Below are 144,179 nucleotides of genomic sequence, written 5' to 3'. Positions count from 1 at the left end.
CATTATGTCAGCCTTTAATATAATAAAAGAGTTTTAAATCAATGCAAACAAATTATTCCTGTCAGCACAAGGAACCTGAATGGGATGTCAGCTGTCTTTTTCTTTGAAAGAGGGCACCAGTGTTCTCTGAGCAATAACCTTTCACAGAAACTGAACAAAAAAACTTAGCCCTTTTCCAGTGTTATGAATAGCTCCAATTTTAATGATGTCTGAGGCTTGTATTACTTCGTATTTATTTTCATTTTTGAGGAATGGGGAAAAAAGCAATAGTCTTTGAGGCGGTCTATTCTCTTTGTGATCTGAAACTGTATTTAATTACAGGAGGCTGTATCTGTAATAATATGGATACAGCACTCTGGGAAGCCAGAAAATGAACTTGTTATGTGTCTAATCCCCCGAGTCGGGCTCTGAAATCTGTATGAGGCTGAAAAGAGATGATACATCTTTATTTCCCTTCCCTCCCATCTCTCCTACTTAACATGTTCATGGACTCCGATGGCAGCAATATTGTCTCCCACACAATGCAGGAAGAATTTCTTTTGTCTTCTGTCACAAAGACCATTTTAAATAGCTTAATAAGTAAAATAAATAAAACTTATCTGATGCTGCCGGCATAATTAAGCTGATTAAGCTCTATAAAGGAAAGTATTTCTCAGGTTGCATAATAAAGTACTGACATCAGAGGAGAAATGGCATACCTGTAACTGCTGACTAAAGAGTGGAATCCAAATGTCCACTCAGGCTTAAAACAAAGTTTAACAATAGCTGCAGTTGTGTGCCTTTCATTACAGATCTATGGCTGAACATCATTGGACCATGAACTCCATCCATGGTTTTGGGATTTTCCAAAGACTTCCCTCATTGCCCATCCATTTAGGCTGTTATTGTAGCATATATACAGCATGTATGCTGTAGTATACAAGAGCAGAAGCAGAGGAATCTGATATATGTATTCCAGGCATTATATGCATTTTGTAATCCTCTATTCCCTATCCCTGCCAGCAATTATAAGATGGTTCACAGACAGTAGAGGGCACTCCCCAGGGTATCTCATGTCCCTTGGTGGTTGGCTTGTGCCTCCCTCAGTAGGACGTCCTGGGCTCCATCTATAATGAATCCCCCTGTGACCACAGCAGCTGGCCGGCCCGTGAACACCGTGCAGCGATGGGTCTCCTGACGCTGCAGGTGGCCGGTACTCCAGAAATCCCAGAAGCGATGATACCAGTAAAATTCACTAACATCTGCCCGCATTGGCAGAACCTTCTGGAACAGAATCCTGCATTGAGCTACAGAAACATTAAACAGAGTTTTTTTTTCCTGCTTTTTCTCCCAGTGCAGAGTACTGAGAAACAGGTTAAAATACCTCCAAAAGGGTAATTATTATTAATTGTTTTTGTTGCATTGCACTGTGGCTGTGTAATACGGTCTGGTAACGCTGTTTTACAAATTAAAACATACACTGGCACACAGTTGCCATTTTCTGAAGGTCAGGCGCAGGCTACATACATGCTACTCCAATAGAGTCCCTCTTTTTACCCAGCTGTGAAAATTACTCCTAATTATTACTAATTAGACTGTTTTCAAATCCAAATCAAAAGAAACTTAGGGCCTCAGTATTGTATTTGCATTTGTAATAGCAGATCATCCAAATAACACATTTAAGGACGTGCTGTTTTTTAATCACATACACAACCCTTGTTTCAGTTTGTTTCGAAAGGAATGTGTTGAGAATGAGAGGAAAGGAATGCCACCTTAAATTGGTGACCAGATCACTGAATGAAACACCCAGTGTGAACAATGAGGCCAAAGTACAGTGTTTGATATTCAGTTAGAGCAAAACTGAAGTCTTCACACTGTGGGAAATAAAAATGGATCAGTAGAATACTGCAGGAAGACGGGCAATAAGAGAGGCTAAGTGTTTGACATGGACCTGCAGGCGCTAAGGAGAGACACTTTAATTGCAAATAGAAGCAGTCATTAACTTTCACTACCAAAGTACAGATTTCGGTTTCCTCACATTACAAGCGATCCATATTCATTTGCGAAGGCAGCGAACAGAGACAGGAGAAAGAGTCAGAAGCATTATGAGATAAGACACCCTATCTATTTTTAACCAATGTTATTTTTCATAAAGGTCCGTGTGAGGTTTGGCCTTTAACGCGATGGACATTATGTGGAGCAGCAGATATGTTTGGATTATTAAATCAGGGTCTGAATATTAAACCGCTGATTTCCCGGAGGGAGCCGCTAACCACTAGAGAAGTAATAGCCAATTCAGTCTCTGAGCCAATACGCCAAACACAGGACATGCTCTCATGACAAATTAGTTTCCATTACAGACACAACTGGTCAGCAAAAACAGTTTTTGAACAAACTGTCATTTTGATAAGGAGGAAAATGAATGATTTCACTTATTTTCAATAAAGAGTTATTGTTGTTCTATTTTTATGGAAAAGGTATTTATATGAAAGTGTATAGAGACAAATAGGATGTGTACCTCAAAGGATAGTTTAAAGAAAAACAGTGGATTATGCTGCTGCCCAGAGGAAATACCCAGACTAATGCTCAGCATTTCAGTACAAACTGGCGCATGTTTCATGGGAGAAAGCGATAATTAAAAGGAATATAGTGTTGTTATATCTGAAAATAAAATCATAGGGAAGTGCTTGGCTGGACAAGGGACTCATTCAGTAAGGTGCTTGCTTAAAGTTCAGACTGAGTCCTATGACCTAGATCTGATGCAAGCCATTTGATGAGCCAACAGTGACCGGGAACTTAGCCCATAGATCAGCAAAGTGACTCTATAATCTAATTATAATTATATATATATAATTATAATATATAATTATATATAATTATAATTATATATATATATATATATATATATATATATATATATATATATATATATATATATATATTATTATTATTATTATTATTATTATTATTATTATTATTATATACACACACACACACACATATATGGGTGTAGTTGGGGGTGTGTGTTCCAGATGAACTGTAGGTCAAGCATGTATGATTATCACTAAGGGTCCTCTTGAGTGGCTGTAAAGCTCTTTTGAGTTTAATACATGCTGTGCCTCTCATTGTGACTCTCAAATCTGTCTTGGCCACATGCTCTACTTCAGAATGCATTGAATGAGTATCTGATCCATACTCCAACAACACAACACACACACAAGCCTTTCCACAGTGAATGGTGGCACATAATTATGATTGTAAAACTAATAATAATAATAATTATGTTGTTAACATGATTATGATCATATTAACAGTATGATGGATGATGCTTCTGGTTCCCCAGTCTGATGCTTGAGATCTGTTCCATCTATGGTCTGTTGGCTCTACGTCAGAAAGTACACATGAAATATTATAAGCATTTACATAATGTAGGCAGTGGGAGGGATAGTGCAGTCATCAGGTCTCAAGGGGGAGCCCAGTCTTCAGCCACCATGACATACAGGCATAAGTGTGTTCTTCAATATGAGGAAAATTTGTTAGTGATTTAAGAAGGGTCCCACATTAAAATTGTGAGGGAGGAAAATAAATTGGTTTCTCAGAAGAGCTGGTGAAACCCAGTGAACCGAATGAGCTGATTTCAAACCCTCCACTTAAAAAAAAAAAAAAAAAAAATCAAAATGGTATTGCTTATGAATGCGCCCCATCTGGACCATAAAACCTAACCCAGCCTAAAATGCCAAATGTTTGGAAACGACTGACAAAGGAGAGAAAAGGCGTTTGAAATTGAGGTGGCTCCTCACGGTAAACTTCACCTCTGAACGTCAGAGGAAAAACATCAAACGATGTCAGCCGCAGACGGGTGTGAGCGCCTCATGCGTCGCCTTGGCGAGTATTCCGAAATCGGAAAACGTTTTAACGCCTTCGGCGGGGTAACCGCTGTCGCCCGCCCGCACGGACATGCTGGAAGGAACGCGGGGGGCAGGAAGCCGCCCAGAAAATTGCCACGATACCGCTGTCAGATGGAACAGCCGAAGCAGGAAATTGAAGACATGTCAAGCTGACACAGGTGTGCGTCTGGGAGGGCAGCTTCATGAAAGTAAAATGTTTGCCCTCCGATGTGGCGAAAGAATGAAAACTGCAAAATGCGCTCGGTCGCTTCAACAGGACAGAAAGTTCTACATGAGCACAGTCCATGCATTCATTCACTGATTCATTTATTCATTTCTTTGTTTGTTTATTCATCATTTGTTTTAGTTTAACTATGTAATGAATTATTAATCTCAAGGCAACACATTCGTACAGTGTTTTGGGTGTCTGTTTAAGCTACTTCTCAGCATAGCTTGATCCTTATGCCACTTGCACCATGCCATCCAGTTGGAGTCACACTGTCACACCGCTGAGGCCTGGTGACCCAAACGGGCATCGCCACATAGTATATTCATTTAATGCCGCAATCTGTCACCCATCCGCAGGTGTGTCAATATGAGGTCATGCTGATCATCTAACACAGAGACTGCGCCTTCATATATTCAGAGGGGGACTGAGAAATTTGTGATGATGAGTGTCCCATGAGGAGAGCTAGTCATCTATGACTCTATGGAGCACCCCTCTCCTGACTCTTTCTCACCCACGTCTTTATCACCCAGCAAAACACAGTTCCCTTCTTTCCCTGGCTCTGATATAACGCTCCTCCGGAAAGCGCCCTGGTCCCCTGCGTTCCCTGGCACACCAAAGCTGCCGCCCCTCCTGCGTTCGCCAGCGATCCCAGCCCTCCCTTCGTCTTTGAGAGGAGATAAAAGCAGAGCGGAAGTCTGCAGTATCAGAGCGTCTCGGCCGTAACCCCCTGGGAACAGGAAGCTAGGCATTCAGGTGAGGCAGACGGAGCCCCACGCTGCAGTCGTGTGCCTTTTACAATTCAAGGTTGGCCACGTCCTTTTCATCTTTCCTTCCCCAGCTGCATTAATTCAAAATGGGTAAGTGCCGTAATGTAACTTCTAATGTTGGGCTAAATGGGCTTCACATAGTTTCACAGGAACTCAATCTAAGTGGGTTTTTACAAAATGACAGCTTTACTGACTGTGCTCTTTACTGCTCAAGAACTGTCAGACAGACTAAGTGTTGGGAGGGTGGGGGGGTGGGGGGGGGGGTTGCTGCACATAGTTTAACCGCTTCTTTAGGATTCAAGTACTCCTTTGAGTTATGGGCTCAAAGACAAACTGCAGCCAATCGACGAGAAAAAAAGGTTCAGTGGAGCTTTAAGTAATTTGCAGAGCAAAGCGCCGCCCGCGCTCCGGCTTGTATTTCCTGTTTCCTTTTAATTGAAAAGGGGAGTTCCGCAGCCACCGGGGGAACGACAAGCGTCCCAACCCCTCGCTCCGCAGGCGCAAGTAGTCTGAGTCAATAAATTGAATCATGTCACGTTCGGGCGTTTGATCTTTCCTATTTGGATAAAAAAGAACGAGGCCTTCCCCCATGGCTTCCCGGGGCCCCAGCCTCTCTTTCAAAGTTAAAATATCAATTTGGGGTCTATTAGCCGGGGACGTGTAAGCAAATGCCTCCTGCTTCAGGAGATTAAACAACTGGAAGGGAGGGCATCAAAGGCCATTACTCAAAGGTGCAGGCGACTGGCATTAATGAGAGCAATTCATCACACAATAAATATTTACACACACAACAGGCAGGCTTATGAGACAAATAGTATTTATGGTTTACATGGAGACATGATACATCATGCACGCTTTAGCTTAATTTTAAGCATTACGATATGAGATATCTTGTTGCCGGACAAAACATTTTCAGCAATTTTGATACCCTGTTTTTAAAGAAAAAATCAGTTACATGCTACTGAAGAACCGAAGCAGTATCAGTGCAGTGTAGATGGAAACATGAATGAAAACACTACACAGTTATGTGATCCCAACAAAAAGCCGACATCCTCTCTGAGGTGTATTTGTAAGATCTTCTTATGAGTGGTTCTTAAAATGCTTTAATTACCTCTCCCTTTTGGGCTAGGCTTTATTGGGATTCATTCTTATTGTGTGTTGAGACATGTCAGTCTATGTTAACAGTGCTCTCATAAGCTATTGTTTTGAACCATTTAAACAGCATGATTTATGGTAATGTTGGTTTAATAGGCTCTTGGATCACCTTAATATGATGTAGATTGTAAGTACATTACATTATCGTGATTTAGCAGATGCTGTTATCCAGAGCTACATAGAATTTTATCCATTCATGCAGCTGGATATTTACTGAGGCAATTGTGGGTTAAGTACCTTTCTCAAGGGTACAACAGCAGTACCCCAAAGGGGAATTGAACCAGTGACCTTTGGATTACGAGCCCAGCTCCTTACCACTATGCCACATTACTGCCCGTACTGTAATGTGAATGTAGAGCATAAGTACATTGCTCCAAGGGATGATTGTTAGGCACTATGTTTTTGCTGTCATGTTGTTTTTAGATTGATGCCAGTTTCTGCTTATTCTGTACCTGTGCAATTGTTGCTCCACAGATTCGTATTTCAATGTCGATCCTGTCATATTGGTCTCTCCGGATAGAGCATATGCCAAAGGAATGAACGAATGGCCAAACAAATAAATAGATCATATTTGATTTGAGAGGAAAATCAGTTTGGGAGTGCATTATCTTTGGCCGCAGGTACACAGGGACCTCTGCGTGAGAACAGAGCTCCTCCTCTAACTCAAATCCACCGCTGCAGTGGCAAGAGCAGCAGATGCCCTCTCCTTCAGGAATGCCTGTCTAAGCTGAGATGCCATGAATGCAAACTACAATGTTAGGAGAGTGCAAAGGCACTGTCCAGATTGAGAGCTGATGTAAATCAGATCCCTGATCATATGCACTTGCTCTCAAACCTATGACTCCCCCCCTCCCTCTCCCCAGTGAAACTGGGTTGGTCAGAGACACCTGGCTTCACTGGGTATTTTTATCCTGCACAGTATCATGTTTCAGACTATACCCAAAAAGGCACCTGAGAGATCATTCCACAGTCAGGTTTAAGTTTTATGCTGAGATTCAGGACAGGAGTTTTCAGATAATCCCTCACTTGTGCACCACACCCTAATAAACCGTTTTTTTTTTTTTTTTTCAATTTACATAAAACAGACCCTCATCCTTGTTCCTTCAGCTCTATCCCAACAACTGGGGACTGACTGCAAAAGCCACTGGGGTAAGAACATGTACTCTTTCTTACACATGTAATCATGTAGTTCATGTAATCCTATTTTCCGTGACGAGCCAATGTATTCACACCAAATGTCCAGCTCACATCTCCTCCCATCGGCTGTCCAATCTTGTGGTCTGCCTCTCAGGCGTCTCCCTTCCACAGTCAATATCTCACCAGCTTGGCTCACCATGATTACAGTCCTTTAACTGATTTGACATTCATACTTGGAGAAGCTTGGTTGCTGTCACAGAGGGGCTAGTCCTGGGACAGGTAAAGCCTTACCACCCCCCCACCCCCCCACCCCCCAATCTCTTTACAAATGCATCATCTCCAGAGGAGGGCTCAATATGCCTATTGACCGGATCTGGCTGTGCTTTGCTGACTCTGTGCTTTAATTCTCAGGACCCGGCAGCATTAGGGTTAGAGTGGCATTAGCACGGCCGTATAAATCAGTTCTTTCCCAGATAACAATGAAGCTCAAGTTGTCTGTGGTCCTCTTTGTCATTATGTGCTCTTCCATGGAATAATTCAAACCTATTACATTACCTCTGAAATGACAGGGGTCTCCATTAAATATAGCCTCCCATAATGTCTTCCTGATCATAGTTCATATCCACATCATACTTCGTTCCTGTGGACGTGTATAACGTGTGCAATCTATTTCACTCTATTTGTTAACATGGTACAAACACGTTAACAAATATTTTCTTAATGTAAATATTTAGAATATAAAGATCCCAAATGGGACACTAAATAGAACATTTGATAACGAAGCATTTGCTCAAATGGTTAAAACAAATGTGATGTCTTTCTTGAGAGCAAACAAATCAACATGTATGCATGTGGTCATAACCCAATGGTACTTCAAATCTTTGCCCTTGTATTACTGTGGCGTATGCTGTACTGCAGTTGTGAATGCACTGTAGCTTTAATGTATTTATGACAGCACTGGTTATCACAGCACTGTAATGATGGAGTTATAGATGAGTTGTACAGTTTCTCCACTCTATGTGTAAATGAGAACAGCAAATTCCATCATTCTGACCGACTAGAGAAAATAGAAAGATGTATTTTGGTGAAGAGGGGAGCATGTAGTGTCCATTGAAAACCTTTGATTGAACATACATGTACAAATTATGATTTTCAAGACAGTTGAGTTTTGATCATAGGTTTAAATAAGTATTTTCAGTCAAATTACATTTGCCATTTAGATGTAAAGAGGCAGGTTTAAACAGAAGATGAAAGCAGTAATTGAGTCTGTGTTTACATTTACTGGTATGGCCCAGAAATGGTCCTAAAGTGGAAGTCTTATTAATACATATAGATGAGCAAAAAATATCTACAAATAAAAAGGAAAACTAGCCTGGGTCTCCAGTCAGAGAGAAGCTCTGAAATGATCCGGTGGGATAATCCTGGGAGGTAAATGACTAATCCCTATGGTGTGAAACACAGGGTTTGATTACAGGCTAATATCCCCCCACGAGAGCCTGCATGAAGACCCGCTGAGCAGGTATGAGGTAAATTATTTACAGAATATTTCCTAATTAGCCACAGTTGCTGCACACCAGCTACACGCACGCATAGGGAAGCATTCACGAAAGCCAAACATGCATGGGGGAATATGCGCCAAAGCCAAACTCGCACAGAGAAGCATGCAGAAAAGCCAAACATACATGCGGAAATATACAGAGAAACTAAACACATACAGGAAAGTATGCACAAAAGCCTGACACACACAGGGAAGTATGCATGAAGCAAAAACACACATAGCAAAGTATGAACAAAACAAACACATATATGAAAGCTAAACACACAGAGGGACATATGGAGAAAAGCTAAACATGCATAGGAGAGTATGCACAATACGAAAATACACATGGGGAAGCGTACAAAAAAGCTTAAGCCTACTGGAAGCTACAACAGGATATGTTCTCATATGTTTTTCAGCTGCTGTGTCATTTCCCATTAAGGATTCCATCACTGCCATTAATGTGATCCATAAAAGGACAGGTCTGGTCTGACCTCAGAACAGTTTGTGGAGGCCCTGTCACACGCTCTCTGACTCTGCGTGGTGGAGAGGGTAATTTAGTGCCCCGTATAATACGGGCTGATATTTGAGATTCAGAGCGGCTGCTGAGAGCAGACTCTTTATGTTGCCCTGAAATAGATTCTTCACGCCACACGCTGAGGGCTATAATCAAGTCACCTGATGGATCTGTGGTATCAGTTTAGTAATGGACACGTGGAGGGGACACTGGCACTCACCCTTTCGGGAAATGACAGCTCCTACTTAGCGCTCACAGCCCTTAACGCGGCGTATAAATGAGGATGTTCTTCACCTCCAAACACCTGCCAGGTAATAACAGGTTCTCTTTTCTCTCAGCACCCGGAGGCGAGCGCCGAGCGTGCCGCTGTAATCTACTGACAGGGGGGACGTGCTCTGCTGCGAAATAATCTAAAGATGAGTGTCTGATGCAGCTGCTTGGAACCTTCCGCTCTGCCCTGGAGCCAATGTGCAAGTCTGTGTGTGGAGAGGGATGCAGGATCTGTGGAGAGTCGGCTTCTGCACTGTCAGACAGATGTTCTGCACTTCACTCAATGCACTGACTGTGTGTGTGTGTGTGTGTGTGTGTGTGTGTGTGTGTGTGTGTGTGAGTGAACACATGTGCATGGTGTGTGTGTGCATGTATGCATGTGTGTGTCAGTGATACCATTTGTGTGAATTAATTAATGTAAGCTACACCAATTTGCATTCTGTACTATTCTCTCATCACCAAGAGTAATATTCTAGTTTCAGGGTGCAGGTTATGGTTTCAATCATTCACACTAAACCTGCTTGATGTGACAGCTAAATTTTCTGCGTTTTGAATGATCTGTGGGAGCACCAGCAGTCCCCCGCAGCACATGACAGTCCTGAGTTTGTTTCCTCGCCTCCGCCCGCACAGTCCTCTCCTGTCCCCTCCCCTGGCCATCGACACTTCTGCTCTGAGAGGAATCCTCAGCCCCCCTCTGCCCCCGAACTCCTGTCTGATCAACACCTCTCTGGGAGAACCACAGGCTGCAGAGCTCAGAGCTGCTACCTGCTGTGTTTACAAGTGCAGCAGTGTCGGCCGGGGAGCTGCAATTAAGGGAGGCAGAGAGATGACCTTTGACCCCTGGTACTCATGACTAACAAGCTTGGCAGTTTGAGGAAGGGTCACTAATAAGCTGTTGATTTCTTTAGATTAATTGTCTCCAATGTGGTAAAATTACCTTTGAGTGGTTAAAAATAACCACTTTCACCCAAACAATCACAAAAAAAAATCAGGATGTCACTTAAAATATTTGTTTTGGTATAACAAACATGAGTTTTGTCAAATTCACACAGACTGTATCCAATCAGATGAAAAGAAATCAGCAGCTAATGCAAATAAGGATGTAAATTGTCATGCCTGTTACTTGTACAAAACCAGTTGATGATAATTATCAGATAAATAAGGCAAAAACCTCTGCCTCCATTATTAAAAGCTCACCAGGTGCCACTGCTGTCTGGGACTGGAGTGAGTCTGAAGGAAAACTGAATGTGGAAAAAAAAAAAATCTTAAAAATCAGTCATACCTGTTGAATGATGCATCTGGTTGTACTGAATAAGTACTTAGCCTGGACACCTGTGTGCTATATGATGTAACTGATGAGCAACTGTGGTATCTGATGGAGACCCACAAGTTTCAGGTCTTGCACCACAATCAGAACCATTGATTAACAGGGGCCTTACCTGCCTTTTGCAGGTTCTTTGTAAAAGGTCTCTCTTAAACTCTCAGAACCAGGAATGGACACTGTTGTAAAGCTGCCATATATGGTCACTGCTCCGCCTTCATCTCCTCCTCCTTCCTGCATGAGGTCACCCTGATTCAGCTGTATCTCTGTGCATGTGTGACCTCTGACCCTTTGCTCCCAGTGGATTTAAAGGCCACGGCGCAAGATGACAGGGCAAGTAATTACTGAAAGAAGGACATTTCAGATTGCCCTGGTCTTGTCTTATTCACTTGGACTTGTTTCCTGAGTTTGACTCAATCATGTAGCTGTTAAAAGCTTTTTCCAGCCTGCTGATAACCCTGTGTGCCTCAGCTTGGGGAAACTGCTGCATTTGATAAGTGAAAAGCTTCACTCCCCTGGTGTAAAGGTTGATGGCTGCAGAACGGATATGCTGTTTCTCCCTGTCAGTGTTCTACATTCTCTAACAGGACGTGATACATAGATTTCAGTTACACACAAACTCTGGACTGACAGCCACAGAGCCGTACAAATTCTCATCCTCTCTCCACCCAGCTCAGGGGCAGACAAGTTTCTCAGCACTGGAAAATGTAAGAAAGTATAGAAGTTTGATACAAATACAGGTAAGTATACAGGTTTAAAAGAAATCAGTCAATAATCAATCACATGTTTCAGGGGGTTATTTACCAATACTGTTCATTTTCAATAAAAAGACAATCCATTTATATTCTCTAAATTTGTCCTTTATTTGTCATTTAATCCCTACACTAATTTCCTCCAACTTTTCAATACACACTTAAGGGTATTTTTGATAAACACATTATCCACAAAGGACATTGTTTTCAGCAACAAAATAGACTCAAGATTGTTTATTCAAGACTGTACTGTTCAGTATTGTAATTTGCAGCTTAACCATGACGTTAGAGAGCAAAATTCATGCTCATTGACCCTGGAGAGAGCTTTCAGACCAAACAAGAGATTTTCTTTCAGATAGCGCATCACTACTGAGGGGCAGTGTTGCTTAATGTGGATATATGAATTCAGAAAGGACATACTTATAAGTAGGAGATCACCATTGTCCATCATCATCATTGTGCACAGTACAGTTCCTCCTGGAAGACCTTGTCCACCCGATAAAGCTTGCCAATGAAGAACTACTATGGAAGTACCAAGAGGGTGGTTGGGGGGGGTGGGGGTCCAGTCTTTCACTGTAATGTTCTGTGGTTGATGCCACCATATGGCCACTTTATCATCAATAACAGCAGCAATTTCCCCTTAATGACTCATTAACCACTGCTGTGTATTGATAGATGTTCATCCCAATACAGATTATTGATTCTCTGACTCACTGTGGCTGGATTCTGGAATGCAGAGGAGCCTCATTCTGATTCTCAGTAGCAGTGGCGCATGTACACAGCCTCCAGCCTTTAGTGACAATGCAAACCCCCCATCAGCATATCTCACCAGAAGCTTCATTTCCTTCACATCCATTTCACATCCATTTCAGTCTGTTCTGCTAACTACTGCACTCTGCTCTGCACTAATCAGTGGGGAATTACAGATTTCACTAGTGCACCAGCCTGAGGTCTCCTGAGAGAGAGTGTGTGCAGCGTGCGGTGCTGTCTAATGCGTTTGCAAATATTCATCTTTACCCTTCAGTCCCTCTCACTGCTGGTCTCTTATCACGGGAAACGGCCCCTCAGTTGGAACATTACTGTCAGACACATGGCATGCACAGTGCATGATATTACCTTCACCCACTGAGCGGATCAGGCATCTATTTTAATTTCACAGGAAACAGAGCTTATGAAACATGTGTGTAAAACCCATAACTTTCCTACGCTATTACTGGCTTCTACTTTTGCTGAATGTATATTCTTAGTAAAGCCACCTCATTTCTCCCCATACTGAGTTTGTATTTATTAAAGTGAGCTGGGTTTCCACTAAGCCCTTCGCCTCTGCCTATCCTCCATGCTCTGTGATTACAGCAGTGGCAGTGAGCAGCAGGCCCTGAAGACGGCAATATGCCTGTGGATTTATGCCACGGCTCTCGGGCGATGGAATTACATGCTGTATTAGCCGGGAAAGACTAATCTACATGAAAGTAGCGCCCATGGAATTCCTGCATGAGGGAGTCTCTGTGAGTCATAGGAACAACATGACCTCCATAGTGTCTAAGGTCCGAGCTGGCTCTGACAGATGATTGGGTGCTCCAGTCAGGCTGTCCAGAGCCAATCAGAGAGCATGAAGATGCCAATTGAGATAAACTTTGCAGCAGAAATGGCAGCAGTATCAGCATTCCCTATCTAAAGATGAGGGGAAGTAACCGTGACCTATCCCAAAATTCAAGTGAGGCAATAGAGAATTTGTAGGGCTTATACACTCATGCTGAGATACAGACATAACCACATGGTCAGGCTCATGTTTTCAACCATATGGCTAAGCAGATCGCCCTTATTGGTAAATGGGAAAAGACCTTTTACCTTTATATCACCATCATACCCGTTTACAGAGAGTGAAAGTTGAGGAACTTTCAGTTAAACTTGTTTATTTATCCTTGATTGTGCAGCAAAAAGTATCCATTTCAGGATTTAGGTCAAATGCATATTTCTGATTTACATCCTTTTGCTAATGGAAAACTTCGGGCAGATGCTCAGTGGCGTTTTTGGAAACCGTAGCCCCGAGACAAAAGAAACTGAATGAGTTAGCAACTTTCCAATTTGCAATTACTGACACTGCGCATCAAAAAAATGAAATGTATAATTCAGTGCGTATGATGGGTTTCTTTCACACGGCAAAGAATAGATTTTACCATATTCCAGCGAAAGACAAAGAGCGGTATTCTTAGAAGGAAGCAGCTTTTGTTCTGTGCAGGGATGATTTACATAAGGAGATGCTCGGAAATCTAATTTTACCGCATACTTTATGCACAGCAGGAATCCAAACTCAAACGCGCTGCAGTTCTGTCGCTGAAACTAATTAAAGCTGGCCCAAAGAGCACGTCTTCTCCTCGAAAACCTCAGCACAGAAGCCTCTGTGAGTTCCTTGGCTTTATGACATCATCATCATCACTGTCATCATCGGACAAAAAAATGTATGTATGAAAGACACTCTGTATATATACACTCACTTCTGTTTGTGTGCGTATGTATGTAATGCATATTGTCGTGCATATTACACACAAACACACACACACACACAACTGGTATTGTCATACACTGTCTAAGCATCATTTGAAGCGTAAAACGAGCGAAGTTTGGCACTTACAAACTTCAAAAAACAGACAGGGTTTGTGACTCGTGTCAGCCCCACAACTAGTTTCTAACCTTCTTTACTTTTTAAAAGTTATCTCTTTTGCATCTCATTTATAGAGAGTGCGAGAGTGGGCTCTGAATGTTAGAAATGAAATAGATCATTTATACAGAGATGAAGGTAGAAGGAAAATTGCCCCTCTCAGTAGCACTCTCTACACTGGTCTACTGCATCAGGCACTGTCCATGGTGCTGAAAGTGTCACAGCCCAAAGCTTCCTGTCATTCAGCACTGGTTTATCAATACATTAACATTCACTAATAACTCTGAGCTGTTCTGCACCACAGTGCTGTACAGTGACCTGGCTCTGTATTTAATTAGCTTCTTCAATTTTTACAGAAATTTTTAACATTTCTCATCTTCAGCTTTAGTAATTGAGTGAGAAAAAAATCCATTGTGTGGAACAAAGAGGGTCTAAAAATAATCAATTCCCAAACTTCCCAAATCAAGATTGAGAATATGTTTACATACATTTTCACTGAGTTCAAATAAAAATACTTTTTGCTGTCACAGTATTTCACTGCATTCTTCTTTGTAAAATGTCTCTGCTAATATAAAGCCAATATAAAATACATGTGTTACCATGTACCACCACAGCAGTATTCTGTTTTCATGAATAACCATTTGCTCCTTATGCTGTTAACCTCAACATGCAAGAGTAATCCTGCCTAGTCCTCATATTGTTACACACTGAACACATTCATTAGAACAGCAAGGCGATTAATTCGCCCATCATATGTATATTGAAAAAGCCTTTTACTTTCCCTCCACTTTAATTGCTCTGGCTTGCTGGAAACCATGAACTTATCATCATACTGTACAATACGCACATTCACCTCCTTTCAAATGCAGCTGTTATGGAATTTTACACTGCCATGGCAACACTTACACATGCATTTGCAGAGCACAGACAGAAATAAATCATTTTTAAGATGTACACCCAGCATGTTAAAAAAAATGTGTAATTGCATGGTGTGAGCCCTTCGGACGCAGCAGATGAAAAACGTTCCGTTCGTACTTCCGTCAGAGCCAGTAACGCCATTCTGTAGATTTTCCTAATCACCCGCACTTTGTTTGCATGATAGAAATTACGGGTGCTATTGTCCCTCCCCAGAGCGACGCTGCGCTGGGTTCAGAGCGGCTGAAAACAGCGTGTTGGAAATGATTGGGCTCGGCCTGCCTACAGGCAGCTTCCCACTGCTGCCTCTGATGGCTATTGTTCTGCAGACACTCAGAATCAGGCCCCACAGAGCAGCGTGTCGCTCATTAGCCACGGAGGGTGGATGAATGGTAATGGCAGGAAGTGGTCACATCTGGAAAGAGCGCAGGGAAATGTTTTCTGTTTACCTCCAAGGTAAAGCATATTAGTGCCATTGTGTCCGGAGGGCTGAGTGAAGGGATTATATAAATCGCCAGCACAGTTCCCCATCATTTGGTGAATGTCATTACCAATCAGGCCACAGTGCTCCAACACCCAGTCCCCTGGTGCTGTGAAAGGCCCCTCTGGGAGAATCAAGTGGAGCCCAGTGAGCAGCCCAATGCTCAGCCTGAGGTATCAGGCTTTAGTTTATTCAATATCTGTGTAGCACCCTTAGTAATGAGAGTCTGAGGCTTGTGTAGCACAATGCACTGCTGAACAGACTCCCAACAGCCTTGGGCTGCATGACATCATAAACAGGAGCAATCTTGATAAACCCTGGCATTAGGGGGATCAGACTGCAATGGATGCAAAAGAACAGGAGGAGGCGCTGTTGTGCATCTAAAGTGATTTTAAATTAAGTTTTATTATTATTGTTATTATTTTTTTATATATATACATTACATTACTGTCATTTAACAGACACTCTTATCTAGAACAACTTACTTAGGTTACAATTTTAGATTTTACATGTTATCTATTTATAAAGGTGGATATTTACTGAGGAAATTTTGGATTGAGTACCTTGCCCAAGGGTACAGCAGCAGTGACTTCGTAGGGAATAAAACCAGCAACGTTTTGGTTATGAGCCCTGCTCCTTACCACTACACGACACTGCCGCCCCTTTTTTTCATTAAATAATAATTAGCATTATTTTAAAGATATGCTGCATGGAGCATGGAACATGGAACACTGTTTGAACAGACTAATGGTACCTGACAGAGGAACAAGCAAGACTGAAAACTGAAAACATATGTGTAATAACAATCATCCTATTCTGCCATAAGTAAGGTGTGTACGTTAGTGTGCAGCATTAAAAGAAACTTATTCCACAAAAGTGTAGATCAATATCATGCATCTGAGCTTGTTAGCCTGCTTTTCTGCCTGTAACTACAGTCCTTCTCTATTCCACTTGGGACTGATAGCTTCGGTACAAAGTGAGGCTGAGATTCATTTCGCAGCAAGCTGAATGGTATGAATACTGATCCAATACACTGTGATAGACGTTTGTGAGACTGGCAGTAGGTGGCTTACTAAGCTTACCAAAAACGATGGGGAGAAAAGTGTTGCGTCTCTGACTTTTCGAGCCCAGTTTGTATTGCTTCACACTTGCAGGGTGTTACACCTAAGCTTCTTTGCTATGAAAAATGCTGATTTTTTTCTGCTTAGAAAGAAGATGTTTTTTTTCTGTGTTTCACTGTTATAACTGCAGTGGATGTGAGTATAATGCCATTATTCCCTCACTTAAGTATTTATGCTGCATTTTTCCAATGGTGGCTCCATCTCCGATTGCACATATAGCTGGGTACTGCTAAGGAAGCTAACTAGCCTCCAATGACGTTGGTGCCAAACTCACATGCAGTGTGAGAAACTGACTTTGGTTTGTGGTTTCGGAGAAGCAGTGAAGTGATTGGCTCCACCCCTGATGCATACTTGACCACGACATCATGACCTAAAGTCACAGAGATGTCAGTTAGAACGTTTTATTTCAAAGCCCGCCAAACAGCTTTCTAGTTGTCTCCTGCTTTGAAAGATTCTGAATCCAAAGGGCCCCACCAGCAATTGAGACTATCAGATCTTTAACGAAGTGTACTTGAATAATGAATATGGTGGTGCTAGCCTGTAGGAGCTCTCTCATATTTTTTTTTCCTCCTGTCTTGAGTAGATCCTGCTAACACTTTGAAAGTGCAAAATGCATATTAAAAGGAGGGAGGCTTGCTCGTTAAATGCTAATTCCTCTCTTTTCATGTTGGGTTCTTTAATAATGATGTGATTTTTTTTTTTGGTCCTGTTTTTTAAATGCTGGGGAGGAGGGGGGGGGCTCTTTCTGCTCTGAGTCTGCAGCGGTTTTTCATAAACAAGGCACGCTTGATTCTGTAGCTGTGACCTCACTTCTTGCTAGAAATCTGTGCTCATATGATGCTTGATTTAGACTCATTTGAGGTGTTCCCACACTGACCCATGATCCCCTTTGGTGCGGCTTTTGTAGCTGATATTTGTTGGTTTGGCCCAACGTGTTGACTCGGTTGCATCAGCCTTTGTTCTCACAAAGTTATCCCAAACAAACTTTAGCATAGCATGAGGTTGCTTCCGTATGCATGCCCCCAGCAATGTATAATGTTAGGGGTATGGCTGCTGCTTCCTGGGATGGTCACCAGATGGCCTCATAACTTCCTGTGTTCTATGTATAATTTAGTGAATGACATCCACCTGTGTCAATTAGTTTTTGGATTCACCTGTGTTTTCTGTTATTTAAGTACTGCTCTTAGTTCACATATTTGCTCAGTCTTGAGTTGCCACGATTACTGCATGAACTCTTGTACCAAGCCTGTTCGGTTTCTCTGGAGTCTCCAGTAAAGGAAACTTTTGTTTTCTTTGAACCAAACCTTTTGTGTCCTGAGTCATCTCTGCACTTAGATTCACCCTGCTCCTTGTCACATAACTTTTAGGTAGAGCAGGACATCTGGATTTGCATCCATCAATATGAATTAAACGCTGGTCTTCTGCTTTATGACACAACAAGCACTGTTGGCTGTCACTGTTGTCACAAACATAATGCTGCTAAACTACAAGGGTCCCATCGGGTCAGCAGTCACTGATCTTGCTGAATGCTTACAATTGCTCCCAACGCCTGCAGTATCCCTGTAGCTGAGTTGTGTATAACTCTGCAATGCCTTATGGGACCTTCTCTTACAATATTACGTCTCCTAAAGGGCGAACAATCACTTCTCTGACACCTGCTGTCCTGGAGGATTGCTTTGCTTCTCTGTCTCTCCTGTCTGGCTGAAATGAGTGCTCACCTTCCATTACAAACAGCATAGAAGCAGCCCCCTGTTGGAGGGGGTGGAGGGGGTGGAGAGGGTGAGGGTGGGGGGGATGCTAGGTCAATCTGCAACACCTGCAATGATTAATGTGAGTTGTCACAAGCCCTGTCTGTCATTATGTATGACAGCCCCCCCGCCCCCACAGCACAGCCCACCCAGCCCAGGTCTGTGCCATCTGGCTCCCCGTGGCATTAGTGATGCCACATTAAACCAGGTATGGCCTGAATATTTAACCACTCCTGGTGGAGAAATATGCAGCTTTCACAAACCAGCCATCTACATGAGATTTAGAGGGCTGTTATTTCTGTAATGAGATAATACCAATCTTACCAGCAACAATGAGAAATAATATTTTTACTAACTCCTGCCTCAGACCAATACATAAAATGCAGCAAATATAACGGTGAATGGCCTAGCATTTATATTAACAATATGACATAAAAGTCACTGTCAAGAAACCTGACTCACATTTCAAACCTGGCTGCACTGTTGTATTCTACGGGTAACCCTGCTGTAAAGGAAATATATAGTTCGGAGAAGTGGCACAAAAAAATCCATCAAATCTGTTTTATGTCCGAAGAAGTAGAACCAATTAAACTAAATCAAAGTTCTCTTCCCACCACCTCCGGCACCTCAATGACCAATTAATTCCCAGCATCCCGGCGGTTTTATGGGTGCTCGTCCGGAATCCGGCTGTTTGGGCCCCATTAGGTGCTCCCTGTTTGCCAGATGTCAGGCGGCTCCAGATGCAGCGGCGAGGTCCTGAAAACCTGTCCGCTCATTAAGCTGTCAGCCCCTCGCTGCGGGCCGTGCACAGAAAGGCCTGAGCAGAACGCTCCCACAGCGACCTGTCCGCATGGATAATGCACCGAGCCGCCGGGCAGGTGTTAAACAAAAGCAAGAGCGCGTCTGACGCCGCGGGAGAGGGGAGCAGACCGGCAGGACGACACTCACGTTCTGCTGAACAGCACCGAGTCTGAGTACAGTTCCATCCTTAGGGACGGCTGATCTGGGATCAGTGAGGTATAGCGCATATCCGTCTCAATCAGTGCGGATTCTTCCTCTAAAGCTCATCCAGAACTCCCTCATGCCATAGCTCTGGGGGACACTAAAACAAGACTTGAGTGAATGTGAAGTTGATCTTAATGAAGACAGATTTAGCGTCAGTGTGAAACACATCAGCAGCAGTGTTCTGCTGTGGGAAAGGGCCAAACCAGCAGGCTGCAGGTTCTATTCCCATCTGGGACTTGGCTGCTGTGATCTTGAGCACGGCATGCTTCCTGAATGCCAGAGTCAGTGTTCACTTGCGTAAATTATATGTGATCTATGTAAGTCACCCTAGTAAAGTTGATTAATAATGTATTTAAATTTGTAGAAATGTTCACAAAATAAGTGTCACCTGTCTGCTCCCATTTACATTACATTAACTAATGCTGGGTTCAGACTATACTATTTTTTTTTGTCTTTCACGACGGTCACCATGTCAGACTAGCTAGTCATAGTGCCATAAAGTCTTGCCGCGTCTTGGTCGGGAGACTGGCAACACTACAACTTTGGCCCCAACCAATTATCGTTCACATCCTTGCGTGTCGTCGGGGAGGAGGCTACAGAATAGCTATGTGTGATACTGGTGGTCTTCTGTTCAGAAAAGAAGAAGAAAAAGGAAAAAACGATTGTGGATCCAGTCCTGGGTGTCACAAAGAGGACAGTATGGGCTGTCTATCTTTCAAAGAGAACTTGAATGTGGTTTTAATGTGGCTTATTTCCCTATCGTTGTCATGGCGACGTTAACTGCTGGAGAGTGTTATGTGTTGTTGCTGCCGAGTTCATGCATTGACATTACACTAGAGAATTTGCTATTTGCTCTGCAGATACAGAATGTGCCTTGTTGTCTCTAGTAGGCTACACAATTTCTACAACTAATGTAAATGTAGTTGTATGTTTAACAAATATGATAATAATAATACTGATTACTGTTATTACTGTAACGCCATCCAATTACTGTAACACTTACTGAGAATAAGTGTAACACGTTATGTTTAACCACAATTACAGTAATATTACTGACATTTAACAATAATTACTGTTACTATTCCTAATTTCATTTAGGCACACCTTTTGTGCCTAGGACCAAGCAACTGGTTGCAGGGAAAAAATGCTATTTCTCCTACTAGGCTCGAATGTATTTTGATTATCTTGACTGTCTTAAACCTGAATGTTATAAGTGAGTTGATTAAATGTTTTTTTTGTTATCGCCAATCGTTCCGGACCTCTGAGCACTCTGTCATCCTATGGGTCAACTTCGGAACATGTCGTAGGAGATTCTCAAAAAATTCTGACATGCTAGACTTTTCGTCGGGATGTCGTGGGGTGTCCCAGATGCCACATGCCGCTGTTCTTCGATTATGTCACATTACAAGACCCGTTTGTCGTTTGGCGTCACTCTCGATGTTCCCATTCGGGCCCGACGCTGGAAATTTGTCAGCAAAATCGTGTCAAAATCGGGGCTGAAATCGTGCAGTCTGAACCCCGCATAATGCAATCCTTATGTTACAATATTATGCACATATATTGCAGGTTGTATGTCTGATTTTGCATTGCAAATGTTACAGCCCAACTGTAAAAATAGTATTTCTTTTCATTTTCTGTAAGTACAGTACATAAGTATCGTTTGGTTTGTAAGTATATATAGAGAGAGATAGAAAGAGTTGTGTATGTATATATTTACATACTTACACAGAGTACACCAATAGTTATAACTTTGTTGTTTATGTGTTTCCACCTGTGCAACACCTGCAATGAATACACGCACAGGTACACAGTAATACTTATATAGGTACCGTATAGTTATGCAGGTATTAGGGCCATCTCGTCTCTTCATTAGCTGAGTTTCCCATACACATTGTCGGACATTTAGCACAGCTGCTAAGGTAGAGTACATTACACAGGGGATAAAGTGATATTGTCCAACCTGAGATAATATACAGTGTGTCATGGTGCCCACTTCATCCATAGTAATATAGACTCCACATTCCAAAGGCACTGATTCCTGTGCATGCTGGCGGGCAGAGAGGGCAAGACTAGTCTGTTATTCTGCTGGCGGCTTGGAGGTAACCAAGCGACCCTGTTTGCCCTCCTGCATTGATTCCTCATCTCTTTCCAGCAAGCCATCTCCAGGCTGCTTCGCAGGTTCACAGAAAGCTTCGCAGAAAAGCAACAGGCTGTTTCACAGGTTCGCCACTTCCATTACTCCCTGCTAACGCTGGCGGAGCCTGACCGGAGGGATATGGATTTTACACGACTCTCGCTAGACGTGACGACAGGCACGGAGCCCAGCGTGTAGATATGCAGCCCGAGACCGTCTGTCTACACGGCAATAGAATCTGCAGGAACCCTAACTGGTGCACACCCTGTTTTCTTTTAAAGGTGGTTTCACCAGCTCAGGGTATGGAGGAGAAAGAGAGACTGTGGGGGCAGACATCTGTGGCACTTACAGACACTTACAGCACTGCAAGCGTTGATTAGCTCTGATCTAGAGCCAACAACTGACAGCAGAAAAACAGCATATATCTCAACAGTTACGGTAACACCTGCTGAATAACATAGACCAAAAGAAAGATTATCGTGGGCAGTATCGGTCAATTATGTACAGTAACCGCTTTGCTAACTTTAACACAGCTAAACATTCAATAAAATTAACTGATCTTCATCTAATTAATGACACTGTCTTGAGGGCACACAAGCCAACTTTAGGAAAATGTCACAGAAAATGTCAACATTGCCATCATTCTTCATGGTCTTCATTATTCTGCTTATGAACTCAGAACAAAACAGAATGTGCTCCATTTGTTTTTATTGCTGCCCTCCCAATGTCTTTCTAATTTCTTGTGGAGGCATGACTACTTCATATGGTCTTCAATTGAAGTAATTAACCTTAATTGTCATTTTTGTAAATTGCAAGCTGCATGTAGCTGGCTCAAAAATAAGATGTTCCCAACATGCAGAAAATCTTTATCGAAATTTGACTGCGTGTAGAATGGTGTACAGTATGCGTGTGAGTCACCTCCAGAGAGGGAGAGTGTGTTACTGAAATGAGATTATAATTAGATTGCCTTCCACACCATGTTTCTGTGTTTCTGCAGTTTATTATTTCCCTCTGAGAGAGAGAGCTGGAAGGAAGCCGCTCTCACTCACACCCGCCTGCGTTACTGCCATCTCTGTTCAGTGGGAGGCAAGAAAGAAAAATATCAAAAATGATTACGTATTTTCGTCTGAATTATTCATACAAGCCCATAGAGATGTCACTTCTTATTTTATTTTATGTTTGCTGTGGCAGCACAATCACGGATTGTAGTCTGACATTTCCAATTAATAGATCAGCCTGTGGCTAAAGGGGGCTCTGAAAATGAATACGTTTAGAAGAAAATGTGGCTTTTAAAAAAAGTTTGAAAGGAAGTTATAAAAAATCACATTAAACATATTATGCCTTTGTAACTTCATAAATTATAATCTCACCATGTTGAAAAATAAATCTACAAACAGCAACTAAACTGTTTCAGAACATTGTTAATGTCATTCTCCATATGTAAGATAATTTAGCCATTCTTACAAACTTTAGTATGGAAAGTATCTTCACTGTCTCTCAGAGGACCTTTCAGGGACACAAACACCAAAATGAAGACAGATCAGTGTAACATTTCAATATAAAGAGATGCTGGAATGCAATTATATCTCCATTATATTGTTGGGCACGCTCATTTAGTCTTGTTTGCCAAGATACTAAAATTTTGAAGGCTATTTCCTTGGTACTTTTCCACAAAATTGTATTCATTGTGCATTCATGTTATCCATATGAAAAAATCTAAATAGTCTTGCACTAGAAGAATGAAGAATTTCATGCGCTGAAAATTGCAGAACCATTATGAACTCCCAGGAGGGATAGAGGGATAAGAGAAATACTTATGGTACGAATAAATAATACCACAGACAAGCTCCAGTTAGATCAATTCATGTGCAAACTAAGGCATGAGAGGATTTTTATAACCCTGTGCTTCTGTATAATATGTTGAGCATCTTCTTGCATGGATGTCTTAGCTTATGCTGTTCAATTTCTAGCTTGACATAGTACTGAAAGACTCCCCTTCCAGCTGTAATGGTCAAAATGCATTTAATTCTTACTCTACATGACTGAGATTAAGAAAAAATCTTTAAAAAGTGTTCTCCCTCAGCATGTGATATGGAAAATAAGGGCAAAAAAAAGATGAATAGTGGTGAGAACTGCGGCCTTGTTTGACAGGAGTGATTTGTGGTACACGCAGACTGGAGAATGGCCTATTGTTTCTGCTGCTGTCCACAGACTGTGTTTGGGCATGGTTCCATTGCCACTCTTGTCTTCTCTAATGAGACACGGTGCACCACCCCTGCCAGAACAGCATTAGCAGCTGGGCTGAATTCACTACCAGAGCGCGGCTGCTTGTAATTAGCTCTTCATTACACAATCAGGCTCATTTAGGCCCGTCCTCTGATGATTCGCTCGATAAACGAGGCCACATGAACGCAATGTTTCTAAAATCGAGAGAGCGGTTTGCAGGAGTTTTCCTGGAAAAGTTAGGAACCCTTGGCCTTCATACTGAAAAATCAATTCAAATTAAGGTTTTTAGTTACTTCTTTTGTGGGTGATTAATGAAAAACTTTGTGAGCATATGCAGGTTTGCATTTTCTTCAGCACTTTACTTTTTCACTTTCTGGAACAAAAAAAGCTTCCATTCAACATGGAGAGCCTGGAAGGAAGGTACCAGTGCATTAATTTCATGTAGTGTTACTGAGCAGTTCTGCTTTAGGTTTTAACATGGAAGTAAAATGTTGTGTGAGCTGTGAAAAAAGTAATGGATTCTTATGAAACTATGATGATGATGATGATGATGTCTAGAACTTGAATGATCCTCATTGCCCTTCTGTTTCATTTAAAGATACTGTAATATTTACTGAAAGACTGAAACCCTAAGGACAGTGTCTCTATAGCAGAATTGAGCATAGCTCTAAGGCTACAAAGAACATGGATAATCAAGCATCAGCACTCTGGCACTCTGCTTCCTCCAGAAACGATTTTCCATTTTCTAGGAACAATAATGGCTTTGTATTGAGCAGCCGCACAATTGTTCTAAATGGAGCGAAATCTCGACCGATTCTTCAACAGCCCAGCCAATGATGTGACGGATAAAAAGGGCTTTTTTGTGTTTGGGAAGCCGATCTGAGATCATTTCCAGAGGAGAGGAAATCGATACGCTGCGGTGATATGATAATTGTAGGCGCTCTGCCTCCAGTCTGCTGTTCCTTCAGATAATCGCTCCAAATTTGGAGATGAAGAATGAAGGATCTCCTTCGGAGGTCTCTGAAGCCGCACGGTGGAATTCTTCAGGTCGTGAGTCCTGGTGCGTGGGCTCTGTGCCTGTCGGAATATTATCACTGAGAGAATGGGATCACGGCAGGCAAGCGGCCTGTGTTATCGGCTGGAGCCTCTCATTTGAAACATGCTATTGATCTAATTTAATGGCTTAAGAGTCCTGCATCAGAAAGCACACTGCACAGGCTCCAACTCAAGGGGAAACACAGGCTTTAGTGTAATGGGAATGTACAGTCTCCAGCTTACAGGGGGAACTTAGGCTCCAGTTTAATGGAAAAGTTCTGACTCGCTATCAGTTTAATAAAGCAATTATAATATAGAGTATGACTGAGCAGCAGCTGTTACTAAAGCTTATTAAAAAAGTACCGTGTAGATTCAGTACCTTAAAATAAACATGTTTGACCAAGTATTCTGAAAATGTGTGGCTTGAAATGGTAAATCAGTAAATTAGTGGTGTTAATGCTCTCCAGACTAATTAAATCATGAGTCTGTTTTCCGGTCTGTGCCTGCAGCCTCCTTTAATTAAATGTTCCTGTCTGGTCAGGGACCCAGAAACAGAGGCAAGCACAGCTACAGGAAGTGGCCCTGTAATACTCTGGCAACAAGAGCTTCAGTTTGCTCCTGTAACAGGAAGTGCTTGATTGCATTCTTGTCAGCAGATTCAGACAAGCAGACATTCCCAAGAAGAAAACAGTGGAGATGTTTAAATATTTATTTTAAGAGTGAGGATGTAAAAAAAAGACTCTTTTGATAAGCCAAAATGTATTCATATTTTACAAACAAAATGATCTATTTTGATCTCTCTTGATTTGTCAGTGCTGTGTGCTGCTTTGACACAAACAAATTATAAAAAAGAAAAAAAAAACACTTGAAAGAGAGAATAAAAGACTGTGAGAAGCACCATTCTACAATTAACAAAGCTGTCTGACATTCACATTTGATTGCTGAGATGTGTTAGGGTGTAATTATTGCAATCAACTTCATTAATAATTACTGCTTCTCAGTGATACAGTGACACGTTCTCAGTGCCAGCGCTGTCAAATTATTTTTCATTTATTAGGTTTCAAATTCAAAGTGCAGCCCCCATTGTGTGTCAAAATCTGCCATCCTAGTTAATAACAAATCCCGCAAATCAAAAGTGTCTACACCTTTTTTCCTGCCACGTACTGCTACTTTTTTATAACTTCCTTGGAGTTAAACTAGTGACAAAAACTACACCTGCTAATTTTGCCCTCTCTCAGATGGCCCCTGGACATGGACTGTGGATTTGCTCAGACATTCTTCAAATTTCTGTATACAGGCACTAAAAGCATTCAGCTACACTTGTATTATCATGGGCGTATTGATGATGTTTCGGCTGGCGGACACAGTCGATTTAACAATGTAGACTGGCTTTCGTTGTCAGCGATCGACAGGTGGCTCCAGTCTGGAAGAGGGAGGTGGAAATGCGTTTGCTGCGGGAGAAGAGAAGAATGTTTGCGGTGCTGAAGGAACAGGGTATCGCCTTTCCTGAATGAGACAGCACACGCATGCCACGGTCTTGCAGCATGGCCACCTGCAGTACTGCTTCACCCCATACAGGCTATTATTTATACCCCTTGGTGCACGGCAACACAATGCATCCACATGCACAAAAGGCCCCATTAAGTTGAAAGTGTTACAGCTTGTTTGTGTCTATCTCACCTCCAACCTCAGTGTCCAATCTCAGTGTCTGCATCTAGATTGAAATCCGAGGGGTATCATGAGAAATTCACTGTTGTAATTATCCATGTTCAAAATAATCCTTTTTCTGGTCAGAAATACTAATATATTTACTAGTGTTTGGCAAAAATATTCAGGACACGTAAATGATGTAATTCATTCCTGTATATTAGACCTACTCTTTGGGCTGGGTGAACCGTGTGGTACGTCTGTGAAAAGTAATTAGCACTAAACTCAATGTTAATAATCGGCTGTGTCTTTGAGCAGCTCTGCCTGGGAGATGACAGTAAGGGAACATTATTGGCTCCATCACAATGGGGTGAGATAGGTTACTTTGGCCACAGCCCCCTCGTTGCGCCACTCAGAGGCACCCTCTGGAGACTTGTCAATTGCCTATGAGTTGCTCAGATGACATCCGCAGGGGTGTCTCTGCACTCAGCTGGGTTGTTCTACTGTGGTGCACTATGGGACTTGTAGTGTGAAAAATAGCCTGGGGTGTGCAATAAGCCATTCCAACAGTGAGAGCGAAAAGGGGAGAGAGAGAAAAAAACAGGTGAATCTAAATAACTAAGAAAGCAATACTAAGAATGAAGATCATGGCTTGAAAACAGGTAAAACACCTGTGTCATGTTACTTTCTCAATGCATGGTTCTGTTTTCATGTTGTATATATATACATGTTGTATAAGGAACTCTCTCTCCAACACTCTTTCAGGCAGTTCCTTCCTGGAGATATTTCCTGGCGATCATTACCATTCATTACGCTAATCATACATCTCACTATTTCAAGAACATCTCCCGCTGTTGTCAATTGTCCTGTGAGAGCGGAAATTACTCTCGAAGAGAGATTTGCATTGTCACAAAAACATCAATCCAATCAGCCGTTTGTGGGTCTGAGGTTTAAATCCTGCCATCAGTATCAGTGCCTCGCACTGCAGCCTGCATGTTTCTAAAGACAGGTTTTTTAAAAACACAAACCAGTACCAATAGCTCTATAGGTTTTTCGTTGTTATAATTTTCTAATTATCATCAGGTTCCTTGAAATGACAGGAGTCTTTTGTTCAGGGCTTTTATTGGAGTTCATATCTTTTGTCTGCTTCCATGTTTGCATTACAACCCAGATATTAGGGCTATTATAGTTTTCTCTTTCATCAGTTTATGAACCCAGCATGATAAAAAGTTAAAATATCTCTGTTAAAATGAACTGATTTAAATGACTTGATATAGTTGCACACCTGCAAGACATCTGAAATGCATTAATAAATTAATCTTTTACACCCCGTTTGGATTGTCATGTATCACAATTTCAAACATTTTATGACTCGTACATCTCCGATTTAGGAGACGGAAATGGTGTGAAAAGAAAGTTCAATGATTCATATTTCACCTGCGGTCAGACTCTGATTAATCTGTTCCATCTACAGACTTTCAGCTCAGACACCATTGTTGAAGCGTAAAGATAATCAGGTTCAATGAAAGCACAGTAGCTGCTTTAGATAATTTTTTTTAATCATAAATTTAAGCACGGAGGTCAATTGAGAGCTCATTTCTCTTACAATGAGAACCTGGGGGAAAGAACTGCAGGGAATGTGGGTCTTTATGCATCTGATCTACTTTAGGCATGATTTGGTAGCTAGATGGGGAAGGTGTTTGATGAGACACACGAAGGAATTTGACCAGGACACCGACGTTAACACCCCTGCTTTTTCAAGAACTCCCACTAAAATTTTAGAGGCCACAGAGAGTCAGGATCTTGGTTTTGTATCTCATACAAAAAGACAACACTTACTTCCTACACCATACCCACAATCCAACAGGGCACAGTCAGTTTGGGCAAGCCTTGACACAGGACCTCTGTCAAAGGACAGTCAAACAGTGAAATGTTAAAACAAGTCACACATTAAATTTCATTTGCAACAAAATCATACAAGAGAAAAACTACAGCATGTGACCTAGATGAATAGAGTTCACCCCAGCTTCAGAGGAAATGTTAAAAGGCAGATGGTAAAATAGCATCGCTTCTCAGTCAATTATCTTTGCCAAGTTAATCACCCACTTGCTTTGGTTTAGTTGCTCTAAAATGACCTCCACAGAACATCAGTGAATTACAGATACCAGTGACTAGCAGAATAGAATGAACTGTACTTATCACAGAGTAGAAAAAGCACAGCATGTGTTCTACAGACAGCCCTGTATCAAATGTCTCAACTGAATGGGTTGCCCTGAGCTTTCAGAGCCCAAACAACTGAAACCCAAGACGAGGAGATAAATGCTTGTCATGCCCAAAACAATACAGCATGTCTCCAACACAAAAAAAAAACAGCTTTACTTTGCTCTGATAAATCACTGATGTGGAGTAGGTAGCTCACTCATCGGTGTCGAATGGTTTTGATTTGCTTCGATTTTAGGTGCAGGGAAGAGAGCGTGTGTCTGTGTGTTTGTGGGTCTGTGTAGTTGTACTGCACATGTGAAATAGGAGGTGGGGGTGATGTGGTGGGGGCCAGGGCTGCATCATCCTTATCATCATCATCATCATCATCATCATCTCATTTATAGAGTAGTCAACACAATATGTTCCCATGCTTGGCATGTGGTATATCCCAGCATCCCTGCAAAGCACCGCTGATCCAGAAGAGCACTTGATCTCATCTCATGAACCTCTCTTTTCCCTCTGGTCACAGCACATTGTGTGAGTGTTATGACCATCGAACTACACCGGCCACAACTAGGCTGTGACTAAGTCGGTCACAGCGTGGGGGGAGTATGTCTTTCCTTGTCTTCAATTCTGTATTGCATTATTATCAGCTTAGTTTGTGAATGAGCATAAAATAATCAATACTGTAAAACAACTCGTTTCGTTTGTGCTGACAGCAAATCATTATTTAATTTCGGGACTAAAGTAATCTATTATATCTACAATGGCTGCATAAATGCTCAATTCAAAAATGAACTTGTTCATACAGTACCTCAATTACCTGAGTGTTTTTTAGGGTGAGCAGATTCGGCAACTCTAGTTTGGAAAAGGGCTGCAGTATATTAATGTGATTTATGACCGTGATGGAACCCATTATGATACGTTTGACATAAACCATATACTCTAGTGCTACACAATAAAGTGAGAGATCCATGCTCAAAATTAAAAGTCTCTGTCATACACACATACATACATACATAAGTTTAATATTCATATTTTATCCTGTAGAGATAGTACACACATAAAATATTGTTTATTAAGATGCTTTGTATACTTATAATGTAAACCCCCCTTGTTTTAGCTTGTAATGACTGCTTAAAGTCTTCAGTCTGGTGCAGTTTGGCCATTAGGAGCCTACTGCAATGCTGAACTCATTAGGCAATGGATTTTCCAACCTTGATTGTATTCATTGATTGGATTATCCTGGTATCTAAAGTGATTTGGAGCAACCCTCGCAAGCTTATTTTTTGATTATAAACACATTCATGGAAACAGATATTAAATTTAGCTCAAGTCTCTTGAGGTCGGTAATGAGTTTGCGGTTTGTCAAGGTAAGCATAATGCAGCCATGGCTTTTGTAAGCACACATAAAAGGCACCCACATCTACAGAATTTTTTTCTTAAACATCATCTGTAATTTTACAGCACTGTTATTATTTCAAATGTACGCAAATGCTTTATAAAAAGGGAACACAAATTGACAAAAACTACAGTAAGGATCTGACATTCACTACTGTAATGTAGATAATGTAGTGAAATTAACAACCATAATGCACTTGTTAGCCATTAAGTAACTAACTAGATTAGTTTAATGCTTTAATGCTAGGTAATGCTTTTAGCAGTAATTGTAACATTGTATCATATATATAATGTTGTTCATATATATATATATATATATATATATATATATATATATATATATATATTGTTTTTATATATACATACTGCTGAAGTGACTGCAGAGGAAGTGTTTAGGTGGACATAAACACTCATATAAATATGACTTAATGAGCAATTTATATATATATATACACTTCAGCAGCAGAACAGTAGCGTAGCCGCGAGTGCTTTTTAAAGATGTCACAGAGCGTGCTCCCCAGCAGCGGCTTCTGAAATGATTTCCTCTGGAAAAATCCTGGCTGCCTCCCTCTCCAGCCTGCGTCAGTGTTTCTGTAAGAGGTGGGAGGATTATCGCAATTACGCTGTCTTTAATTACACACTGCTCAAGAGGCTGTTTGCTGAGGCTCCAAACCCCGCGGCGTGCAAACTGAGAAAACGTTCACAAATTTTTGGGAAGATTTCCAGCATGTAACCTTCATTCTCCAGCAGAGTTGATGGTGGTAATCTACCCTACATCTGTCTCACAGACTACCAATAAACTCAGTTTTGAAAGAATAAGATTAGCGGTTCTTGATCGGGCCACCGGCAGAGACAACAGAAAAACACAAAGAACCAGACCTCTACAGTTCTGCCTGGTTCTAGGATCAATGGTGGGAAATCATGTCTTGTACAAGATTGCATTACAAAACAGAAACGCTGACTGCGAATATCTCCATTTTTCATATTCATTGTTATTTATGGTTTACCATAATGAACATAATGATTGCTAGAAAGCTCTCATTATGATCTGTTCTTTTTTGTGAATCTAGGGGCATAATGACTGCAGTCAACACCTTCAAATTCTCATCTTGTGAAGCCAGTAGCAATAATTTTAAACCATCTAACTGCATCAGTACTTAGTGAAACCGTGGCTGTATGTAGAAAGCATCTTCAGACATTTCTGTTAAGTTTTATACAACTTTGCTATTGAGGTTGAGACAAAATATCAAGGAGCTGCTTTGTTGAGATATTTTTGACCCCCTACTCCTGTTCCGCGTCGCGAAATTGTGCATAAATACATGAGATAATCCAAGCTGCTGTCAGTGCGTGAAATCCAGTCTGTTTGAAATCAGCAGTTTGCCCCGCACTTCACAGCCACGCGGAGGCAATGAAGGGATCAAACACGGGGACAGAGAGAGAGAGATTAAAGCCGCAGAGCCTTCCTCTAAAAGCCCTGGTGGACCTCACTGAAGGGTCCTGACAGAGAAAGAGATAACTCCATCTCAGCAGTGCCAGCTGTGACGGTGGCACCCCCCTGTGGGCAGGGGGCAGATGGGACAATGCGGCTCCCTTCACCTGTCGCGCGACGCAACCTTTAAGTCGCTCACACGGCGGATAACCGCGGCGGGGCCTGGACGCGGCCCCAGCGGGCTCTTTCTGTGCCTGTTTAAAATGTCACGGCGAACGGGGGCCGAGCTTGGATCTCTTCAAGCTCAGTTTAAAGGCTCGTGTGACGCTGTGAGGGGGCCCTGCTGGAGTCTGCAGGAGGACGGCGGTAATTAATGGCTCGTCACGGCGGCTGGGCGCAGGCTACTGTTCACCAAGCCGCACGCGACAGGGGCGAGAGGCTGGAGACCGCGGAGTGTGACCGCGTGCCTGATGCCATCTGCGGGCGAATCCAGCCTCAGGGACACCGGGGAAAATACCCGTGAAGATGACAGTCATCGGGACACGGCCGGGTCTCACTGTTTACTGCGTAGCACTGCACAGGAGCAGCAATAACCCAGGTGGCTTAACTGGGCGATTTCAATTTAATTTCACAAACACTATTTACAGAGAGAAATTCTCATGATCGCCTCCTCCTGCCCTCTATTTCCAACTGCTTTCAGAGAAATCTGGTCCATTAGCGTTTAATTATACATGGAAATTAAGGTATGGAAGCTACTCTGGCTCATTATCACCTCTACTTAAAGTTAACTTCTGTCTTTGCTGACTGAATGGAATCACTGACATGAGGAAAGAGGAACAAAACTTTAATGATTAACTTCAAATTCATTATCTATATGGTATTTTTGCATTTAGAAACACTGCCCAGACTGACTAAAATCTTATAAAACCATATAATTCACACCTAATTTCAGATAATATAATTTATCTGACGGTCATCTTTCATCCGGGTACCTGCCAAAAGCAAGCAAACTCCTGGGCTATTTTTTCAAAAGGATCCGTTTCGTGTGAATCTGTGAGCTCATTGCCATTTTAACTTAAAGTCATAAATCTGATCAGAAAAAATCTCCCATCTCCCATCTTCCCACTGGAAGATGAAAACCAGCAAACCTTGGTATATTTCAAAGATAGACATAACCCTCTCAGTAAACTAAAACCTCTTATTCAAAAGCCAGCAGCCATGGGCTCACAATGTTCCTGCTGTGTGGCCGTTGTGGAAAATGTACCTGTAGTGTGTGCCCTGTACCTGTAGTTTCGACCCCATACCTGAAGTGTGGGCATTGCACCTGCAGTGAAGGAACTTAGGGACTTTACCAGTAGTTTTGACACTGTAACTGTAGCATGGGCATTGTACCACTATATCCCTGTAAGGATCAGTACCTGCTGCTCTGAGAACACACTGGTCATTGTACCAGCCAGAACAAAGAGTGATATTTGTGTAGACCCCAAACACAGACAAGCCAGGCTCTTACTCTGTGCTCTGTGTCCAGCTTCCTGTGGGGATACTAGGATGAAATGAGGTGACACAACGACCTCTATTAAGAACAACAACTCTGCTGTCCACCTTGAAGAGACAGGCGTTGAAGCAGACACACACACACACACACACACACACACACTCAAACACAGACACATGGGTCCCTCTCACTGGGGCTTGAAACACTGGGTAACAGATTCATTTCAGCTGTGCAGCACCAGCTGTGACCATCTGGTGGCCCTCTCAGAAGTCACATGACCGCCACGAGGTCATGCATCACAAGTTGCTCAGCTCCTTGACGATCTGCCAGCACTAAATCTGCCTCCAGTGCAAACAGACGTCCTTTGCTGTCTCTCTACCAACGCCAGCTCTCTCAGGAGCTGAGAATAACACCAACACACTCATTCAGCATGACGTCATTTTGAGGACCGATGCTTTTTTCCTGCGCTGCTTCAATAAGAGTTCTTTCTACCCAAAGCAATAGTATGTGATGTCTGATAACCCTCGTCATCTGACTTCATGAGACACATGACATGAATAATCCACCTACAGTGTCCCTCCTGATGCAGAGAAACTAAATGAGAGAAAGACACTAATGCAGCTCCAGGGGGTTCTGTAAACTTGGGCCGGCACTCCATACCAGCCATCGAATAAAGAGCTCAGACGAATGCAAATGCATGCACACATGAAGCGATCTCAGGAGCAGCCTGTGGATTGACACTTTCTGCTGCTCTCAGGTCAGTGGCCTGTGATTCCAGCGAGACTCGCCTGGTGAGTTGCGGGGGAGGAGATGGTGAAAAGAATCTGATTGGCTGAGGCTGAGGTGCAAAATGCTGGTGTTCAGTGCTCCTGTCGGTCACACGGAAAAAAAGACTGTTGCGAAACAAGAGAGGACACAGGAAGTAGCAGGAGACCGAAACGCTGTGTACACAAACCCACAGGGGCACAGGGGTCCTGAAAGGGCACTGGATACCAGCTGATTCAGACACAGCATGGTGTGGAGAGTCACATGCTTCTCATACACATCCCTGAAAAAGGGGGCTGAAGCAGTGCCTACCTCTGTCGCTGAAGTCGTCCACGAGGATGATCTCGGCGATGAGGCGGTCGGGTGTGCGGTGGGCGATGCTGTGCACTGTTCGCAGCAGGGATGACCAACCTTCGTTATGGAACGGAATTATTATACTGGTGTTAGGCAGGTTCTCCAGATACAGCTTCTGCCTGCAGCTGAGGGGAGAGAGAGGATCAGCTTTAAACAGGAGCAGTGATTCATGGGAAGGGCCCACATGAGCACCAAAATAACACTGCTTACACAGAGGATGTTCAACAAGAGAAATGTAATGGAGCTATGAGCAGTGCTTCCTACCACACTTACAGCATCTAAAAGGGATGTTCAGATCTCAGCCCTGAACAGGAGATCTGTTCACCTGCTTCACATCTGTCAGAAATACAGACATGAACCTGGAAGAGAACATGAGCTCTTCTCTCATATTCTGCAAGGGTGGAGGGAATTGGCTCTTAGTTTTCTTTCTTTAACTGAAGCACCGAGATAAAAACAAAGTTTGCTGCAAATGTATTTTGCTTAAGATATGAAAATTTAAATGGAGTGAGCCCTGTGGGTATAATTTGAGAAAACTTTAAATAATCTTACCATTTGTTTCCGTGCAGCCTATAAATAGCTGTTAGACATATTCAGTAAAAGTTCTTTAAGCAAAATATACCAAGGCAATTTCTGACAATGGCAAATGAAATGAATATTTCTCATCACATTGATGGTGATAATTGGGGGTATGCAGAACGGTCCAGCTCTCATCCTTTAAATCAATGACCATTTGATGGTAAATGCGAAATATTCAACTTCACTTTGACGCATTTCTTAATTTTCCAGTGAGCAAGCCCATTCATAATTATCTACGCTGGGTTTAGCTGGTGTCACATGTCATTGTTCAAAGAAGTAGCCCAATAAAAACTCATCCAAAAATCTGTATGTTAATTCAGCTTCAGCAACGGCAAAATTGGCGGATGAAGTTGCGTTTTTACAGCTCAAACAAGTCTGTAATTTACCCCAGTGACAAACTTGACAAGCTGGCCTAATTTATCGCTCTCATTTGAATGATTATTTTGTAAGAGCCCAGCTTTATTCTCATTTTATTATCACACACAAAAAAACTGTAATAAAAAATAAAAGCGCTTTAACATCTGCGCTTGGGAGTATTCATTTGTGCTGGAGTCAGGCCAGCCTCTGGAACACAGACTCCAGTCTGCTGGATAATTTCACATTATGAAATACAGCTGAGAAAAAAGGGCCCTGATTTGCATAGTAATTGCCTGATAGTGTCAGATGAATTCATACAGAACAGTATTGTGTCACATATGCCACCATATCTCAATCAAAGCTGAAGTTTGGGACGAGAGTCTCTGTCAATCTTTATCAGGAAAACGGAGAGATAAATTTAACTAAGGTCTCCATTACAGGAAATCCATACAAATCTGTTGAGAAAATGAGTCATAGCTTTGAAAAAAGTTCAATAATTGATCACATTATTGAAGCTTGGTCAATAATTATATGACCCAAAAGAAATCACTCATCGTACTGAATACAGAATACTTTTTTCATCACGCATATTCTGGAATACTTACTATACCTAGTATTCACTAAGACTTAGTTTAACATCAAGGATACAATTTTCTGTATTTCTAAATATGGCATTTACAGTACTATAGTTTTCAATACCATTAGTGTTATGCTAGTTCTCTGAATAATTATCAAGGCCTCTTGGAGCACACAGGAGCACTGGGCATATCAAATGCAATCTTCCAATACACGCGTACACCACGCTTCCCAAATTAAGTAGCGAGCGGCTGATAGGTGTGGCTTCCCTGAGTTTTAATAAATTAAAACTGGCCGAGTTGTAAATTTGCTTTGCCAGCACCACTAGGAGGCAGAGCTGAAGAGGACAATAAGTAACATATGATGAGTACGTTTTCAGAATTAAAGAGTAGGTCAGGGTAAACAACGTGGCAATACAGACAAGCTACATGGTGAGTGACAGAGATACCCCTAATAACAGCAGTGAGTGCATGTACAAGTAGCACCAGGAATACAAATAGAGATTGGCCACCACAATGAAAAAGAAAGGTTGCTCCATGACTGAAAAAAAAAAAAAAAAAAATCTGTCGGTAAGGGTAGACATTAGTAACAAGTGACATTAATTTTCCCCTCCATTAAGTGGGGAAATGTGTCAGGTCATGGACAATTAGAAAAGCCTCTTTTGAACATTATACATGCTGTATCAATTTTTCAATGCAGTATGTTATGTCTCTTCATAATAAGGTTTAGATATTTGACCTTAGGTCTCCATCTCACTGGCAAATTCTAAGGGGAACACCAGATGGGCTATTTTGAATGCAGTATGCATGTATTATCAGAAATTATATTAATACCAGCTGGTATTAATACCAATAATAAATCAATGCTTAGGGTTGTTATTTTGGACGGTTATCAAGGACCGTAATAAAGCTGAATCCTTAATTACCTTGTCTATGGAATTGACAGTCATTTTGCATATCCACCCCCACACACAGTATTCACCAGGCGTTTCCAGGAACACACATGTGTTGGAGGAGAGCAAATATTTAGAGCTTGGTTTGGAATTCTAATTGTGGCGGGATCAATCGACCAAAGCCTCCTCATCTTAACAGGTCTCCTAGGGGCCCCGGGTCTCCTGGAAAATGCAATTGCTAATTCGGAGCTCTTGCAATTACACGCATGGCAAAGACTGACAGCTGGATTAGCCCCTGGGCTGTTAAAGAGGATATGTAAACCGCAACATAAGACACACACGTGTGGCGTTTTATGTGTCAGATTCTGCGCCCTTGTGTGGGATCATTATAACTCTCCCGCCCTCACTGGAGCTGGAGGAATTGCTTTCAGTACAAGTTGTGCAGCTGCGTTCTGGATTAGCTGCAGGGGCTTGATGGCACAGACAGGAAGGGAAGCCAGAAAGGAGCTGTAGTAGTCCAGATGTGAGAGGAACAGGGCCTGGGCTAGTAGCTGCATGGAATACACAGCGAAGTAAGGGTGGATGTCTTCGGATGTTAAGCGGAAAGAGTTTGCATGCCTAACTCAAGGCCAGTTGCCTATCTAGGATTATCCCAAGGCTTCTGATGGTGACACCGCTATGAGTAAACATACTTGTAGCTGTTACGGGTATGCCACGTGATGTCAGGTAAAGGGTGCACGGAAGTAGGGGTTATGGGTCACGTAACGTCAGGGTCACGGGTGCACGAAGGTGTGCACCTCAGGTAATTTAAACGTCTATGGCGGCAAGCACAGTCGTCGGGGAATTTGAGTGAGTACCAGCGTGGTATATTGTGCGAATTGAGTTGTTTTCTCACTTAGTGTACAAGTGCAGCTTTTGTGTGTAAAGTTCGTGAGACGGTGGTGCATTTTTTGTCGAGTTTATTTTCTAGTTTTGTTTTGTTGTTTTGGGTAGGACGGTGGAGCCGGTCCGACTGTCTATTGCAGACTGGCCGGTCCCCTCTGTTTTATTTCATTCTTTTGCACACCGATCTCTAGATCTCCACTTTTCTTTACTCCACATTACCTTCTTCCCTCTCTCAAACCACTCTTTCTAAAACTCCTGTGCACTGCTATCTCTCCAACTATCTTTTCTCTGACCCGTATAAATACTGTTCAGCCAGTTAAAACTGCGAAGCACTCGCCGCTGCGTCTTCTGCCCGGCTGGATCAAACACGGAAGAGTGAGTAGCCGGGTTGTTGTACTTTTATGTGCGGAGTATTTATCCTGCCAACTGCCCTGTGACTGCCTGTAGTCACCTTTGGCAGGAGTCTGGCCGTAACAGTAGCATTCAGGCTGAGGGAGTGGCCTTGAATTGGGGAGGACTTGTAGAGAATGCACAACAAATGAATCTCAGTCTTAGCCAATGTGAAGGAGAGCCTTCACCTGGCCCCCAGAGTTTGAATGTTAATTGTTAGTTTGCGTCAGTTGTTTAAAATGTTAAATGTTTGTCTTCAATCAACCAATTCAAATCGACCAATAACAGGTCACTGCTTAATTGCTAATTGTGTGCCCATGTCACTGCAGTGGTCTGCATGTTAGTCCAGCCATTTGTTAATAGACCACACCTGCGTAATCTGAGGCGCATTAAATACAGGTGTGTGGGTGCTGCTAGACTTTGTGAGTTGCTTCTGGTGCCTGTGTCCAAGGCTGGGCTTCTTGGCTTTGCATTTTAAAATAAGTTATTTGATGTTTTTGTAGGTTTGTTCCTTCTGTTTGATGATAAGCATCAGCCAGCTTCCCAACAGCTAAGCTGAGCTTCAGGTGGTCATCCAACATCCAGTCTGAAATGTTTTTCAGGCACGCTGAAATATGGTTGATGGTCGTCTTATCCTCCTGAAGTGTTTGTAGAGGCAGTACAGAAGCACACTGGTGGATTTTGATATAATGGAGGCTTTCATTTGGATGTCTCATATAGAGAAAAGAGTTGTATGCAAAGTGATCATATTAGTTGCCTAACAATGGATATGGTATCCTCTGGTCCCCTTTAAATCTAAGATAGTATAGACAACACCATCTATAGATGTCCAGACGCTAAGCCCAGAAAACCTTCTCAGATATTTAATGAACAGAGCCTGAGAAAATGGCAGTGGATTCAGTTTTAATTTATATAATATAAAAAAATACAAAATGCACCAAAAAAAACACGGAAACATTACACAATACAGTAAAGATGTTGGAAACATCTAAACATTTTTTTCTTTGCACAATGCATCAGTTCTTTTTTTCACTTTTTTTTAAAAAAAAACAAAATTTAATTTATATATCTGAGACCATCACATTCTGGACAGTACTGAACGTCCTGTTTGGGAAGTGCTGGGAAGCCCACTTTTCTATTGCCGCTATTTGGAAAGATAATGGAAAACCACAGATTAAAAACTCAGAGTCTGATCTGAGCTGAAAACCATCCATGATCCTCACTACTGCCCCTCTATAGCTGCAGTCTCCATGGACACTGGAATGAGCATGAAGAACAACTTCAGCTGCCAGTGACACCTGACTGTCCTTGTCATTTACTTTAGGCAATTACCATGTTTAATATTATATGCAACAGGACGTTCACTTTGTGTATTTTTTCACACAACAAACCATAGAGAGAAACTGTTTAAAGGGACTCGGCCTTGTCTGTTGCACTAAACAATATCTGAGTAACCAAGGGAAAAAAAAATCAATCGTATTAGAGAGAATTTTTTCATTCCCATTTTCTCTGGCAAATATTGACTATTGCTCTGAAGTGGGGGGTTTTAAGAAGAGAGAATCTATAAAGCAGAGCAGAACTAACCGTGTCATTCTAAAATTTGCCTTGTATCTGTAATCACTTGGAAAAACGCATGCCACAGCTGTTATCCACAAAAACAGGCTCGCTTCTCAGACGTCCCCTTAATTCACAGTGACAGCTTTTTTTTTGTCTTAATCACAAAATTATTCAGATGAAAACTGCGACGTACTTAGCTGTACAGCTTTCTTATTGAACTAGGAAGAATGGAAAGTGTCCAAAAAAGCAGCTAAATCCTGTTGACCATACGGTTACAGGAATTTACATGACTCAAGTGCTCATGTACCATATTTTGTGCATGCAGCAATTATGGGTAAAGATGGGTAAAATGAGGAACACATTCATACATGTTCTCGTTAAAAGCAGTGAATTGTGCCAGGTTTATTTTTGATGAATCTATTATTGTAGCATAAACACATACAAACACACACACACACACACACACACACACACAGACAAAATGTTAAAATGGAAGCCATAAAAATGAATCACAAAAGATCAAATGTTTCTTTTTTCCAGTATGCTTACATGTTGATGCTCAGTGTTTATACTCCAGAATTAATACTTCTGAATTGTACAGGGGCATTATATTTGTCCACAGGGCTTAAATTTACATTAAGGTCAATTTTATAAAGCATACATATCACCTTCATAAGCATGGTATTAATCATTGATAAGGCATGTATACCATATAAACAAATGCAATGCTTCATGATTACTGACACAGAGTGATCTACCATGTGTTACATGTATGGTCTCATTGACATTTTTGTAACATATGCAGTTTCACTTTACATTGGCTACCATGAAGTTTGGCAGTTATTTATAAATGCTTTATTATGCAGTAAAACCATGCTTATAAAGGTGTTGTGCATAGCTTATTACATGTTTTGCCATAAGTTAGACTTAAGGAAGGCTTTGTGGAGAAGGACAGGTTAATATGGAGGTTCAATAAGAGTAGTGAAACCACCAGGCTGTTGAGGGACTGGGACCACAGGAATAGCATGCCTGTTGAACACGTAGTGAGGAGGGACGGGTATCTGTACCCTGCGTCTCCTCCTTGGATCGGTATTGATTATTAAAACGCACATCAACACTTAACACTTGGTAAAAAAATCCTAAACGTGTCGCAGCAGGGAGCGACCATGACCTTATCACTGTAGGACAGTCTGAACCATTGGAGAGAGCAGTGACTCTTAATCTGCCCATAACGCATACATGTAAATGTAAATGTAAATCTATGCACCGGCAGTCTTGCTGCTGAACTTCTCAGCCAATGGGGGGATATTAAAGCAGTTCACCTCATAACCCAGGCTTATGTTTATGATAAATAATAAGGTACGGAGAGTGACTGATGTGCCAGTAAAATCTGACGTGACTGAGAGGCCCACAGCATGAAGTCCTTGATGGTTCAATTTACTGGCCAATCGCTCACCCACCAGGCATTTCAATCTGAATCACTTTAAGTGGTTAACGCTTTGCATAGGTAATTGCACGCACATATTCTCAAGTGCTTTCCTATCGTAGTTCTGTTAAGTGTGACAGCAGAAATTACTTATCAACCCCATTGCTACCATTGCCGAAAATACAAAGAAGGACTTATAATAATATTTGTACATTTACCTATATGTTTTAGTGCATATACTTTTATTTCATTTAGTGAATTACAGGACATTAAATAATATGTGAGAAAGCCTTTGTTGTAAAAGTTCTCTTCATATCAAAATAAAGTTATGTAACCTTAAATAAAATAAAAATGTATAAGAATGAATGTAAATATGTATGTACATATGTGAGCAACTTTTTACAGCAGCCTTCTATTTTATTTATCTGTTTATTTTTTTCTTGTGTTTTACTCCTGTAGTCTCTGCTTGCAGTAATAATTCATCAATTTTATTAGATTAATATGTAAAAAAAAATAAAATAAAACAACAGCAGGTCTGTTACACAAAGCTGGTTTCATGTATGTAAGTATTGAGTATGATTCATCAAAGATGAATCCAGCACTTTAATCATTTTATCTGCTGTCATGTGTAATTTTTGCGGTGTACAGATGGCATCACAGCTCGTGTGGCCTTTTAGAACCGAGGCGCACAGAAAAGAACATTTCTGTGAACAGGATATCTGCATCAAGAGGGGAGGCAGAACTCTGTCAACTCAGTGCCTCCTCCACGGCTGCTTCTAATAAATAGTTCATCTGAAATTCAGTGTTCTAGAACAGTGTTTCTCAACCCTCTCCTGGGGTACCCCCTGCCCTGCATGTTTTAGATCTCTCCCTGCTCCAACACAGCTGATTCAAATGATCTGTTTGTTGTTAAGCAGCTTCAGGAGTTCACAACGAGTTGATCATTTGAATCAGCTGTGTTGGAGCAGGGAGAGATCTAAAACATGCAGGGCAGGGGGTACCCCAGGAGAGGGTTGAGAAACACTGTTCTAGAACATTCACACACATGCTTCATATAAAAGTCCTTAAACTTTTGTAATCCCCATGCAGCAAATTGTTTTGCATTTACAGCACCATAGATGGGTTCATCAAATGGTCACCTAATGTTATGCCAGGTCAATCTAACATACCAAATGCATTTCTTGGTTATTTGCTCTTTTCTAGTATTGCTTGCAGATTCACGACAATGTAAAACTTCACATGTCACAATGATTTAACCTAAAGGATTCACAAAAGGAGTTTGCTTAAGTAGTTGGGAAATGTTTTTTACGTAACAGGACAAATGAAAGACAGAAGAGCTGGAATGGATTATGTCTACTTTGTCTGTTTGCCATTTGCTAATGCAGGATGTGGTAATTAACAGAAATAAAAATAGAAAATCTCAACATGGAGAGAACTAATTTATATTCAGTCTCATTGAGGACATTTTGAAACACTGTTTTTTGATTTGTGGAGAGTAATAGCCTGTCCATTTTTGACCTTTTCTAATGAATTAACACATCCAAAGGAATCCCATTAAATTGGAATAGGAAAAGTAAAACTTGGTGGAAATACTGTAATAAGATATTTAGTCAGTAGCTTCAATGCAGCCAAATCATGACACTTTTGTTTGTGTGTGTGTGTGTGTGTGTGTGTGTGTGTGTGTGTGTGTGTGTGTGTGTGTGTGTATGGGTGTGTGCACCTCTGCAATATCACCAGATTCTTATATTTCAAGTGGAGTTTAAGACAAAATGGCTGAACTTCAACTTGAGCCCAACAAAGTTCCCCACAAAGGTCAAAGAGTAATGTTAACTTCTTAAGTGATTTTATTCATTATTATGAGGTTAATTATGCACAACTGCAAACAAATAGCACTCTTTTCACATATTCAGGACATGCACAAGACTACTCAAACTGCAAATAGCATAGGATTAATGGAAGCCATTTGTTCCAAAATGAAGACATTTCATGTATTTTTAAATTATACATTGAAATGACTATTATTTTTTTTTAATTCACCTGGTGAAATGAAAACAGAAAATTTCCCTCTTTCAGCAGCCCTTTCCTAACTATTGGCCTGGGGGCTCTTTGTTCCTGGTATTTTTTACCTCTGTCCACTTCCAGTTCATTACTGAGGGCTTGATTGAGCTCTTGACTGAGAACCTATCTGAGTATGATCACCTGACCGCAATCTGCTTCAACAAGGGAAACCTGTTGTTGGAGGTGTGGCCATGTTGGAAGTCACTTGCTCAGCCTCTCCCTGGCTGGTTTCTGTTCTCCTGATCTCGGTTTCTAGCTGGTGCTGTGTTCCACACCACATCGGCAGAGGCAGAGCTGGCCAGGATTATTTCTGTGATGGTAAAACCTCCTGAACAGTGCTCCCTGACTCATTTGCATCACCCTCCAGCTGACACAGGACACAGCGGGAAGTAATTGCCTGGCCAAGAGGGCGTGGGGGATCTGTGGGAAATGCAATTGTTTTGCGCCCCACCTGCCTCGGCATCTGGTCCATTAATTCTAAAACCACAAGCCCTGGGGGTGACGGGCAGGCGCCATTGCTCTGAAACTGGGACTTAATTATCCGCACAGGTTACCTGAGGTGATATCAAAGGAGAAAATGTGGGGAAACAGCTGTGACATTGAAGTCTTGTGGGAATGAAAATATCGCCCCTTTCTAGAGCAGCAAGGCTGTGTTTCTCCCTAACATAAAAGTTACATGTGTTAAGAAAACGTTTCTAAATACATATACGCACATGTGCATTCAAATTTGCAAGTGACGTCTGCCTTCATTTGTATGTGTAAAGTATAAAACATATACTATGACATGACATATTTTGCCCAGTCACACCACAGAATCCAAATCAACTGCAAGATCTTCCAAATAATTAATAATGACTTTGGGTTTTAGACAATTGTGTCCTTGATCTAATTCCCCCTACAAGACGTAAGCTGCCAGTGCAAATAATAAGTAAACTTCTTGGGTTTATCGACCTTCATCAGTGCATAAAGTCATGAGTTTACAACCAGCCTTGAATAGCAATTTTTCTGTCATTATAATTCTGACATCCATTTCCCGGTAATTGCATTTTAGAGTCTACTGTATAAAACATGTTTAAAACTACAGATATGCAAGTGGAAATAACGGAAGTGTTTTTCACTGTGTCCCAGATATTATGAGATATAGGAAGAAAAAAATATAAAATAGAATGAGGAGTTTCTTGTTTCACCATATTCTAACAGGTAGGATTTATGTCATTGGTGGCAGAGTATATCCACTTTGTACAAAGTTGAAGCCTAGTCAGCAAAGCTGTGGATCTGTCCTGGTGGCCCAAGGTGCATCACACTACTATCAGTGCGTTGTACGTCACTTGGATACCCAGAATTCAGTTCATCATGTTCCAATCTGGTTCTAAATGTTCATAATTGTCAGTTTTGTCCTTGAATGAAGTCGAAAGGTGTGGATGATTTTAAGATAGAGGGAAACTGCTGTTCATCACCTTCATCAGTGCATAAAGTCATGAGTTTACAACCAGCCTTGAATAGCAATTTTTCTGTCATTATAATTCTGACATCCATTTCCCGGTAATTGCATTTTAGAGTCTACTGTATAAAACATGTTTAAAACTACAGATATGCAAGTGGAAATAACGGAAGTGTTTTTCACTGTGTCCCAGATATTATGAGATATAGGAAGAAAAAAATATAAAATAGAATGAGGAGTTTCTTGTTTCACCATATTCTAACAGGTAGGATTTATGTCATTGGTGGCAGAGTATATCCACTTTGTACAAAGTTGAAGCCTAGTCAGCAAAGCTGTGGATCTGTCCTGGTGGCCCAAGGTGCATCACACTACTATCAGTGCGTTGTACGTCACTTGGATACCCAGAATTCAGTTCATCATGTTCCAATCTGGTTCTAAATGTTCATAATTGTCAGTTTTGTCCTTGAATGAAGTCGAAAGGTGTGGATGATTTTAAGATAGAGGGAAACTGCTGTTGTATAAGAAAATAATGAATGCACAAAAAATACTGAATAGCTGAAGTCCTGAACTACAAGAAGGTCACACATGTCTCTACTGCATTGTTAAGAATAAAAACAATCTAACAATATGCAAAATACAAAAACAGCTTTAATAAAAAGCTTTGTTTAAAATATGCCCTTAGTGGTTGCTTAACTTTCAGGGCCAGTACCTGTAAGAACCATGTATGACTCTGAAACATTCTGTTTTGCGGTCAGCTTTCAATGGTCGGTTAAGACAACCTCTTCAGATGTGGCCTGCTTTTATTTTGTGAATAAAGGGAGCATAGTAATATAGAGATTAAACCTGACCATTTCAGTCTGTCCTTCAAACTTATTGTCCAGACTATTTTTCATTTGTACGTACTGTCAGTCCATCTGAGGCCACAAAATAAAAAGCATACCCTGTTTTTCTAATGTTGGGTTCTGTCGTGAACATGCCCGTTAGCGGTCTTACATGTAGAATACAATTCTTTTGTGTTATTGTCTCTTTGACTTGACTTATGCTTAACTTATCCTTGACAGCCTCTAGATGTAGTGTATTGTTGAAGATGACCTGTTCTACAGGAGATAAGTAATATGCTTAAGTTTATTTTGTGCTCATAGAGTCTGGGTAACAATGGATGCTGAAGACTATTCATAAAGGGTTTCCATACAACCTATTTATGATGTGGAAAAGCTGGGCAGTAGCCTACTTTATATGAGCTTGAAATGTTGTAGCAGAAGTTCACTCATTTAATTTCTCTTTCACAGTCATTTGAGAAGGCAGCATTCTTGACAAAAAGACTGAATTTCTCACGTTTCCACATATAAGTGTGTGTTTTGACGATGGCCAAACGTTAGCTGTGGCTATTGGCCAGGGAATCACCATTAGCTGAATATTGGCATTTACAGGACATTAACAGCCACAAAATGCTGATAGACTAACCAGTGTGCCCATAGACACACTAGGATGCATGCATTGACTAGTGATAACACGATCTTCTAGGGATATTAGACAGATACATTGGACACACACACTAACTTTTTGCTGTATGTGGTTTGGGCTGAAAATGACCACTTACCAGTATTTACTTTCTTGCTTACTTGCTTACTTACTTTCGGTTACTTACAAGTGGCTGACCACCTTGTCCTTCACCTCATGTTACATTATTAAGTAGTATAAGAGCCTCACCAGCTTTCCAGCTGCTAACATGATCCTACTTGCAGTAATCGATTGAAAATTGAAAGCGCAAACCAGAGAGCGCTGGCACCCAGGTCTGTCATGCATAATCACCTATCTCTGGTCAGAAGCTGCTGCTGCTTTTTTTTTTTTTTTTTGATTGTTGCTGTCTTTTCAAGTTGTTCATTCTAGAATCTGTAATAGGCACACTTTTTTTGATGGAATCATGGATATTAGAATATTTCTAAAACATCACTGAAATGAAATCCAGGAATCCAGTCCCTCTTGCAAAAATCCCTGCCCCACTGAGCATGCCAATGGCGGCACACACTAAGACACCAGTAAAGGACAGCTGAGGAATTATACACACTGTAACGTGGTACTGTGGGATACAGATAGCTAGCTCAAAGACAGTCTTTCACAGCAAGTGACAGAAAATAAGAGTACCTGCTAGCGATGACAGCTGAATTCATTAGCTTCAAAATACGGTTCTAATAGGATGTTAAGTAAAAAATATTCTTCCTGTCTGAGGATGTAACATAGCACCACGACATTACACAAGTGACTCATATTAGCATGCTTACAGTGCACATCTTTCTGTGCTCTGACCGATATCCTGGTCACTGGCTTTTGAGACTGCTCCCCTCCAAGAACCCCCCCTTTCCCCGAAAAAAAAGCACACACACACAATGGCGCACAATAAAATCTTGTATCTTTTCCTGTTGGGTTTTGTTTGAAATAACCACTGAAATTTCCATTTAACATAAAACATGTTTTAGAGTATAACCACGCGACAGCACAATGGATGCAGATGGGGAACCTTGAGCTGAACGAGGCTGGTATCAGTTTGCAGCACTGGAGAAGAACAGGGAGTGACCTTGTTAGCAGGGCTGTGGATGGTGGTCGTCATGGCGGTGTGTTTTTGTAATGAGGCTGGGTACGGCACAGTGTTAGGAGCCCAGAGGGGGGATCAGTCTTAATGAAAACGGAATTTACACCCCCGTCTCCGTCTGTCTCCTCTCTGCTCTGTGTGCAGAATCCCCAACACCAGGCCGGCCCCGTCCTGCTGAATCCAGCAAATTCAGCCGCTAATGCCTCTACTCACACCCACGGGGATCTGAGTGAACTGATGATAGTGAAATGGACCTGAAACAGGTTTTAATTATAATATCCCACAGTCCATTGTGCTTGGAGTTGCCCTTCAGACCATCTCCTTAAAAACTGTGAATAAGCAACCTGATCTTGTCACATTTGCCCTTGCCAGAAAAAGTGTTGATCCCGCCAATAGGTGTGCATAACTCACCTAACTGGGTTTGACTGCTTTTTCATGAAGTCAGGTCGGAATAAGACACGGAGGAAGTCCACATTTCCCCTAAATGCACTAGGTCTTATTTTGATTGTTTCCTGTTTTTTAAACATATTTAACGAAGCCCTTTTTAATTAAGAACACTTTTTTAAGGCCCCAATAATGAATCATTCCTTAAAACATATTAATATATAAATGCTAATTAATGGTAACATTAATTCATTATTTTGCAAAGCATGTTATTAATTAATTTTTATTAGTTTACTGTTGTAGTGCCTGTACTAATGCGGACATCACTCACACCTTGAAAGTGACTTACGAATTCTCACACAAAACAATTAATGCTATGAATTGTTAACTGGCTTTCTTCTGCTATGATTGTCCTAAAGTCATTTGTAAGGGATGAGTGGTATCTATTTCAGGACAGGTATAACAATACATGCTAATATTTTATAATTGTAATAACTAATTAATGGTTAATTCATGAGAAATACATTTAAGCAAAAAGTAATACTGGTCAAGTTTACGAGCATGGATTAATGAGACAAAACTCTGTTGGCTCTCTGGCAGTGCTACGAACTTAAATACAGTTAAACGGTTAAACGCAAAAATGTAATTCAGGCTAGAGTAAATATTGTTGCTGGAGAGACACAGTGCTGAGCAAAATCCCTTCTGTTTCACATATCAGCCATGGCAGCTACTGTGACCGAGGGCTGGACTGGAGCCAAATCCACTCCAGTGAAGTTCACATCCCCCAAGTCCATCTGTATCTCTGCCAATGATCTCTGTGCCAGCGGAGAAACCCCTTCGTTCACATGAAGATTTCATTTTCCCTCAAGAAATATTTATCAGCGTGCAGCAGGGCATTGGCTGTGTATTACAGAGTTGCAGTGTTTGTGTAACATTTTCCACTTTGGGTGTGTTTGCTTTGGTTGTAGATATTTGGTTCTCAGGGGGAGGGTTAAAAAAGCTACATCACCCAAAAACAGCAGCTTCAAAAGCTTGATAGACAAAAGCACACTAAATTGCCTCTTTCTCTTCACAAATCTGTGCTTTGCTGTAACCTGCAGAACATGGTCTAAATTATTGTCTAAATTATTGTCTAAATTATGATGTGTGCCTCTAAATTCATTTTCATATTTAATAGGTTTCATCTGGGGTTTTTGGTAAGATATTCCATAGAGAATTGTTTCTCTGAGGTTGTTCCTTTCCCTTTTTCATTAGGACATTACAGACTGTACTACAGGGTCTGACCCCAGATATGGTCATACTCTGTAGGGATGGTATCTGATGGGACATGTGGAACATTACAACACACCTATAACCACACCTAAGGAACATTATAACACAACCTGTAACAAAGCCTGTGGAACATTACAACACACCTATAACCACACCTAAGGAACATTATAACACAACCTGTAACAAAGCCTGTGGAACATTATAACACAACCTGTAACAAAGCCTGTGGAACATTACAACACACCTATAACCACACCTAAGGAACATTATAACACAACCTGTAACAAAGCCTGTGGAACATTACAAAGCACATGTAACCACACACACGGAACCTTATGACACACTTATAACAATGCCTATGTAATATCATAATACACCCATAAAAATGTGTATAGAACATTACTAAATGACTATAGGAGCAAATATGGAAAATTACAACACAGCTATACCAAAACGTATGGACAACATAGCTATAAGAGTAAATATGGAGCATTGCGACACACCTATAACCATGTACTGTACATGGAATGCAATGTGTATGGAACATTGCAACACAGCTATGACAATGTACGTGGAACATTACAACAAAGTTATAACAATACACATGCTACATTACTAGACAGCTATAAGAGCAAATATGGAATGTTACAACACACCTGAAACAATCTTTATGGACCCTTATAACACAGCTATAACAATGTGTATGGAACATTGCAACACAGCTGTAAAAGTAAATAGGGAACGCTGCAGAACAGGTGGAACAGAAAATGTGGAATTTTAGGAATTATAAAGTGACAAATGAGGTGATGCTCTGACATGCTGGATCCTCCTCCAGCAGAAATACAAACAGAGGCAGAGTGAGGAAACAGCAGGCCTGGCGCTCTGCTGTCAGAGTCATCTGCCTCAGCGCTTCTTTACCCAAATCCTTCCTCTCAATCACGCATCAGTGCGTCTGAGGACAGGAAAAAGCATTAAAGACGAATGACTTCGCGCTGCGCTTCCGCGACACGGACACGCCACAGAACATGTGAGGACATAAAGGAACAGGAAGAATCCGTTGCCTTGACGACACGCAGGAGGCTTCTCACAGGTGAGACGACAGCTGAGAAGGGATTGAGGACGGTGTGTGGTGGGCCCGTTGTGGGCGGAGTCACGGAGAAGAGGGCGGAGACGGCGGGGACGTCCTGAGATGGCACGGCGAGTGACGGCTGGCGCCCGCGTGCAGAGAGCGGAGCAGCGCTGTGAGCTACAGCAGCGCTACAAGCCCTGCACACGGCTGAGCCTGATTTTACATTAACCTCCAGCCCTGATAAAGCGCAGCACACTCAGGCAGCACTCACCTCCTGCCACAGCTTAAACACCTGCCGAAATTACTGCCAAGAAGCCTGATTATCACACAGCCTCAGCCTGAACGCTGTCTCCCAGCGTCTCACACACTCACAGTGTCTGGCCTTTCATTCATTCTCTGAGCTTCATTACTCCTCCCGATCCCATTTAGTCCATAAGGAGACAGTTAGCGAGGATCACTCTCATGAAACTACAGCTACAAATGTCATTCTGTGGCTGCACTCCTTTATCAACATTCGACACACATTCCCATTAGTTTTAAGCACCAGTCAGGATGTTTTCTACAATGCAAATTGCTACGGGGAAGTCAAAGGGAAAAACAAGCAGGCAGAACTCAAGGATTTCATGCACCCTGTACAACTTTCTTTGGATCAATCAATTACTTTAAAAATGTAAGACTGGCTGGTAGCAAAGGGCAATGTATTGATCAGTTCGATTACCTCATGTGAGTTACAGCTGAATGAATTACAACTAGGCCACACCTTAATTCTGTTCTTCTCTCTCCTTGATGGTAAGAACTGCATGTTCAAATACTACAGTGAATCCACCAAAATCAATAAGCTTCCCCCAGCAGCACCTTATCAAACACACTCCTGTAAATGTAAGCACTTGCAGTCCAAATCTGTACACTCTATGCATTAAACCAACCAAAGTTTGAACTGTATGTGTTGTAGTGAATATGTATCTTGACTTCATATCAATCTGACTTAAATAGTTGCCTCTGGAAGCCCATGTGAACGGGTTTGATAGTGTGTTTGTATTTCTATGATTACAATACATTATTGGCGTTTAGAAGACGCTCTTATCCAGAGCGACTTACATAGGTTACAGTTTGTAGTTGTGATGCTGTTGCAGTTGCTCCTAGCGCACCAGCCCATTAGAGGACCTTTGAATTCTGTTTTTGTGATAAAAATTTCTTTGGTTCCAAATGGCATGACTGAGACTAAAACAAAGCATTGAAAAAAGGTACCATCAGAAGCCACTCATTACATTATTGTCATTTAGTGGACACTCTTATCCAGAGCAACTTACATAGGTTACAATTTTTACATGTTACCCACTTATACAGCTGGATATTTACTGAGGCATTTGTGGGTTAAGTACCTTGTCCAAGGGTACAACAGCAGTGCCCCGACGGCGAATTCAGCTGACCACCTTTCGGTTACAATTCCTGCTCCTTACCACTGTGCAACACTGCTGCATAATTTATAATTATGATATGATACAAACACTTTTAGACCAGACTGTAGAGTCATTTTTATGAAGTGTGAATACGCTAGGCAGTCCCTGCTACTGGTTTAATTCAGCAGACAATGCAGAGAATGCAGTGGTTCAGCCCCAATGCAGTACAGTAACATCACAGGCAGAGAGAAGTGGCACAGCCACACACAGGCTCCTCCACTTAGACTCTCTCTGTGGGTCCTCTAGCTGCTCTAAAGTGTCTCCTTTTTCACAGCACGGCTGGTGTTCAGGCTCCTTTCTGCTCAAAGCGAAGCCGCATCTGCCATCTGAACACCAGGCCGCTAATGTGCACGTTTCTCGTCATTATTGTTCATTTTATTGCTTTCTGCTCTTCAGGCTGTATTTCTAAAAGCCAATTCTGTGAAATAATGCAGCCTGGCATGTACTGCCCAGGGACACAGGAATTAAAGCGCATTCATCACAATTCACATTTTTCACAATCTTTCTTCTTCCACAGGGAGATAAAACCCTAAAACTGTCTATGACAGAACATGCCAATGAACACATTCTTACTTGTATCTAATGATTATATTTACATGCTGTGGCAAGACTAAATGAACGCTATTCATGTACACACACGCATTGCATTGTATGTCTATGAAGATTATATTTGTCCAAGAAATATATTTCATCCAAAACAACAGACATGCACTGATTAAAGTCCAGATTTTCAAAAGCTATTAATGGGTTTCAAGGTATGTAGAAGATGCTAGCCAACAGGAAACTATGTAAGGCCTACATGAATTTAATGATGATCAAGATGAATTCAGAATGCAAAATAAGACACTCAATCAATACAATATATCCACAAGACAAACCAGCACATACAGATTAGATATTTCATTAGATGATTTTCAGAAAATGTGTATGATGGTTAATTATATTTTTAACTTTTACAGTGAGAAAGGGCATTACTGGCTATAAGCACTCATGCCAGACTGGTTGCAGGTCTTAACCCAAGCTGTTCTCTGATCAGTGGAAGCATCTCTGAGAACTCTGTTCTGAGAAAGATTTATGAGACCCAGGGAGTTATGGGATTGAGGAGGACCAGGCTGCAGCCAGTGAGGGGGTTACTGACTGCGGGGTGAAGCAGGGTATGGAGATGACTGCTCTCTAAGAGAGAGAGAAAGTGATCAGAGGTGACACGCACCCACACACCTTCACTTCCTGTCCTGAGCACACTGCTTAAACCAGCCATCAACTGACAGACAGGAATGTCAGCACACAATGAGTCACCCTTTGATTGTCACAACCGACACGAAACGTTTCACTTTGTTCATCTGCATACCCTGCAGGCTACTTCCATTTTCACGGAAGGAATATATCATTGGGCGTACATTGCTGTTCTCTGGATAGAATCAGCAGTTTATCTTGAAATTATCAGTCATTATTTGGTCATAGCTGATTGAAAATTATTATTCATATGAAATTGTCTGTCTGTATTTGGACAGCCAATATGTATTTGGAAATGAACAGAAATACATCAAACCATAATAAGTGCCTATTAAAGGTGACATTGCTTCTGGCGAATGTACTCCTCTCCTTGTCTAACTCCAAAAACGTAATTGTCAGGAAAAACATTTTTCTTGGCAAAAGTTGCAGCGGTGTGATGAGAGAGCAGCTGTCAGAGCCAGACCTTCACTTTGTTCCTGGTTCTCAGCACAGAGGACGAGTGAAGGTTATTAAACACTGATCAAAGCTCCCTTTCAGGAGACATTTAGTCTCAGAAGTGCAGCGAGGCTCTAGCTTCTCTTCGCTTTCTCCTCCTCGTGGTCTCCGCTCTGCACACACTTTCGGAGAGGTGCCTCCCTCACATACGATAGATCAAAGTGCAGTTTGTGGATAAACCCAGGGATACAGTTTGATCTGATAAGAGGGAGTAGCTGGAGTGATCTGCTCAATATCACAGCTATGGGCTCAAGATCACAACTTAGCACTCAATATCCTAGCCACACAATCAGTTTCACATATACATGCCGAATATAAAAGCTAGACACTCAAAACCACATATAAGCACTTGACATCAAAGCTACGCACCCAATGAAACATCTATGAGGTCAATATTCCAATCACAGTCACTAAAGAAACAATGTGGACACTATCGCAGCTACAAGGCCTATATGCTTCATATTACTGTTACGTGCACTTCACAGATAGTGTAGGTGGAGAATATTACAGGCATGTGCTTCATATCAAGGCTATGCACTCAATGTTCCCACTGTGTGCTTAATATCATAGTCAATATCTCAATATCACAGTGTCACTACACCAGTATCATACTAATATGAGTATGTATCACAGCCAGCTCTATCTTCATAGGTTTGGTTTCTCTCACATCATTAGCAAAAGAGCCAATATTCACTTTTTGTTATTGCACAGCTTTTGATTACAGCCTAGTTATTGTAAGCAAGTAAAGCAGTGTCTCTTCCGTCGACCTTTTAGAGGTGTGCTAAATGTCTAATGGCCAGTTTGGCTTCAAATTTAATACTGATGTGTCTCCGTACAAACGTAAGGGTGATGGGTCATGGACATGTAAGGACTGTCAGTGACATAAAGGGTGTTTATGCACGTAGCATAAGACTGTGTGGCGAAAGCACTTTGGCGGGTTTGTGCAGTTTCGGCCCCCAAGGGCCACATCAGTACCCATGTTTCAGTTCCACCCGAGCCACTGAGTTCATCACAACACAATGGGGAGACAAAACCAAGGCAGTAAAGGCTGCAGATCACATCCCTGGAACTCCTGACTCCAGACTCCTGTCCTACGCCGCAGTTCAGCAGATGCTGTGCTGTCTGCATGCAATGCTCTGGAGGAGGTTATCAGGAGAGCCAGGAGGGGGGAAACCAATTTACCAGATTAGTCTTGTGTGGGTTCACCTTATCTGCTGGCAGTACTGCCAGCACCTCTGATAATTAGAGCAGACTGTCAAAGACTCAAATCTGTATATTACAGACCAGCCTGAAGTATGTTTAATAATAGCCTGCAGCCTAAAATGCCACCATTTCACCAATAGCGCTCTGCTATTCTTGGAGTAAGCATGACCACAGAATGTATTAAGGATCTTATGCTCAAACTGAGACACATGTGTGACAATTTCACTGCACCAAATTCCTGATTCTGTCCAGAATCTAAGGGACCACAGGATGAAAGCTACGATGCTATTCTGATTTCATAGTCAGGTTTAATATGCTCTCAATAGAGCTACTATGAAAATGGGAACAAACAACACAAAAACAATATACAAAGTGCAAAAACACAATAAATTAATAAGTGGCATCTCATCTATTCACTCGGCCCATGTTTCTGGCTCTGATTTGCTGTATATATATATATATATATGTATATATATATATATATATAGTAACATATATATATAAAATATAGTAACTGTATGTTAATATATATGTGTTTACTGCATTGGGAAGCACAACTAGTATTTCTCTGTAGGTGGGTCCTGTTGGCAACATGCCAGTGGCAGCTTAGTATAAGGTTACTGAGGATTTTAACAGTTGATGATACTATCTAAGAGGTGTCTGGAACCCCCTCCAAGGATATTGTGCGTGATGTGACAGACTTGAGCTAAACTAACTGCATCCTGACCTGTGCCCAGTCCTTTTGATTCGGATGGCTGGAGGGCAGCAAGATGCATGATATCAGAAATTTCTTGATCCCTCACTAATCTGATGTAGACCTTTTCTGCGACGGCTCTACCAGACTGAAAATGGAAATACAGGGCTGGGTCAAACGAACAAAACTTTTTTTTTTTTTTTTTAAAGTAAACACAAACACATCAAATGAACCATAGAGTCTCATGGGATTTTAAATGCGTCGGGTCACATTCAATTTTCAAGTATAGGGACGTTTTTGTGCGTACAATAAAAATGACATCAATTTGTTCTCAGCTAGAATCTGATCCTGTGTGCAAACAATACCTCCACACCACCTATAGCGTATGCACGCACACATATATGCGCCATTTCAATACAATTTAAAGTGTGCAAACTTCCATGTGATCAAAATGACCTTTTGCAGTTGAACATAAAAACACAATTCAATTCACAGTAAGACACATATTAAGTGACTAACCTATCCGTAGGATTAATCTGTACCTTACTTGACTAATTATAACTGCAAATCGGTCTAATATGTAGGTTACAGATGTAACATGCTGATTATGCAGGTATTTTATTCTGCGCCTAAAAGCAAACAGTGAACTCAGAACTGACTTCGGTCCCAGTGGTTTAGGAAAATGAACTATGACATGAAAGCAAACTTGCACACTATTACGTGTAATAAGACTGCATCATCACTGTTATAGTTTTGCCAGCTTTCGTATTTGTTTTGCCCGGATTATCGACAGACTTGACAGCATTATAAATGAGCATCCATTCTGGAGGTCTCAGTCTGGAGAGAGTGCCTGCAGGACACAATAAAATATAACAAGTGGGACACTAACTGCTGTTGAATTTTGTCCTCTGCAAGCACACATCCGTTAGCAGACTCGTCAGTCCTGTGTCTGCTGCTAACAGGACAGTATTGTCCCTTTTTTTTCAACAGGTAAAAAGTGACAATGTTGTCATTTAAAGTAAAGCCAACAAGCCATCCACAAACCTGTCTGCACAAAGGCCTTAGACCTGGAGTATGCAATGACCCTTGGACAATTCCTTTGTGCAATTCAAAGAGGGTTCCACACCACATCACTGTTCAAACAACCAGACAGAAATTGAAACCACCATGAACCACAAACAACCCTCTGCAGTCCATTTTTAGACAGGACTGTTGTCTGCAGTATAGGTTCCAACCTATAATTAACACAAAGCCATCCAATTATGCACTTGTTTAGGAACAAACCTATTGTTTAAAGGGTATGCTGCCTCTCCTGCACACTTTGTGGTATAATCTAAAGAGTCCTTTGTGATATTTTCCTCACCCTAACATCCGTTACTTAAAGGCACAATGAGAAATCAAGGAGAAACTCATCCCATGGATCATGGTGACATGTTTATTGTTTGGCTGTTGGTGCGCAGTCTGCCATTTGTGACATAATGAATGTTTACTGTACTTCTGTTCTAACGAATGCCTCAGGCTTCTGCAGTTAATATAGCGCCGGGGAAAGGAACCAGGGCGCTGGGTTCATCTTAAAGCGCTCAGCAAACAGCACAATTAGATTTAAGTGGGGCTGTGAGAATAGGTTTCTGTCGCAATGCTGACTGCATAGATGTTGTTGTTCCAGCTTTCCAGTTCCAGCTAATAACCACTGTTGCTGTTAATGCACCAGCATCCATCTGTGCTTTGATACCTTGTTACTCAATCTGAGGGCCATGAATATCAGAGGGAAAAAATAGAAAACTATCTGCGTAACTATCACCCAGATCTATGAAGATACCCAAAGGCATGTTTAATCCATTAGATCTTCAGGAACAGCCATGACATTTCTTGAAAAGTTTAACACATCATACCAGACCATGGAAAATGAACTGAAGTGAAGTGAGGAGTAGCAACAGCCTGGAAAGAAAAAATTAGTACATTTTTGTACTGATGAAACAATGCATGAAATTGACCCATTTATTAGCTTCTCGAAGATACAGATCTATCTAGCATCCAGCAACATTTGAAAACCTGATGTTTCAACAGACAATATGACAAATACTTCTTCTAAAGTGATATACTAAACTGAAATATTCCTTATTTTTTCAACTGGCATCTTCAATGATGAATCAGCCTCTTTCTATAAACATGAATGTTTCTTCACAGACACTAAAATTGTTTCAGTTTATATAAGTACACGTGTTAATACTTTAATGTCATGATCCACCCAGTGCATAATCTTTATGGTCTGAGGTCACAGAAAGTACAAAAATACAAAACAGTACAGCAACTATTGTGACTGAAATTATTACTATTACTAATATTACTAATGTTAACTCTTGATGATAGATCAGTCCCCCGCAGATCCACAGAAACTGAAAAATAAATAAATAAATGATCAGTAATACATACCTCTGACTGCCTTAACCTCCACTAATAACTCAGGTCACCAATGGTGTATGAGTCCATTATGGGGATAACATAATGGACTCATAATGGAGTCATACACCAAGGGGTAAGTTAAAAAGCATAAAATAGTACGGTAACCAACACCAAATAAATTTACAAAACCTGTAAAAGTTTTAAAGTGACGTCTTACTCTTGCCACCAAGCATTCTAGTACTGCACATTTAAGTTACATCCTCTGTTTTAAGTCAAACAGTAAGAACTTCATATTCACACACCATCCTTACCGTAGGAAGCCACAACTAAAACTGGACTGTTTCTGTTATGTGTTATACATTTCTAAGCAAAACCAGAATTTAAATGAATCAAACATGCTGTAGATAAGAAAATAATTATGTCAGAGCCAGGTGAGGGGTATGATTCGCGGCATTACATAACATGTACAAGCAATAAGCTCTAATGACAGCTATCCCTGATGGTCTGGAAGCTACTGATACGGGAGCCAAAGAACTTATGTTGTGTCTGTAATCATTTTGAACCTGTTCTCAGTGTTATTAACAGGTGTGATCATGTGAATAAGGGTCAGCCAATAACAGCAGATTCATTTTTGCTTAATAGCATCAGCTATCTCTGCTTGCACGGTCTTCACCTGAAATAACTTTCATTAGTATGAAAAAAAAAGATGTATTATGCTAAATATGCAACACCACACCACTGTATCAAAAGTGAAATTACTTAATGTAACCCGGTCTTTTAATCTGATGATTAAAATGTTTTGTTGTGATAACTATTTACACTGAGGGAAGCATATGGCTGTGTGCTGATCTTTACCTAAACTGACACAAGCTTCCTAATCACCCAAGAATTGGTGCAGGTCCAAGCTCAAGTCAACAAAAAAGTTCTCTGATTCCTACTTTTGTAGCTGTATTGACCGTCGTGACTTAGCAAAATTTTGATGAGTTAAAAATCTTTTGCAATACAATACTATAGTTCAATCAGACACATCTGTTATCTGCTCTGTAATAGCTCTGGGTGATAATTCATCCTCTAATTTTGGCATAAAATCAGCTTCACATCTTTATGCGTTTGACTCAGCAGAATTCACGATATATTATATATTCCCAATGAAGAAATAAAAAGAATGACCTTAGGGCTTTAGGTAATACTTGAAAAATATATAAAAATGTTTTAATGGCTGCAGAGATTTAATGAGAATATTTGATTACTTTCTGGCTCATATCCAGCTGCAAGAGTGAAAGCTACAAGCGTCATATACATAGTGTGGAGAACTCCATTGAACTTCCACAGTAACTGCAGAAAGGGTTTCCGCCTGTGTGAATAACAACCACTGGGTCATGACTCTGCACCTCCCTGCCAGTAGAGGGTGCTATACATAATCATATTCTGACCTGTTCCTGCTGTTCAGTGTAAGACTGATTAAGGGTTCATCGCCCTTATTGTTACAAGTGGGCTGTGTTAAAGACAGAGAAGAGTGTTTGTCTTCAAACAGAACACAGAGCAGGACAGGTCCTCCGGTTCAACTCTAAACTCAGTAAATATCCAGCTGTGTAAATGGATAACATTGTAAAGAACTGTAACCTATGTAAGTCGCTTTGGATAAAAGCGTCTGCCAAATGAATAAATGTAAATGTAAACCCCTTTGAATATCACGCACCACCAGCAGAATTAAAAAGGTGGCCAGTTTAATACTCGGCAGCTGCTTAAGAGGGGAGTAATTAGAGGTGAGAGTGATACTGAGGGCACTTACTACTCCACTTGAGGCTGTGAGGTGATGTCAGCGCGTGGTGGGAGGGGCTTACAGCGTTTATCACTCTGCCTTTGGGTTCTTCTCTATTTAGAAGAGACCATTTTTTAAAGTAAACGAGCCGACACCCATGGGAGTCCAGATGTCTGGAAGCATTAGGAATAACAGCAGATCCGACGACACGGAGTATCACACGCTACAAGCCTCAGCTGCCATAGAAACAGACACAGACGTGTGGATCTGGGTCATTTATGGTGGGGAAGTAAAGAGAACATTCCTGATATCATCACATGCAGTACCATGAAGAAAATCTGTTTATAATGGTTTATAACATTTTGATTTTCATGTTTACGTGTAGTATTGTGATGTATTTTGATTCCGTGTTCTAGGGACTGTTGTGTCGTAGTATACTTGGCCGAGAGTGCACAAGTTAACTTGTGGTGGGGCTTGAGCAGTGTTATGCTCACACTAACTGGTGTGGGAGTGTTGTTAGCCTGGTCTGACACTGTTTGCTCGTTTAAATTGAAAGGATACACCTATGCTCTATTGTGATGGAAGTTGCTCTTGATAATAGCATCTGCCAAATGCATGCAGATGTAATGTAGAGGAAAAAATAATAGCTCCATTTCTTCATGTTAACACGTGGAGGCTCTGCGGGGTTGCAGTAGAACCCTGAGCTGCTGTTAAATGAACAGAGAACCAGAGAGGGACACCTGCCGGGACACCCTGCCTTCCGTCTCTCTCTCCCTCTGGGGATGCACCATGGGCTGGGGAGAAAAACAGCATTTTCCACCTGACAGACAGACCCGCTCCATCTCTAGAATGAAGTACAGAGACTCCATAGCTCTGGCGTAACTCACCTCTTTCAAATCAACTCCACGAGGATTGAAAGGGGTTGAGGATCGAAAGCATGACCAGATCGTCCAATCGCAGACAGCGCTTCCTCTCACCACAGGGGGAAAAAAACATCCCACGTGCCTTAATACAAAACTCACTGATCTGTTGTGATGACCCCTGTGTTTACAACAGAGCTGAGGGGTCAGTTCCATTTCAATTCAGCCAATTCAGGGAATCAACTGAAATTCAATCTAGCAGGGGTAACGAAAGGGACAGTAAGAATGATGTACGGAATATAGGGTCAGTGAGAGCAGACACAGCATTGTTTTCCAACAGAACAGCGGTACCTTAACCCTTGAACCTGAAAGCCGCAAATTACAGCCTTATGAGCTTACCTCATCCCCTGCTGAATAACTCATAAGTCATTTTTCCACGTAGAAGCTTCCCATTTGTATTTCTGTCTACTGGAGACATGTTCCTTTCGACGTGTTGAAGACATTATAGGCAAATGCAAAAGTGGTGCAATATCTGCTTATTAATCGATGCTGTGTATTCAGATGCATGTCTCTCTCAGCTCAGCTGACCGTGTTTACGGTAAGAACAAAGACGATTATTGAAAGGAGTTATTTTCTCAGTAATATAACAGAAATATGAACTGATTTATTTCTGAATCTGTTCAATTGTAACCGCTTATTTTGCATTTATTTTATATCAATATTTCTGCAAATAGTATTGTTTGCAGTGTCTTAAAAATAAAAGACAAGGTTTTTACAACTTTCAAATTTCTGAGCATGTTTTCTCCTGCCATCTTTTAACATTGCAAAACAATGGAATGTCCCTCCGTTTTTTTTCACATGTATAAAATCAAGATAATTTATATTGCCATTCTCTGTTCAGATTCCTGAGCTGACACATTTCCTCGTGGGCAGGGAAGAGGGGGGTTGACATGCTATGAGCCGAAACCACTGCGTACTTGCTTTACATGTGGTAGTGCGACTGCTGGTTTCTCTGGAACTGGAATCTGGCAGAGGGAGTGAGTGTGTAGTGGTCATAGTAAGTGGACAGGGAAGGAGGCCTGTGGGCAGCTGGGGTGGTGTGTGGGCCATAGGGATGAGGTGTAAGGACAGCAGTAAGCTAGTACACGATCACATCTGGGAGGAGAGCCAATAGCTCCTCTGCTGGGAACAGAATATCTGCCTGTTAAAATCAGCATGGAAAAGAGATGCTCATGACAGAATGCACTGCTATGCTCAAAAGGTTATACCTCAAACACACATATTCATATGTACTTGCTGCCATATATGCTGATATGTGCACACACACACACACGCACACACACACACGCACACACGCACGTACAGATACAGCACGCCTGGTGTCAGCCATGTTCTAGGCTGACACCATGATGTTGGCAAAAGGCCAGGCAATCAGCTGCTCAGTTACTGCACAGCAGGAGTTATACTCATTTCAAAAAGGGACGAGTGGGTCACAAGCAACTCTGCTGTCCCTGGACTGTACAGACCTGTCTCAGCGGATGGTTGCCACCAGTTGCATGCAGGGTTTTCTGAACAAGGCGGGCATGGAACATAGCAGATGCATAACAGTCAAAAGGTGTGAACACAGATGAATGGGAACACATAGGCAGCAATATGGCATAGTAGTAAGGAGCAGGGCTCGTAACCAATTCCCTGCTGGGGCACTGATGCTGTATCCTTGGGCAAGGCAGTTAACTCACAATTGCCTTGGTAAATATCCAGCTGTATAAATGGATAGCATGTAAAAATTGTAACCTATGTAAGTTGCTCTGGATAAGAGCATCTGCTAAATGACAATAATGTAATGAGTGGCTTCTGATGGTACCTTTTTTCAATGCGTTGTTTTAGTCTCAGTCATGCCATTTGGAACCAAAGAAATCATTTTTTTATCACAAAAACAGAATGCAAAGGTCCTCTAATGGGCTGGTGCACTAGGAGCAACTGCAGCAGCATCACAACTACAAACAGCTTAAAAACGTGTGGCGGCAGTGTAGCATAGTGGTTAAGGAGCAGGACTCGTAACCGAAAGGTTGCCGGTTCGATCCCCGCTGGGACACTGCTGCTGTGCCCTTGGGCAAGGTACTTAACCCACAGTTGCCTCAGTAAATATCCAGCTGTATAAATGGATAACATTATAAAGAACTGTAACCTATGTAAGTCGCTTTGGATAAAAGCGTCTGCCAAATGAATAAATGTAAATGTAAAAACCCCTGAAAAAACAGCTCTCACCAGTGGCAGGCGAGTCAGCTGAGCAGTTGTGGTGGCATGCCAGCGAATACACTGCACCCAGGCAAGCTGCCAGAAGCCCAGAATAGAACCTACAAGCGAAACAGCGGAGAGGCAACCAATGGCAGCTCAGTAAGTTGCCTCGGTTAAGTTGGCCCTGTTGACTTTCCTATGTGGTTTAAATGCTAAGTGCAAGTGCGAAACAAATTACATCTGTCAGTCTGCAGTGTGCCAGGCGGATACAGCTGCAGCCTTGCTTGAATAAATGCTTCGTGACGTTAGTCGTGGGTCTGTGTTTCATTTCCGCCTCCCTGACCCAAAACTGCCTCAATTTTCTGTTCCCTACCAATGACCTCCCCTTAATTAGCCGCTAATTGCTTAATTAGTCTTGTGCCAGTACTGATTGATTCAAGATTGCTGACATTGGAGTGCCTACGGGGACGCCTGGAGGATAATCACTGAAATACAGGCTGAAAGTCCTGCAAGTCATGTGATTGAGAAAACAAAAATTCCGGACCCTAATTATGACATCAGTAGCAAGTAGAAGTAAAAAGGGAGTTCTGTGTTCTATTTTTTATAACTTTAGCTGGCCATTTCAGACCTTGTATGGCATGAAGGTTAACAAAAAGCTTTGAAATACAGCACTCACAGAGTCGTTTCCTCAAAAAATCAGTAACTTTCTTTGTTCAACTACAAATTCCTATAATATGGAATAATAAGGCAAGTCTTACTACAGGTTGTTATTCTAGTACTAGTCCTACTAGGTCAATATGAGCATGATGGATATTCATACTTCAAACGGAGCATCACACACCACCTTTCAAGTAAGTTTCTCATTTTCACATGAACCTTTTTTTATTAACAGTCAAAACATAAACCAATCATTAATGTGATTTTCCAGATTATCTTTTAATGCTGTTTTTTTTTTTCAAACGTGTCCCTACATTTAGTCATCTCAAATGCCAGATTCAAGTTTTTGTCAAGTGTCACTGTCAGATACACATGAATGAGTCTTCTCTTCATTGGTGATGGTGGAGTATTTTATTGAGCTTCCATTATTAAATGGAGCATTATACTGAACAATGATTTAGGAAGGACTGTGCAAGTACTGAACTGTGACCTTTCATCATTTTCTGTGATTTCTACAGCCTGTGATTTCCACAGCGCATCCTTTGACTGACTGCCTAATTTCCCCTTCATTCCCCAGTGAAGAGTATCACCTTGTACAGTGGTTTTTTTACTGCCATAACTCAGCACAGGAACCACAGGGCAAACCCATAAAATATAAGAGGCTCTCCTCACCTCATGTAAAGAAAAGAGGAGTTATGGCCACCGTTACAGAAAGTCATGATGTGTGTGATTCTCAATGTTGGGGGACAAAACGACAGGGGCATGTTGGGAAACTCTGATTGATGAGCAGGAAGCACCAGCATGTACCAGAGACGTTATTTTAAATGTATCATCCAGGAAGTCCAATAAATGCTCTATCCTCTATTTAAACTACAATGACTCTAATATTTTGATCATTGTTCCAACTACCAATAAGCCTCAAAGCGATGCTTTTTTTTTCACAAAGTGATGACATGTGTACCTGCAATGTACACTGCCCTTGATGTATGGAAACCGAAGCGAAAGAGGGGTTGTTAACATTTCAGAGCATTTAATGTTAACATTTTGATCCCAAATGACAATTCCAGGCATTGGGTAACTCAGGCTGACAAACAACCTTTTTCAGTCTTTGATTTACTTTAAAAATCCTGTATTTCACTTGTATTTCTATGAATGTGAAAATGTTCACAGCCTGATATGTGAACTTAAGTTTATTTTTAAGAGTTTTTTTTTTTTTTTTGAGAATTATATTTCCATTTTGTTTTGAACAGAAATTCACCAAAGCCCCTGGCTGTATGAGTGTAGTCAGCATAAAATAAAAACATCATCCATCAATAAAGAGAAAAAAATAAATATAATGGAATTCAATTATACCTCAGTTTGAGAATAACAACATGCTTATAAAACAAAATGTTGTACTTATTATTGTTATCCTGCCAACATAACAAATATGGGAATTAATCATTTTATTGATGTATAGAAATGTAGAGTTGAAACATAGCAGGGAATTGATGGAGGAAACCACCTTAAAATGTCCCCAGAAACAATTCAGTTAAGGAGGGGAAGAGTTCCACACCAACTGCTATTACCATACAGATGTACTTTCTTCATCTATGTTTTCCTTTTGATCTGTGAGTTGGTGCAGCAAAATACGTACATGAACATATACAAATCTTGATGAAATCATTGATTTTTATTATATCCCTTTCAAATTTCTACTTTTTGTGTGACGCAGGATAAGGGATCTGTGCTGGAAGTATTTCAGCAAGGCAAACAAGACTTTCAATATGCTGGTCCAGCCAGCTAGTGGCAAAAAACTCTAATATCCATCCCTGAACCATCACAGTTATAGAATAAACAGCAAAATGAATACATATATATATATATATACACACACACATACAAGAGACTGCATAATGGCTGAAATATTAAGTACCTTTCATTCAATGGACAATATGCTGAAAGCTGAAACAGTTCTAAATTATAATAATGTGACGCGGTGCCCCACAAGTATATTATCTTTCCATCTCTGTGATGCACTCACTACTCGTCAAGTGAAATTGTCTCCGGGGAATTACACAGTGTTTGTGTTAGGCCAATTAGCACTTAAGAGGAGAGGCTAATGGTGATGACATGGTCTTTCTATTTGACCAATCAGCACTAAGGGCAAAGTGGCAGGTGGAGATGAAATAGTCATTGTGTGACGCCAAACAGCACCGAGGAGAAGTGGCTGGTGACAATGCTGGTCTGAGGAGTGACATACACCGCAAGCGACAAAGACCCAAATAGGTAATCGGTCTTTGCTTGTGGCAGAAAGCGCAAAACCTTTGTCAGCTCTGTTGTACTGCTCTCATGTCATCGTGAAAAAACAGACCTGGACAGGCTGTACAGCAAGCGACAAGAACAGTACGAGTTTTATAACCCTGTAACAATAAAATGAAAATAAGGGATCTTACCCATTAAAAGAGGCTCATCTAAGTCCTGAACAGAATGAGTGAACCGCTGTGAACGCGAAAGGAAAGCTCAGCTGGAAGAGCGTTCGATCTGTAGAAAATTGTTCTTTTAGCAGCCAACATAATTACGATCACGATTGCTACAAACTCACAACCTATTACTGCTTAAAACTAAAGGCTATCCATGTGCCACACCAAATCCTGTCTCGCTGCATAGACCTTTTATGGCTTGTGACAGGAACTACAAGTCTAATCTGGAAAAATGCCCTTTTCTCTTCCCTCTTTCTCAGGTTCCCATGACAATAGATTCCTTGCGCTCTTTGTGCAGGAAATGACTTTTTTATTCTCAGGCGGTAATTCTGTTCAAATCATTTGGTGCATCCTTCACTGATTCCCACATTGTCTGCCTCAGATATAGATAACAATAATGGAGCTTTTCAGCATGACACACAAGCTTATTGCAATAACTGCATCTGCCTACTCCTTGTCATTTCTCAGCAAATTGAAAGAAACATTTACTTTCGCTCATTCAGATATCATTACATCGTCTGTCTCTTTATGGGACCAGACTGAATGAGACTGAAAAAATCAAAGGGAGAATGGCGCATAACTAAGAATGTGATAAACACAGCGGGGGACAACAGCCTGCCAACGAAATATAAACAGAAACACCTGCTACTGAATGACCTCATCACTGAGGTGACACATTCAGGAGTGGGAGTTTTCCACCACCTCTCTCACCGTACACAGGTTCCTAAGCATTCCAAAACTGATCCCCGATCATCAATTAATCATTTTTAATGACACACTTGTTTGTTCTGCCTGCATATTTGCTCACACCTCAGGCTGACCGCTTCCCTGAGATAAAATCAGGCAGGAAGCACTAATCCGAGTCCTGACATTTCGGCCCTGCCCATGTGATTTGTGAGGCTCCCCTGGAGGTTTCTGCCCCGTCTGCTCTGATCAGCTTTGACTACCCGTCAGGAAAGAGAGTCTGAAGGAGAGGTGATCAGATTTGTGTTTTGCTGAAGGAGAGGGGACCGCCCTGCGTATTTCCCAGCGCAGACCGAACACACTATTAAAGAGCTGTTAACCTGCTCATATTTCACAGTTCCAATAAACAGATCCGTCAGAGGTAGCCTCACATAACCCTACCTCTCTGTTTCTGTCCCCACACATTGGCTTTCTGATGCCAAACGGGTTCCTTTCATGTGCCGGTCCCAAACTCCTGACCCAGAGGCACAGCGGAGCAGCACTGTGACTCACCCAGGACAGCCCCGTGCTGCCGTCACCGTCTGTGTGTATGTCTCTTCAGATACTTACAATGTTCACCCTTTATCTATTTGTTTTTTTAGTTTGTGTCTTTATATTTATTCTGGAGCTGGCTAAGAAATGTTTGCACAAAAACAGGACCACATAATTATTTAATTAGTTCAAAGGTGCCTGAGCTTTAACTCAGTGTGCAGCAACAAACAAGAGCGTAGGTGTGTGTGTGTGTATGTATGTGTGTGTGTCTGTGTGTGTATATTGCGTGTGTGTGTCTGTGTGTGTAGATTGTGTGTGTGTGTGTGTGTGTGTGTGCGCGTGCGCATGTGGGGGTGTGGGTGTGGGTGTGCGCGTGCGCGTGTGGGGGTGTGTGTGTGTGGGTGTTTCTGCATGTGTGTTTGAGAGAGAAAGCATGCACAACCCATGTACAAAAGAAACTGACCATACGGACAGGCCTCTGCTGGCTTTGATGACCTGGGGCTTCCCTCAGACAGCCACCTCTTGAAGTCCTCTCTCACTCAGCTCATGAACAGGCTCTTTCAACTGTGTGCCAATGATCCCCTCCTATCAATTTTAACTATATGTGCCAGACAAAAGTTCGGAAACAGCTACTCATAAAAAAGGATTTTTCTTCATTTTTACTATTTTCCAAATTTTAGAATGATAATAAAGACATAAAAACTATGAAATAACACAAATGGAATTATGCAGTGACAATGCAGTGATTTAAAAGTGGTAAATCAAAAGTATCTTCAAAGTGGCCAAAAATTATTTTTATTATTTATTTATTTATTTATTTATTTTGGAAATAAATTCATACACAGGCATCAATTTCAGTAATTATATTTTTCTAGGAAACAAATTTCAAGCATTTAAGCATAAAACTTTACATCAAAATGCCTTTGAATGCATGTTTCACACTATCTTAATGAGGTGTGTCCAAAGGTTTGGCTGGTACTGTACATACAAGACATGCAATACATGCAGTAAATAACTCACTTTATTAAAGGGAGACGGGAAACAGAAAATGCCAGCAAAAAGCCACTCTAATGTCCAGGGCTTTAATGAGCCTGACTGGATGTCAGGTCTCACAGGATAAGCTGTCTCTGTCTCTGACTCTGAGCTGGGCCATGGACTCGTACCACAACTTTGGCACACTTTTATATTGTAATGTATGTCTGCGCAGTCACGCTACATTACGTTACATTGTGATCTAGCAGACACTCTTATCCAGAGCGACTTGCGTAGGTTACAGTTTTTACAATGTTATCCCTTCATACAGCTGGATATTTACTGAGGCAGTTGTGGGTTAAGCACCCTGCCCAAAGATGCACCAGCAGTGCCCCAGTGGGTAATCAAACCAGCAACCTTTTGGTTACCATCCTTGCTCCTTACCACTGTGCTACACTGCTGCTCCACATGGGATAAGGATTGTTTTGTTTATTCAGATACACATACTGTTAGATTCATAATTATTAACCTAACAAAGACTGTTAATCCTAGTATTGTTCCTTAGAGTTGTTACGTACAGCGTAATGAATATTTTTCTTTTGTTAGCCCTTTTTTGGTGTTTCATGGTGATATTTGAATAAAAATCTATCCGCTGATCTTTGGCTTAGGTGAACATTTTATTTGTTCTTGGCATATCCGAGGAAACTGAGAGGTAACAATTCTTTCCCTCTGAAAAGAAGGCAAAGGAATTAAAGTAAAATAATGCTTCTTTATTAAGTCTTTTGAAACTCCGGAACATCCAATAAAAATGATGGACACTGACTTTGAACTGTCCCCTCGCGAGGCGGTATACTTAAGTCAGCCATCCCGGAGTGAATCACGACTGACCCCCAGATCTGTCAGGCGTTAGCTCATATAATCTAAACCACAACTCTCTCTGGGATGATCTGCCTCAATCCACCCCTAAGAACCGAGACGACCTTATTCATAATTCCTTTCTTTAGCAACTGTCACATCTGGTGAAACATCTACATTCTCAGCTGTTTAGCAATTCTGCTTCAATGTGGGTGGTGTTTCATTTTTTTTTTTTTTTGCCATTTGTATGAATGATTTTATGACTGGCAAGTTTCCAGTCTCAAATGGGGCTGTTTGTGACATCAGAGGAGCTTGATGCTGGATCTCACCACTGTTTCCTGCCTCTGCTGTCAGATGGATGAGGCCCCAGCTGACATGTAGCTTGTTTTGAGACCTAACAATGAAATATCTTGTAGGATGCTGAACAGTTTACTTGCCTTCTTCCTCACAAGGTTGTGTGTGTGTGTGTGTGTGTGTGTGTGTGTGTGTGTGTGTGTGTGTGTGTGTGTGTGTGTGTGTCTGTGCGTCTGTGCATGTGTTTGTGTGTGTGTGTGTGTGTGTGTGTGTGTGTGTGTGTGTGTGTGTGTGTGTAAAAAAAAATGTAATGCTTACTGTGTTAGATCACCATCTAGCTAATGTTTCACATAGCTAGGTACCTGAATGAAGGGTTAGCCGCACTTTATCTAATCTGCACTGTAAAGAAATGAACTATTATCACATCAGGAAACATCTCACCTCTCCCTATCTGAACAGATGTACAGAAGCATAGCTTAACAAATGTTGTATGTCATAACCAAATGCACTTACAGTCACTAGCAACTTGCTAGTTTCAAAAGGTCACTCACACATCTAATGCCTGTTTTTTATCATTTTTATTTATTTATTTATTTTTTTACCACAACTGGAGAAAACTGAACAAAATAAAGTCTGAAGTCTGAAATTGAAGCTGAATGCTTCGTAGTCTCACCCCAACACCGATGACGTAAACTGGAGCTTAATCTTAAATATATCCCTTAATGTCATTAATTATGCATTTAAGAATATTATCTTTAAGGACATACAGCAACAGAGCAAAATCTGGAGAAATGTACAGATATTTCAGTATTCTTGTCAACATCCAACCTGCTGCATGTTGGAAGCAGTTGACTGGCTCTACAGAGGCACACAAAAATGGACTTTATGCAGGTTTCCACAGCTAGCCAAATGCTCACATTGAGTGGGATTCTTGGTTTAGAAAAAACAACTAACAGATCTTTATTTTTCTTTAAAAAAAAACATACCCAAATTATTATTCATTAGTGATACATCATCAGCACCATCATGCATATTGCTTATATTAAAGTGATCTCAAAAGTTTACATTTTCAGATTTCACAAATCGCGTTTTACTTCTTATTTGAAAATTGTCTCTGTTTTGAAGGACTTCAACTCCAGGGTCTGATGCACTCAAAAAGCATCAGCAACACCCATTTGTCCATCTGAATATAAAGCCAACTGCATTCCAAGAACCGGACATCCTAGGAGACATTCTGATAATCACTCTGCTGTTAACTACTATTGTCTATCAATCGTAAATGTAAATCGTAAAAGTACATTGCATAACTTGTCCTTAACTCTATCTGCCCAGTGCCGGCCAGAAGCAGATGGGCCCCCCCTCTGAGCCCGGTTCTGCTCAAGGTTTCTTCCTGATAGGGAGTTTTTCCTTGCCACTGTTGCCTTAGGCTTGCTCTCAGGGGGTCTCAGGCCTGGGAACAATGTAAAGCTGCTTTGTGACAACTTATACAAATAAAAATGAATTGAATTGAACTGAATTAAAAGATCAGAAGAAATAATAATGTATTCATGCTAACAGTGTGGTTTGAAAACCTTGAAATAGGCTACATATTCATCAGGGCCATAAAGAAGCTTATATTACAGACATTAATGTTTTACTCCTAGTCAAATAAGCCACTAGATGCAGGAAATGAGGAATTTCACACTCCCTTCTGCCAAAAGGGTTGCATTTACAACCATCATAAAAATGATATCGATTTAAATTAAGTTGACTAATAATCCACCAAAATCATAAATCAGCTGAAATATTGCGTGACTTCACAAACAGCAATCATCCCTACAGCAGTTTACAGGATTTTATTATCCTTTTAATCAGATCGTAAGTAATGCAGGATAAGAGATCTCTCGAAAGCACAGATCTTAAGTGTGCCGATTTGTCCATCATATTTGAAAATGAATTAATGATTTGCTTTAAGGGCAGTGTGCTCTCTTACAAAGAGAGGGAAAAATTCAACGATATGGTGGAATTGCTTAAATTAAGCTTGACAATAGAGGCTCGCAGTAGTTGGGTATAGTGATGCATGGTGATTGGATTGAATGTAGCTAGCTGTACACCCAAGGTTTAGGAATAGGGATGTTATAGATTGGGAACGCAAAGAGGCGGGGCAGAGGCTTGCACAGTAGAAACAAGGTTTCAGATGAATGCTGGTGGAGCTTCTGATCAGATAACCGAATTCACCTCTTCCTGTGTGCTGTGTACATGGCTTGAAATGCAGGTAACTAGCTATGTGGAACATTAGCTAGATGGTTGCCTAAGACAGCAAAAATTCTATTTTTTCTTCTTTATGTTTTTTCTTCGGCTTGAAATGCATAAAATCTTTGTCATCTCTCTTAAATCAGTGCATAAAATCAATTGTCATGCAGGGAATAATTATGTATTTTTGTAATAGTGCATATTTTGTCATGACAACAGTATAACTGTTGGGCCATCTTACCATGTTGTGTGGTATCTTTTTCGTAAAATGCAGTCAGAATCACAGCTGGGATTCTATACAGTGAAAATAAAGCCATATTCTCATTGTGTTAAAATGTTCCACCATCAGGGATATGCATGTGTGTGTGCGTGTGTATCAAACAATAATGGGTTGCGTGTCACCGCAGGTTTCTCCACAAACCCACGACACTAGTGTCCTGTCCTATCTCTCCTATCACTCATTTTTCCCAATAACACACTTTAGCCGTGCATCGCAAACTAGGTTTACTCACACTGTAAGCTCCCCTTGAACACACACCTGCCCTCCACGTGGCTCTCCCTTTTACTGCCCCTGCTGGTAGGGCAAGGTACAGCAACCAGGCAGCCTGTGCATGACCACACAGCACCACACAATCACCCCATTGGAAAAAATAAGGGATGGGGTATAGCATCAGCCCGTTCCCCTCTGCTAGACCTATCTACACCCCAAAATTTAAAAAAAAGAATTTCCTGACACCACACTGCAATTTCGCCCGAGGGTCCACCATCCTTTCCTCACCATCCCGCCTCTCCGCTTTCTGCAGCCTCTCTCATCTTCTTCTACCCCCTGCTGTCGGGAGCGGCACACTGGAAGGAAAGGGAAGCAGCTGGTGCACAGAGCATTACACTTTGACGCGGTTCAGCCCTTTGGCAGGGCACGTTCCTTCCTGTACGGGAGGTTTTCCCAAACCCTGCTGGTATGCTCCACCCCGGGTGCCACCTGCACCAGCCGGTACTGCCGCTGTCTAACCCGTCTCCTTTCCTTCCTCTTACAACAGGACTGCTACCACTGCCATGCACGCCCCTACCAGGTAGCTCATTTTCACTGTTTAAAAACGTGTAATTCTCCAGCTTGCTACCCAGCCACTTCCTCTCGCTGTGAACTCCCTAACAAAGAACAAAGCATGACTTTTATTTTTCCCTATACCATCAGCCCTCATTATTGAACTTTTTCAGGCGTGCTCAATAACCCCAAAGTGCCCCGCCTCTCATTTTAACTGCAGTCTCTCTGCTCCCATTGACATATGCACAAAATGATTTCAGGATTGGTTAAGGGCATCTTATAATATTTAAAAACAATAACCGAAGCTGTTAATTTCTAAATTTTAATTCTTACTATAATCAATTCAGTCTAAACGGTCCCAATATGAAACATAGCTGACTGTCCGAAAAGACACAAGCTGCTCATGCCAAATCATCAGCTCAAACAAACCAAGATTCCCGAACGTGCTTGTTATTGGCTAGCAGCGTCTCATAGTCTGTAATCTGACAAGCAGAATCTTTTTGAGAACCAGTCATTTACTAGAGTTCACCATTCGGGATAGGTCGTAAATGAAGTGCGCTGGTTTTTAGAGTGATACCCCTTGTCAGCCTCCCTTTATTCCTGCATGTAAATGACATTACCAGTTCAGTGCTCACTGCTGGGCTCCGACATTGATATTGTGAAGTGTACACAAGGGCTCTGGTTAGTAGAGAAGACCAGGAAAAGTCTCAAGCGGATCCGTATGGGGTGATTGAAATCATTTGTTTCCATGGGGCAACACATTTGATCAGCCACAATTCTGAATTCAGTGACACAGCTGAAAGCAGGAGGATTGAATAGTGCTCTAAATTTGATGTTTCATTGTGTTGACACCTGGTGAATAGGTCTGTATTCAAAATTGGACCAATACATTGGTTTAGAATGCAAAGGAAATCAAGTTCATGTTAGAGTTTGGTGTATTTGCCTAAGGGCTGTGCTTGAATTAATGGGTTATTTGCTTTCCATAATTGAGATAGTTTGTTTTGTTGATCTCTTAGTTATTATTGTTTTAAAGCTTCTAAAGTGTAATTAGCTCGAAAAAAGGCATCCAAAATTTGATACATATTCATATTTTAATGACTATAGACAATAAAAAAATGACAGTTGAACTTGAGCATCTAGCAGAAACAAATTCAGGTAACCCATCTCTTGCCAGAAATTTATGGTACAGCAATTACAGGGAAAACATTGCATAATAGATCAATTCATAGTATATTCATAAGTCACAGACAAAGAATAATAATTTACTCAATGCCCCCTGACAATGACAGCCAGAAATCAATTACATTTTTCTGTACTTCCAGTGTTTCTAACTTGACTATGACTATACCCAACATTGTTGGCATACATAACCGATATGACACAACTACAACAACAGTGAGATCAACACACTCTTACTAATTACCAAGTGAATCATGCTGTTATGTTGTATTTTTGTCTACGCACAATTAAACTCATTCAGCCCCATACACAGTAGATCCAGAAAAAGCTGTTTGCCATGTGCATGTAAAAATGTAAAAAAAAAATGATTCCCTTTTCTTTTTCGTCATGTGTAACCAGGAGTCATATGATTTTTTCTCTATTTAATTAGTTGGAAGACATTTGCTATAGCTCCAGCATGTAGAGGTGAGAGCAGGTGAAGAGGCATAGAGAAATGTAACTTGACTCATAGTAGTGTTAATAGCTCATGTCCAACAGGGAAAAGGTCAGTACTATCACACCATGAAATAGCAAGCCTGCACCTTTGTGATACAGGGGTGTTAAATTCACAAGCACAGGGTAATGATATATGCCTTGCAAAGACGAAAAAAAAATACATAGCTTGGTTCTTCATTACTTTGTTGTATTTTTATCAATAATAAACACCTGTGGTTAATCCCAGAAGGCTGGTGGAGTTTGTCGGAGGGAGCTGTATCATGTTTTTAGCCTTTGGAACTCAACAGGATTTCAGATGAGAGCACCATCTGTGCCTCAGTGTTCAAAAAACAACCCTCATCTGCTCGCCAGCCGATATATCTCATCAAGCTCCCACATCTAAAAATAATTCGCGAAATTATTTCGCCTTAATCTAGTGCCTCGTAATGGCCCCACTTCGTCAAAATCATTATGGTCCCGCACATCCGTCAAAACCTGTGGCGTGCCTTTTCGATGTGCCTGGAATGTTAAACTTGCTTAAAAGCAATTTGACTTTGAAGGCAGAAGAACTTTGGAAAGTAGTTTTCAAAATGCAAAAAAAAAGAGAAATATATATATTTAATGAATTTTAAATTTTAATGTTTACGCAACATGCAGAACTGGTGAATCAACACGTGTATGTGCATTTTCTTTTTTCTCTGGAAAGTAATCTCAGTGGGAGTGACCTCTGAATGCTAAGCATTTCCACACTCATCCATCCAGAGAGTAGTGCTGCTAAGCGGTATGACGATGCAGCCTTTCACTGTCTGTCAAAGTCTGTCACTGATCCACAGGAGAACACCATTTCAACCAGCACCAATGACCTTCTCCCTGTACAGGCTCACACCAATCCCATTCTAAATGGGCAAGCAAACAGTTGCCTTTGGGAGCACAAGTCTGAGAATCAAAGCTTCTTTTCTCCATTAGAAAAAGGCCAGCTGCTGCACGGGGATAGAAAAAACACTCTACCCTTTCAATAATGAACAGGTTAATTCCACAACGTAGATGGAAGCAGGCAAGCACCGCGGCTGATGTTAAATTAGCACATCGAACAAGAACCCTGTTAACCTCCCATGCGACCGGCGGTCAACCATCGATCGGCAACGGCCCATGCAGGGAGTGCCCATAAATCACTGAGGCATCCGAGTGCAGAAAAACACAAAACAAAACAAAAACAAAAAAACTGACTAAATCTATTCCACTTCTGAGAAATAGTGCTTTTTTCCCCTTTGATAAACGTGATAAAAACATTTCCCTGATTTATTTCAGAACTTGTATTGAAACCAATTTAATATCCACGATTTATTCCTTCCGCTTTGTGGAGGCAGGTTATCTCACAAGAAAGATAAGGCATTAAAGGTCACATCTTGGCATCCATTCATGCGGTGGATTTAAGAGTGACAACTGCCAGCTTTCTCTAAAAGGCATTAAATGACCCAGGGAAGCACCACAAATTATGTTCAAGATCAATTTAATGTGCTATTATTCTAATAGTCTGAGCTGTGGTTTTATTGAAGATGAAATCATTTCTGATTTAATTCCATTTGAAGTCAGAGCATAAAGGGGTTTATAATGGTTTCAGACAGTCCACGAAGCTACTGTGTCCAGCTATCTGCTTTGATTAGGGAGATAGACAGAAAAGTTAGGTTACAAGAATGGAGCCGGGGAATCAGTAATGAATATTCTGCCATTCTAATCCGGATTTATGAAGACCGTTAATGACTTCCCGTTTATGAAAATTATTGCATTGAAGATAAAAATAAATGTCTTTAAGTGTTAAATGAGTATTCTTTGAGATTACCTGCCTGTAGTTTATGATCTGTTTGAATGTAACCCCCATTTGATTCCATCAAATATATTGGATCAATGATTATTACCATATTCTCAGTGTAGTGTGATCATTTCTCTTATGCTAAACAGTTCTTTTCTTTGACATTGTGACGAGGTGAAAAGGAGTTATAACAATAATTAGAGTTTTTTTGCAGTAAAGGAACAAGAATAATTGTTTGATCAGACTGCAGAAATATGACAATTTTAATGCATTGATCACACGAACTGTTTGACAATCGAATGCACCTGCATCCCATACAGTATTGTGTGCAGGTGATTTGTGAAACTCTTGTCTCTCCGAAGAAACCAGAAAATACCCATCTTTAAGATGAGATAAAGACGCATTTTGTCCTGCCGTGAATAGTCACGCATGACTTTCACTGCATAAAAATAGGGATGATCCATTTCTTTCCATACGATTCATTCTGACTAAACCAAAGAGCAGGGCCTGTGATGCAGAGCTTCTGTTTTCACGCCAGGTTCACACCTTACGAGGAAGACATAATGTGCTGTACAATGAGCTATTTTTAATTGAGATGCCAGAAGATAAATGCCACCCTTCAGGTTAATTATGCAGTATGGCGGGTGGGCATTCATCTGAAAATCGTTTAAAAATGTGTCTGCTGAAAGAAGGCTTTAGATCATGGATTGATAAGCACGCTAATGCATTTCAGTCAAAGACACTGTGAGCCGTGGTCGTCTGACATCACTGTGAATCAGTCATGTAATAGAAGACAAGATGGTTTGCAGGTATGATCTCACTCAGCCAACAGCTCCATGTCCGTTATCAGCAAGAATCAGCTCTGTCATAAACCAAGTGCTGGATTCACAAAACGTATTGTTGATGGATAATGCTTTCGAGACCAAGGTTTGCTTCTCTTGCAGCAAACATTCTAAACTATAAGCATCTGTTGCTGTTTCTGAATAAAACTCTGTGTTGGTGCCAGAGTCATCAGTGTCATTGTGATTCATTCATTTTTTTTACTGTAGGGTTCAACTTTGCAAAACACATTTTTTTGAAGAATGTGTTTGACTGCATATGATATACTGAATCCCTTTTCCACATGACCCATAATGCATCTGGACCACCTGCTACAGGCTAATGTACACTTTAACCATCCCCTTGACAGCTGACCTAATGGTTTTTAGTGGAGCTTAGTATCTTAACACATTAATTAAACTGACTTTAATGAAGTAAAATAAGTTGCATTTATACTGAAATGTAACTTTTTTTCATCCACACATCATCAGGTGAAAACCAAAGGAAAGACCTTTGTTCATTAAACAGTTCTTCGAAGTGGGAATAGAGACTGATTGATACATGCGTAAGCTTCTTCAAAGCAGGACTGTCGGCCACTCATTAAATCCATTGCCAAATTATATTTTTCGGGCTCATTATCTGGGATTCATGAGTTGATTAATAGTCCTGGATTTGATGTTGCTTAAGCGGTTATGGTCCGGTAACCATGAAATATGTAACTCGAAAAATATTATTTTACTGTGGCCCTAATGAGCTGCCACAGCCAAGTTATTCTCTTAAATAATGTTCTATTACATGAACAATTGTTATGTGTTTGTAATATTTGATAATCCTTTCTTGAGTAATGATTGTGCTGTCAGTGAAAAGAAAACCAAATCTTCATTATTTTAGTAAAAAGTTTGCATTGATGCTTCCTAGCGCTCTATACAGATGAAACATAATATAACTATTAGGTTTATTGAATTCTTCCTATCTATATAGGTGCCCTACCTGCCTAACATGTGAAATTGTTCATTTCCTAATGCTCTTTAGATTTAAAGCCTTCAAAACTAAATAACTGCAACTAAATATTAATCATTGGCATATTTTGATCATGAGTCCACCACAGAAAATGAACGGATATTGATGAACCTGAAAGTTGCCATTTAGATCAATACTGCAGTAGCCTGCCAGCACTGTGATAACAGCGTCACTCTGAACCGCTCTTCAGAGGCTGGTGAAAATAACTCACAGGTCCGACTGCAATCAGGAAAATATCTGCAGGCCTGTTTTTAACCAAGACAAGTCCTCAATCAAACCCTGCCCTCAAACCTCCAAACTGTCAATCAACCTGACGAGGCTGTCACTATCTCACTGCTGCTTTTAATCAGATATTGAAAGAAAGAAAGTTTTGAAAGTGATGAGGTGAGATTTAAGACACAAACTGGCACAGTAATGGATAATCATTTTTCCAATAACCCAGGGATAAATTAAACATGAAAACCATGATGTGAAATTCTGAAATCATTGATCAGTTTTGTACTCGCCTCTCTCGGTCAAAGACTTTTTTCATTTGTACTTTATTCAAGGACACTTTTTATAATGCTTATTCAATCAGCATAAAGGACATTGTTACATTTGTTAATATTTTCATAAGAAGACCAGAGACATTCACTAAAGTGCAGCATTTAAGCCTGTTTTATATATGTCTAGATTGGTCATCCATATTTGATTTTACAATACTTCATTTGATTGGCTGATGAGGGGGTGTCTGGACCTGCTGTGAAACCTGCTTCAGGACTGGATGCTTAATGAAATCCTCTGTGCAGAAAAGTGTTCATAAATGTTAATAAAAACTTTAGCTTATATTACATGATATTAAGCCATAGAAAAACCATATGGGGCAGCAGTGTAGCATAGCGGTAAGGACCAGGGCTCATAAGCAAGAGGTTGCTGGTTCACTTCCCCTCTGAGGCACTGCTGTTCCACACTTGGGCAAGATTCTTAACACATAATTGACTCAGTAAATATCCAGCTGTACAAATGGATAACATGTAAAAATTCTAGCCTATGTATGTCTCTCTGGATAGGAGCATCTACTAAAATGGCAATAATGCAGTAATTATATGTGGAACAAATACTCTAAGCTGTACATGAACATAAAGAATGTTGATTGAAGCCAAAGAAGCTGCACAAATCCTCCTATTACCAAAAAGTAAAAAGTAAAAAGAAGTTTTTCATTTACATGTGCATGATTTATACCACCAAGTAGGAGGTGCCATGCTACCAAACCCTGGTGATGCATTCAGCTCTGCTTCTAGATTGCCCTCCTTACATATAATAAGATGACAATGGTGTAAGTATATCGGATGAATTATATCTAAGCAGAGCTTTGCCAGTCAGAAGCCTGTGATGAACTGCTTGGAAACAGACCCACTCCGCAAGCAAATCTTATTTTCCAGGAGATGTAGACCCGTGATTTCATCAGATCAATGGAAGCCATATTTACTCAAGACTCAGCTTGGTGGTGCAGGAGGGATGAAAATTCACTACTTCTCCAATACCCTTCCCATCCACACACGCCCATGTATCCTCCCAAGGACATCAAATGCACTCATTATTCACCAGGTAGAGTGTATTTTCTAAAATATATGTTGTGCTTCAGAATTTATAGGCAAAACTATATACATTTCAAGCCCCTTGAAAATGCCTTATTAAAAAGAAAGAAATGCAAGCAAGTTCAGGGTCTGGAAACATTGATTGAAGCATCGATTTCATATGATCTCAGGGGGACACAAAACACTCACGGTCTCCCAGCATTAGGTCTGAAATTGAAGAGGCTGTGTAGCACAGTGGTAAGGAGCAGGGCTCGTAACCAAAAGGTTGCTGGTTTGATTGCCTGCAGGGGCACTGCTGCTGTACACTTGGGCAAGGTACTTCACCCAGACTGGCCTCAATAAACATCCAGCTGTATAAATGGATAACATGTAAAACTGTAAGCTATGTAAGTTGCTCTGGGTAAGAGCATCTGCTAAATGATAATAATGTAATGTAAAGACAGAAAGACATACAGACAGAGAGAAAAGAGACAGAAAAAAGGGAGAAAAAGAAACAGAGAAAGACCTGAGAGGGACTGAAAGAGAGAGAGAGACTTGTTGTGCACCATCCGTCCCTACATTTAATATCCTCTTAATTTGTGACAGACTGAGCTCGGTGTCCTTCCCGCTAATTTCCTGCAAGGTAAATAGAGAGATAAACATACTCGTTAATGTGTTTATGTGGCCCCCTGCTTTTTTCTCCATCTCCCTGTCACTGTGTTCAGTCTGCCTTCTGCTCTTTATGGGGTCTCATTCACACAGCCTTAAATGGGCAGAGTTATGCTCCGTGTTTGAGCGGCTGAACTTCCACTTGGGGGTCATGTGAAGTGTGTTAGAATCCCGAAGCAGTTTCACCTTAACAGCCCATAAAAAAATCATCACTAAAACCCATAAAGATGGAACAAATTTATTGTAAATGAACAATAGCCTTGGGTCTCCCGGGGGGTAGGGTGGGGTGGAGGGGGGCTAGTGAAATATCGAAAGGCGTGATAAGCCCGATCCAATGAATTTTATGCTCCAATCAATGTGTCAGACCTTGCTGCATAAGGTTTAAGAGCACCTTGTGTTATGACAGTGGGATGGGTGTATAATTCCATTTTGGGACAATGCATATCGCTGACAGAATCATAAAAATGACTAATGACATCATCAAAATAAATTTTGAGTTGCTTAAGACACCGGTCTTGTGAGCAGTTTTTGAGCAGGAAAGAACGATGAGTGTCCTAAAACACCTCAATGTGTCAGCTCCAGTGTGTTCTGACCTTCCCCTGTCTGTGGCAATGCAGCTGTGCAAGACAGACTCAAATGTAAGCCTAGACTGTGTAGCCACTTAATTTCATCCCACTGGACATGGCAGCAGTCTGCAACCCTAAACCATTCGCAAAAATACCATTGCTGAGCAATTTACTTAGAATATTCGCTGATTCTTTTGACTCTTACATATGACTCATAATTGTGATATAATCAGGAATGATCTGTGTGATTTTGCAACACCAGAGCAAGACAGAGAAATAAGCAATCAATGCTGTGACATGCAGTGACAATTTGAACATAATGATATTATTTTAAGGATAAGGAGATCATTGATCTTCAATTCAATAAGCATAGAGTAAAACTGAGCTTCTGTTTTTTTACCAGACAAACAGCTCAGTCTCCATGCACCCTCTGTGGCCGGCTCAGGTTATGAGAATGCAGAACGCATAATGGATTGTACTGTCCACATATTTCTTAAAATGATTATTCATGGTGCTGTCACTGCGAGCTGGTGAAGTACGGTGAATGCCAACACGCTCTGCCCGCCAACGACTTTGCAGCTCTGCAGGTGAAAATGCGTTGCATGGTGGAAATGAATAACTGAGCGTCAGGCCTCTGGTGACAGCGCCTCCTCTGGGCATTTGATGGTTTTGCACGCTCGGTTCAAGCCCTCCTCCGGGTGGTGAGCTGTTGAATTTCAATTGCCTCTCGGTCTGCAGGGAAAAAGGGCCCAGAGGTGAATATAACTGACATGTGCGTCCCTGGAATAAAATGATATCTATATTAGGCTCTGTGATGGTGGGAAGGGCTAGGAGCGGATTGGAGCCACGCTGTAATGTATCCACCGCCTATGCAGGGGACGGGCCATTAGGTGCCAGGAATGAAAACTCAAGAAGATGGATTCCCAGATTCACGGCGGGCGCAGGTAGATAAAGAATAACGCTCAGTTACAGGCGGCACATTGGGATAGCAGGAGAGGGCAGAGAGGCGCTGGAACCCTGCTCACGGCTGGTCACATGACCAAACCGTGGCTTAACTTGCACATGCTCACTGCTCCCATTGTAGAGGAGGAAAACTACAACTTCTCTGCTTTCACACAATGAAGAGGAGAAATAAAGGGCACATGTCCTGGTGGGATCTGATATTCATCTTTTGGCCATTCATGGACCATGTGCTTATCATATCAGTATTGCTCAGAAAGGTTGCACTAATTAAATGTGAATGTCAGATTTATGCTTCATTTAACAGAGGCTTTCCTATTTCTAAAGATTTGGCCGTATTCACATACAATATGATAGGCTCCTTAAATCTCCAGGCACTTAAAAAAAATGTAAATATATTTGACCATTGCAGTGCATAAGCTATTCCGATAAAAATGGCCCCTGACAACTACTGATAATTTGTATGTTTCTGTAGTGCTTGAGAAATATTTCACAACTTCAAATTCCTCTGACATATTCAGGTCATCTTGAAACAATGACATTTTTGCTCATATGAACATAATTGAATAATCCTTTCTGCCATGAGCTTATGCAGAAACAACACTTAGAGAATGGCCAGATTTTCAAACCTAATTTCCAGCATTTTCCAAGAACGTTAAGTGCTGCAGAATGTGATATAACGTTTAGCGCTGAGCAAGCTTAATAATGCCGTGAAGAGGCTTACAAATGAACAATTAGCCGTTTCTCCTGCCGCAGAATGATTGCTGTTGAAATTCATATTCAGACCCGTATTATCATTTCCAATCCTGGAGGCTGCGCTGGTACGTCTGCTGCTGGTGATAAAGGTGTTAATTCAGCTCATTCCAGGCCTGTCTCCTTTTTACAGAGCCTGGGATTCCGTATAGAGGAGCAGAAACGCTTAGAGGAGAACATGTTGGAATCGGAAACCACTGAAATAGCTGTCAGCTGCAGAAATGAGCCTTCCGGAAGGATGGGGGCCACTCCTATGGAAACTCACACTCATAAATAGCCTTAATTATAAAGGCTATTTCATTCAGACTGTGGGTTAAAGATGGTATAATAGAGTGGTGAGACAGATTAATTCAAAGAAAGCTCTATCGTCCAGATACTTTCACGCACTCGAGTGTTTTCATCAAATCAGTATTCTGTAATAATACGTGAGGTATCTTGACTCCTGCTCGTCCTCATTATAATCATTATTAGGCTCATCTTCACCACCAGCATCATTTTCAACACCACCAAAGAGAAGGCCTTGTAATCCCAAGGTTGTCGGTTCAATTCCCAGGTGGGGCACTGCTGTTCTAACTCTGAGCAAAGTACTTAATGTGAACCACTTCAGTAAATGATAATGATGGATGATATGTCATCCTCTGAAGTGTTACAGTGCAATTATTGGTTGTATGTTCAGAACAATGTGGGTAACATTGTGGTTAATGATAAAATTAGTGTAAATACTGTAAATAATATCATTGGTGACACTAATGGATTTCCCCTCAGTTAGTATGTTCTGAGGGAGGAATTTAAAAGGATGACCTTAGATAAAGTCAGTCCCAATAATCAGTTGGGTTGAGCTGAAGAGATGGAGTAGTGTTGTGCTGTAATTGAAAGTTTGAAGTAGTTTTTCTGTGGTCATTTTCTGTGGTCATTTCCAGGAAAACGCTAGCGCTCAGAAACTGAGAAGAAGCCTTCTAGCTTCCTGCGAGACACCTTTGCAGGTGAAGTGCGGTCAGCCTAGTCATTATTCTTCATTACAGCCAGATCTGTCTCTCAGAGGAGCCTCATGACTCTGGAAGAGACCACGGTCGCTGTGGTCGTCATGACCGCGGTTCCAGTCACGCTCCTCTAACAGTGGTTAGGAGGCTGTCTCTGAGCCCTGCTAGGGGCAGGCCAGGGTCATGCCGGTCATCTCCCTGTGTCACTGAGGCTGAGCTCAGCATGTTAAACAGCAGCGGGGCGTAGGGGCGCCCTCACCGATCAGGACAGGGGCAGATCTCTGGCCTCAGGCCCTCTCCCCTCCCGGGTCTCTCTTGACTCTTTTCTCTGCAAAGTCTCTCCAAGTCCCACGCAGCACTCAGCACTCGAGTCATTTGTCTCAGTCAAGGCAGCAAAACATAATCATTCATTTCCTTCACCGCAGTCGGCACCTTGAGTTCAATTTAGCCCCCGAAGCCATTACACACGCACCGCATGGGTGCATCGGCAATTCAATTAATGTTATAATTGTGCTGTTTTTTGATTAGAAACTCTGAACTTAACTCAGCAACTGACTCACAAAAGTATTGTTACCGATCCAAAAGAATGAGATCTGAGTGTCTAATTACAATGTCATGACACAAGCACAGCATCACATCCTGAATGAAATTAGTCTCTGATGAACAGCTTTTCTCTTGGTGAGTGGATTCTGCTGGGCTGGGAGATGGGGTTTCCTTTGTGGCCTTCTGTGCTAGGTTTAATATGGGTGTGCATTCCTCAAATGAACTGACACATAATCAGGACAGTCCCTCATGAAACACTGAGAGCTGTACTCAGACGGAATCTTGTTTAAATATTTTATTGCAGTTGTGCATTCACATAAAAAAAACCACAGACTTTGATAAATTAGCATTTGGGTTTTTGCTGCAGTGTTGTGGGAATATTTAAAAAGCTAAGCTTGTCCAAGCAAGTCTGCAGTTCAAATGCTTCTGTTCATCACTTTTCAGGGTTTAACACCAGCAGCTGACCCCGATCAGAATCCCAGTATTTCAGTTAGCACATGCTGCGCTGCCTGATATATTTCATTGCAGCATTGACCAGGCTGGCCTGAACACATCTGGCTTCAACGGTGCAGACTTTGACAGAAAATGAATCAGAGTCATTGCCTTCAGATAAGCTGCCAGAGACAATATAATAGAGTTAGAGAGAGAGAGAAACCATGGTGGGGAGAGAGTGAAAGAGAGAGAGTTAAATTATATTACGTTTGCCCAGGTAAGTGTTTTTTAACTGAATTGTTTTGTGTGTGAGTAACAAACATTGAATCGAATTATGGAACTTAAATTGATAATTGTGATATTGATCAAAGTTCATATTCCTGGAGAATTTCTGCTTGAGTCTGTTCAGAACATTGTTATGACTTTGGTTGCAATACAGACAAGTGTTGCATACTAACACATGACTATTGATTATGAAAGGCATATTGTGGAGATTTTTACAGGAGTAGTTGAGCCAAACAGTAAACATTTTTAATTAAACTTGGTTTCCTGTCGATAAATGTCTTGCTATATCTATGTATAAATTATACATTAAATAATGGATGCTCATTTACTACCAAGGTTACTTATTGTTGATGAATATGAAACATTATGTGATGTATTATGTAACATTACGGGAAGAACTGCAAACATGAAAAGCATATTGTATGAAAAGCATTGCAAAAAAAAAAAAATTAATTGTATAACATAACACAACATAATTTATGGGCTCTAGCATATTTGAATGGTATGCATCATATGTTTTGCATATTGATTCCTAAAATAATACATCACATCAATCAATGTGAGTCATATCTGAAATGTAATGCAACTGCAACCCCTTCATCCATGCAAACACAGTTCAGCACAGGGAATTCTGTGGACATCAACGTTCCAGAAAACAAATATTGGAGGATTCTAATTGGCACTCCCTGGAGTTTGATTGAGTTCCCATAAGGGAATGAATTCATGAATTATTTCCAAGGCAGATATTACACAGATACCATTATGTCTTCCCCTGCACGCTTTGTTGGGAATAGTATGTCCATGGTTAAATGTCACAGGCAGTATAAATAAGAGCTTGCTGGGATCAGTAAAGTAAAATGGCATTTGACTCAACCTAGAATCATGTATGTATGTATGTATGTATGTATGCTTGAGTTGCTTAAAACTACATTTGCCCCATAATATACACGGGTCTGGTTGATAATGCTGTGAGTCTCACGTTATTACTAACACAGAAGTTTGGATAAGCTCTTCCTTTTACATTTAACTCTTACTCTCGTCATTTCAGCTCAGATAAATTAGAAGTGCTTGCTGCTAAATCACCGGGACAGAACTCCAGAGGCTCTTCAACTCGCAATTGCAGCTAATTAAAATGTGCCAAAGAGATGGATCTGGAATTTATCACTGCGCATTAAACCTGGAAAGACACTGATAATTGGATATTAACCTCTGTAACTCACTTCTCTGTTAACTGTCACTGTGAATTGTGATACTAAGTCCTGTATGGTACAGACCACTAACAGAAGTGTAATACTAGGACTATAGTTACACTCATAACAGGACTGCAGGTTTAAAACTATTGGCCGAGGAATGGAAACACGGTTTAAACAGAGCAGTTCCTGTTTTAAGTGTACGTGCATCTTTAAAGCGGATCTGTCAGGTGAACAAGCCTCCGTGGACACTCCCAGCGGTGTTCACTCAGTCTAGACGGCTCTGCTGGTAGCGTCACAGGATCTCTGTGTGACAAGGTGAAGCTCTCCACGGATCAGCTGGTTCCGTGTTAGAAAAGTCTTTGTGGCTTCGGTGCCTAAACTGCCTCTGTCTTGCTGTGCCGTTATGGCTCTGATATTGCAGGGAGAGCTGGCTTCAGAATCAAGGCAAAGGGGGGATGTAATCCCTGTTCATCCACTTCTGCATCTTGACAACTGCAATTAAAGACCCCCTCGGCTGTCATCCACAGAAACGCAGCGAGTTCGGTTTTCAACAGTCTGTCACCAGAGCTCTTCCTCTCAGAGAGACGGCAGGAGATGTTGCCCTCCTGTCAATCACTCCCCTGGCGTTCATGTTCCCTTCTGACAACACGATGCCACGCTGCACCGTAGAGCTTCACTGACGGGTCTAAACAGAGGACTCCTCTCTGGGTGTCTGGGTTTCTAAGCACGACTTCTGAGACATATGTCTTGGCTTTGTTTGTGTTCGAGTTTTTAATTACACATCTTCTGTAAAACAAATCCATCCTAAAACAAATCCATAGTCCCTCCTTTCCTCAACTCTCAAAACTCCTCAGTAATTATAACAGACAATGACAGTTGAAATTAGTACACGGAACACAAAGTTTGCCATGTATCTGTGTTCAGACCAGGGCTTCAAACAGGATTGCAGCTGGAGGTCCTCCTGCTCAGAGCTTTAATGGTGATAACATCCTGACCTGTGGAGTCAGCCTGAGAGAACCACTCAGGGATTCCCACTGCTGTTTCCTCTCGGTCTCAGTATCTTTCTAAAAGCGTTTATCTGGTAATTGTTTACAATTATGTTTTTACAAGCTCCCTGATTAGATAATGAACAATGTACACTTGCAGCTCTTCAATTTGAAACACATTTTAGACATCTACTGGAAGATATCTTGCCTCATGAAAGTCCAATTAAGATAAGCGCCAACCCATATGAGCACGGTGCTGAGCTGGTCTGGGCAGGGAGGGGATTGATATGAGTCCAACCGCACCAGGGACCCGATGGAAACCCCCAGAACATGATAGCATTCGGACGATCCTCAGCATCTCAGCAATGGCCTTTTATTCCACTCCTGAGTAATGGATCTCTGCTGGCAGAGAGGGGAGGGAGCTGAGAATCACAGCGGGCCGTAAATCTCATCCTTTCACAATGAATTCATGTCTCTGTTCCCATCTTATCTGCAGCCCAGGAGACCGGGGACTAGATAAGCTTAATTGGAGCTGCGCTCAATCTACGATTAGTTATTGCTTATTGTGGAACAGTGACTATGTGTGGGATTTTAGAGGTTAGGAGATATTCTGGAAGAACTATCAGCACTTAAACTGTGCAGTGATGCCGTCTAAATCCAGGTCAATTTACCCTACTCCTCTTGGTAAGAATTAATCCCCTCTTTAGAATCTGCTCTCTTCGTCTTCCTGATAGCTTGCCTAATTGCACAGTGTGTAAGTGCAACACCTCCTAATTTGTATCCAGACTAGACCATCATCTTGTTTAATAGGTCAAAGTCCTCAAGGAACTATTTCAAATTATGCTTCAGCCCAATTACAAGTTAATTAAAACACAGGTGGAGCAAATATTAAAGAGACACCAGACCAATGTATCAACAGAACATACTGCTCTGAAGAGCTCACAGCAGTGTCAACAGTGAGGCACTGAATTATCTACATATTAATGATATATGTACATAACACGTTAGTTTAAAATTCTCATTAGTCATATCTATAAACCATTCTGTTCACATTACTGTGCATTACCTAATCCAAAAGACATAGCATAATTCTTCACAACAAGCCAATGCTGTATATTTCTAATAAAGTAATACATTCACATTGATATTGCCAGCCTTTGGTTAGCATTCATCACCACAGTATGGAACAGACATATAGACACTTTTGCAGCCAAGTGCAGGTGAAGGGGTGACGTCACAGACAGAAGAATTTACAAGAATTTAAGTTCTCTTTGGAAGCTGCATCATAATCAGTGCTTGACTTAGTCACCTCTGACTCTTTTGTGACCTGTCTTCATCTCTTTGCGCAAACGTGTCATATCCTCTTCAAAAATGATTAGCTATTGACATCTGTGGATACACAGTGTATTTACCTTGCAACTACGCGGATGCAGACTGGGATTCATGCAATACACAGATTGACACATAGGGGGTGCCGATAGATGTCATGACTGTGTCTATGTTTTCTCTCCTCCTCTCCACTCTGCGTGTTTACGTGTTTAACGGCTGGGAAGGGTTTTGCCCCGAGAGGAATTTTCCCCCATAGCGCCCTCTCTCCAGGGTGTTCCTCTGCCAAGCGGAGTGAGTCTCTCACTGTGTGTCTCCAGTCACTGCCTCTGTCTCTTCAGTGACTCACCCAGGCCTTGGTCCTACCCTAAGGCAGCTCAGCCTTAAATCTGAATAATGAATTTAAACAACTGGTCGTGTTTTGTGTTTGGATGATGGTGATTGGCAGAGAGGTTGGTGGTTTCTTGTCCCATATGTCTGACCGTAGAGAGACACTGTGTACGGGGTGGTGTGGGAGACTAGACACAGGATGATGTGGGTGGCAAAACGCAGGATGGTGTGAGAGACTGAACACAGGGCAGTCTGGGAGACTTCACGCAGGGCAGCGTGGGAGGGAAAACATGGACGTGGGATGGGGTAGTAATGGCTAGAAATCTCTCTCTCTCTCTCTCTCTCTCTCTCTGTGGGAATGTGCAGTCTTTTCTTTATCCTCCCCAGAGACGGTGCACCTGTTAATTCATGCAAAGAGGGAGAAGGGAGAGAATATGGAAATGAAACTCCCACGATGCACCAGTAACACACACAGGTGGGAGTCCCGAGGAGCAGCTTATTGCATTTCTACACTGCACCTGCACTTGTTCCGTGCACTTGTTATGACATAGTAATAGACCTGTCGTCTGTTTGATTCACAGGCACTCTCAGCCATTGTGTTGTTTGCATGATATATGTTTACTAGTAATGCTACAGCAAGAAATTGCGCACTTTACAATAACTCATGTTAATTACTTTGTATCAGAGTAATACAACAGAATGCACAGCGGCCCTCTTATACATTGGTAAGTCATATAAAAAAAAAACACATTCAAATCTTTTGATTTCTATTTCACATTTTCCATTTTCCTTATTCTTTGCACTCCCATAAACATACTTAATGTTTTGCTGTGTTGAATAAGTCTCTGTCAGCTCTACTGACAGATAGTTTATTATACTAATGCCTGCTTTTTCCCTTCAGAGGCAATTCTGTACAATGTAAACAGATGGAGAAAAGTAGACGAATTAATTAACTTGATTAATTAATCACAGTAGGTAAAAACAAATTTTACTCTGGAACACTCTACGCTATTCTTTTTCTTATGGCTCCAAAAAAGCAGATCAATACAAGCACTATATCTTACTGCTATATTTATATGCCACTTACTATAGATATATTACCACTATATCTTACTGCTTCCACAGATAGCGTTACATACTACTGTCACTTATCTAACCCATAAATAATGCTTTAATCAGAAAATCAATGCGTGACATGACGAGGGGGTAAAAACACAGAGGCTGCCTTCCACCATTGACAATTTTTCAAGCCTCCTTTGTCTGAGGTTTGTCTGCATAGAGGCTCAGCATTCCTGTCCTGTACTACATATTCACGCATACAAATGTACCTTTGTGATTTGCACACCAGAAAGTTAACTCCGCAGTTTAAGTGAACCCATAGACTGAGGTCACAATCAGCAGAATTGCTGTTCTGGGCCTAATAATGTGCATTGATAATGAGGTCAGTGGACACAATAACAGCTTTTTCTATATTCACAGTCCTTCCTTTACCCTCCATAGACTAGTGAGTTTTCGATGTTTGATGCAACTCCTCTGCTTCCTCAATGAAAGGTCTCCTGGCGTGAATGAACGGCTTCTTCACCCACTTACTGTGAAAGCAAATGTTTCACATTTAGTCATTCTTTCATAATGTTTTCCTCAATACCATTAGACTTAATGACCCTGTGTCCATTCAAAATAAGATGGAGGTCGATCTTTTGTAATGGCCAGAGGAGTAAGTGGAATTGATAGACAGTTAAATACTCAACATGATTTTTTATGATGTGGACTAAGGAAACAGTGCAGCATGTTTGTTTTTTTTGGGGGGTGGGGGGGTTGACATTTGTACATAAATGTAATCTGCACCTTCGGTAGCAAAAGAGTAATTTCCCCTTGCCTCAGCTATTCAGTGAGAGGATGCAGAGCTCATTGTACTTGAATCCCATTAAACAGATGACTAAGCAGCTTCCATTTATCTTAATTAAAGTTTGTTTCAATCACGATCTTGTCTCAGGGAAAAAAACAGGCCGCCCTTAAAAGAAGTCAGGTGCTTTGCATAGCAGCATGGTTCCCCCTGGACACATCCATTACTGTGGAATTACTGTGCAGACCTGAGCTTAACCACCGTTGGAAGTAAGCAGTTTTCTCCATTCCAATGAATCAACCCGGAGAAGAAAAAAAAAGAAAATCTGCAGTGCTACGTCAAACACACACTAAGGATTAAAATTGCCACTTCACCTGGCATGACACTTATGATTCCAGATTCCCTGGATTCTACAGCATGAGAATTGGCCCATTTGTCACTATTTTTCCCAACACGACAGTCTAATCTCAGTCCAGGAAAACAGAACTTGTTCCTGATAGAGTGACCTTGTATTTACTGTATTCTGAGGTGATGTACTTCATAGGTGAAAGCCATTGGTTATTCACATACACAACAATATACAGTCAGCTGTGTAAGAATGTGCCCATGCTGATGTCAGTCTGTCTCTCAGGCTGGACACTGTCTCTCTGTCCTTGAAACATGACACCGTCCCCTCCCTGAAATCTGCATCCTTTCAGTGAGAGGATGCAGGACTCATTGTGCTTGGACGCCATTAAACAGATGACCAAGCAGCATCCGTTTATCTTAACTGAGCTTTGTTGTGTTTTTGTCTGTTTGTTTTTTTTTAATATATTTTATTTGATTTCATCTTCCCAATAGGAGGCTGATTTATCAAGCATACTTAAAGGGCAACGGCAGCGACTACCCTTGAAATGGATGCTGTAAACCTTACTCACAATATCTATATATAATCAAAAGAACATTTCAGCATTGAAAATTACTTCCCTGAAAAGGCAAAAGGAGTAGAAACACCAAACCCTGTTCACAGTCTATATATGCTGTGTTTTTCATGATTAGAGGGTTCACAATTACTGTTTTGAAAGTACCTCATGGTTTGATTTGCTATGCAAAGATTTGATTGTCAGAGTGACACTTTAATGGAGGTGTAATGTATAAATTATAAATTCTCTTACTGTACTTGAGTCTTTTTTTCTCCTGGTGTCCGTCCTTCTTGAGTATTTTTAAATGACAATACTTTTACTCAAGTACATTTTGAATGAAATATTTCTCACTGAATTCCTTCTACATTTTATCGGTTGCACACAACACATTCAAAACTTCATGTCAGCATCTGTAAGCAGGAATAACTATAGCCACACAATCGAACGCATCTACTGGCTAGTGTATTATGTCAGTAGCCAATCAAACCAAAATCCTCCTCAAAATGTGAGTGCCTATTTTTTTTTCAGCAGCTGTTAGCCCATCACTTTTAACACAGACGTGGTCCAGCTAGTGGACTGAGTATAACTTTAATGGAGGGCATGGAAGAAACCACTATCAAGGACAGAACATTGCAGGCCACACCTTCACAAACTATCGAGCTCGAAAACTTCTGTGGGAAGTTGTGTCAGAGGAGATATCAGCACACATTAGCTATTAGATAGCTATTACAATTGCAGCACAGATCGAAATGTAACAAATGATGACCTGCATTAATATTCTCAGCAAATCTCTCTCTGGTGCGAGAATTTGTTTTGGCTCGTTCTAGACGTACAGCAATTAAGTGGTTAAAATGTGACTCCATCACTTTTCATCCCTCTGCTTATTTTGAGTATCATTCCCATGAATCACTGTTTGTCCACGCTTTACAAATTCATCTACCGGGGATTAGACTTTGTTTGTTCTGTTTATGTGTTTGTGGTCTGTGATCCCACTTCCTCTGTCTTTGAGTGGACTCTCCGCTGAGCTCTTCTATCTGTCAATAAAGGCATCTGCAGGAAGATTTACAAAACCTTAAACGCCTCTAACTACAGCCTCCATTCAGGATTTCAGTGGACTCAATCAGTGAGGGGACCAGGCCAAACCGTAACTGGATACAACAGGAAATTACTTGACAAATACAATGTGATGGAATTATGTGACAGTCGGAAATTATGTGACAAATTCCCGCTGGTACCCAAGGCAGCATGCCTGAGTTTCAGTAATCATAATGGGAGGATGCATAATGGCAGGTGAATGTAATTATTTGTGGATTAAAAAGGGTGTATACATCCACTCACATACTGTCTGGGTTGACGAAGGAGGCATTTATACCTATCCTTCTCACTCATTTCATCCCACAATAATAACACAACAACAGTTGCGTTTGGCGAGTATGAAATGAACAGCACCAGCTGCCTCATTATCAGTGAGTTACAGTATTTCCTTGCTTAGGAGATGCCTTTTTCCAGGTTCACCCTCAGCTGACTTTTAAAACATTTGCCATTTGCAGCTCAGACCATAACACCATGTCATGCTGCCACTCAGACCCAGCAGCTAACTTCAGAATAGTCCTTTGCCAGATTCCGGAACATCATGTTGCCATGTGATGTAGACTAGTAGCTGATGTACTGTATTTCCTTTAATCTGAATCTACATTCCTGTTAGCTCATGAAACAGTGTATGGGGGCTTTTCGACTATAGTCTCACTGACGATGATTACATACACTGAAATAACCTTGAAGGGAATTCACTCTCATACAAATCAATAATTACTCTTCTGTCTGTAGACCACACAGACCATCCCCGCCATTCAAACAGTGAAAAACACAGGGGAGAGCAGTTTCATTAGCTGCTGTCTTCAGGTTCCACATCTATAATTAAGATCATCTCTGACCTCTGCTTTGTCACCTTTATTTAACAAAGGACAGGGCCCATGCTAAGGTAAACTTGACTGAAACTGCAGTCAGTGATTACTCAATTACTTTTACATAATTATTTCAATATTTTAATTACCTATTTGCCACGTGTTTGAGATAACCTCGATGACATTTTAATTATGAATCAAAGCCTTTATTTCAATGGCAGCACCAGTCATGAAATAGAGAATGTTTGGGTGGAAAGGCTGGGGAGATTAGAGCAAACATCTCCCTGGTTTTAATTAATTATGCTGAACTAACTGTGAAAAGGCACATTTCAGAGGGGGATTAATTGTTCTTCTTCATTTCGCCTTTAGGGATTCAAGTGTAATCACATATGCCAAGAAAATCATACACATAACCATACACACACATAATCACACACACACACACACACACACACACACACACACATTCATTAGATACTAATAATATTATTTACTAAATATGTTATATATACATCCAATATATTATTAATTTCTTTTGTCAAAAGATGCAATTTCATCCATATGAGTATCGCAATTATTGATAATAAATGTCACAAATTGTTTGACATTTTAAAGCCATAAAGCCACATTTTGACTTAACTGGCACAGCAATCAAATCTCTTCCAGCATTTCATTGACCTTTCTAAGCCGCTGCTGCTTTTTACAGCCTGAAAGTGAACTTTGTCAAGGCATTATCTGAATTTTCAATTAATTTATTTTAAACTTAGGGTAATTACAATGATTTTATACACCCACACGTGTCAGCTTAAATTTCAAGTAAACCAATTAGTTTTTAAAAATGTATGTTTTCTGCAAGAAACAAGTCTGACATTATCAGCAGAGCATATATTGCATTGTATTGGAAGTAATTTTAATTTTATTTCAAATTTAACTTTAATTTCAAATTTTAAACCTAGATAGCAATCCTCTTTTTTCCAGCAAACACATGACTAACCATATCACAATATATCACTTAGTGTCACTGTCATCCGCCACCCTGCAGAAAAATTCCGGATCGCTGGCATTATTTATGTGTCCCCTGGTCATTAGTCTAAATGCCACCTTCTCCACGGGAAAGTAAACACGATTTTCAGGATTCGGGACCCCGCGCCTCATACGTAACCCCGCAACTGTCAGAGAGCTGTCATTAATTAATGTTCCGGGACAGCGCAGGGAATCCGTGAATCGATGTAACCTTTTCAGCTGTGAATAATGAAGAGGAAGGGAAGGAGGCGCCGGCACAAGCCCTGTGCAGCGTGCCCACCTGTGTGAGGACTCAGTGATTAATGCTGTGAGGGACAGACTGGCAGAAATAAAAAAAATAAAAAAAAAACAAGGGTTTCAGCTGAAAAGTGACATTCCTCTGGACATGTCTGCCACCAGTGACCCAGCAAGTGTAAACAGTATTTTTTTCCTTGCCTGTGTTATATGCACTTCCGCCGTATGAGCGTTTTAACCTCTGCAGGTGTTGTTGGCATGTATTGTTCGCTGTCGGACACACGGTCGCAGAAACCTGGTCCTTACACACAGATGGTGTGGTTAAAAAGGTACTTCACTATCTGTCACAGGCTGTGCCCATCCTTGTGATGCCGTTGCAGTGCCTGATCATTAGCAGTACACGCTGATGGCTCACATTGGTGTTGCTCAGGGATGCTTGAATATAAGTTCTGTATGATTGTCATCTACTCCATAGTTTTGGAGTGGCCAATGCTTTTCCCCCATTTCCACCCAATTTGGGGGGTGTGCATTTGTGTCACAGGCATGCTGCTCTCATTGCTACAGTCCAGGGGGGTGAGACAAACACATAAACTTCTCCGAAACGTGTAATGTCGCCGCTGCTTATTTTACACAGTGCTGTCCCCAAGCGTCCTGTCTGCCAAGTTTGCGCAGACATGAGTCAGAGAAAGACACTTCATGTGCAGCTTTACAAAGGCAGATCTGTGGGTGTCCGATTGACTGGTGTAGGTGGCTGGTAAACAACACAACAGACGAGCCCCCTGGCTGACCGACCAGGCTGTGTAAGAAAGATGCACAGGTTAGCTCAGGAAGTAAGAGCTGTCCACGGTGTTTTTGCTGAAACTGACATTGGGTGAGGTACTGAGTAAGGCACATGATCTGCAAAACAAACAAACAACAAACAAACAAATTTTTCTCTGTTTCGCTACCACACTCAACACCGCAATGCAATCAGACCATTCCAATCACACAGCCCAGTCGCTATTACAGTGCATTATCGAGATGGAGCTGGAGACAGCATTGCCAAATGCCACCAATGTGTTAATACAGGACAATGGGGTGTATCAGTCAGGGTCTCAATGCTGCATGGATAATTCATGCCTTGAATTGTGGTAAAATGCCATAATTTCCCCTCTGAGAAAACCATTTTGTGTCAGTGTTTGTAACAGGAAATGATCCAACAGCGATGCTCTGATCCCCTGAATTTGCAATCCCTGGAATGGTTGGAGGTCTTTTTTGTTTTTTTCTTCAAATGTTGCGGAAGCCTGTAGCCTGTCTGTTTATTCTAAATCTGAGCTGAAAGTGGCCCAAAGTGTGTGACAAGGATCTTGAATATGCAAAAAATGTTGTGGTTGAGTGCACAAAAGTGCACCCTGGAAAGAGCTCTCATGACTCATTAGAGGACACGATGGGTCCGAAATGTTACTGCATTATGAAGGCGGTAGAAGTGGGAGGAATGGGTTGACAATGGGAGAAAGGGTGAGCAAAAAGCCACAATGCATGCTGGATACATTTACACATCAATGGTCCAGTGCGAGTTATTCTGACTCATGAGACCACTGTTTCCATTCACCTGTGTTTTTCCATTTCCACTGTTGAAATGAACACAGTGACCGAGTGTTCCATCCAGAGAGTAAATATACAATACTTTGGGAAGTGTGTTCAGATCCTGAGTTGGATGCTGTCATTGTACCTTTGAGCAAGGTAATGACCATGACTCGCGTCAGGAAACATCTAGCTGTGTAAAAATAGAATGTTTAAAATATGACCCACACAGGTCACCCTGAGTAGGGGTGTCTGGTACAAGTAAGATTGTATCAATAGTAATAACACAATAATAAAGTATGAAATTTCCGCTCCAAAGATATCATGGGGAACTATACCCAGTGAAAATAAGGACAATCAGACACTACAGAAATATTGGGATTTGGTTAGAAAAGAACAAGGCTGCTGATGTTTTAAAAGTTTAATTTAATTTCATTTTCATAGCCTCCAAAGGACAGAAGCTATGAAGGCACTGTGATGCTGGGCTCTTAACTGTAGTGACAGTGGAGAGGGTCACGCACCCCCAAACCGCCCCCCCTCCGCATTTGGAGGGCCCTGCCAGAGCATTGATTTCACATTAAGCTGACAACCCCTGTGCCACTTTCTGCCACAGGGGTATTCCACGTGTTTTACAACCAAACAATAAATCAAGCAACTGGCTGCTTCAGCGAAACGAAGGGGCTACAGTAACCTGACATGGAGTATCGGCAAAAACAGAGGATATTTTGATCTGTTACTTTGCTTTAGTTGTTGTGTTGGGTTTTTTTATTTACGCAGCAACTATACATCTTCATTTAGAAAACCACACTGTATGTCCATGTGTCTGCTCAAAACACCAGGACGTAGTGACACAGTCCATGGCATTTTGACATTTTCTTATTGTGTTATTTTGGATTATTTGGTGATGTGATGGTGATAGGCCCAGGTTCTCCAGACACTAACAGCGAGTGTTTGCTGTTGAGAGGAAGACAATCTCCTCCAACAATCTCCTTCCTCCTACAGTCGTGTTCACTGAGCACCTTGTATCATATATTTAGAATTCATAATTCAATCCACCAGAATTTTGCAATTTTGCACACCTGCTCAAAACAGAATAAACAAATGTAGTTGACATCTCCCCTTATACATAAATTCTGTGTGTGTGTTTTTTTTTAGGCTGCGTGTAAGGGGACTGACTATGTCACCTACAATCAGGGTTTTTCTGAATCATGGCTGGCTGCATACTGAAACAGCACCTTCCAAATTCTTAGGAACAGCAAACATTAAAATTAAAAAAAAAAAAAATGAACTAGACTGACACTTTTCTACCCAGTGGCTTAGTTTACGGGCAGCTCCTGGGGCACTAGCCCTAAACGTGATAAGCCAATTGGTTGCTCGGCAACTCCTGAGGCCCCAGCCTTTCACAGCAGCAGACCTGATTAGCAGAATAGATTAACACATACACTGGTAGCAAGACAGGCATAAAAAGCTGTAGGCATGTTTTCAGGCAGTTTATGAAAAAAAAAAAAAGCTGCACGTCTTGTCTTATATTAGCAATATTAAATGTAAACCACATTATTTACATTGTATTCTAGAAGCCAGAACTACCTGCAACAGGCAACATTTAGCCATTGGCTGACACTCATGATGAACCCAGTTCCATTATATAATCTTATGCATAGCAACTTCAGTTTTATAACCTATTGTATGCCACTGCAAACATTCAAAGGCTGTCCCTTTAAGGAAAATTATATGCACTTCCTTACTCACTGCTGATGATTAATGTTTAAAAATCCAGCTTACACACTACAGAGGGACTCTTTCAACACCGGCTCTGTCCTCTCGAAATCCTCTTCATCTTCAAACAGAGCAGCACTGTTGCCAAAGCTCCCGAGGAGCACAATCGCATTTAAAAGTCAACTAAGTTTGGGATCTGAGCCATTGGAAGTTTGCTTGCCTTTCGTCAAATAAAGGGTTGGCCAAGCAGGGGACAGCAAGCCATTACATCTTTATCATATCTTTCAAAGTATTTCTACTCTCAACAGGGGGAGTGGGGGGAGGGGGGTGGGGGGTGAGGATCATACAGAATCACAAATGAGACTGAAACAGCCTTTTACTAATGAAAGCCTATGGATAATCTGCACTTCAAAGAATATATACTGTGGAAATCCGGTATGGCATCTACAACATCATGATCAAACAAGAAGCCCGAATAATGCTTTCGGCAAGTCAAGGTTTCACCAGGTGCACCCAGGTATATTTGTCCACCTAATGAAAGCAATGTAAATGAATAACAGATCTAAAACACGGTTGTATAAACCCAGCACCATGAATCTCAGTAATATCTTTGTCTAATGTGTCTAATGTGGCTGGTGTATACTTTCATTCAACCTCGTCGATAAACTGTAACTTATGCCACATTATAGATCACAGGTATGAATAAATACTGATATAATGTTAGATACTGTACATACATTAGAATGTATTGTTGATGTGAATCATGAAAAAACACAGCACAACGGATATCGCAAGTTTAAAGAGTCACCTAGAAATATGGTCTGAACTGGATCTTACGTTGTTTTCTTTACACACTTGACACAATCGCAGTTAACTTAAAATTCATAGGCCGCCCCTGCTTGACCTGATATTACCAGCTAATTTCTGTCTGGTCCATGTAAAATTCAGTCCTGTATTGCCTGTTTGGTGGATGATGGATGACACTTTCATATTGATTACAGTAAATTGCATGCATGGTATTTGAAGCCGCTATAAATTTACCCAGGATGACACATTAAGCATTCAAAGTGACAAAAGGAACAACGGCGTGATATACCGCTATCAAATTGCATTCTTCCACAAATTTCGCAAAGCAATTAACCTTCAGATGCTCCATCGTGTTTACATTACCAATACGATAATATATCTAGCCGCTTCCGACGTGTTCTACGTGCAGCTGTTAACTTTCTCACATCTTGAATAAGCTATTTGTTCAGCTGGACAATTGGCTGTTTTTTTTTTTTCTTTTTCTTTTTTTTTTCGCCAGCCCCACATTCACAGCAGAAGACACTTTATTGTTTTATTGTCAGGGCTCCTCTGACTATTATGCCATCATCATTTTTCACGTGTTCCTTTTTTTAATGCAGAGTAGCTTGGTCTTGCAGAATTATACTCCATATTTCATATGTTGGCATTGTAATATGTAATCTCCCTTTCCTGTTTGCATGTATTTTTTTTTTATTCTGTGACATTGTATTATACCTTTAATTAAGAGAATAAGATATTTCTTGAGAGTAGTCACCTGTGTTTTATTTCTCGAAAATAAAAACTGGTTGTGAAAACACTGACTTTGTCTACATTGAACATATTGGTTATGATAAGTGAGAGTCTCAAATGCATACATTCTTGAACTGTACATGCGTATGACATCACTCATAGCAGGTACATTCATACTCCATGGTAGATTTACTAGCACTTGCATAGTAGCATAACGCTTGCTGCTTATACATTTTAAATTAGAAGGTCTGTGGTACTTTGTTTTACATTTGAAAGAATAAATTTCAGGTGGAGGGGATAATGTTTTATCCTCACACATTTAAACATGTGATTATCAGTTTCTGAATTTGTAGGTTATCCCAAGGGGAACACTTGAGTAAACAAAATCAGTCTTGAAAAGGCTCAAGTCATCAGTATTTAAATTATACCCAGATGGTTGTCCACTGTGACGAACACCTACAGAACATATGCATGCCCTCTTAAACAAACAATTATCATGAGGAACCTTTGGTGTTGTCAGTTAAGAAGGTTAATTCATCACTTGAACCAACTAATTCAGCGTTTCTCAAGCCTCTCCTGGCCGCCTACTGTCCCGCATATCTTCTATCTATCCTTGCTGCTTGATTAAATCAGGTGTGCTCAGCTAATCAAAAGTGCCACTGATGAGTTCCGTCAGGTAGGTAGAGCAAGGATAGACAGAAGATATGCAGGACAGTGGGCCGCCAGGAGTAGGATTGAGAAACGCTGAACTAATTAGCTCACCCACTATCCTCAGTAATCAGCTGAAAATCCACTGCATGACAACCCCACTGCAAATTTCACTAACATGACATTTGTCACTGAACAAAATTTGTTTGTTTTTATTAGAAAAAATCATGGTAGGTGTTGGCTTAAACAAACTAGACTTTACTGATAAAAATCTGTATTGAAATGAATGTGTATTCATCTCTTTAGCAGATGCTCACATATCACATATCTGCATATCACAGGAAGAGCAGGTCCAGAATACCCTGTAATGCAGTGATGGAACATTAATCTGCCAAAATTTACACTTATGCTTGCTGTGTGTATGAATGCTGGATCGGTCTGTTAAACAGGCAGTAACAGAAATCAATTTAACATGTCATAATAAGTACAGTGTTGACCTTACATATGGAATCACTGGCTGCTATTACTCCTGTGTATCTGAAGCAAATTACTTTGGGAAAAAAAAATGATCAGAAGACAACCTGAAGCTATAATGAAGCAAATGACATAAACCTGACATAAGCAACAAAAGTTTTATGATATAACAGAGTACTGTACAATTCTCACTAGTGGCAGGCCCTTCTAATCACAGAGGGCTATGCATAGGCACCTATTTATGAGTGATCACTCCGGGAAGCATAGGTAAAAACAGATGCAAGCTATCATTCCCATTCCTTCCCAAAGGATGCATTATTCCACTCCTGCATTATGTATGAAACACCACTGACTAATGAATAACTATAACTTGTTATTGTAATATTTGTCCATGTATTCGTTCACGCACGGGTCCAGGTTATGCACTTTCAGTCGCGCAGGACTGCTAATTGGCTGAATGAACACATCATGAAAAGCAGAGCTGAAGCGGATGCGGACGTCTGTGGTTAGGTAGTCCCGTTGCTTTTATGGAGAGCCATGCCGCTGTGATTTGCCTCTCCGTCTCTACATATGCATGAGCTGCTATCGTTAGTCACCACCCGCCGTCTCTGTAAGGCGCAGTAAAGTTTTTCAGGAAAGGCACTGTGGCTACAGATAGAGGGGCAGCTTAATTCTGAGCACACACACAGGGTGTAGCGCGTACCTTAGCTGTCAGAGGGGGGGGGGGGGGGGGGGTGCCTTTCTCGCGTCTTTGACACGTGTCTCTTCTGATCTGGTACAGGTGCTTATTATTGAAAAGGCATAGCATTAAAATGAATGAGAAACTGGTGTGTTGGGTTCTTTGCTCCTGACTTGGAGTCCAGTCCATCGAGGAGCTGCATGTTAATACTGCTCCCCATGACTGCACTTAGACGCAACCCCCCCCCCCCCCCCCCCCCAGGAGGGACATCAATTTCTGATCTCCCTGCAGCCATGCTAGCCAACTAACATTTTGTATTACTGATAATTATACAATTATAATAATTGTTCTACTGAGCATGTTTTGTTCTATTGAGCTTCTGTGAGCAACACTAAGTGAGCGAGTTTTATTCTTTACATTGTGGATACACAATCCATAACTACAAATTCTGAATTGTCTGTGTGTCTGTGTACGAGCAGTTAACTTCATTGGAAGTCTATATGCCTATGTTTCCTCCAGATGTCATGGAACAAATTTAAATCTGGCATTGGAGAGGCCAGTTAATCTCAATAACAGCTGAGTATGATTTAGGCCAGTTTCTGGTATGAGACGTTCCAATTGAGCTTGGCATCAAATAAATGGGCACGTCTAATGTCTGATATTAATTGTTGTAGAAGTCTCGTGCATGGAGGCAAAAGATCCAACGAGAGGCCTGTTAAAATGAAAATCTGTTGAAAAGCTGTGTGGTACAAGTGGATAGCATTTGTCTAGAGCTTTTTACAAAGAGAATTTGTAAAGCTCATAAAGCAGCTTTACAGAGATCCCAGGCCTGAACACCCGAGAGCAGCCCTACGGCAACATCAGCAAGGAAAAAACTCCCTTGCTAAGAGGAAGGAACCCTGAACAGGATGGGAATGACAAGGAGGAGATATCTGAGGAGGATGGGATGGCCAGGTCGGAGGGGCTACTGGCTGGCGGGGCACAGTCAGGTAGAAGGGCAGGTGAGGCATCTGAGAATGGACCAGGGGAGCCGGGGTGGGCTGCTCAATTATTCCTTACATGCGAAGCTCTGGCAGGTGCTCCAGAATGGGAAAGGAAGAGGAGAGAAGCCATTATTATAAGGAGACGTACAGGCAGGGAGAGAGAATGCACTTTATGAAAGAGAGCAGCAAAGAGTAGCCCATGTGCAATAAGAAAAGTCCAGACAGAATAACGCCTATGTGCAGCATAACTAAGGGCTGGGAAGGCGGAGGGTCGGCACAGTCATGAGGGCAGACCCGAGGCTGTAAACAGCAGATCAGGGCTGGAACTGCTAAACACGGAGACACCATGCAGTGATACAGAGACAGCACTGACAGTTCAGACTCCCAGAGACTCTATGGCTTGTGTCAGTCGTGCCACCCTTATCCTTCAACTAAAGGATTTACCGAAAAGATAGGTTTTAAGCCTAGACCTGAATACTGAAATTAAATTAATTAAATACCACTATCCAAATGTTAGGCATTCAAAAAAGATTATGGCAAATCCAATAACATGGAATTAATGTGATGAACATCACACACAAATGTGCAAACACATACACACACACACACACACACACACACACAATTATATTATTTCCTGCAATTGGTATAGTTGTGAAATTGGATTGGTGAAATCATCATGAGAAGTTTAAAAGAAGCCCACTCAGAGGATTATGGGATAATTTCATTTTCGTCAAAATTTAAGGATAAAAAATGTATTTGTAACTTCAGAGTTGGCTGACATTTCAAATCTTTTTTGAGCTGTACATCCCTTATTTCTTACCAGAAAATTACATAAGGCAAGTGTATTTGTATAGATACACCTACATCCTAGTTATTAATCTAAAAGAAGCCGAGAAGAAGCTATGTTACCAAGAATTGAATCGTTTCCCTTTGAAGGGTGACAGGAAATCAGCAGCCTTCTGTCTCTAATTGCTCACCTGAGAATTAAAGTCTAGTTCGAGCCTGTTATATCTGGCTTGGTTGGTGAGGTCAGTGATTGATCTATGTTGAAATTGAGCTGTATAAGCATTAACTTTTGATTCCCCGCTTGTTGTTTAAATTGAGCTGTGTAAAGGGGACGGGGGGGGGGGGGGGGGGGGGGGGGGTGAACTGCCTTGCTGAAGGCAAGGGTGAAGTTTATTGAATATATGACTGGAAAGTGGAAAGCCTGTCTGGCATTGTGGCATTGAAACCATTGTTTCTGTGTCAGTCTATGAGGATGCAAGGGGAATGGTGGAGCTGGATGAGAGAGTTGTTAGGGACTGGGGTGGTGTACAAGGGATTCATCTGTGAGGGACAGAATTATTTCGGCTGGAGACATTTTATCACGGACTCTGTTGACTGAATCAAGTCAATAGACCGAGGAAGACAAACATCCCAGCAGGTTGGTTAAACAAATGGAGGGAGATAAGATAGCAACTCCATGCATATACAAACCAGCTCCGCTAAAAGGGATGTAATCAGGTAATTTGGATGAACACATCCCATCCTTGTAGAGGAGAACACCTATCACAGCTTTCAATTAGTCCAAGAAAGATAACACCTATTACAGCCTTAAATGGCTCAAAACTGTAACAACACTAAACGCTAAGATGTACTGATTACAGTTTATCTAATTACATTATTTTCTCAATGTTTCTGTTTTTATGCAGTATAAGCTTAAACAGATGAGAGAGAATCTTAGGTGAAAATAGAACAATAATAAAAATTAATTATTAGATATGAAAGATAGTGTAGGTCTCTCGGAATGCAATTCACAAGTCTGTTGTTGATACCATGAATAACAATGTGAGTAGCATCATAACATCATAACATTTCACTGTGTGACTCCATTGTAGGACCTAATACATGAGCAGGGTTTTGTTTTATTTCCCAGTGAGTGAAAGATCTGTAGATATAGGAGCTGTCTCTCAACAATCCCTTCTGAATGTGTTCAGGCTACAGTCTGCTTTACCAAAACAACACTGCTGTCCTTAACAGTGAATCTCTGGGCTGGATTTTAACCAAGGACATTTCTACACTGGTTTGTGGACATCGCCAATAAATATTTGAATCAGATGTAATTAAATTTGAAGTGTCACACCACTCAGGAATGTCTGCTCATTAACTTTTATTCGCAATATTCATCACTTTATGTGATCGAGTTGGCATAGTTTATCCTCTGAATTGAAGATGGTCCTTTTTTAATTTTCCCTTACTTCTGCTTAATGTTTGTCTTAGAAACAAAGCAAATGGCAAAATTCACTGCACAGAACAACTAATCCTAATATCTGACTGCTAGTATACATCAAAAACATGTAAAGACATATGCTGTATAGTATATATAGCGTAGGAGAGAATACATGGGCCAGATAAAACCATTCTTCTCAACTAGTTATTTAAATGACCTGAAAACCGTACCTGGTTTATAATATTTATCTGCAATAGATTCCTTACAGACTTCAGTAGTGGACTGCATTCTATAACCTGGAGGATCTGGGACAGATTCTCTCTCTCTCTCTCTCTCTCTCTCTCTCTCTCTCTCTCTCTCTCTCTCTCTCACACACACACACACACACACACACACACACACACACACACACACACACACAGCATGTTGACAGCCTGAGAAGAGCAGATTTTCCTCATGAAAATTCAGACCTGTATTTGTCCTATTGTTGCCTACCCTTGTTTTCGCCTTATATTGCACATGTGAGGTGTGAAAATATTCCCACACTTAAATGAAGGGTACTGACTGGGATCATCGTACCATATGTGTTTATGAATCATATTGGCTTCGGCACATATTGTTTTCTCTCGCATGGTCACTGCACAGCGGTTGTGTTGACGGAACGCTGCTGATCACCGTGGCGACCAGCACGCCTGCCGTTGCCTCTCGCAGAACATGTCATTTTCATCAGCCGCTTTTCAGATTCTCGGCCCCGCCTCAATAAACCTGGGAAGAGGGCGCATCTCAAGGGTGTTTGGGTTTTCCTTTAAAATGAAAAAGGTCCAAGGCTCCGAAAACAATAATATCATCGCGCTTTAGGGACTCGTGTAAATAGCTTTGTGGTGTAAGTATACGTGGAAAAAATATTCCACTGGAGTATTTTAACTTCCCCCACTGTCAGTATGCCACCCTGGCAGGTGGCTACTGCACCACTGACGTGAGAAGGCAGGTAAAACCTGCAAGGTGAAACACCTGCATGCAAGTCCACATGAAAGCACATCCCTTCTAGCTAACCGTACATAGGAAAGTGATGGTGGCCTACCGCATTGTGGATTGCTTCAGATCATCCACTGTGTTAAGTGGCTCTCCCATGAGACCGAGGTTCAGCATTTCTCATAATTTAAGACATGGCACTGTGAACCAGATCAAATTGAAAAAATGTGAAGTCTTCTTTTAGGAGGACTCTTTGTATGCAATATCATACTTAATTTTAATGTAGCTCCTGGACAAATTACTGTGGTAATAGTGTTCGGAAAACTTATGCCACTGCAGAGATGTAGTGGGATGATGCTGTAATATTTACACTGCAAAAAATAGCCCTTCAAAATAAGAAATAAAATAATTAATACAAGGTGTTTTTTGCTAGTAATAAGTGAAAAAATATGCCAATGGAACTAGTGGAAATACACTTGTTAAGTTTTCTTGAAATGAGGTGTTATAGTTAAGCATTTTTAAGATAAGGGATCTTAAAATTAGGTGGAAAAAAACTAATTTTGATCCAATTGATTAACAGGTATTAGGAAGTGTTTTTGTGTCATGCAGTTTAAAAACCTTCTGACTTGTCAAAAAGGCTTGCTTAATTTGATATACCACTCAAAGTAAGATGTTTTCAAGACAGTTTCACCAAACAAGATATTCAAGATGCACCGTCTAAAAACAAGTCCTTGTAGCTCAAGGAAATTTTGCTTGTTTGGTGACTGTGTCTTATATTAAGTGTAAAGAGATATTTTGACTTGAAAAGAGACAAATATGCTTGGTGAGATTTGGATTTTTTGCAGTGTTTGTACCACAAACTATGCAACTGTGTCTCTGTACAGCAGTGTTTCATGCTATCTGTCTATCCATGCTCCTAGAAAAATTGTGCACGTAGGAACAAGTATTGTTCTGAATTTCTATATGCTTAATTGATATTCAGTTCTACATCACTATTTCCATGAAAAAAAAAGTATTGCATATGAATTATGTTGTCCTTGGAAACAGTAATAAAATTTGATGAGGCAGCAAAACCGAAACAATGCTTCATTGTTTCATTAACTGCTGTGAATGCAATACAATGTAGAATGACATTTTCTTTATTTGTTGTACCTAGCTTTCACAGCATAATGAGCAATGCTGTTTGAATATACACGTATATTTACTTTCTTTGAAAATTCAAGTGATTTATTCCTGTCCTAAGTGTAAAGCATAGAAACATTCATCACCGCTCGAGAGGAAACACACGGGTTCGTAAGTAATGCTTTTCTCTGCTTCAATTGGCAAGACATATTAATAAAAGCAAGGACAAGCAAAAAATTTTAAGCTGCTCAGGTACCCCAGTAAACAGGAAATGGATGAAATAGGAATGTTTTCTCAATTACTCATGTGTCAGAGTTTCTGGCTAAATCCGGATGCTGACAAGACGCTGAATGTGAATCTAGGTGGGGCAGAATTCTAGCTCATCTACACAGCTGGCTGAGAGGGAAGACAAACATCTGCCTCACTTCTCGAAATAAAATCAGCCTCATTCAGAGGCTTAACAGTTAATCTATTTTTTACAGGTCTAATATATTATTAATAACAAAGGAAAGAAGAAAAGCTGGCTTTGTTTTCTTCATCTTGTCCTGATGCTACAACGTAAGAAATTTTCCACGCGGTGAATGTGTTGGTACTTATATTCACCATCCGTTGAGTGTGGTTTGACTCCCCTCCCACAATAAACTCCCCCATATCTACTCAAACATTCACAGTTCGCATAACCCACTTAGTGAATTAGATCACACCAAAATCATCTCTCAGCCCTACCTACAGCGCGGTGATATGACGCTTTTGAGCTGACAGCACGCTGCTTTGAGGGCTGGGTTTATCTGTTTCGTCCTTTCTTATCAGTCAATATATGGTTATATTTTGCTACGGGTCTTCCATAATGGCCTCTTCCCTCTGTCTGCATCTCCCGTCTCAGCTGACTGATTCAATCTGCAGAGAGACAGACAAAGAGGCTAATGTGCTCTGAACACACGTCTGTTTACCCCATAATGAGGCAGCGCACTATTAACTTGATTTGAATCCGCTTTGCACAGCCCGCGGTTCAGGGGTCAGGGAATTACTAGAAAAGAACACGGTTTTATCATAGCGTTAAATACAACCACAAAAATAGGCAGCTCATATTTAATGTTTAACAAGTCATATTATGCTATCTGTCATTTGACTCTGGGCTACAAGCATTTGCTTAAAGGGCTAATTACCAGTTTCTCCCATGTAATACACGTCTGAGTTTATTTGACTGCGCTGCTTCTGATTTGATGCATTTTAACTCCCACTCCCCCAGTGGTATGACCACTTGTAACCACCATTTGCCATCCTCTTGTAATTTTATTGATTAAAAATATTCTACGACAATTGCTTTGATCACACCATTTCACTGCACCCTAAAATCCATCTCTCGCTCCACAGACAGGCTGAACCCCCCACCCACACTCTCCTGTCCCTCAGCTAATTAAACAAGTGTGGTTTGGAGGGTGTGCAAACATCTGATACTTTGGTCAGTCCCAGGGAAAGGAGTGTATTGTACTGCGTGTTGAGTAGAGAGAATATAATTTAATGTAAAATAATATTAATAATAATTTAATATATAAGTGCTCTCTGGACTCACATCATCTGGTCATAGTTTCTTCTCACATGCATCTCTATAACTCTCTACTTTTGAGAATTATTAGACTTCATTTAACAGAAGTAAAAAAAAAAAAAAAAAAAACAGGCAAAACGAGTCTTTTTTTAGTGTCCGGTTGGAAAAAAAGGTTTACTTAAGGAAATGAGTGGGTGGGTTTACTGCCTAGCTCCCCAGGGAAGATGCTGCATCTGATTGGTTGTTATAAACAGCTACTTTTTAATAATTACCTGACAGGCAGCTTCCTAACTGTCTCCACCGCTGTTGTGGGAAGATATTTTAATTAAGACTGAGGGGCCAGTGGCAGCCCACAAGCAAGAAAATAGTGCTTTAAAACTTTAACTTAACTTTAAAACTGTGCTAAACTGGTTTTTAGTGCTTAGCAAGTTTACCCATTTTAATATCAGTTTGCAGGTTTTCTCAGCCAACAAATGCCAGAAAGGATATTGTAAATATGCAATATCTAAAACTAAATTTAAAAACATCACTCAATTTTGATTTTTTAAAGATGATCATAGTTTAACAAACTTAAATGACTTAAGAACAAACCATTTATTATGCAAGGACTTTTGACTTGCATGTCTGGCTAGATCTGTAATACAGAAATGCATACGTAAGCTGTAGCCTTTAGCCTGATATTCATCTGGTTGGTTAAATAAGCCAAGACTGTCAGCAAGAAATTGTCAGCCTAAAATTAAAATATATTTGACATCTTTAGCTAAGAATTTCTTCATGAAATGATGGAAAGGACAAAAGAAAACAATGCCCTCTTAGAGGAGCTGAGAACTGCACTCACAGAATCATATCTTGGCAATTCTGTGCCTTACAGGCTCATGTGACCTGCTCGTGTCAGACTTTAACTTAGCTGATGTCAGACTCAGACAGGCTGATGTTCATATGGATGTTGAATCCACAATGACAGGGCAGATTGTGATTCCTTTCTCAGAGTTTCTCCAAACTGAGTTTCAGCTTCGGCTTGGTACAGTTGCCCTAGGGCTGCATGGCGAAGTTTGCTCTCTGCCTGCCTGTCGGTAAAGAGTTTTTCTCCCGTGAGTCTCTCCCCGTTTCTGTCTTAAAGAGCGATGGATGCAGACATGTTCCTCAACAGGTCCTACTGCTGACTGTCTTATCAGCACCGACAGCTTGTAATAAAGCAGTCAGAGCCTCAGGCTGCTCCATTCAACATTCTGTTAAATGGCGGAATGTATCAAGTGACTCTTAAACAATGCAACCAGACAGGAATGAGTATGTTTAATTACGAATGATTATTCAGTGCATAAGACAGTTGTTTACAGCGTAATGTCAAGTGGTCGTACTGTTTCGCGTCTGCTCTTGGTTGTGAACCTAAAAATCAGCATTCTAGTAACTGTCTGTAAATGCTTACATCCCAAGTAGACTGTGCATATATCTACTTCAAGCTATATATATATATATATATATATATATATATATATATACAGCTAAAGTTTTTTGTCATGTATGAATCCTATAAAGGCAGTGTATTTCATATTCTGTTATGATGAGCAATATATATTACTTTTATTTTTAATTATATACCGATTAGGTGCAAAAGATGATAAGCACATGTTGGAAGAAGCATATTAAATGATATCATTGTGTTATTTTATTGTATCATTTTCTGCGCAGGAAATAAGTTTGGTGACAATCCCAGGTGCACAGCGATTTTGTGAAGGCCACCTTTGCCATGCAAGTTAATAGGACCAATTCATTTACTTGACTTTGCCAAGAAAATGTCAAGAAAACCTTTTTGCTCTGTTGCTGGGTTTATCCTGAGAGAAGGCAACTGTCCAAAAATTGAAGATAATGTATGCTGAACCACTAAAAGACTGGATATTTATTAGTGCCATAGCAATGCAATGTTATGTTGACCTGCGTAATGCTTAATTAATGCGTGTCTGGAATTCATGACCGTTTATTAACTTTCATAAGACTACTTAATTGTGTTATAATAATTCATTTGCATTAACAGCTGTTTCTTAAAGTTTAACTTCAAAGTGTAAGAACAGTCTGATGTGTTACTGTGATGAATGCCTTGGCCCTGTGACCATTGATATCAGTGCTTAAGGCGGATAGTGTCAGATATATTGTTGGCCAAAAGCAGAGTTCTCTGCTCAAGACGGATTGTAGATCACTCAGGGGTGCATTCTGCTGACGAGCATCTGCAAGTGGCCACTGACTGCATGACAGGACTCATATTGAAACAGTCCAAATAATAAATGGCTTCCATAACTCACAGCTGCAAGACTTCTGTAATATGCAAACAAGCCTTGAAAAATGATGTGTTTATTTTCCCAACATAAATATTTCAATTTTCCTCAGTGCAAAGATTAAAAAAACTAAATGGAAACATCAGGGAGACGCGCTGACAGGATTCTAAATATTCATTAAACAGCTTCAGTGTTGAAGTTAAGAATATTACTTGCGTAATGTTCAAAAGGGACACATGAAAATAGTCTCATTAAGAATTTTTTTTTTTTTTCAGAAAACTTTGTACTTGTAAAGTAGTAAAAAGATGCAACTGGAGCATCATAAAAGTTGTTCAGAATCAAGGGTAATCTCATACCACTGACATTTGTGAACTTTCGACCATATAAACCAAAAGTAGCAAATTGAGGCCATATGATCTTATCTAATTCTCCACTGAATAAATTGGTCATTTTTCCACTTAGAAACTATTATTTCGCCATGAGGAAGAGGTGTGTCACCTTCAATATGTTGAATACATAATTGGTAAACGCAAAATTGGCTCCGCAATAGCAGTCCAAAGTCTGACTATATTCTCGCATAACCAGTTATTAAATTTACCTTAAATAAAAACCTCCAATTCATCTCCACTTAATAACTTGGTCATTTCAGGACATAGAAGCGATTCTTTTTTTTTTTTTACCAGACATGTGGGTGTCTAATCAGATGTCAGTAAACAACATGAATCTATATAGCGAAGATGCAATCGCTGCCTGCTCATCACTGCAGATCAAAAGGGCAAATCATTTATGATCATTGTTTTGACCATTTCTGATCATTTTGAATGATCAGGTACATATAATCAATAATTATGTTCTTGTTATGGTCTATATCTACACATCTATGTGCTCTATATCTAAACTGATAGCTCTTACTTTGGCTGCGACGCCAAAGAGCCAGGCTCTTTGGTATGGCAGTCAGGGCGCATACTCAACCGTAGCGACGGCACTCCGTCACAGGCTCCAACACACATGGTGAGACAATTCATTCCATCGTTTAAAAACCTTTGCCGCTTAATTTTATATTTTGGTGAAAAACAAGATAGTTGGCTGGTTGACAGCAGAAGGATCTAGCAAGGCTTTAAAGACCTGGAAGCTCACTCGGACACAGGATGATTGTCCGATTCAGTGCCATTGCTTTCCAAAGTCATGGGATATGGTAAACCTCACTATGTGTACCGATGATGTGATGAGAAAACCAGTGACAGAGCTCAGGTGTTCACAGGTAATCTCCCCTCCGTCTCATCAGGAAGGAAACGTCCAGCACACTCCCAGGACCCGGAGCAGTGAACCAGCAGTGAGTCGGGGGGGGGGGGGGGGGGGGGGGGGGGGGTGTTGAGATATTGGCTCATTTGCTGGTCAGGTTTGCTGGAGGAAGAGACAAATAGAACAGATACTACACTGGTGGGAGCTTGGGGCACGCAGCTGTGAAATTGGATTTCATCCACAAGTGTCTGCTTCAGTTTGACGCTTCCTCGGGAACCTAAGTAAATTACAATGGATCTCCTGTGCTGCTGTAATTCTTGTTTCTCTGGTGTAACTGGGTTCCCATTCCTCAACTGAGATGCCTCTACTACCGCCAGTGAGACACAATATGCCATCACAGCCATCTATGTGAGTAATTTATGATAAACATTCGTTGTTATCGACATCAAAAACTCTATAGCGCAGTACAGGACACATATTGCCTTCCCTGGGCTGAATGCTGTCACAGTTGGCGGTACCTGTAAAAAAAAAAAGAGAGAGAAATAGCCAAATTGCTGTTGCTTTCGTCCTTTTAAAATGCAAATGCTTGAAGTTTCAAATAAAACTGAAAGAACAACTTTGTACACTTCAAGTGGGGTCATTTCCAGCTCACTGATCAAAAGGCACACACAGTTTTGAGATAAACCAAAAGGAGAGAGAGGAAGCAGAGAGGGAGAAATAGAGAGAATGAGACCTCAGTCAAAGTCATAGGAAAAAGAGTTTACTTATTAGATTTCATAAATTTGCGGAAAACCAATGTTTCAGCTGGAGACATGGGTTTTTCCTTGTTAGAAAGAATGGTTACTTTCAAAGTTTTAGGAAAAATATTATGGAAAAATATGCAGGCAGCCTGAAATGGTGGACCAACCATTCCTACAGTAATCAAATTCAAATCAGAATTATTTTCGCCCCCCTTGAAAAAGGTGTTGGTTTTCTGAGATTCGTGCAAATGATCTATATGCACATTTAAAATTGAGTGCACCGGGGTTGTTCTGTAATAATGCATGCATTTGTGTGTGTGTTTGTGTGTGTGTCTTTGTCTCATAGCTAGCTACCCAAGTCAGATTATTAGAATGTCTCTCTCACACAAAATATATCAGTGTGATATCTAATACAATTTCAGAAGTAATAAGATATTTGTAGAAAAAAAGCTTCCGTGTATCAGATGTGCAAAGTAGTGTTGCATAGTGTTGATAGGCAAACAGTTTACAGTTGTAGAGTGTTGAAATTGTTGTCAAGGCAATGTTGTCCACAATAAATACATTCCTGACTGTAAACAAGATGAGCCTTCTGTTGGATTTTGTTCTAATTTTAAAAGTAAACGAACCGGACCAAAAGCGCGCTTGGAGAAAAAGCTTTATTCGGCGATGGAATCCGGCAGCATCTCTGCCTGCAAAGCTTTAACTCAGGGAACTGTTACCGTGATCGGCCTTTTATACCATGAAACAAATGGCAACAAACAATAGGTTTTACACTGTTGCAGCATCAACCTATGTTCCCAATGCAAAGCGGGATCCTTTGATGCTGACCGCGTCTTTGTGTGGTGGTGGTTGCCAATTGCCCACTCCCGGTTGTATGCTAGACTTGATGGCTGCTGCCTGCCTTAATCAATTGCTCTTGGCTCCAACTGTAGCGTGGCACCAAGGTGTGGAGCTTCCTTTGTAACTATGATAATAAGGCCATCAGGTTAACAGTTCTCTGATTCTGAACCATGTCTGGTCAGAAGTTAGAAGCACTATAATCTTACACTTCTATTAGCATAGCCACAGCAGCTGTGCAGCATGCAGATGCTTATCAAAACTCCTCAAACCCTCCAGCATCTGTATGGATATGAAATTGATCATTGAATCATTCATTTCTGTGCGTGCTCTCTGTGATGGTCAGTAAGTGGCATTAATAAAATATTATTTCATCATTCATTCTATAGCGGGACATTAGTCTGTTTTGATGCAGTAGGCCCTGCTCACAAATTACATTCATCTAGACAGACTGATCCATGGACATACTTTTCCTTTCAAATGTTGGAAGGAAACAGGCCACTCGTTCCCATCGATATCATTAACAACAGACAAACAGTCATACATACAGTAATACTCTCAAGGTGCAAGTAATAAAGTATTGATTACTGACCATGCCTTAACTGGAAGAGAATGGAGGAGAAGGTTTTCTCCTTTCAAGGAGTGGTGCTGTTACAGGGCGGCAGTGTAGCATAGTAGTAAGCAGTGGGACTCCTAATGGAAAGGTTTCTGGTTTGATTCCCCACTGGGGCGCTGCTGTTGGACCCTTGGGCAAGGTACTTAACCCACACTTGCCTCAGTAAATATCCAGCTGTATAAATGGACAACGTAAAAAAATTGTAACCTATGTAAGTCGCTGCAACTTAGAGCGTCTGAAAAATAATGTATACTAATCATAACCAATAATAATGTAATGTAATGTAATAACCAATAATGTAATGTAATGTTACAGAGAGGCACGGAGCCATAGACTGTTGAACAGCACTGTGTGCTGAAAACAGGCCTGCTATTGACACGGCCAGGCTGTGTGTTTGCTTAAGGAATGATTCATTCGCGGCATCATCTCTGGGGGAAAGCATGCAGGACTGGGACTGCAAATTGGATTATGGGAAGTTTCCAGAAGAATTACAGCACGCTGGGGAGCTGCGGCTTGGAAGCCAAAGCCGGGGAGCTTAAGAGCGAGTTCCCCCCCCCACCTCTCTCTCGAGGACTTAAAACTGATCTGGCGAGATGGAGGATGAAGTCCTTTCAGCTACTGTATACTGTACATGGAGTTGCTTAAAATAGTGTAACTCCTGGCTCGGTTCTCCATTCACTCCAAATGCAATTGAGATGATAAATAGGGAAATAAATATGCACCGCCGAGCATGTGATGCGTCTTTGACAGCGTCAAGTAAATAAGGAAGGAAGGTCAATGGGAAGTAGGACGAAGGGACTCGGAGTGAAATATCAAAGCGAGTGGTATATCGCTAAATGAGCCTCGCTTTTAACTTCCCCAGGCAAAAACGAAAGGCGTTCTATTTATACAATGAGAACCTATGTTTACAGTGTATGTTAATGCACTGTGAAACCACTTTTCACAGAGGATTTGCCTGCCGAAGGCCTTTGATCTTCGGGTGATATGTACCCCAGATCATTAATTTTGATTCTCGGCTCCTCCACTCGAAGGAATGGACTGGTTTGGTTGTGAGCTGGGCTATGAGAGCTATCGGCATGCGGCATGTTTTTCTTTTTGGTGCGTTTTCTACTTTTTTTTTTTATTCAATCAGATTCTTTGTGTCAGATCTCTGTCCATCAGTCAAGAGGATGCCCATGTTTTGAGAGGATAATCTGAGTCGCAAGATGGGGCTCCATGTGTGGAGCTTTCCTGTGCGTTATTTATTCATTTTATTTTGTTCATAAATGAATCACAGCAGTTGGTTTCACTTCAAAGAGAAGCTGGGAGGAAACGGAGTGAGCCAAGCAACTGGGGGTCTGACAGAGAAAAGGTGGCTGTGCGAATCAACACTTCACAAAGACGGTTGGATGGTTGGCTTTGAATGGGCATTATCACTGGTAGTGTTGCATTGTTTTATTTCTACAAAGATCATTTCCGCTGAGGTGGTGGGAATCATGCTCTGTGGGAATCTTTGTGCACTACATCCTTTTTTATTTTCCTTGAGCGGGAGTTGGTGATGTGGAAAATATCTTAATATCCTTTTCGAGCCACTGAAACAGACTTGTCTGCAAAACAATTCAACGGTGTTCAAATATGATAATTCAAACAATGTAGATAACTACAACCCCTAAAACATTTAGCTAAAGTACACCTATGGCATGTCTGATATGTAGGTGAGATCAAATATTGACAAGATAAGTAGCACAGTATAAAGTCATCACACCATTCAGAAATATATATAATACTGTATTTTCATTTTTTTTATTATGAATGGGGAATGAACTGTGGGGCAGTCTAAGAATTGGCATCTTCTCTGATTATTAATATCCTGGCCTGGGTTAAATATCTCATGAATACTGCTCACATCTGCAGTTTTTTCTTTTTTTTAAGGGACATTTACATAGACAAAAGAATATAAATTCTGCATTTCTACACTGACCTTTTTTCTCATGCAGGGATGGAGATTTAATTCCATTGCAGGAATTGTGCTGCCTCTTTAAAATATTAATGGGGTGTTGGAGCCCCATAAATCAGGCTCACCTGTTTTGCATGTGTTCCAGGGGCAGGGCCGATCCTCCTGAAAGCACTGGGGTCACAGGAATCAATCAATGACGGCCTTGCGATGACGGTCTGTCACACACGATCAAATTTTATTTTGTATGCCTAAGCCGGTTCATTTCAAGCTGTGTGCTAGCTTTGGAGGTAGTGCCGTTAGGTGAGTGTTGGTGCCACCTATTTTGGGATTCAGCAGCGGTGGGTGCAGGTGGCACCAGCACTGAACCACTCAGTTAGCTGGCTGTATGCTGTAGCATATGTAATAAGCCTGGGGCTTGAACCCATATAGTTCATCACCTCACAATCCATACAAGGTCACTCTATCAGGAACAAGTTCTACTTTCCTGGACTGAGATTAGACTGTCGTGTTGGGGAAAAAAATAGTGACAAATGGGCCAATTCTCATGCTGTAGAATCCAGGGAATCTGGAATCATAAGTGTCATGCCAGGTTAAGTGGCAATTTTAATCCTTAGCGTGTGTTTGACGTAGCACCACAGATTTTCTTTTTTTTTTCTTCTCCGGGTTGATTCATTGGAATGGAGAAAACTGCTTACTTCCAGTGGTGGTTAAGTTCAGGTCTGCACAGTAATTCCACAGTAATGGATGTGTCCAGGGGGAACCATGCTGCTATGCAAAGCACCTGACTTCTTTTAAGGGCGGCCTGTTTTTTCCCTGAGACAAGATTGTGATTGAAACGAACTTTAATTAAGATAAATGGAAGCTGCTTAGTCATCTGTTTAATGGGATTCAAGTACAATGAGCTCTGCATCTTCTCACTGAATAGCTGAGGCAAGGGGAAATTACTGTTTTGTTACTGAAGATGCAGATTGTATTTGTGTGCAATTGTCAACTACCACCCTCAACTCCCCCACCCCTGACACACTTGAATTGTGGGTTTATTTTATGTAACGCCCCTTGCTTTTTTTGTGCGATTGATTCCATAATTGAATATGCAAATTGTTTGACCATCTGTAACCTCCAGTCAACAGTCTATTAGAAAACAACTCTGACCTCAATCTGTGCGTGTCATAGGAAAGGGACACTTTATTTTCATTGGTGAAAATGAGTAGAAAAGCAATCGCTTGTCTAATGGAGAGAAAATAATGGCAAATAAAACATTTGTGCCAAACAAATGGTGCATCGTTTCGCCCAGTATTTCATAGGACAACATTTTTTTTTATTGTTTAACTGCCTATGAATTTAACTCGGTCATTCATCACAGAAAACAGATGCCCTCCATCTTTTTACATGCGATGTAGATGTGTACAAATTGTGTACAAATTCAGGAAGTATTTGACTGATATGTTTAAATGACCTGTTTCTCACTCTTAATGGAAATGATGGTATCCATGTATAATTTCACATTAAACATTGTTTGCACAGTAAGTGGGTGAAGAAGCCAGGTTCATTCACGCCAGGAGATGTTTCATTGAGGAAGCACAGGAGTTGCATCAGACAGGGAAAACTCACTAGTCCATGGAGGGTAAAGGAAGGACTGTGAATATAGAAAAAACTGTTGTTGTGTGTCCACTGACCTCATTATCAATGCACATCATCAGGCCCAGAACAGCAATTCTGCTGATTGTGACCTCAGTCTATGGGTTCACTTAAACCGAGGAGTTAACTTCATTTCTGGTTGGATAAATACACAAATCAAAAAGCAAATATCAGTAAATAAATAAATATGCAAACACATTTTCTATCATGACTTATAACTTGTGCATTTTCCTGCATTTGTACATCCTCTGTGATGTCAGATGTTGCTTTCCATACAAAAAAATAGTATTTTAAACTCATGCGGCTCTTTGTAGCAGTGTTGCATAGTGCTTTGTGGCCCTGCACTTATTACCAAATCGCCTACACTCAAAGCCCATGTGACAGTTTCCTGCCAAAGGTGTGGCCGGCTTTTTTTTTTTTTTTTTCTCAGACATTTCATCTTGATAACTGGAAGAAGCTCATTATCCAGAGACAGAGTAGGACGAGAACTTACCTGCAGAGTGATAATTGTTATGACCCTGTTTGTAAGTGTTACAGACAAGCTTGCCCATTTCAGCAAATATCATGCATTAGCTGCTGATTATTTCTTGCTCATTAACTGTATTTATTTTGATATTAATTTACATCATCCTTTAGTGTTTATTACATTTGTGCACTGCACAACAAAATTAAGGAAAATAACATAAATAATTACTTGTTTACACTAAAATCAATCTTGGATCTCATTATAATTCTCATAAGAAAAACATTTAGTGTAACCCAATCTCCTTTTTAAAGTTAAAATCATTTAATGTGAGGTGCACAAATATAACACTGAGATAAGACAATTTTATCACATTAAGCACAATTAATTCTAAGGGAATTAGCTGTCCATGGGCGGTAATCTTATATTGCTTATATTGGCAAAGTGGTTAATTATGAAAATGAGTCCGGAACAGTTTCAAGACAATTATTAATTTAAATGTAAGTTCCCAGCCTCTTGCTGTAAATATAAACAGTAAATATACATAATGTAAGCTTAAATACATCATCACCCTGAATGAAAGCGTCTGCAAAACAAACAGGTAACAAGTTTTATTTAAACAAGTGCAGGTGCAGCCTAGAATTACAATGAGATGATCCTCAGGACTCCCACCTGCGTGTGTTACTGGTGCATCGTGGGAGTCTTATTTCCATATTCTCTTCCTCCCTGCATGAATTAACAGGTGCACCGTCTCTGGGGAGGATAAGGGAAAGAGTGCGCAAACCCCTTTTCACATCGGCCTGCTTAATGAATGTGTGTACTGTGCGGTACGTGCGCGGTGCGCCACGCCTTTTCATGTGTGGGACAGAGATCATGGGCTGTTATCTGAGGCAGGACCATGTTTTGAGCAGCGTGTGGCTCCTCCTGAAACTGCTGCTGAATCACAATGACCCTTAAACGTCCAGGGGCTGGGATGCCTCACCTTGCCAAAGGCGCTACACGTCCTCTCTCCTGCTCTGTCCTGTGCACCTCAGAGAGAGAGAGAGAGAGAGAGAGAGAGAGAGAGAGAGGGAGAGAGAGAGAGCGACAGAGAGACAGAGAGGGATAGAGGGAGAGAGAGAGACAGAGACAGAGAGAGAGAGGAAGAGAGAGAGAGAAAGAGAGAGAGAGACAGAGAGAAGGAGGGAGAGAGAGAGAGAGGGAGTGAGGGAGAGAGAGAGAGAGAGAGAGAGGGAGAGAGAGAGAGAGAGGGAGGGAGAGAATTAGAGACAGACAGAGACAGAGAGAGTGGAAGGGGGATTTCCAGACACTGTCCCTCTGTACATATCTCTGTATTCAGTCTCCCACACCTTCCTCTGTTTAGTCCCTCATACTTCTCAGTGTTCAGCCACATGGGAAAAAAGTTCACCAACTTCTCTGCCAACCACCAGAATACAAAGCCAAACCATCACCAGTTGTTTAAATTCATTATTCAGATTTAAGGCTGAGCTGCCTTAGGGTAGGACCGAGGCCTGGGTGAGTCACTGAAGAGACAGAGGCAGTGACTGGAGACACACAGTGAGAGACTCGCTCCGCTTGGCAGAGGAACACCCTGGAGAGAGGGCGCTATGGGGGAAAATTCCTCTCGGGGCAAAACCCTTCCCAGCTGTTAAATACGTAAACACGCAGAGTGGAAAAGAAAACACAGCCACAGCGCCCCCTATGTGTCAGTCTGTGCAGGATCCTCACACAGAATCTCTCTTTGCATCCACTTAGCTGTATCGATACTGTAAATACACCATGTACCCACAGAGGTTAATAGTCAATCATTTTTGAAGATAATATGAAACACTAATGCGTAAGAGATAAAGGTAGGTCACAAAAGAGTCAGAGATGACTAAGGAAAGCACTTATTATGGTGTAACATCCAAAGAGAACATCATGTATTCTGCTGCTGGTGATGTCTTCCCTTCACCTGCACTTGGCTACAAAAAGTGTCTGTCTGTCTGTCCCATACTGCAGTTATGAATGCTGAGCCAAGAATTGCATTTTTGTGAAGAATTATGCTATGTATTTCAGATTAGGTAATGCACAGACATGCAATCAGAATGGTTGAGTGACATGCTGAACTGGTAAACTGATTATTACACTATATATGTGGTTGACGTATAAACAATTTGACGTATTAGTGTTTATGCTGTTGCAAACTCATCAGTGCGGTATGGTCTGATAAATTGGTCGGGTGACTCTTTAATATTTGCTCCAACTGTGTTTTAATTAACTTATAATTGGGCTGAAGCATAATTTGAAATAGTTCCTTGAGGACTTTGACCTATTAAACAAGATGATGGTCTAGTCTGGATACAAATTAGGAGGTGTTGCACTTACACACTGTGCAATTAGGCAAGCTATCAGGAAGACGAAGAGAGCAGATTCTAAAGAGGGGATTAATTCTTACCAAGAGGAGTAGGGTAAATTGACCTGGATTTAGACGGCATCACTGCACAGTTTAAGTGCTGATAGTTCTTCCAGTATATCTCCTAACCTCTAAAATCCCACACATAGTCACTGTTCCACAATAAGCAATAACTAATCGTAGATTGAGCGCAGCTCCAATTAAGCTTATCTAGTCCCGGTCTCCTGGGCTGCAGATAAGATGGGAACAGAGACATGAATTCATTGTGAAAGGATGAGATTTATGGCCCACTGTGATTCTCAGCTCCCTCCCCTCTCTGCCAGCAGAGATCCATTACTCAGGAGTGGAATAAAAGGCCATTGCTGAGATGCTGAGGATCGTCCGAATGCTATCATGTTCTGGGGGTTTCCATCGGGTCCCTGGTGTGGTTGGACTCATATCAATCCCCTCCCTGCCCAGACCAGCTCAGCACCGTGCTCATATGGGTTGGTGCTTATCTTAATTGGACTTTCATGAGGCAAGATATCTTCCAGTAGATGTCTAAAATGTGTTTCAAATTGAAGAGCTGCAAGTGTACATTGTTCATTATCTAATCAGGGAGCTTGTAAAAACATAACTGTAAACAATTACCAGATAAGCGCTTTTAGAAAGATACTGAGACCGAGAGGAAACAGCAGTGGGAATCCCTGAGTGGTTCTCTCAGGCTGACTCCACAGGTCAGGATGTTATCACCATTAAAGCTCTGAGCAGGAGGACCTCCAGCTGCAATCCTGTTTGAAGCCCTGGTCTGAACACAGATACATGGCAAACTTTCCGTGTACTAATTTCAACTGTCATTGTCTGTTATAATTACTGAGGAGTTTTGAGAGTTGAGGAAAGGAGGGACTATGGATTTGTTTTAGGACTGTGTACAGAAGATGTGTAATTAAAAACTTGAACACAAACAAAGCCAAGACATATGTCTCAGAAGTTGTGCTTAGAAACCCAGACACCCAGAGAGGAGTCCTCTGTTTAGACCTGTCAGTGAAGCTCTACGGTGCAGCGTGGCATCGTGTTGTCGGAAGGGAACATGAACACCAGGGGAGTGATTGACAGGAGGGCAACATCTCCTGCCGTCTCTCTGAGAGGAAGAGCTCTGGTGACAGACTGTTGAAAACCGAACTCACTGCGTTTCTGTGGATGACAGCCGAGGGGATGTTTAATTGCAGTTGTCAAGATGCAGAAGTGGATGAACAGGGATTACATCCCCCCCTTTGCCTTGATTCTGAGGCGAGCTCTCCCTGCAAGTTCAGAGCCATAACGGCACAGCAAGACAGAGGCAGTTTAGGCACCGAAGCCACAAAGGCTTTTCTGACACAGAGCCAGCTGATCCGTGGAGAGCTTCACTTTGTCACACAGAGATCCTGTGACGCTACCAGCAGAGCCGTCTAGACTGAGTGAACACCGCTGGGACAGAGTGTCCACGGAGGCTTGTTCACCTGACAGATCCGCTTTAAAGATGCACGTACATTTAAAACAGGAACTGCTCTGTTTAAACTGCATCTCCACTACTCAGCCAATAGTTTTAAACCTGCAGTCCTGTTATGAGTGTAACTACAGTCCTAGTATTACATTTGTGTTAGCGGTCTGTACCATACGCGACTTAGTATCACAATTCACAGTGACAGTTAACAGAGAAGTGAGTTACAGAGGTTAATATCCAATTATCAGTGTCTTTCCAGGTTTAATGCGCAGTGATAAATTCCAGATCCATCTCTTTGGCACATTTTAATTAGCTGCAATTACGTGTTGAAGAGCCTCTGGAGTTCTGTCCCGGTGATTTAGCAGCAAGCACTTCTAATTTATCTAAGCTGAAATGACGAGAGTAAGAGTTAAATGTAAAAGAAAGAGCTTATCCAAACTTCTGTGTTAATAATAATACTGTGTGAAACAGCAATGTCAGTCTGCCCTGTGTACAGTATGGGGAAAATGTGACATCACTTCCAGCATCACACACTGGATGTAATCCTTTGAGCAGTGAATTAGCTGGCTTCTGTCTTTGATTAACATTTTGAGTGAAGTTACTCACTCGCCTTTCCGATCGACCTTGCTACAGTAGCGCATACAGTTGTAGAAAAACCCATAATATCCCACATTGAGTTTTTTCTTTCCCCAAGCAGACAATGTTGTAAATGTTGCATTACAATGAATTAGTGGTTAAGGGGTGCTGTCGACAACTTCAATTCAACATCTTTTAACATAAAATTGTTCATACCGTGGTTCATTTAAGCTCATTTTAAGACAATTTTTCCTGGACCTTCTTTCTTTTCAGTCACAGAACAATTAATATTTTTCATGCGTGCCATCAGCTTCAGTGCGTGTCAGAATTCACCACATTTTTTTTTTGAAAAGTCATTGTTTGAACTGTTTCAAACAAAAATGCAAAGGAGAATATGTAAAGAAAGAGCATGCAGTATGTGGGGAAAAAAGTGCACGTTGACTGTGCATGTGTAATTTTCGTGTTGCGGAGTAATTCCTGGGATGACTGCAGCAATGAGGATCGGTGGAGAGAGGATGTGCCCAGAGGCTGCTTTTGGTGTCTCAGCGGCAGTCTCAGCTGGGCTCTGAAGGAAGCTGTCAGCACAGCGGCGGCTTGTGGGAGCGATTGGAGGAGCTCAAACAGGTCACGCTGAGAGACCGAAGGAAGCGCTGTGTTTTAAGGAAGAGGTGCTGCCAGATTTTAGAAGGTTAATCGCAGTGCTGAGCATTCACGGCGCTGCCAGTCTTTTAGGTTTAGCAGCCCCCAGGTCTGACCTGTACTGGGTGCTGAGATGAAGAATACCCCAAGGTGTGTGCTGAAGCACAGGCATGGTGTGAGGTGTCTGTTTGTGTGTGTGCTTTTGTGTGAGAGAGTGGCATGCTTGTGTTGGTGTGCAAGTATGTATGTGTTTATGTGAATCTGTGTGAGTGTGTGTATGTGTGTGAGAGAGAGAAACTGACCACACATTCAGTGCGGTGAAGCACAGGCAGGAGTGTGTGTGTGTGTGTGTGTGTGTGTTTGTGTGTGTGTGTATGAGCGTGTTTGTGTTGGTGTGTGTATATTTGTGTGTGCATGAAAAAGAGAAAGAGAGAGAGAAACTCACCACACACAGACACTCAGGATCACAGACGCTCAATCTCAGTGACTGATGGTGACGGTGTGAGCTCATTCGTCTCTGACGTTTGTGCTGAGGTGTGGGGCAGGCTGTGTGGGGTCTGACGTGTCTGGAGCTCCAGGCTGAGTCAGCAGCAGCAACACCTCCCTGCCAGCAGCGTAGTGAAGGCCAGTGCCTCTGTCCACGCTGGTGTTATTTTAAAGTACCACACCATCTCACAGCTCATTCATTACAGTACATTACATCACTGGCATTTAGCAGACACTCTTATCCAGAGTGACGTACATCAGTTACAGTTTTTTACAGTGTCATCCATTTACACAGCTGGATATTTACTGAGGCAATTGTGGGTTATGTGCCTTGCCCAAGGGTATAGCAGTACCCCAGCAGGGAACTGAACCGGCAACCTTTCAGTTACAAGTCTTGCTCCTTTTGCCATATCTTCAAGGAAATTACATTCATTACATTCATTTAGAATGTAGTGCAAAATGAATTTAATAAATGTAATGTAATGCAAGGAAATATAGTGACATCATAACAGGGGTGGCAAATTTACCCAGTCTTGGAACAGATAACCGCTGTCAGACAGCCCCAAAGTTATGTTTTGATTCAGGAGATGGTGAGGTTGGTTCAGAAAGCTCTGAAGGGTGAGAATTAATTAATAAAAGGTGAGCCTGGAGGCCAGGACAGTGGGTAGGTCCATCCTGGTTTGCATATAGTGTTGCACTGAGACCATCCTCAATGATTGGATGACAGCCTCTTTGACACTCATAATAGGAGATTTCAATTGGTCAGACTCTTCTCCCGTGAATCATTCACCCTGTTTCCTGAAACAGCCACTGGTACCTGACATTCTTATTAAGTCTCGTATGGTTGGCTAATTCACACTCCCACAGATGTCTTATTCCTTACCTTTGTCACAGATTTCACAGAAGTATGACCTCCCCTGAGTCATTTATACCTCTTACAGCACATTGGTTAAGCCCTCTTACAGCACATTGGTGAAGCAGAAAGGTGTGATCTGATTCTGAAAAATGAGAAATCCTTGCAGCAAACCCAGAAAATCAGACACTTGAAGTTTCGCAGTGCTAAAACTCAATATCTTATTGTAGATGAGTCTATACAAAGGATATACCCATACTGTTTCTCCTTGAATCTGCTGGGTGTTAAATACTGAGACTGCAGGAAGCCGCAGATGATGTATGAGGTACATATTCTTAAAAGGGCTGGAATAACGGCATGCATGCAATGTCACATCCAAAGCACAAACATCATCACATATATATTCGTAAACGCAAACTTCATTAATTCCTAAAATATTAAATTCAGGACTTTTTCCCATTCCATGTTGTGCTTCCTTCCTGCTCATTGCATTTAGGACCTACACTTAATAACTGTAGATCTCTCTTGGTAACACCTTTAAAGGGCTATACTATTATTTATTTATTTACTCACTTCCTTACTTAGTTACATATTCACATGTATATGATGAAACTATGTGATTTAAAAGCCATGTAAAATATACAGTGCAAAACAGGCAGACATACTTTGTCTTCAACAGAAAAACAAAACAATTAAATTAAGAACTGTTTACTTGGGTTCAGCTTTGTTTAATTGGATTGATATATATATATATATATATATACACACACATTATATGTATGGATATACTGTATATGTGTGTGTGTGTGTGTGTGTGTGTGTAAATATACACTTGGCCTTTTTCTCTCTCCAGCTCCCTCTTTTTTCTCTCCCTGTCTCTCTTTCTCTCTATATAACTCTATTATGTCCGTCTCTGGCAGCTTATCTGAAGGCAATGACTCTGATTCATTTTCTGTCAAATCCTACCGCACTGTAGCCAGATGTGTTCAGGCCAGCCTGGTCAATGCTACAATGAAATATATCATGTGGTATATGGCATGTGGTAACTGAAATACTGGGATTCTGATCGGGGTCAGCAGCTGGTGTTAAACACTGAAAAGTGATGAACAGAAGCATTTGAACTGCAGACTTGCTTGGACAAGCTTAGCTTTTTTAATATTCCCACAACACTGCAGCAAAAACCCAAATGCTAATTTATCAACGTCTATGGTTTTTTATGTGAACGCACAACCGCAATAAAATATTTAGACAGGATTTCATCTGAGTACAGCTCTCAGTGTTTCATAAGGGACTCGGTCCTGATTATGTGTCAGAGGTCATTTGAGGAATGCACACCCATATTAAACCTAGCACAGAAGACCACAAAGGAAACCCCATCTCCCAGCCCAGCAGAATCCACTCACCAAGAGAAAAGCTGTTCATCAGAGAATAATTTCATTCAGGATGTGATGCTGTGCTTGTGTCATGACATTGTAATTAGACACTCAGATCTCATTCTTTTTTATCAGTAACAATACTTTTGTGAGTCAGTTGCTGAGTTAAGTTCAGAGTTTCTAATAAAAAAACAACGCAATTATAACATTAATTGAATTGCCGATGCACCCATGCGGTGCGTGTGTAATGGCTTCGGGGGCTAAATTGAACTCAAGGTGCCGACTGCGGTGAAGGAAATGAATGATTATGTTTTGCTGCCTTGACTGAGACAAATGACTCAAGTGCTGAGCGCTGCGTGGGACTTGGAGAGACTTTGCAGAGAAAAGAGTCAAGAGAGACCCGGGGGGGGAGAGGGCCTGAGGCCAGAGATCTGCCCCTGTCCTGATCAGTGAGGGCGCCCCTACGCCCCGCTGCTGTTTAACATGCTGAGCTCAGCCTCAGTGACACAGGGAGATGATCGGCGTGACCCTGGCCTGCCCCTAGCAGGGCCTGGTGACAGCCTCCTGACCGCCGTTACGGGAGTGTGTCTGGAACTGTGGCCAGAAGGACCATAGCAACCGTGGTCTCTTCCAGAGTCACGAGGCTCCTCTGAGAGACAGATCTGGCTGTAATGAAGAATAATGACTAGGCTGACCGCACTTCACCTGCAAAGGTGTCTCGCCGGAAGCTGGAGGGCTTCTTCTCAGTTTCAGAGTGCTGTATTTTACCTGGAAACACCAGGTGGGCATTGCCCAGCTGACAGTGCAGCCATGGAGTCAACTGAGACACCTCAGAGGCAGAAGCAGGAGGTCCGAGGGAACTCAGAAACCTCTATAGGATTATTGAGCGCACCTCCACCATCAAAACCAAACTAGAAACTGCAGAACTGTATTTCACCCGCTTCCTTCTATGGTGCTGAAACATGGGAAAATTTCTTCAGCAATTCACTGTCATGCAGAACTTCACATAGAGTCAATTAGGGAGGCGGTGTGCTTCTGAGAGAAGTGCTAAGGGAGAGCAGACATTTCTGATGGAGTTGGAGTAGAGTATCAGGGGTGGGCTGGTGTGATTTATACTGGTACTCCAAGTAGCCTTCCCTGGTCTTTTGAAGCTGCAGAAGAAAATAGAAATCATCCAGTGTCTGAGAGACTGTGAATATTATCATACAGTGGACAGGAGATAGAGATGATGATGATGATGATGATGATGATGATGATGATGATGAAGATGAAGATGATAATGACAACAATGATGATGATAATGATGACGATGATGAAGACAATGAGCTCATGTTACATTTGTTCATCAGACATTTTCATCCAGAGGGCCTCATATTGCTTACATGCCCTATTGTATAGCTGCATATTTACTAATGTGTTTACTAATTAAGTTTGCTCAGAGTGCCCCACCTGGGAATTGAACCGACAACCTTGGGATTACAAGGCCTTCTCTTCGGTGGTGTTGAAAATGATGCTGGTGGTGAAGATGAGCTTAATAATGATTATAATGAGGACGAGCAGGAGTCAAGATACCTCACGTATTATTATTGAATACTGGTTTGATGAAAACACTCTTGAGTGCGTCTCTAGACGATAGAGCTTTCTTTGAATTAATCTGTCTGAACACCCTATTATACCATCTTTAACCCACAGTCTGAATAAAATGGCCTTTATAATTAAGGCTATTTATGAGTGTGAGTTTCCATAAGAGTGGCCCCCATCCTTCCGGAAGGCTCATTTCTGCAGCTGACAGCTATTTCAGTGGTTTCCGATTCCAGCATGTTCTCCTCTAAGCGTTTCTGCTCCTCTATACGGAATCCCAGGCTCTGTAAAGAGGAGACAGGCCTGGAATGAGCTGAATTAACACCTTTATCACCAGCAGCAGACGTACCAGCGCAGCCTCCAGGATTGGAAATGATAATACGGGTCTGAATATGAATATCAACAGCAATCATTCTGCGGCAGGAGAAACGGCTAATTGTTCATTTGTAAGCCTCTTCTTGACATTATTAAGCAAATTCCAAAACCTTATATAACACGCTATAATGCAGTGCTTAAATTAGGTCTGAAAGTGTAAAGGTCATATTAAGAGAGTTGTTTCGCCATAAACTTGTGCCATTAGGGATATTAAATCATCTATGTGGACTGGAAAAATGGCATAATTTAAAGGCTTGATTAGGTCATAGGAATTTGAAGTCTCATTGTTTTGACAAAAAAATTAATATTCATGCCAGCAGATTAAATGAGTATATTTTTTATTACCTTTGCTTATATGTGCTCTACCATAATTGTCTGTAATCCTGCTCAGCACTTACCTATATATGCAGACATGAATATGTAATAATGAATTCAAATGTTTCTTGTCTAATCATTCAGTTTAATCTCTTAAATTTGAAAAGCGTCTCTTTTAAATGAAGTTTAAATCTGAGAATCAAATTTGATTGGTGCAACCTTTCTGATTAACACACGTTATCACTATATGAGATTATCATTAAGCACAGGGTCCACTGATGGTTAGAAGACGAATATCAGATCCCACCAGGACATGTGTCCTTTATTTCTCCTCTTCACTAGGTAAAAGCAGAGCAGTTGTAGTAGAGTTTTCTTTCTCTACAATGGGAGCAGTGAGCATGTGCAAGTTAACCCACAGTTTGGTCATGTGACCAGCCGTGAGCAGGGTTCCAGCGCCTCTCTGTCCTCTCCTGCTATCCCAATGTGCCGTCTGTAATTGAGCGTTATTCTTTATCTACCTGCGCCCGCCGTGAATCTGGGAATCCATCTTCTTGAGTTTTCATTCCTGGCACCTAATGGCCCGTCCCCTGCATAGGCAGTGGATACATTACAGCGTGGCTCCAATCCGCTCCTAGCCCTTCCCACCATCACAGAGCCTAATATAGATATCATTTTATTCCAGGGACGCACATGTCAGTTATATTCACCTCTGGGCCCTTTTTCCCCGCAGACCGAGAGGCAATTGAAATTCAACAGCTCACCACCTGGAGGAGGGCTTGAACCGAGCGTGTAAAACCATCAAATGCCCAGAGGAGGCGCTGTCACCAAAGGCCCAACGCTCAGTTATTCATTTCCACCATGCGACGCATTTTCACCTGCAGAGCTGCAAAGTCGTTGGCGGGCAGAGGGCCGTGCGCAGGTAACCCGCCGCTCTGCAGAGCGCGTTGGCATTCACCGCACTTCACCAGCTCGCAGTGACAGCACCATGAATAATCATTTTAGGAAATATGTGGACAGTACAATCCATTATGCATTCTGCATTCTCATAACCTGAGCCGGCCACAGAGGGTGCATGGAGACTGTGCCGCATTCTACCTAATAGGCGAATCTGTAAATGGTGGGAAAGTATTCAGAACAGTTTGGTTTTCCCCAATATTGTTTATTTGGCAAAACGGGCATGCATTTTTGTCATATGTATACTGAGTGTGTATCAATCAAAGATTGTGTTGTTTCCTCTCTGAAACTGAAATTGTGAAAATTGTGGTCGAATCCAGGTGGTCGAATCCAGGTGAATCCAGGTGAATCCAGGTGAACCGTTGTCTCAGAAACAGGTTCGCTCTGTTTATTCAGGTTTCTGGCTGTCTCACCAGAAATAAAGATATTCAGGCATTTTTAATGCTGTCTTTTTTCATTCAGGAGTTAAAATGAATGTATATTGTACCTCGTAATGACTGTACAATCACAATTACACAGGTTAGCATGAAGGGATGACGCTGAAAAATATCGTTTTTTTTTTTTAACTCCAACTTACTCTGTCTGTACGAAACCAAACCACAGACGGCTGCCAGTCTGAGCCGCAGTCTGTGAAAAATTGCCCCTGTTGTCTTCCTGCCCAGTGCTCAACACCTAAAAAAAAAAGGATTAGGGTTGCAGACTGCCTCTCTGTCCGGGAGGGAGACGAACTTGGACAGCAGACCGCTCCAGGCTCTCACGGGTAATCCAGGCTTGCACTCCGCTTTGGCTCCCCCAGCTGCGGTGCCACAGACAACGGAAGGTCAGGTGTTCCGCGCTAAATATGAGCTAATCATATTCATGCCCCCAGGCTGTGGCAGGACCGATGTTGCACTGATGAATACATAACAGCCTTGCAGCCCTGAACACACTGGACCAGACACATGGAGGTGTTTCAGGAAAGTGGGTGAAGCCGACGGTGTTTTAATAAAACTTCTCATGAAACAAGTTGCTTCGGCAGCTCATAATCTATCTTAATGACGCAATTTGTCATTTTTAAGTTTCATCCTGCCAGCGATAAAAGTAAATTATGAATCTGCTTCGTTGCCATAACACAGGATGTGACAACCTCTTCAACGTTGAACGTCTGACACACTAATTTCATGATTATAGATGACGTGACAATGTTTTCCGGACTCGTTTTGAGGGGAGCACATATTTCGCTCCAAATGCAAAGATTTTTGACGCTGACGTGTTTTGGTGTCAGAGCTGTTTATGAAATAGCTGCGGAAATGTAATAACTCAAAATAACCGCGAAGTGGACGTTCAGGCACTCAAACTCAGAGCGTAATTCTACCCATTTATGGCTCCGCGTATGAGAGCCAACAGAGAGGAGAAACGAGACTGAACACGGAGACAGGGAGAGGGAGAAGAAAAACAAGGGCGCATAAACACATTAATGAATTTTTTCACCTCTCTATTTCCTTTGCAGGAAATTAGCGGCAAGGACACCGAGCTCAGCCTGTCACAAATTAAGAGGACATTCAAACAGGAGATGAAGTGCTCACTCTCTGTCAGTCCTTCTGAGTTCTTCCTTTCTATTTTTCTCCTTCTGACTTGATACTTCGAGACCTCGCAAATTTGCATTCTTTGTTGTATGACACATAACCAGGGCTTCTTGTTTCCAGCCACTGTAGTAGTTGCTCCTGTTGTATCCTGCTCTTTAATAAGCGTTATTCAAGTGTTACAATGAATGTACTTTTAGTCGACTGTATAGACTGTACACACACATAGCGTATTTTACATACGTAAACACATTGTACTTTGCGAACAAAGAGTACATTTGATATCCTTGGGAGGATGCATTGGTGTGTATGGATGGGAGGGTATTGGAGAAGCAATGAATTATCTGCCATCCAGCTTTGTCACTTGGCTGAAGAGCCCTGCCATTGATCTGGTGAAATAATGAATCCATAGCCCACAGAAAATAAGATTTGTCTTGCAGATTGTATCTATTTCCAGTAAGTTTATTTCAGCCTGCTTAGATATTATTCAGCCAATACACTGTCACTGTTGGCGTCTTATTACACATAAGAAGTCCAGTCTAGAAGCAGAGCTGAATGCACCACCGGGGTTTGGGATGATGGTGGTATGAATCATGTATGTTAGTCACAACTTACATTTCAAGAAATTATGCAGCAAAAGATTTGATTTCTGCAGCTCAGATCAAAGCCTTTAAGGATGCAGTCAATTCTCTCCAAACCTACCTTCAGTCTTTGCTCCAGATATAGGCTGTGTTAATATGTTAGAGTTATACATTAGTTTCACAGACACTTTTCAGTCTTGTTCATAGGGGTTGCTAAATGTATAACGCAACAGAAAAAAATCTTGGTTGTTTTTATTGCCCAATTTAAGCCAAATCTGGCTATTTTAGCTACCTGGAAGAATGTTTTAACTAAGCTGAGATTGTTATTGTTGTTATTTTACTTTACGATTGGCTCCCTGTTTCTTAGCGACATAACTAGGAAATAAATAAATGTCATAGCATGCCTTGGAAAAGGTTTGCCTGTTCTAACTGATTGAGTGGCCCCCTCTCACAGTGAAAACTGCATTAAGGTTGATGATTGTCAGTTTTTAAATATCATCACCAGCAGAAATATTAATAGTGGCATCAAATGCATGACATGCATATCATTGTAGTAAGTGTGCTTTGATGAGTATGGATGACGGAGACACAAATTATATTTGCATTATGGTAATATTACTATCTATTACATGATTGCTTTATGGAACATTTATACATATAGAATAATCTGAAATCTCAGTGAACATAAAAATGTAGGTGGAGGTAGGAGGTAGATTAAACAAACAATAAAGGATTTGACCTTGAATGAACCAGAAGTGTGAACATCTTCAACTGAGAGAGACAAGTACAAACCCGATCGATGATTTCAGAATTTCACATCATGGTTTTCATGTTTAATTTATACCTGGGTTATTGGAAAAATTATTATCCATTACTGTGTCATTTTCTGTCTTAAATCCCACCTCATCACTTTCAAAACTTTCTTTCTTTCAATATCTGATTAAAAGCAGCAGTGAGATAGTGACAGCCTCATCAGGTTGATTGACAGTTTGGAGGTTTGAGGGCAGGGTTTGATTGAGGACTCGTCTTGGTTAAAAACAGGCCTGCAGATATTTTCCTGATTGCAGTCGGACCTGTGAGTTATTTTCACCAGCCTCTGAAGAGCGGTTCAGAGTGACGCTGTTATCACAGTGCTGGCAGGCTACTGCAGTATTGATCTAAATGGCAACTTTCAGGTTCATCAATATCCGTTCATCTTCTGTGGAAGCCTCACGATCAAAGGATGTCAGTGATTAGTATTTATGTGCACAAACAATATTTTATAGCTTTGAAGGTTTCAGATAAAAAGAGATGTAAAGAATGCAGAAGAACATTTCTAATAATAATTTATAATAATGTTGATTATTAAATTATTAAATTATTCAGGGCGTGTGTTGGTATTATATCGGACCAGTACATTCCCATAGAGTGGCATCCAGAGTAAAGTACAAGATGCCATTTACTGGCATCTTACATTTACATTTACATTTACATTTACATCTTGTACTTTACTCTGGATGAGACCATCTGCTGGATCTCAGACATGTAAATACAATGTTAAATGTACTCATCTTTTATGTCACTCTGGATAAGAGTGGCTGCTAAGTGACAAAATGCAACGTAAACCTAATAATTTTGCATTATAGTGTAGTGCTAAATAAGTAGATCTTTCATTAATACACCATCAAAAGGTCCTGAAATAGTAAAACTGTTTTTGTTGAAATGTTTTCATAATTTTCATTATTATTGCTTAAAATAATTAATAAAAATGCTTTAAAAAATAATAATTTAAAATGCTTGTCAAAATTTGGAGATCTGAACTAGAATGATTCATGAATGATTAAGTCCTTAGTCTGGATCCTCAGAATTGCAGAATTACTAACTAGTAAATATCATACACTGTGATTATGTTATTCTGTGCACATATTTGTTCTCTTTTGTATAAAGAGAGCTTCCTTCCCACGTAGGTCAATACCATAGCAAATCTCTGTATTTCTCTCTATATTTGTCTGATATATTCAGTAAGGATTCAAGCTGCATAAGGACCTCACCAACTGCAACAGCAAGCGTTTCATCAATGTGATTTAACTTTCTACTTTTCTTTGCAATAACAGTGCATTCAGAATAATTACTTGTTCAAGGGTGATAAATGCAGAACACGATCAAATATAATATACAGCAACAGTGTTAAATGTAAGTGTTCAGTAATTTTGGGGGCCGGGCGTTGAATATTTTTTTTTCACCATTTTAGAAAGCTGTTCACTGAATCAATGTTGTGATTTTCATTCATCTGAAACAGGTGCATTATGTGTTATTACATGTTATTTTATGATATTACACATCTTTACATGTTTTTCCATTTTTGGACCACATTAGAATTTGTAGCATCACACCTCCAGCATTGCTGACAGCATTTAACATTCATTATTGCTGGTGTCAAAAATATATCCTTAAATGAGGATATTGCAGAGAGAGTTTGCACTGGGTCTTTTGATGAACTGTGGAAATACTCAAAGTCTGATTCACATGCATGCATCTTTAAGTGAACCTAATAAAACTAGCACTTAACATACCATCCAGGCCACAAACAAAACAGAATGTAGTAGGTTTGGTTGCATGAAAACTATTCGTTGTGTTATTTCATACCGCTTGCAGTGAGGGCTATCAATAAACAGCCCATAAAGGATACAGATCATCCAAGCCACACGAGCCTTGGGCTCTCTATTATTATCCATCCATTGTGCATTTTGCTCAAGGCAACGGGATGTATTCATTATACACAACAAATCCAGCTCTAGGTTTATGACAGAGGTGATTCTTGCAGATAGTGGACATGGAGCTCTTTGCTGAGTGAGATTAAGCCTGCAAACCATCTTGTCTTCTGTTACATGACTGATTCACAGTGATGTCAGATGACCACGGCTCACAGTGTCTTTGACTGAAATGCATTAGCGTGCTTATCAATCCATGATCTAAAGCAAAGCCTTCTCTCAGCGGACACATTTTTTAATGATTTTCAGATGAATGCCCACCCACCATACTGCATAATTAACCTGAAGGGTGGCATTTATCTTCTGGCATCTCAATTAAAAATAGCTCATTGTACAGCACATTATGTCTTCCTCGTAAGGTGTGAACCTGGCGTGAAAACAGAAGCTCTGCATCACAGGCCCTGCTCTTTGGTTTAGTCAGAATGAATCGTATGGAAAGAAATGGATTATCCTGGTTTTTATGGGGCGAAAGTCATGCATGACTGCATGCTGTGGAATACCAAGCAGAATGCTTGTCATTACTGTACATATTGGTTCATCAAAATAACATGAAGAACTGAGTGGCATATAAAAAGGAGATCATATTAGACTCTGGATATATTTGTTCATGCTAATCCAATATCTGTGATGAGATCTGCGGGTTGCAATACAATAAGGATGTATACAGAGAGGAAAAGAAGTGGTGAGATTCAGAGATTCACACAGATGATGAACTGCAGATACATAAATTCTCCCTAGGGCTGAACGCTTGTCTTGAACCTTAACCAAAAAAAAAAAAATGTTTTTCCATTCATTTTGGTGATTGCTGGACTCACTGAAGTGAAGAGTGACAATTGTATACCCTGTATTTGTCTGTTAAAGCTAAAGAGGAATATTGATTAAAACTGGCTCCTCAATTCAGAGTAAACCCCACCTAACACACCGCTTATTTCCATTTTTGACACAGCTATCTCTGTACAATACAAATCAAATACATTCTCCTTAAGTGCTGGAAACGGTAGCAGAATATTAATTGTGAATTCCCCAGCTACGTTGTTGTAAGCTGACTCTTCTCTCTGGTCTGTGTAATTACAGCAGAGACCAGAACACAGTGGGCTACAGAGGACTGTCAGAGACCATTACACCGTCAAGCCCTGAACGCTTTGACTTCAAATAGAATTAAATCAGGAATTGCTTCACCTTTAACAAAGACACATTCTGGCCTATTGCAATTATGGCATATTAAAACTGATCCCGAACATAATTAGCCCTGCTTCTCTGGGTCGTTTTGTGCATTTTAAAAGAAAGTCATTGTTCATTTCAAAACTGCTGAATTAATGTATGCCAGAGTGTGACCTTTCACGGTTTATCTCTCTCAAGCAAAAAACTGAGGTGGTTTTTTTCTTTTTTTGGGGGGGAAAACCCAATATTTTCAAAACATTAACACTGCATGGAAAAGGGAAGGAGAAAAGAAAATTATCACCTTCTGTTCTCCGAGAGGCAGCTGGAGATTGGCATAATACAGAGAAGTGGGATGGATTTGGTGTGTTTCGTGTTTGAGAGAGTGAAGCCAGCAGGTGCTGACGGTGTGTTAGGAGAGCATGGTCACCCCAGTGAGCCTCTCTCAGTGGGTCAATAAGCCGGAGTGTGGTACTGAGATCCATACAGTGTTTAGCAGCAGCACTCTGTGGATGGACGAGGGTGTAAGTGCCTCGGGCTTGGGGGTCAGAGGGGGGTCAGTCCGACCCCCCTCCCCGCTGGTCCCCAAATGTATGAATCACGTGGGTCTTTTTTCAGACTTGCCACCAGCCTGTCATGCTGGTCGAAAACCAGGCTTTGCAGGACAGGGATTTGAGCGATGGGTTTGTCAGTTCTGAAAAAAAAAAAACTGCAGCTGCTGTCATGCTTAGCCACACAACTGCACGGAAAAACTGGGGGTACCGTCCTGGTTGGTTTGGCGGGACATCAAAAATACAGTCACAAAAATACTCCAGTTTCTTGAGGTCACATTTCGAGAGGCTTCCGGCGTGTCACTAGTGCCAAAGAGCCAATGGACAGTTCGCTATGTTGCCCTCACACTCTGGCCCAATGTGGAGCAACGAGCTTCTCATCGCAGTCGTCTCAGACTGAAGACACACCTTGGCTCTCCTTCACAATTATGCAACTTTAATCTCTGCTTTTTGTAGATTGCTGTAGGATTTTATTGCACTTTTATATTTATTGCCTTTTTTATTGTAGCACTTATACTATATTCAGAGTGGCAGAAGATATTACAGCCCTGTGTGATGGATTGACACACACTCGGATGTGGTCTGCCATTTTAATTAAGGCCCGTCGGTCATGTGACCTTATCATATGTACTACATAAACTGTATGTTTCTTTTCTTTATAAGTCGCTCTGGATCGATGGTAGGGTATAAGCACCGAACTTGTTAATGTGACAATCAGGCATCCTACCGTTGAACGGCCCAAAGCACTGAGAAGAATGTGTGTGTGGTGTCATTTGTCTGTTCTGTATGTGGTAAACTGTTTCTCACACAACACACACTACTTCTCATGCCAAGCAGGTACATAATGACTTTCTACAGTCTTTTACGGTCTTTTACGTGGATTTGTGTGTTCACTAAACAAACGGAGGCCTCTCTTTCAATTTACAAGCTCGAGACCCATTATAGCCGTGTGAGTGAGTAAACATGGTGAATGTGTTCCATGTCTCCCGCAGGAAGGAACATTTTTATCACAGTTCAATTTATCAGCAATGCCAAAACTGGTAATTGCTTTCTTGTTTCTTCCCCGGTCAGCACGACTTCACGATGCAATCAAACCGATTTTCAACACTTTTCACCACGGAAAGATGATAAATCATTTTCTTTTTCGCGAGATGCTTTCGCGATGTTTATCTTTATAAGCTAAACGGTCTTTAAACGCGCTTAACGCTCCTGTCAAATCGAATGCACACTAATCAGAGTCTTGATGGATGGTTGCAGCGCTTCGGTCATTATGAAGAAGTGGCACCATTAAGAAGCACTAGATTAAGGCGAAATAATTTCGCGAATTATTTTTAGATGTGGGAGCTTGATGAGATATATCGGCTGGCGAGCAGATGAGGGTTGTTTTTTGAACACTGAGGCACAGATGGTGCTCTCATCTGAAATCCTGTTGAGTTCCAAAGGCTAAAAACATGATGCGGCTCCCTCCGACAAACTGCAACCCTTGTGGGATTAACCACCTGCAGTCTCCGCAGGAAGGAACTAAAGACCAAACCTAAGCAGCACAGGAATCCTGGGTTTGTCCCCATAGAAACCGTCTGGCATCGAATGCATATTTTTCTCTGTGATGCACTCTTCACAGAGTTTGTTAGTCACACACGGTAATGAGGAAACAAGCAATATGTTTTTATTAATGAAAGCTGCATAACATTAAAAAAAAACCTTTCATAAGCTTTGACTTTCTTCTGAATTTTAAGCCTTAGATTCATGTAGAACTTGCTTTCCTGTGGCGTGTTAGTGTTGACCTTATCCATCTCGAACATGAGCTATTGGCTACTATACTACTCACTACTATAATTCTCCACGTAGCTGTTCTGACCTCTATGTGCCGTAGCTATAGCAGTTGTCTTCTGGGTAATTAAATAAAAACATAACCTTGCGACTCCTGGTTATGTGGAATAAAATAGAGCAATCGTGGTCATTTTTCTGCATGCTGTGGTCTGGAAACAGCACAGAAACAGCTCCTGAGCAGTGCATCACTGGAGATGAAGGGGTTAAAACATGGCATTTTTGTTGTATGAAGCTCTCAAGCGCTCTGCTGTTATTGCCTGATCAACACCAGGGTGCAAACTGCGAGGCGAACTACGTCTCTGCACCCAACTTCCTTTTTCCTGCTCAGAAAAGTGCTCTGAACACCTGTAAAACTCAAAAGCGCTTTGTCCTTGCTGAAGCTCAGGACATTGCCCAGCGGGGTTTGCCTCTTCCTCGCCGTGGGTGACAGATGCTACAACGCCTCCCTAATGGATCGAACAGCGGTAACGCCAAACAGTCCGTCTTCTGCTCCCGCCATAATGGAAACGCTTCCTATTACAGAGGACCCGCTCAGCCATTGCTGACCCGTCAGCTTGAACTCTTTGACGCACGGGTGGCGGTGAAAGCCAAAAAAAAAAAAAAAATGGGGACAAATTGTCCCCCTGCAGCCTGACAACAAATCGCACCCTGAATGTGGGAGCCTTCAGGGAAGATTCGGTTTTATGGTTCAGTCCACATTGTTCAATAAAGTATCAGCTGTGCATGGCTTGTGCATAATTTCCTTTGGCAATAATCTGGTCTTAAATTGAACGTGGACATGGCTGGACTTGGTGTCTTCGTAATCAGTGCATTAAACAGCAGATAGAGCACTGCTACAGCTATTCTCTTTCTTTGTTCCGTGGATAGCATATTACCTTATGTCCTGATAAATTATTTAGCATGCAACCAAACCTAAGGAATGCAAACAGAATTTGTATCAGTGTATAAATATTCTCAGCCAGGCCTTTTATGCCTTTGTAAATTTTTGTTCTGAATACAATTAGCACTAATTATCTATTTTTTTTTCTTTTATTTAAAATCCACATTCTCCCCTCAGACAAGTGCATCATTTTTCTCCTCATCTGATGTGATCTTGTTGCTAAAAACACAAACACAAACACACACACACACACACATATGAACACACACACGCACACATTCAATATTTACATACACAAACACACACTCTTGTGCACTCTTGACACAGTTGCACAGACACACACACAGACACCCAGAAGAGTTGTAGAGTCAAGCAGAAAAGGCTGACAGCCTATGAATAACTGATAAACAGCACCGTGTCCTTGCTACAAATCTCTTACGTATTGGTGAAACCACACAAGAAACACTTCACTTCTCTAACAGGGAAAAAAATGCTCAGCCAACTCCTGATCTCTCATTTCATGTGGAAAAAAATCCCATTTCCTCCATGAATTATTGCTTGTGGTCTCATTTTGCTCAATTGCACAACAAAACACCACTTCCATCTACCTATGCAATTGAAGATGCATGCTGTAAATTGCAATTAAAATGGTAACTTTACAGTATTTTATTTACTGTATATTTATAAGCACTTTAGCTTTCCATATTCCAACAAATGTTTATGGAAACTCTTTCAGAGACTATTTAAGAAGCAGGGTGTTCATGTATTACCCCACCTGACAACATATTTTTAAAGGCCAAACTAAAATACATTATACATATGAGAAAATACATTATTATACAAGAAAAAAATATAACCCTGAGACTAATAATTAAACTCAGGTAGCCCAGTGCTTAAACTGAATTGCAACCATGAGAGGTCATTTAAAAGTAGATTTGCTACTTTGTTGAAGGTTTGTTGAATCTTTTGCTCTTAAACAGATATATCATAGGGTCAATGTTCTGCAATGAGCCACATGATAATCATGTTATTCCAACTGAAGAGATAGTCACATGATGCACAAATATGTTTGATTTGCCATGCATTAGATACCGGGTTGCATGTTCACACGCAATGTGGAGTGCCCTCTACTGGTGGACATGTGCATAAAAATAGAGCTGATAAAAATATCAACCTTTTACTCAGACACTTAAGTTTTATGCTATGCTGAATGATAGTTATTTCAGTGAATACATACTTCTAAAATCAATCTGTACACTCTTACATGTGCCCTCTAGAATATGTATTATTGGTACCTGCACAGAGTCTGACACCTTAGCACTTGAGAGCTGAATTCAGTCTAACATTTTGCTTTGTTTTTGCCCTTCATCTTATTTTCTGTCAAGTATAAGGGGCCAGTACAAAAACCTCTTCAAAGACCCATCTCTCTAGCAAGCTAGCCCACATCAATAATATCCCATCACAATAATTCAAAGTCAGATTTTGTGCCTGCTTGTAGTTGTGATTCTGTCTCTGTGTGTTCTTTTCTACACAGCTAAACCCTTGAAACAGCGCGTACATTTTGTATTCACAAACTCATATGATCCTGATGCTCAAAACTGCATTAGGATTTTTATAATTGGTTCTGACAACATGCATCTGAACCCCTGTTCAATAAACATCCTGGATTACTAAAACTGAACACACATCAAGACTTATACTGTATTTTGAACAGTAATATCTCCACAAAGAATCTCTCTTTAATCACCGAAATGCAAGACATGATAAATTAAAATGGAGTATAGTTAATTAGCCGAGAAGACTTTTTTTTTCATCTGCAAGGATACTGTGCCTTTTGAGACAGGATAAAGCGCTGCCTGAAAGGGCGTATTTGCCATCTGTACGGCAACGCAGTTCTTCGCAGAGTGCGTTCCTTCTGCGCCTTTAGCAGCTGCTGTATCAGCCCTTGAATCGAGGCAGGCTGTCAGTGCACTTACTGTCATCCGCATCCACCCATAATGCTTTTAGCAATCCTCGTCACCAGTAACCACAGTTCGAGGGGAAGGTGGTTTGGTTAAAAGCGGTCAAAGAATTCCACGGGTAAAGGGACCATCGCAGAACCTCTGCTTCACATACAGTATTCTTGGAAGAGATCACAACACCTGGTATCTCTGAAAGCTTTAACTCTTGCACAAAGAAAGGTCTGCAGTGGCATTCCTTAGAAAATTCAGACAAGTGTGCATTTTCATATAAGCTGTGTCACCTGTCACCTGCTGTGTAGGAGTGCCATACATACTCAGTCTTGCCACAATCATCTGGTATGCAAATTCGCACCCTACCAGCACAAAACCTCAGCTGATTTTCACAGAGCTTTTCCCTTGAAGCTCCCTGGACAAGTGTTGCACAGATGCACGATGATGAAGATGATGATACAAATGATTTTAAATGATGTCTGATTACAAATTTAACCCTGAAAATGAGTGAATGGGGGTTGAATGGCAATGGGGGTTGAATGGCTTCATAGTTTTAACTAGTATCCATTGTTAGTGTGTCCCTTCATTTTAAAGCATCCATTTTAGTCTTCATCAGCCTGTTGTTCTTAGGCTGCCCTATACATCACAGTGGCGGGGTTAACTCTTGCTCTAAGCCAATTTTAGTCTTTTCATGTGTTCTGCTCTGACTGCTAAAAGGGCAGGGCTGGCAAAATTATACCAACCACTCCACTGTCAGTCTGGGGTCGGGGGTAAATTAATAGAGGAGTGATTGGCGTGTGGAAATTATATACACGTGCATTGCTTTACTGAGTTAAAACTCCCTGATTTATGCCTTGGCATGCACCATAAAGGTTTGTCATATTGAAAAGTTTTTAGCAGCATTGATTCAGAATAGAAATGATTACGTATGTCACATAATGCATGACACATTGGCAATATAGATGAGGTACAGTCTACCTATACATATTATGACCACATTGCTGTACTGCCAGGCTTTCTAGTTTGATTCTGACTGTAAAGAATGATACCTGACATTTTCAACTTTTGCACAACAGTCAGAAGTGAGGTCACTTTGCATCAAACGCTATCGACGCACAACTATTACAAAATTAATGGAAAAAAAAAATGATGAACTGATTTTTTTAGGAACTACAGCCAATTACAGCCAATATTACGTCCATGCATACAGATTCTCCTGCCTCAGTCGTTCACGGGTCTGTGTTCCATTGGAACCGCACGCTCCTCGGTTCTCAGAGGTGTCCCATATCGTGCATGGTTTTTGGAGAAGTCGTCGAGCTCTCGGGATGTTATCGTGGTAACGCTTCTTGCGTGTGGCTCGCAGTTGCTTCATCTGAAAATGTGAGGTTGTGCTGGGGGAGAACTCGTGAAGGAGGGGTGGGGGAGAAAATTATATCTCCCTTTGTGGAAGAAATGCAGTCCGTCAAGGTTTCTCCTGTGTCGTTCGTAAAGAGCTCAAGTCGAACTCCCCTTCCGCTGGGCGCGCATTGTCGGAAATAACAGAAGCAAATGGTTTTTAGTCTTTTGCTAATTCGTTTTGCCTACAGGACCGACGTTATGATGAGACGGAGATTAACACCAGTGCAGATATTACAACATGCAAATCCGCGTCTACAGTAAGTCATTTTGAATGCTCCGATGCTGCTTTTTTGCAACGCATATTTATGTATGTATGTATTTATGTCTTTTATGTATTTATGTTGCATAACTCTTGACTGTTCCATAAATGCATTTCAGGAGGAAGTGAAATATATTGTCAGTGGGTGTCGCGTTTCTTTTTATTACAAAACGATTTTATTCGCACTGTCTCTGTTCCCAATGTACAGTTTGTATGATACAATTTAGGACTTCGCCCGCATTGGTAAATCACAGCTGCACATAGCGATGATGATTAGCTATATTACTGCTGGATTCGTAACGGTATTGAAAGGATAGCAGCGACGGTATGCAGCAGGCTAACGCAACATAAACGTGCTTTCTGTCTTCTAGGTGAAAGTTTGCCCACAGTTCCGAGGGAAGGTGGTTTGGTTATTAACCGGTCAAAGAATTTCACGGGAGCCGCACGTGTGAAAATTCGGCTTGTTCACGACTGAGTCTTGGATTTTACCTGTAACACCGGCGTGTTTTTTCCACAATGAAGCGGAGACAGAAGCGTGTGCTTCAGATGGCGTTTTTATTCATGGTCGCTTTGATTTTCCTTCCGAACATCGGTCTGTGGTCACTGTACAAGGAGAAACACCTGATGAAGTCGCACGAAGCGGGAGAGCAGGTTGGTACCAGACAATACGCGCTCTGTTTGCAATGGTGAATTACGTCGCCAAGCACCGTTCTCTTAAGCTGCTTAGTTGGCAGAGATTTAAAGTTGATTCCCGCAACTATAAAGCAGTGCTAGGTGGACGGGTGGAGAACCACTCAGAAAACTTCAACTCCCAGGTTATGATATGGTGAACAAGTTATATTAGTTTTCGATCCAGAGAAGTCCAAAATATTTGCATGGCTTCTCTTGAATGAAGTGATTACCCTTTCATCTTGAGGAAACGTCATTACTGTATGGTAATGACCGTGTGGGGAACTGTCCCAAGTGTGTAGGTATAGCGCCATGCAAATTAGCCTATTGTTGTCAAACAATAATGCAATATGTTGTTGAAAACGTTGTTTGACATTGCTTTAGTTTAGATAACATGTTATGTCATTGTTTTGAAATATTCACATCTGTAAACATACCGTCATTGAACGGACTGAACATTCGAGTACGTATTTTCTCAATGGACACTACATGTTTCCATACATTTGAATATAACCGTTCAAAAGTATGACGCATTAAACAGTGAACTGGATAAAGTTATTGGTTTTCTATAAACATATTAAACTGTATTTATACCAATGTATCGCAACAAAAGCCATGGTACTCAGCTATAAATTTAATGAAAATGGACACGTGTTGTTAGGGCTCTGACAAGATGTCTGACATATATGTGCCACTTACCCAGACTGTAAAGACTATGTTTTGTTAGCCTATGAAAGAGGTGCCTTGAACTGGGTACCCTTTTATGCACCCAGACTATTGACCATATTTACAGGCGGAAAAAATGCTTTGCTTTCAGAGATTGTAGTTGGCTCCATGCACAAATCGAGAGATGCGTGGTGTACCTCTTGAGATGTGTGAACAGTTGAGAACAGTTTCCTTTGAATGCACGTTGTACTTTTGTGTGGTCTTGACTGAACGTCACGGTGAGTTTCCAGTCACAGAAGTTTAGTGCTGCTGTGTGATTTCTGAGAAGTTGAGTTTAGTCGCCTGTCACTCAGCTCAGAGCACTCAGAGGAGCGCTAAAGTAGGGCTTCAGGATGAACAAAGCAATGTTCCAGGATCGGAGCTGGAAATTCTAGGGCTATGTGTTTGTCCGTCTGGTCACCAGATTGAGTTACAGGTCACTACAGAGCAACATTACTACAATGTCCTCTAAATAAATCACAGATCTCCACGAGCTTCAGATGTTTTGCAGAGTGTTGCATGTTAATGAAACTTTCAAACCTATCAAATGCCTTCATTGTAAGTGGAGTTGGTTTAGCCACTGAGGGTGTTATGCTCTGGAAGTGCCTCCTGCAGAATGATTGTTTTTTTGTAGCGAAGCAATGGTACTTTATTGTTATTATTTTATCAGTGTGGCCAGAAATGAATTCCAGAATCGAATTGTGTCTGTGTATATATATATATATATATATATATAATTGTATACCAGTGTATGTGTACCAGTGTAATGTATAACATCTTATCCGATATGAGTGAGTTTTTCACGTCTGGGCACGTCTGTGTCAGGTGGCTCTGGTCTGTGACACGGCACTGCGTAGGCATACATGCGGGAGCTGGGTGCTGAGCAGAGGGCAGCAGAGGGCTTGCAGAAACAGCCTCCCTCACCGCGCTCCGCGGAGCTCCGGTGACACGACAGCAAATCCGATTTCAAACACCCGCTGTTTTGCTGGCGCCGGAAACCCGGGCGGCCGTGCCAACCGAAACGTGCAAATTACATCCAGCGGGGCTACAACGCTAATGTGGGGTATTGTTTGCCGGGTACTGAAAGTCACCCGCATCCACACTTAACTTTACAAAGACAGGGTGTAGCGCAGTGGTTCCAAGCACCAGAAACTTATCCATGTGCACAGTGTGTTGGCTGAAATATGGATGTTGCACCCCTGAGCAACAGTTTTCCCCTAACTGCTGAAGTGCACAGCTGCTCCACGAAAGGGTTAAATCATAGGATAGGTGACAAATTTAATGATGTAAGTAAGGCCCTCAAGGTCAGGGTTTTTGCGATGAACACATGCCCCCAAATGCAGGGATTTTCTTTTGGTCGTGTTGTAGAATTTACCACCGCTAATATTTTCTTTTTCCATTACGATCCGGCGAATTTAAAGCCGACTGTCATAATTGAGTATACAGCATGTCATGCTTGTAGATGTTTGGCGGCATGTGGTGCGGCAGCTCAGCGGTTAGTCACAGGCAGACAGAAATGCCCAGAGACACTCCTGCGAATGTAATGCGGTTTGAATTTCTGTTTGAAGTTCCATTGATTGGCGTCCTGCGAAAACGGGGGAGGTAGTGTCTGCGATGTGGGAGCCCAAATAAATGGAACGGCGCCGCCCATTTTATTTAATCGGTAACCGGACGCCTTTGGCCAGACGTGGGCTTTCGCATGAAATCTCTCGTTCATGTTGAATTCAGACTTGGTCAACTCTGCTGAGGAGTCAGTGGTCAGTGGAGGTGTGCCTGGGTTTGTCTGAGCAGCTCTGGAGAGCTACGGAGACCCTGGCATCCAGTGCATGTCACACAACGATATTTATGCTGTGGAATAAATCAGTCCAGTCAGGACGTCTGCAGCAAGGGAGAAACGTATAGGTTATACTTAAAGGCTTAAATATCGCTGACTTGGGAACAACTGGAGTGATTTGTACTGTAAATGTGTAGCGAGTTCCACAGGGAAGCTGAATATTTTAGCATTGCTCTTCATCTGGTGGTAAATATATGCGCTTTTTAATTTGGGAAGTGATGTTGGCAGCAATTCGCCATAATCCGGTCAGAATATTTACTATTTACTAGGAAGGGAAATTCAATTGTGCCAAATACATAAAAAGAACAGCGATGTGCATAATATGGTCAAAGTTGTAAAATAA

The 144,179-nt window shown here is 41.2% G+C and overlaps 1 protein-coding gene across 1 annotated transcript in view; it reads left to right on the top strand.

Annotated features, from left to right (window-relative positions):
* The first annotated feature begins 140,317 nt into the window (after positions 1–140,317).
* galntl6 (polypeptide N-acetylgalactosaminyltransferase like 6) overlaps positions 140,318–144,179 on the top strand; it is a 130,599-nt gene continuing 126,737 nt past the window's right edge. The window contains exons 1-2 of the mRNA XM_036517112.1: positions 140,318–140,626; positions 141,000–141,279. Coding sequence (XP_036373005.1) covers positions 141,145–141,279 — 135 coding nt within the window. The 5' untranslated portion in view covers positions 140,318–140,626; positions 141,000–141,144. The remainder of the gene's footprint in view (positions 140,627–140,999; positions 141,280–144,179) is intronic.

Source organism: Megalops cyprinoides, chromosome 22, assembly GCF_013368585.1.
Source record: "Megalops cyprinoides isolate fMegCyp1 chromosome 22, fMegCyp1.pri, whole genome shotgun sequence".
NCBI lineage: Eukaryota > Metazoa > Chordata > Actinopteri > Elopiformes > Megalopidae > Megalops > Megalops cyprinoides.
The sequence above is the reverse complement of the archived record's forward strand: the minus strand, read 5'-3'. Positions and strand labels throughout refer to the sequence as shown.